General features: G+C 35.9%; 6 protein-coding genes across 9 annotated transcripts; 3 read left to right on the forward strand and 3 right to left on the reverse strand.

Moving 5' to 3' along the window:
* The first annotated feature begins 16,870 nt into the window (after positions 1 to 16,870).
* On the forward strand, positions 16,871 to 53,263 carry PTPN6 (Tyrosine-protein phosphatase non-receptor type 6). Its single transcript, XM_051213639.1, has 12 exons — positions 16,871 to 17,206; positions 21,214 to 21,502; positions 26,412 to 26,575; positions 28,217 to 28,534; positions 36,682 to 36,964; positions 39,080 to 39,211; positions 41,118 to 41,279; positions 42,828 to 43,118; positions 47,284 to 47,742; positions 49,764 to 50,024; positions 50,695 to 51,173; positions 52,454 to 53,263. The coding sequence occupies exons 3-11, from the start codon at positions 26,556 to 26,558 to the stop codon at positions 51,136 to 51,138; spliced, it is 2,370 nt and encodes a 789-aa protein (XP_051073478.1). The 5' UTR covers positions 16,871 to 17,206; positions 21,214 to 21,502; positions 26,412 to 26,555; the 3' UTR covers positions 51,139 to 51,173; positions 52,454 to 53,263.
* A 1,411-nt stretch (positions 53,264 to 54,674) lies between these two features.
* On the reverse strand, positions 54,675 to 82,644 carry AKAP14 (A kinase (PRKA) anchor protein 14; the record flags this gene model as incomplete). Of its 2 annotated transcripts, none has more annotated exons than XM_051213653.1 (10): positions 81,444 to 82,644; positions 71,323 to 71,466; positions 66,689 to 66,769; positions 66,450 to 66,568; positions 66,152 to 66,332; positions 62,120 to 62,781; positions 60,930 to 61,037; positions 57,612 to 58,728; positions 55,847 to 55,899; positions 54,675 to 55,025 (listed from the first exon to the last, which is right to left on the reverse strand). In XM_051213653.1, exons 2-6 carry the CDS (start codon positions 71,413 to 71,415, stop codon positions 62,719 to 62,721), a joined length of 537 nt encoding a protein of 178 aa, XP_051073479.1. In that variant the 5' UTR covers positions 71,416 to 71,466; positions 81,444 to 82,644. The 2 variants fall into 2 exon arrangements, with proteins under 2 accessions (XP_051073479.1, XP_035588064.1); XM_035730560.2 differs by lacking the exons at positions 54,675 to 55,025; positions 55,847 to 55,899 and having other exon boundaries at positions 57,600 to 57,791; positions 58,512 to 58,728; positions 62,120 to 62,313; ... (1 more) ...; positions 81,444 to 81,503; positions 82,564 to 82,644.
* A 7,170-nt stretch (positions 82,645 to 89,814) lies between these two features.
* On the forward strand, positions 89,815 to 101,318 carry NOP14_1 (nucleolar complex protein 14). Of its 2 annotated transcripts, XM_035730559.2 has the most exons (11): positions 89,815 to 89,905; positions 91,095 to 91,223; positions 91,255 to 91,389; positions 91,424 to 91,550; positions 91,583 to 91,803; positions 91,837 to 92,000; positions 94,339 to 94,378; positions 94,536 to 94,864; positions 95,763 to 96,167; positions 98,858 to 98,995; positions 100,222 to 101,318. In XM_035730559.2, exons 2-11 carry the CDS (start codon positions 91,152 to 91,154, stop codon positions 100,283 to 100,285), a joined length of 1,695 nt encoding a protein of 564 aa, XP_035588063.1. In that variant the 5' UTR covers positions 89,815 to 89,905; positions 91,095 to 91,151; the 3' UTR covers positions 100,286 to 101,318. The 2 variants fall into 2 exon arrangements, with proteins under 2 accessions (XP_035588063.1, XP_051073480.1); XM_051213665.1 differs by having other exon boundaries at positions 89,815 to 91,223; positions 91,837 to 94,378.
* Positions 101,319 to 101,499: 181 nt separating this feature from the next.
* DYRK3_2 (Dual specificity tyrosine-phosphorylation-regulated kinase 3) lies at positions 101,500 to 112,693 on the reverse strand. The gene is made up of 6 exons (XM_012941442.3): positions 112,569 to 112,693; positions 111,218 to 111,398; positions 110,398 to 110,483; positions 108,980 to 109,252; positions 105,238 to 106,662; positions 101,500 to 103,266 (listed from the first exon to the last, which is right to left on the reverse strand). The coding sequence occupies exons 5-6, from the start codon at positions 106,547 to 106,549 to the stop codon at positions 102,368 to 102,370; spliced, it is 2,211 nt and encodes a 736-aa protein (XP_012796896.1). The 5' UTR covers positions 106,550 to 106,662; positions 108,980 to 109,252; positions 110,398 to 110,483; positions 111,218 to 111,398; positions 112,569 to 112,693; the 3' UTR covers positions 101,500 to 102,367.
* Positions 112,694 to 117,199: 4,506 nt separating this feature from the next.
* COG6 (Golgi transport complex subunit 6) lies at positions 117,200 to 135,416 on the forward strand. Its single transcript, XM_051213693.1, has 16 exons — positions 117,200 to 117,885; positions 117,914 to 117,985; positions 118,032 to 118,300; positions 118,333 to 118,476; positions 118,511 to 118,582; positions 118,620 to 118,678; positions 118,725 to 118,916; positions 118,950 to 119,020; positions 119,055 to 119,148; positions 121,383 to 121,636; positions 123,536 to 123,600; positions 129,290 to 129,381; positions 131,022 to 131,136; positions 132,398 to 132,529; positions 134,079 to 134,453; positions 135,143 to 135,416. Exons 3-16 carry the CDS (start codon positions 118,235 to 118,237, stop codon positions 135,377 to 135,379), a joined length of 1,968 nt encoding a protein of 655 aa, XP_051073481.1. The 5' UTR covers positions 117,200 to 117,885; positions 117,914 to 117,985; positions 118,032 to 118,234; the 3' UTR covers positions 135,380 to 135,416.
* A 120-nt stretch (positions 135,417 to 135,536) lies between these two features.
* Positions 135,537 to 141,425, reverse strand: SREK1_1 (Protein srek1IP1; the record flags this gene model as incomplete). 2 transcript variants are annotated; one of them, XM_035730558.2, is made up of 6 exons in its annotated part: positions 141,061 to 141,425; positions 140,639 to 141,028; positions 139,758 to 139,907; positions 139,608 to 139,725; positions 137,461 to 137,704; positions 135,590 to 136,280 (listed from the first exon to the last, which is right to left on the reverse strand). In XM_035730558.2, exons 1-6 carry the CDS (start codon positions 141,211 to 141,213, stop codon positions 135,590 to 135,592), a joined length of 1,746 nt encoding a protein of 581 aa, XP_035588062.1. In that variant the 5' UTR covers positions 141,214 to 141,425. The 2 variants fall into 2 exon arrangements, with proteins under 2 accessions (XP_051073482.1, XP_035588062.1); XM_051213704.1 differs by having other exon boundaries at positions 135,537 to 136,280; positions 139,608 to 139,907.
* Between the last annotated feature and the right edge of the window lie 2,754 nt (positions 141,426 to 144,179).

A 144,179-nucleotide genomic window follows, 5' to 3' on the forward strand; every position in this document is an offset into this window, starting at 1 on the left:
ACACGAGCGGAAAGCGCGGCTGTACGTATTACACACGACCATGCAAATTTTATTTTGTGCGCCTTTAACGTATGGTGAGCTTTCCGTAAAAAGGTACAGCAATCGTGATTTACATAAAACTGCCTCTAGGCTCACGACAAAATATTGAACGTAGTTCAGTCCATTGGTAACGGCGGACACTGTTGGAAGGTATTGTTTGAAATGTTACATATTCAGTAGATTTAATCAATATTTCCGAATTATTGAAAAAATAGCCGACTTGGTCAGTATCTTCTTCCGCTTTGGATGCCACGTAAAAGTATGTGGGCATATGCCTTTCATGGAAGTGTTCTGACTCTGGGCAACAACACAAATAATCGTGTAGAGTCACTTAATCGCCAGATGAAAAGATATAACCGCAAAACTGACAGTTCGCATAAGTGTATATACACGGTTTACAAATGGAGTGCAATGACGTCGTCCAGGAAAAGTACTGAAGAAACGGTAATAGCCGGAAGGTACTGTGAGTGTGATGCTCCAAGGCTCATAATTCCGTTACTAAACATGATAACTCCATTTTCTCGGACAAAAGTTTTATACGAACTAGAAAATATGTGTTTCGTTTACGTCGAATATGAAAATGGAGGCTGGTTGTTCATTGTGAACTGCGGAAAGCATTGCGAGGTGGATACAAGCACTTGTGAGTGCAACTGTGGAATATTTCTTACGTGGCGATATCCTTGTCGCCATATGCTACTGGCTTATGTTAAAAGACGAACTATTACAGCAAGTGCTGAAAAATTCCCGTTATATTAAAAACACAATTGTATGAACGAAGAATATTCTTTTCAATAATTTCTCATCAGGTTCTACAATTATAAATCCAGATTAATAATCCATAAAATTGGCCAGATTTAAGGCAAAATACATCATTTGGAAATTGTAATATGTGAATCAGGAATTGTTGTTTGTTATATAAATAAAATCGTCAATGTTGGGGCTGACTAATATGAAGTGTTAACTTGAATCAGTTTATAAGCTAAATGAAATTGTGAGATAAATTATCAGAATAAATATGGTCAACATGGGGTAAGAGAGAGAGAATATTGTGATTACAAATCGAAAATTACGTAATATGTAAAATAATTAGGCCAAATATAATAGATTCAGGGGTGGATATTGAATAAATTCCTCAAAAAGAGGTTATCAAGTGTAAAGACAATAATAGTGATAATAATAATAATAAGTTTGGGACATAAAATGAACATTAATCAGATTACGTCACCACATTATAAGATTGATTATTAGCTAGTTGGCCAGGGTAAGAGGAGTGGCTGAACATACTTCTTTTGGATACAAAGCTCTGGCTTTTTAATCCGAATAGCAATTGCTCCAGCCGTCTGTAGGATTCGCAGTCTGACGGAATTAGGTAGACTGCTGTTGACACGATAGACTATTGCAAAAGATTGCTCCATGTTGGCTGTATGTCCTGTTTGGACTAAATGGTCTAAGATGGAGCTGTTAACAGTGGGCCTAACCATTTACGAAATATAGACTGTATAGCTCATCTAATTATAAGGCATTGCAGTAGATGGAAGTCAGATAATACGCAGAACTTTCAAAGTAACGCAACAATTTCATTACCGAGAGGGAGTGATGAGTATATAAGGATTCTGTGACGCCAAAGAATTTACAGACAACACAATTGAGAAATATGGTGAAAGTTTCGCCATAGAAGTTGAGAAAAACGTCAACAATTATTTTTCAGGGACTATCCATAACAACTTGTAAACTTGTTTTTCCGGATCAGTATTAATGATGATCTGAAAAACTTGTGCATAATTTTTATTTTCCTCTTCTTCTAACTTTCATGGGGAGGTATACCAATAATGTTGACGAGTAACTGTCTGTGAGAATTAAGAACAAACAAGTGTTTGCTTTATCAGTGCCCATTTTATTACGACAACTTGTAGTACTTCATCACCTTCGAAGTTTCGTTAGAACGTCGCGTTATGTCATTGTTAATTGAGATGAAGCGATGAGTCACCATACACAGTGATGCGACTTCCTCGTAAGATCTTACAGATTAGGCAAACGCATGACATACTTACCGTTGTCGGACTAGGCCTGTTATCGAATTAGTGTTAGTACCGAACTAGACTATAATTTCATGCAATTAGTTCCCTTTATGAATTTAAATAAAGCCAGAAGAAATATTGTTGCAGAATAATATAACTTCATTATACGCCGTGGTTTCTCAACAGCTGCTTACAGCCAGATATGTGCTAAAATTTTACATCGAGATGAAATATAGTGTGAAACAATCTACACAAGTGAATAAAAAGAATTGAATTGACAAAGGTTATCAATAATAACTTAATATATGTTCACTCATTACGCAAACCAGTTTTTCATAACAGGAATTTTGTGAAAACCCTTTATTACCTTTAGAACTATCACAAAAATTATCTTATCTGTCTGTCAACTTCAAACAGTTATTAAATCACCCACCCTTCCTGTTTTTTGATTCTTAAATCAAATGTCCTTTGACCTGTTCTTGCACACACATATATAGTTATTATTGATAACCACTGTTATTCCGATTATTTTCATCCATTTGTGTCAATCGTTTCTTACTATATCTTATCTCAATGTTAAATGTTAGCACATATTTGGTTGTAAGCAGCTGTTGAGAAACCACGAAATACAATGAATTCACATTATTCTGCATCTATGTTCGTTCTGGCTTTATTTAAAATCGCAAGCCAGTATATAATTTTCAGGATAACATTTCTTTGTTAGTTTTCAACATCTGGTGGGGAATTTGTTGCCGGGTGGTAATTGCTCAATGTCTAAAGATGCTTCCATTATCATTGTAATGCATTCTAAAGACACCATGAGCCTGCTCTTTATGAGGCTGGAAGTCTTCTATAGTCGTTTAAAGTCCTTTGTTTCTCAGACAGGTTAAGAAGTGATTTGCTGGTAATGGAACAGATGGAGATTCCGTTGCTGCACCATCATTTTGTCTACGTCGTTGTATGTAAAATATGCTTCAAAGTATCTTTTGATAGTAATGTCTTCCAATTGACATCCAGGTAGTTCGATATCACTGTCATAACTCCTTATGTATTGGCAGGTAAAACTGATGATCTCCGTTAGTGGGACGTTGGCGAGTACTGATTCAACACCAGAAAAAAAGATAAGCTTGCTATTTATATTCACTTCTTTTGCGTAATCACTGAGTTGAAAACGTTATGCAGAGAATATATACCAAATCTTTTCTCAAGTGTTCCAAGAGATATACCAGCCACTTGCTATAGAAAGGTAAGAGGATACGGAAATATCAAGTACTGGTCACAGAGACGTGGAAGACTTGTATATTTTTGGCAAAACACAGTTTTGACATAATTTATCCTTTTTGTTTTATATGCTCGTAGATGTTCTAATTAGTTTATGTTTGTATACGTTTATCATAAACTGATAACGAATTCTATCATAAGATGGTTTTCATCATGTGACAGCTCACGTTCAACTAGAGGTCTTTGTAAAGTGCGAAATTTCAATCTATAAACGAACAGAATCCAAAACGCTTTGTGCATGTCGTTTAAAGGATTTTTAGCTTTGATAAATACAGTTTCCTTGGAGAAACTTGCTGTAACGCTTTTTATATTCTTGTTTGTTATTTCAACCAGTGGAAAAGATAACATTCTCATTACAACAGCAATTTCAGCACAACTTAGCAGAAACGGAGTAAGTCCATTTGTTGTCGAAGCGTCCTCGTAACTTCTAAGTAAAAGGACTCATTTGGACATAAGATAAGAAATATTGGATGAACAAAGAGTTTTTTACTGGGAGAACTGATTTTTGGAGCTGTAAAATCTCAAACTTGCACACATTTCAGAGTGACAGAAACGTTAATGGCAATGATAATAAAATCTTGCTGAAAATGGTAACGGTTAGACAAAGTAATGAAGGCAATAAAGTGTTAGTTTTATTAAGAAATTTTGTTCAAAAAGTGAATTGATGATGTTTTTATCCTTAGTGATGATAAAGATGATTTGCATAATTTGCTAAAGACATTTTGTAGCTACCGCTAGACAATAATTCTTGCTTCAAAGTTGAAAGCAAATGAATTGTTCGCTCCCTATGCGTCAAAATATCAAGAAAACGTGACGGGAATCCAGGAAGATCAACCTTTGTGGAGCCTTTTGCGAATTCCAAGCCGTCAAACTTTCACAACTAAGTGGTAATTGGTTAGAAGAGAAAACTTTATAGTCCCAAGGTCATATATAATGAACTGGACCTTGATAAGAAGGTATTTATCAAAACCAGGTATCTATCGGTGTTTATTGACAAGGACGTAGAAATCCTATCAATTGCCTCAGTAGGTCTTCTACCTCGACTGACGTTTTTTTGTTTCTGTGATCCCCCTGATTATAACTCATCTCAGTTTAAGTGTTTTATCATATCAAATTGAGCTTTTCATTCCCAATTGTGTGATTAAAAATGTAGTCTGGCACTTCAGACGTTCTGTTACACGATCTGAAGAAAAACATACTAAAACCACTCTGTGTGTTTTAAATATACGTAAAAAGAGGAGCAACTAAAGAATTATGGTCTACTATTATGTTAGTACAACGCTAATAGTAGGTCTAATCCTAAAATGGTAGATTTGTCACGATGTCACTGTCTAATCTATGAGATCTTACGTGGAAGTCACATCATTGTCCACACCAACTCAACGCATCGTAACAAGCATCAATACATGATGAGGAACACATTAAGACTGAAGATAGAACAATAAATTTGTTATGAATAAAAGATTATGTTACAACACGTAAGAGTGACCACGCCTGAAAGGACGAGCCATGCCGTCCGATCAATTCGAATTCACTCCATTCATTGTTCCCGCCTTCTCCCTCGCTGGGCTTTTCTCCGCGTCAAAAGTTTAATGTGTATTCTTCCAGTTTTCTCGTGTTCAGATTTAAGGATTGTGTAGTTAGTGTGCGATGCCATTACATAACTACGATCATTAACCTTCATTCGTTTTATCAGACCGTCACCATCTTTAGTAAGATTTTATTATCATTGTTATTTTAATTTTAGTCATTTGCGATTGTGAAGCTCTGAAAAATTCTACAAATAGAGAATCCTTCGCTAGACCAGTATATTCCATTAAAATAATCTTTTAAAACACATAGGTATATCATATCCGTTTGATCTAAAAGAAAGCGGACAATAAATTGGTGTTGAATAACTCAAATTCGATCTTTCATGATAAGTTGCTTGACAGTATTGGAGAAGTTCTATATCGTTTTTGAAAGCGTGTGTAGATCACCAACGTTGATCTATGTCGATGATTTAGGGCTTACTGTAGTTTGAGGTGGTTCCCAAACAAAAGAGCTTGCACAAAATATATTGATACACTAGGTTAATAGTGGTATACCAAAAAAAATAATAGTAAAGAAACCTAGATGTCTGTCCGTTAGTAAAAACCTAAAGGTAACAAAATACCGTTAGCAATACAAGAGGTATATTAAACAAACGGACACTAACAGTTACTATAGAATTAATGTTACTTGTGAACTGCCTCGTGAGAACAACGACCACAAACTGAGTTCACTTGATTGACAGGTGTTCCTCTGCAAGTGACTGCACCAATGACGTAATGAGGAAGACGGAGTCCAATAGTATTATACAATAGTAAACCGCGCCAAAAGTCCAACGTTGAGTCGGAAGGCCTATAATGATGTTATAATACTATTATAGTCTTCAATCAAAACGGTGGCCAATAAAACAGAAGAACAAACGGCGTAGATAGTGTTCTATATTTTAAACAACCCGGTAGTAGTAGTAGTAGTAGTGTATATCATTCATCGAAACAATTATTATTATCTTTTTAACAAGTGATACATCAAAACAACAGATATTGAATAAAAATGTGGTTACAAATAAGATGTGACAAATTAGAGAAAAAATGTGGTTTTTATTTTTGTTGTTACAAAAATCACTGAATATATGTCACCATATAACTCCCCCCCTAGGGCATGCGTCGGTGGAAGTATGCCCGACGTAAAACTCTAAATGCTTTGGAGGGAGGAGAAAATTACACCACGAAAAGGGTAAACAAATGTTGTTTTTTAAAAAAAATCATACATGTATACATATTCAAGAACAAAATGTTTCTCTTGTAGTAAAGAGACTTTAATGTATATAAAAAGTTTAACAAGAATAACGAAGTGTATAATAATAACAATAATAATAATAATAGTATCATTAGTAATAACAGTAATTAAATTGAGCGTTCACCGAAGTGCAAATACATGTATAAATTGTGTAAACAATTAGTGATAAACTGAACGAGTCCAACGAAATTGGATATATTTGCACAATTAATAATAAACATCATATGAAACGCATACACATGTAGAGAAAAACATAATAAAATTTATCAATATTAGTAGTACACAAGAAATTTTTTTTTAAAAAAATGCTTGCAAAAAAAATGTTATTAGTAACTCTACTAATATAGATATTTAATCACATTACAGGTAATGACAGAATAAAGGTTAAGTAATTAATTCAACATAACGTTTAGGAAAATTTGCATGTCTTCCTGAACGAGTTGTTTTCGTAGAAGGTAAAGTGTCGGAACTAGGATTTAAGTTTGTGGGAGCTGCAACTTTAGAACCGTCTGTTTCGTGAAGTATTGATTTCGTAGGAGTTGGTGAAGAATTATTTGGAAACACTGGAAACTGCGTTGTGTGATTGCCGCTGTCTTTAGACGGCTTTCGGCTGTCCTGTGTTTCAGATTCTATAAAAGCAGGTTTTATCCTGTCGATTGAAGCTGTTTCTTTTTTTCCGTTCTTATTGATTGTGAAATATTTTGTTTGCCTCTCAACTACTTCATATGGTCCTTCATAAGGATGTTGTAGGGGGCGTCTTACGGAGTTAACACGAACAAATACAAATTTACACGTATTTAGATGCTTGCTAACTTGCTCTTTTAAGACAACTGGCCGAGGTGCAACAGGCTTAATGTTATTCATATGGCTCATTAGTCTTTCGCAAAAAGAAGTGGGATCCGTACATACGGGTTTGCCATTATGCGTCACTAGCTGCCCCGGTAAGGTTAAATTAGCTCCATAGACAAGCTGTGCCGGAGTACATTGTAGGTCTTCTTTAATTGTGGAACGTATGCTTAGTAAAATAAGAGGTATAGATTCACTCCATCTAGAAACATCAGGTTGTACCATCAATGAGCCTTTTAGTTGTCTGTAGAATCGTTCCACTAGTCCATTTGCTGCTGGATGGTATGCTGTTGTAGTGATGTGATGGATTCCTAAAATGCGGGTGAATTCATTGAAGAGGTGAGATTGGAACTGTAAACCTCTGTCAGAAGTAACTGTAGAAGGTACACCAAAATTAGCGATCCATCTGTCGAGGAATACAGCAGCAACATTTTCCGCGGAGATATCTTTTATTGGGCATGCAATTGGCCATCTAGTGAAACGGTCCACTGCAGTAAAAATGTAAGTGAATCCGTTAGATGGAGGAAGAGGACCAACTAAATCAACATGAACATGTTGAAAACGATGGTCGGGTAGACTAAATGCTGACGGTGTTGTAATCGTATGTCTATGTATTTTACTGCGCTGACATTGTACACAAGTCCTGGTCCATTTTTTTATAGTTGCATTCATTTTTGGCCAAACAAATCTTTCGGCAATCAGTTTCACAGTAGCACGAATCCCTGGATGGGACAGTGAGTGAAGACAATCAAAAACTCTTTTTCTGTACACTATTTGCACAAAAGGTCTGTGAGTTCCAGTAGAAGTATCACAAATGATAGTAGAGTCAGAATGCGGTATAGGAACACTTTTTAAGGACAAGCTCGAACTTTGTTTACAAGTATCAAGGTCGGAATCATCTGTCTGCAAACGTGCCATGTCTGATAAATCGATTCCTTTGGTGAAGGAAATTGCATCGACGTTGAAACGTGACAAAGTATCCGCAACAACATTTGACTCACCTTTTATAAACTGTATGTTGGTCGAAAATTGGGAAATATAATCCAATTGTCGCATTTCTCTAGGGGAATAACGGTCACTTTTCGCGTTAAAGGCATAGGTTAAAGGTTTGTGATCAGTGAGTATCACAAAGTCTCCGCCTTGCAGTAAATGGTTGAAATGTTTAACAGCTAGATAAATAGCCAATAGTTCTCTACCGAAAGTGCTATATCGAGTTTGGGTTGGTTCTAGCTTCTTTGAAAAGAAGGCAAGTGGTTTGACTTCGTTGTTAACTCGCTGTTGTAGTACTGCACCTACTGCTGCCTGTGATGCATCTGTACACAGGATTAGTGTTGCTTCCGGGTCAGGGCTTAAGTAGGTCAGCATGGTAGTAGAAGCGATTGCTGTTTTAGCTGCAGAAAAGGCGTCTTTCGTTTGGGAGGGTAATGTGAACTTTTCGACTTTACCTTTTAACACCTCCGTCAAAGGTTGTAGGATGGCTGAGCAATGTGGAATAAAGCGACGATAAAAATTGATCATCCCTAAGAAACGTCGAAGTTTATTCAATGAGTCTGGTTCTGGAAAATTCCTGATGGCTTCTATTTTTGTATCCAAAGGTTTAATTCCACATTTGTCGATCAAGTGACCTAAAAACTCTAAACTCTCAACTCCGAAAATACATTTGGATGGGTTAATCACTATGCCATATTTCTGAAATCTTCCGAATAATTGATGTAGGTGATCAGCGTGTTCATGGAGCGAACTGCTAGCTATTAAGACATCATCAATATACACGAAAACAAAATCTAGGCCTTTAGCGACCTCATCCATAAATCGTTGAAATGTTTGTGCGGCGTTCTTTAATCCAAAAGGCATTCTTAGGAATTCAAACAAACCAAATGGAGTAATGATGGCTGTTTTTGCAATGTCCTCGGATGCTACTGGTATCTGGTGGTACGCTCACACAAGATCGATTTTAGAAAAAATTTGCTTGCCATGTAAAGTGAGAGAAAAATCATGTAAATGAGGGATTGGGTAGCGATCCGGTAATGTTAGGTTGTTCAATGATCTATAATCACCACAAGGTCGCCAATCTTGGTCTCGCTTGGGCACCATGTGGAGTGGGGATGCCCAGGGGCTACTTGACGGACGTATTATACCTAGCTGCATCATATGATCAAACTCAGCTTTTGCAACATTCAGTTTGTCCGGTGGTAATCGGCGTGGACGTGCTGAAGTTGGTTGACCTTTTGTGATGATCCGGTGTACTACAGAATGTTGGACAGTGTTTTCACTGTAGTCTGGTTTCGCTATTTTGGGAAATTTAGAAAGAATGGTGGCGAATATGTCGTTCCCTGGGGTGTCAATTTTAATACTATGTATGTGGTAGTCCGACTGAATTCCCTGGATTTGAAGGTTCGTGCAGGAATCAATAAGTTTTCTCCTCTTAACGTCAACTAGAAGGTTGTAGAAACTTAGAAAATCTGCACCTAGTATAGGGTGACGGACAACCGCAATTATGAACACCCAGGTTAAATTACGTCTAATTCCCAAGTCTAATGTTAGAAATTGTTCACCAAATGTCTTTATTCCGGTTTTATTAGCTGCTCTTAGAGTATATTTTCCACTCTTAGCAATGGGTTTGTTGGTTAAGGTCAGTGGGATGACACTGACTTCGGCTCCAGTATCTACTAAGAATTTGTACCCTGAAGTTTTATCAAGAACATGAAAAAGACGAGTAGGCGCATGGCCAGAAACCTTTGTCGCTACCATGGTTTGGCTGACACGTTTTGGTGAGGAAAATGACTTGAAAAATTTACAAGACGTAACACATTTCCTAGCTTCGTCACCATATTTTTTATGGTACCAACATATGTTGTCGTCGTTTTTATTTCCTTTTGAGTTATCTCGATTCTTACTCCCTCGAGAACGAGAGCGAGGTCTTGTAGATGTGAAATTGGAGATTAATAATTGTAATGCATCCAGTTTATTTTCAAGACTGGCGACAGTCCGTTCATGATGTGCTCGTAGTTCGCCTAGTTCAGCAGTTAACGATGCTATGGTGGGAGTTTGCTTATCGTTCGAAGTTTCTAATATTGTCTGTACGTAAGGTGTAGTACAGGGTGTAACTTCTAAAATTTTATCGGCCATGCAGGTAAGGCTTTCTAAATCTACTGGTTGGCTAGAAGCGCAAAGAATTTGCCTAACTACTGTTGGCAAACGTTGTAGCCAAATCTCCTTGAGGAAAGCGTCGTCAAATTTATAAGGGCCAGCTAATTGTCTCATGTGTCGTAATAATTGAGACGGTGATTTGTCGCCTAGCTCACATTCGTGCAGTAATTGCTGTAATCTCTTTTCATCAGATAATGAGGTACGTTGAATAATTGCCTGCTTCAATTGATCATATGGATTAGATGCAGGAATATTATCTATCAAATCTGACACCTCAGATGCAACTTCAGTGGGTAGTAATCCAAGCACAAAAGAATATTTAGATGCCTGTGAGCGTATGTTGCGACGCTGAAATTGTACTTCTACTTGCGCAAACCAAATACGAGGATTTAATCGGCTGAATGGGGGCACATTTATCAAATTTAGAGCGTGTAGCTCTGCTGAAATGTTATCCTGGCTAATGCCTTCAGTTTCGGGTGAGTACATTACAAATATACGAAAATTTAAATACTACCAAGGGTAAAATAACGCCGCAATGTCTGTAAGTGAACTCAAAAGTAGTTTCAAGAGAAAAAAATTTACGGGCTCACCAAATTTGTGGTGGTTCCCAAACAAAAGAGCTTGCACAAAATATATTGATACACTAGGTTAATAGTGGTATACCAAAAAAAATAATAGTAAAGAAACCTAGATGTCTGTCCGTTAGTAAAAACCTAAAGGTAACAAAATACCGTTAGCAATACAAGAGGTATATTAAACAAACGGACACTAACAGTTACTATAGAATTAATGTTACTTGTGAACTGCCTCGTGAGAACAACGACCACAAACTGAGTTCACTTGATTGACAGGTGTTCCTCTGCAAGTGACTGCACCAATGACGTAATGAGGAAGACGGAGTCCAATAGTATTATACAATAGTAAACCGCGCCAAAAGTCCAACGTTGAGTCGGAAGGCCTATAATGATGTTATAATACTATTATAGTCTTCAATCAAAACGGTGGCCAATAAAACAGAAGAACAAACGGCGTAGATAGTGTTCTATATTTTAAACAACCCGGTAGTAGTAGTAGTAGTAGTGTATATCATTCATCGAAACAATTATTATTATCTTTTTAACAAGTGATACATCAAAACAACAGATATTGAATAAAAATGTGGTTACAAATAAGATGTGACAAATTAGAGAAAAAATGTGGTTTTTATTTTTGTTGTTACAAAAATCACTGAATATATGTCACCATAAGTTCGACAAAATAGCGTGACCTTTCAGCCTACACCGAAACAACACCACACGGTTAATACCCAACGTGGATTACCCCGCCGTTGTATCCAGGTAATATGCCCAACTTGATGACTGCACAGACGAAACATAATGTTATGACAGAAATGTATTAGTAAGAATGGTACAAGAACAGAATGTGGCCACTACTGCATGGAACAGTCCATGGTGTGCAATTAATTGTTGAAAGTTGGTTGCCTTCGACCTTGACGATGGCGAAAGTACTGTTCGATACTCAGAGACCTGACTGCCAGATAATTTGGCTAGGACACGGCTGATACTTCACTCACCCTACATGTACTAGTCACCTTATAAAGTTATCCTACGGTATAAAAGACGTCTCGTTACAACATATTAATCTGTGGTCTGACATATCGTCGTGATTAACTGTGCAAACGTTAACATGCCTAGGCTCATCATACATTAAAGCCAAAAGTTTTACAGTTATAATTTCATTATTCCAACATAGTGTATTCCAAAATTTTTCAACTATTTTATTTCGAAACAAACTGATAAAAATTTATTGAATCCTAAGTTTTTCATTACATTACCGAAGACACCAATAGAGAATTCATCCTTAATTTTCAGAGAAATGATGTGATCTTATATAAGTCTTAATTTATACCCTTACGCTACATAAGCCTTCCTTCCTCGCAGTTGTATATAATCAAAAGGGACAGCCATAGTTAAGAACATCATGACAAACTGACTTTTAGTCCGACGTGGTAGTAAACGTCTCTTCGAATGAAATTCGTAATCACATCTTCACACGTTCTTGAGGCACTTCTGATACTGGAAGACAAGCTTGGGCGGTACTTTCATAGTGCTTCCTGTGTAGAATCACCTTTCTTAGTGGAATACCAACTTCTTCATGGTTTCTATGGGAAGGGCATCTATATATTTCTGCGTAGTTGAAGATTTCAGTGAAACTTATCTCAAATTCGTTAATTCTAAATTGAAAGAGAGAGTAAATCAACGTCGTCTCTCTAAAATTATTGTCCAGAAGCCTTGAAAAGTTGGGATTAGAGCTCTGTTACAAGAACTACCACAACAGGTAACTTCTGTGTTAACTGAGAACACAACTTATGAACCGACGTGAGGGACAGCTACTATTGTTCGCACCCCTGGTTGAATGTTGGTTGTTCGAAAGCAATTGAATCATCTTAGGAAAACCACTTTTTTACATTATCCCTTTCTCGTTCGTACTTTGTTTATGACGACCAAGGAAATGTCAAATGACCTCTTGCTTTACGTCCCTTTACTCTCTCAGCATTTCAGGATTCAACCATATGCAGAGGGCTAGTTAGTCGTGTGTATTAGAAAATGGAGAGACCTGCAACTTACGTGGGTATTGTGAGTAATTTCAAATTCACCGGTTACCAGTTTCCTCGAACCACTTGTTCCAAACTAAAAATAAAAAATAAAAGTATCTTCATGCACTGGGTTTTAATAATACAAAGTTAATATTGTTTGCATGTGCTGGACGAAATCTGTCACAGACTCAACAAAATACTGGCACCAAAGTTGAACAGTCCTCCTAACCCCATTTTATTCACAAGTTTCAGTTTTACCGTAACGTCTGTCTACTATGAGAAGAGTTAACATGTCATGAAGATTAACATCATCGAAACTTTCATCAAAGTTAAAAGTTTCCCACGTTATTTTGCTCATTTTGATTACTGAGGCACTTTCTGTAAAGTTTAAGGTCACAAAATGTCTGAATGAGTTGTATGGGTCTGTAGGAATTCTAGTGGGTGTTTTAGTTTCGTGGTGTGCAGGCATAGTCTGGTATGCGGCTCCATCCCTCACTGAGGTGAATAACCTTCAGATTGACTCGTTTCACAGTTGATGATTGGTGTGTAAATGGTCTCACAGTAGGATAGTAATTCACTATGGATCTACTGTTGAAACTCACCTATCCACTGAATTTTCGTAGGTACTTGATGGTGGTCGGTTCCAGATGATCTGGAATAGCCTTCATCTTGAGTTTCGGAGCCCAGGTACCTTGTGCACCGGTGTACGGCTGATAGAATGCAGGGTGTTTGTTCCAACCAGGCATTTCAATGTGTTTATAGTAATTCCACGTTGTTATAGTCGACAGACAATAAGATTTGGGTGCTGAAGATGTGATTTTCTGACTGGCTCTGTAAAAAAATGATCATCGATGCACGAATGCACAATTAATTCGCTCCTAGGAATACAGGTGATCTTGATATCGCGATGTGATGTGTGACATCGCTGGTGGTACCAAGTCACCTTGATTATGATTTGTAGATCCCTGGAAACTTATCAAATATACGTTGGAATTATGGATAAATTGTACTTTTGACCTGAACTAGGCACAGCCTGTTTCACGGAAGGCAGCTTACTATTTAAATCGACAAATGCCAGTTTATTCAGGTCGAAGGATGTGTTATGATGTTGTATCGGATCTGTGCAATTGATAATGATTGAGGCGACGGTAACAGCAAAAATTTGATGAACAGATTCACAAAACCTTTTATCGCATGCGGCAATCGGTACTCCCGAAACGTACTTGAATTATAAAGAGATATGTTCTGGCGAAGAATATCTAAACAACTTAGTTGCCTAATGAGATGTGTTCTGCAGTGTGCAGAAATGTGCTGCAGTACTGATACTTCTCAGTACTCCCTTAGTTACTGTTTTTTCCACTAAGTTCGAAAACAGTCAGCATCAGCGTTGAAGACTTACGAGACTATAAGCTTTGAATATTTATTAGCCGCTAAAATGCTATCTTATCAATCAGAGTGACATTTAATCCATCCAATCAAAGGACAATACTTATTGGTCAAGTAACATACTGAATACAGAGCAATAATGCAAATTGTAAGATGTCTTAACAGTTTGAGGGAGCTCAGCATCTCCAGCATACCCTCCTTTTTAAAGTTCACAATGAGTAGCCGGTTCACCGACACTGCTTATTTAGCTAGTCGTATGTTGAGAGCAAGTTCTCAGGTAAGCGCCACCTCGGGATAATTCTCTATAACCTATGCTATGATTGATAGCGACGGTGAAACATTTATACGTTTGTCTCAGTAAATGCCGGATATCCTATTGCAGTGAAGTCGTCTCTGCAGCCAGTTCTTTATTAAAGGGGGGCTCATGAGTGAAGTCATTTTCGCGGAACACACGTATATTGGGGGTGAAAACTCAGCTGAAGCTCGGTTCTTCAACCTCATTAAGGATCTCGGATTGTACGAAAATATAAAGTCAGCAACTCGTTTGAGAAACAGTCAGATACCGTTGCGCTTAGACAGGGTATTTAAAACGAAAAATTTCTAGTTGACAACCTCCCAATCCTGGCTCCCCTGGGGAAAAGCGATCACGCTGTTATAGCCTTCAGTTTTGGCAGCGAATCTGAGCTAAGATATCCCACCAACAACAGGCACTGGAACTTCAAACGGTTGAATGTGTCAGCTTTACAGGACTATCTACAACAGGTGGATTGGGATCTTCACCCTCAACTTTATGCAGATGCTCATTGGGAATTCTTCCTACACACACTTTTATGTACTACAATGCAGTCAGTTCCTCAAACAGTCCTTAATAACTACAAGCAACCTACAATCATCAAGAACCACACTCTTCGCCTGCCAAGTCGCAAAAGGCACTGTTAGGCAAAGTACAAACGAACTGACAACAACGGAGCGTACAGGCAATACAAACATATAGGGAAAAATATGCACGAAGGCCATAAGAAAAGACAGGCTTCAGTACCAGATGAAGCTTATGGATAAATTTGTCTCCAATCCGAAAAGCCTATTCTGTTTTGCAGCCTCTCTTCGTCAAGCCGCTAACCTTTTGGCTGAACAATACTCTCGGACATTTCAACTGACCCACATCTACTATACTGATGACAGCTTCATCTGCAACTCCAAAGGACTTTCCGAAGGGAACCTGAGCGCCGACTTGGTGTTCCGGAAACTGCAGCACTTAAGATTATACACATCTCCTGGCCCGGACATGGTCCATTCCGCCATACTGAGGTAAGCAGCCTCAATCCTGGCAACGCCGCTTAGCGTGATGTTCTCACACTCGCTAAGTCGAGGAAAACTACCGGAACATTGGAAGCTGGCTCACATCACACCAATTTTCAAAGGAGGTCGACGCGGCGAACCTTCAAGTTACCGACCGGTGGCTCTTCTCTCCATACCCTCAAAAATCATGGAGTCCCTGATATGCGATGGTATAAATGACTATTTACTGTCCTTAAATTTCTTCTCACCCCAACAGCACGGTTTCAGGAAGGGTCACTCTTGTACTACCAACCTGCTGACTGCGGTGGACAGATGGACAAGCATCCTCGATCGCAAGGGGAAGGTGGATATCATCTACCTAGATTTCTCGAAAGCTTTTGATAGAGTTAACTATATGTGTCTTATCAATAAGCTCAAACGATTAGGTATCAAACCAACTCTTATTGATTGGCTCATTTCATATCTAAAAAATCGACATTTTAAAGTCAGGGTTAACTTCACTTTATCTCAGGCTATGGAATGTCCTAGTGGGGTCCCCCAGGACTCAGTACTAGGGCCTCTTCTCTTCTTGACCTTCATAAATGATCTTCCACAACAGGTAACGTCAGAATTATTACTTTTTGCCGACGACGTGAAACTTTGGAGAGAGACACGCAACCAAGACGATATACAGGCACTTCAGGAGGATCTGACTCGACTTCAAAGTTGGGCAGATGACAGCGGACTTACATTTAACACTTCAAAGTGTAAAGTTGTCCATCTGAGACATGTCGCAGAGTACAGCCACAACCTAAGAAACTCCTCTCTAGTAGTATCCACAGTCGAAAAAGACTTAGGAGTACTGGCACCTTACGATTTGAAGTCTTACGCTAACTGTGACAAAAATGCCTTCCGAGCAAGCCTTGCACTGGTAACACTGAGGCACATTCTTGGCCAGTTTGACGGAAGAACCTTCCACATTATCTTTAACATTTCTATTCGTCCCCATTTAGGGTACGGAACCATAGTATTTCTTCCCTCACTCGATAAGGACACTTTGGAGCGTATCCGATGGCGAGCCACGAAACCAGTTCGGAGACTCAAATTCAAACCTTATGAAGAGCGCCTCCAATCAATTAACCTTCACCCATTAGGGCACAGGAGTCTTAGAGGTGACCTTCTGATGGCTTAACACCTCTGGACATCCCCTTCAACACCTACTTATGCTTTGTCTCAATACAAACCTAAGGGGTAACACCCGGAAACTGGAGATACAACATAGCAGAACGGACTGTAGAAACAATTTCTACTTCATAAGAGTTATTAAATACTGGAATTCCCTGCCGACTGAACTAGTCCAAACGACTTCCCAGGAGTTATTTATGAGGAAACTTGACCTATTCTTAAGGACTAAGGATAACATCTTACTATGATTTATCAATTTCCTTTCTTTTTTCCTCCATTATCACCAATATAACTAGGTTCCCGCCTGTGAACATTGGTGATTCACTGCTACTAGACACGGAAGCCTGTTAATCGAAAGCTTCTATTCCGTCCACAAGCATTTGAACCATTATGTAAAACGACTATTACACAATGTAACATCAGGAACTTCAACAACATAAAAAAAGAAGCAAAGAGAGAGCTGAAAGTGAGATACTTCATGCATTAGGTTCAACGAATACGACGGAGATGACAAGTTTTTCCGTCAATAAACCGATGTGATTGGACATCAAGAATTAAAATGTTAAATTCAAAATATTCGGTTGGAAGGATTCAGTGGCGGGTAGGTTTATTCGAGTTTTCCAAGTGCTAGATTTATTTCGAGCATGAGTTCTTTCCGATCATGCTGGATTTTTCTCGCCAGTATCTAACCTATTTTTCGGATTAACTGTTGTTTACATTAAGTTCTGCCAGTCACCTGAATGACCAAACCCCGTCATGATTCGTGTATTCACACATCTTGTCATTACTTGTTAAAACTAGGAAAATGTTAGATCGAATAATGGGGTTTACCAAATGGTCTATAGTTATGAGTAATTGTGGTGAGAAACGGCAACTCTAACTTGCTGCCGTTAGTTACCTTGGCTGACAGATCCATTCGGATAGTGATTATCATCAAGCCGGTTATCAGTACCTAGGCTTGCGGATCTCCACGTTCTAGAAAACATTTGGTACCGAGAGGCAAAATAAGTACAGGTATGTGAAGTCAAATGTAACTGATGTCTTATGTGTAATCAAGCTGACGCAGAATGTGTCTACTGTTTCACTTGCGAACCGGTCGTTTATTAAGTATTTTTACTACTGAATTTCATCTCGTTTTTTTTCAAGCTACCATATTGGTTTAGTCTTAGTAACCCTTTTATTTGCGTCTACTTATCTAGTAAGTGGTATTTTTCCTCGCTGAGTAAATTCTATTGTTTTGATCGTTTATTACGTATCAAGACTACTGTTTTCACTTTAATTGAATTCATTTCAGTTAAAGTATTCGACTAGAGTACCGTTTTTACCGTTCTACCGATTAGTTTTATCGTTGGTACTCTTGAGTACCTAATTTTCAACTGTATCTGTTAGTACTTTTGGTCCTAACAATCTACAGTTTTTCACTTTTTGGTCATTATTTTCTTTTGTTTTTGAGCATCATCGCATCTCGTTCCTTTTTGAAAAAAACTCCTTTTAAATGACCGGACAGTGTAAAAAAAAGCAGTTGCCAACGTCCGGGTTGTCGTTATCCCGTTGAAAGCGGCATGCAGTGCGACGAGTGCAAAGGCTGGTACCACGAAGTTTGCACGGATTTAACGCCTGCGGCTTTCAAACGGTTTAGTAAAAACGATTGAGTGTGGCTTTGTCAACAGTGCTGTTTGGATGCAAACAGCTTGCTAACCGAGTACATCTCATATGTAAATGCTGCAAAAAAGTTTTGGCAAGCGTGGTCGGGACAGTCAGTCAGTCAGTAACAACGTAGAACTTCGTACGTACGTACATCAGTTCGAGCAATATTTCGAAGACACCTATGATCAAATACTAGTAACCTACGAATATCCATCGAACAGTACTCGCTCCGTCGACACGCAAATTGGTGTGAAGCAAACTCAGGTGAGTTTAAAAACAGGTGACTCACAACGACCAAAGGAGGAAAAACAGTCTCCAAAGAGGTCTGTCTTAGCCAAAAACTCAAGAAAAGAAGTTTCTTCTGTCCTTCGTGTTCTAAATGGTATACAGCAGGAAACGCCTAGAAGCCGCAATTGGTTTCTAGCGGGAAACATAACCTGACCTCCCAAATCGTCGACGAACCTCCGGAATCCCACAGTATGTTTGACGCAACTGTTTGCCTCTCATAGCAACGTTGACGAATGGGTACAGGTTTAACGGAAGAAACAACATAACGATATAAAAGGGAATCCTGATTCCATAAAAGTAGTCGAGAAATCGAAGGCTGATCACAGTAACAGATCAGTTATTTTTCATAGAATCAAGGAGGGTGAAAGCTCTGAACCAAAAACTCGTTTTGAGCATGACATTGTGCTGATAAAACAGCTACTTAATCAACTCATGCCTCAAAATATCACCGGAGTCACCTTGCTAAAGGTGTACAGACTTGAAGCCTAATCAGTCAAAACTACTTAAAGTAGTATTCAAATCTTCGAATGAACGCGACTTAATTTTACAGAATGGACATAAATTAAAGGGTTCAGGAGTTTTTATCCGAAAGTACTTACCGTTGGCAGGCCGTGTTAAAAGACGGGAAGCCGAAAAAGAACTACAACTTAGGTTAGACGCTGGCGAAAAGGACGTTGCGAACCTCCATTACATGCCACCCCTAGGTAAAGGTGATCACGCAGTTTTAACTTTCGACTTCCATATGACTGTCAGTCACGAGCACGCGTTAGCTCAATCCAGACCTAACGTCTGGAAAGCAAACATACCAGATATCATTCACTGAGCATCGTTAGTAGATTAAACAATAGACCCAGAGTCCTCAATTGAAACGGCCTGGGACGCATTTCGAAATTCATACCTAAAGGTTACCACACCCCACATCCCTTGGACTATACCAAGGGGGCCGAGAAACTCACCACCATGGTTCAGTAAGGAGGTCCGCATCCTTCCCCGTAAGGGACGAAAGATGTGGGATAGATTTGAGTGACTGGGACTGACGAGACAAAATCTCAGTATCGAAAAGCTCGGAATACTTGTGCCTCGACCCTCCGTAAGTCTAGAGAGTTGTACGAAGAGAAAATTGTTTAGGAATCCATAGAATGTCCTTAACGCTTGTATTCCTATGTAAACCAAAGGACAAAGAGAAGAGGAAACATTCCTGCACTATGGGGAGACAGTACTGCCGCATCATTGGTGGAGGGCGACTTTGGTAAGACTCAAGTGTTCTCGAACTACTTTAGCAAAGTATACACCATAGAAGCACTCTTCCCGTCAGCGCATACAAACCTCCCCACACATACACTGGATAGCTTGATCATTAAAGAACTCGATGTCTTTGGTTTGCTAAATAAGCTGGACATAGGTAAATCCACGGGGCCCGATGAATTGCATCCTAGGCTACTGAAGGAACTATCTAAATTCTTTGAGAAACCTTTAAGTATATACTTTAATCTATCCATAAAGCAGGGTCGTTTACTAAAAGATTGGAAGAACGCCATAGTAAGTCCTGTCTTAAAAACAGGTACGAAACATAAACCTGAGAATTACCGACCCGTTAGCTTAACCAGTGTGGTTGTTAAAATCTTAGAAAAGATTATTCGGAAGGAGTTGTTTCAGTACCTCGATGAAAACCGGATACTTTCGGAGAAACAGCACGGTTTCAGAATAGGTTATTCTTGTCTCACTAACTTATTAGTGGCTGGTGAAATCTGGTTCCCACTTAGGGACCAAAATTTACCTGTAGACGTGACCTACATTGATTTCAGCAAAGCTTTTGACAAAGATTTGCACAACCAGTTGCTATGTAAGTTAATAAATGTTGGGTTTAGAGCCAATCTATTGATGTGGATAAAAGACTTCCTAGTTGGGCGCCAACAAGGAGTACGGGTGAACTCAAAGTTGTCTAGAAGGGAAACTGTGCTTAGTGGAGTGCCCCAGGGTACAGTTTTGGGGCCAGTGCTATTCCTCTTGTATGTAAATGACCTTCCTCGTCTCCTATCATCATCGGTCTTGCTATATGCTGACGATGTCAAGATATGGAGAACGATACGATGTAAGGATGATAGCTTAGAACTCCAAAATGACCTGAAGAAATTATCTGAATGGTCTCAAACCTGACAGTTGCTGATAAATACTTCCAAGTGTGTTGTAATGCTTATCGGTCATCAAGGTACAGATACATACACGATGAATAACACTGAGCTACCTGTTTTCCAGACACATGATGACTTAGGAGTCATCGTTAGCCAAGACTTAAAGACTACTGCACACTGCCGTGCAAAAGCCGCCGAAGGTTTTAGAACCTTATGGTCAATGCGTGAGGCCTTAAGTCACGACGATGCTAAAGGGTTTTTGTCTTTGTATGCAGTGTTCGTACGTCCTATACTTGAATACTTCACACAAGCGGCTGGCTCCTGATTAAAAAAGACAGTGAGCTTTCGGAGAAGGTTCAGCGAACTGCAACTAAACTGATTCCCGGAATAGTGAAGCTTCCGTATGATGCTCGACTGGCCAAGCTAAACGTATTCCCGATGTCATATCTAAGAATTAGAGGTGACTTGATTACGGTTTTCAAATAGCTCAGTGATAAATTTGCACCTGATATGCCCTCATTTTTCTTGTCTTCCAAAACAGAGAATTTACGAGGACACTCCAAAAAACTTCACAAGGCCAGGACAAATAACTTGTCAGCTGACTATCGACTTTCCCATCGAATCATCAATGAATGGAATTCATTACCTCAGGACGTGTTTGAGGCTCGATCCGTCGACTCTTTTAAAAGAAAGTTGGATCAACTGAGAGACCATCATCGCCAGGACTAACACAAGCCATCAAGCCTCTTGTCCTTTCCGAACTGAAACTGAAACTGAGGTGTCCCAGACTAATCGCTGTGGTAAACCCACCTGTCACTTTTCAGATAAGGGTGAGATTCGGTGGGACAGTTTAATTATGCTGTATCTTTTGTGTACTGGACACACCCCGGACAGCTACAATCAATCTTACAGTTTTGGGTCACGCTGGTTATACAAAATTTAGCAAAACATCTTGATACGTAAGGCCATGAGTCTAATGAAGACTGGAAACTCTTCAAGAATGAAAATTTTTTCTACAGAAAATACAGTTACGTTTTAAATACAGAATAGTTAATGGATTCAAAAAATTCATCAAGCGCCACCATCAACTCAGTCCCATATACAAACGATATCACTGTGGGAGACCAAACATAACTAATGATAACCTTACCGATGGACCAAACTTCGAACAATAATATCAAACTTTAAGAAGCGTTGCGGTACTATTAAGATCCAGAGGCAAGATTATGAAAGTATATCTGTAAGACTGCACAGTGATGATTTACGGTAGGGCCTGATCTCGAAAATTTGGAAAACTTCAGATACTTCAGAAAGTGAAGTTGATATGTGGGCTAAAGGGGCCTTTGAAAAAGCTGTTGGATAAAACAAAGTCTAACGTTCCGCTGGTCAGCAGACATTATTTTGAGTAGATTAATATCAAAGTCTACTAGACCATTTTTCAATCAGGTTATTTGTCTCATAAACTGAAACCCAGTTAGGGGCCCAAATGCTAGATTTGAATACGACCTAGGTCACATTCAGTTTTTAATATCGGAACCACTCCTCGAAACAGCATCAGGAGTCAGTATATATATGAGATTTACGGAGTTAGATAGAAAATAGATTCTGAAAATGGACAGTCGAGTAATCTTTTGTAGGTAATATGTCCTTCCACGGAGAAGCAAGACTCACCAAAAGCTTGCTCAAACTTCATGGATTAGGATTTTATGTTCGCACCAACTTCACTCTTGCTAATGTCGTTACCAGTTGCCTGCAGAAATTGAAATAACCAAACGCCGTCAAATCCCAGAAAAATCTAATTCTGAAGGGCTTTTGTATTATCGAGGTTTTGAGTCTAATAATCCTCAAACTATTACTAGTGATGGTCCAAAAATCTATTTAACAGAACTTACCGTTAAGCACATCAACACTCTCTGACCGCCGGAAGAAAATGCGAAGCTTTTTAATATTATAGGTTCCATAGAACCCGATATCACAGCTCTTTCTGATGTATGGCTGACAATAAAGCTTAGTGACAGTGAGGGCTGTAAATTTGGGGGTGTTGTTATTTACATGGAAAAAACCCATCCATATAAACTTTGCACATGATAACAACGTGTGAAGTAATGCGATGTAGGCTAAAATGTCAAGATATCGATTTGATTGTAGTATACCGTAGTCTTGATTTTGAGTCTGATGAACTCCTAACTAGGCTATAATCCCCAGAACACCCTGGTACGGCTGAGGGTGAGGAGAACCAACTCTTCCTCTCAAAATGCTCTCGCATGGCCAAGCGTATACGGCCACTGCCAGGGAAGTCCTACTCACTACCTTATCGAGGTGGCGGTGTTGTTTACGAGATTGAGGGGACGAAAAGCGAATGTCCGGCGATTTAAACGGGTTAGTGGATATGGAGGATCCATCTAGGGTAGTTGGAAAACGCTGATTCTAAACCAATGGTGTACATGGGCTCCAGGACCCTAAGGGGACAAATGGTATGTGAACCTATTGTTAGTCACCGGCTACCATGGGATGGCATCTCCTAACGTTTCTCCACTACCTGGTGGATCAGACTTTTAGGTCAAAGGCTCCAGGTGTGGCCTCCTAAGAAAACCACCTACTTCGATCTTTGCATTCGGGCAGTATCACAGCCCACACACAAATCAAGTGACGTGTGGCGCATATGTATTCGGTGCCCCTTTGTACCAATATTTATTTTTAAATAAATAAATAAATTTAGAAGCCTTATAGTAGGTGACGTCAATAAACTATCAACTAATTGAGTAAGTTTTGTGACGGAATCATTGACCTTTGATAGTAATTAAACAGACCGTCAGAACCATAAGTCGTGCTCAAAAGCAATGAATTGGATGTGTTTGGTGGTTTACGTGGTCTAATAATTTATGATGCGTCGCGTTGCCTTCAAACAGTTCATCCTCGCTATGAGAATGCAGTCATTTCTGATATGTGTGTTCGGGTTCGTAAATTCTTTTATAAATGACTTAAGTTCTTATGATGTCTCTGTACAGATGACAGGATGACTTGTTGAAACAATAGTTTGTAAACGAAATTCACGACCATTTCACGAGGCAGGTACCTATTATTCACCACATCATCGAAGACGGTTTTAGATTGAGAGCTTACTTTGATCAAAAGAAGAGAAGGGAAATTCATACTAAGACGTGTTGCGTATAAAAGCTGCATAAGTAGTGTGATTTCGCTCTTTACTCGAACACTACTAGTCAAGTCAGAGCTTATGGCGAACTGTCATCTACTTTTGCAACCCCAGGTGGTGTCCTTCAAGGCTGTCCACTTTCTCCATTTCTGTTTAACTTCATCATAGACCTACTGATGGAAATAACGCTTTCATCGACTGAATTTTCGGGTATTGATCTCCTACCAGGAGGTCCACTTATCGACTTAGAATACGCAGATGACATAGTCCTGTTTGGTGAAGACGCTGACAAAATGCAGAGTCTTTTGGTAACACTAAGCAACAATGCCAGAATGTTTGGAATGCGCTTCTCTCTGTCGAAATGCAAGTTGTTGCTTCAGGACTGGTCTGCGTCAACACTTGAACTAAGGATAGGGAGTGAAGTAGTCGGACGCGTCGACAACTTCACTTATCTTGGAAGTCTGATCAGCCCTAATGGGTTGGTATCGGACGAAATCTCAGCACGGATTCGAAAAGCTCGTTTGGCTTTTGCCAACTTACGTCACCTATGGCGAATGTGAGATATCCGTCTATCACTTAAGGGACGAGTATACTGCGCGGCAGTCCGCTCTGTTTTACTTTACGGCAGCGAAACATGGCCTTTAAGAGTAGAAGACACCCGTAAGTAACTAGTATTTGACCACAGATGCCTTAGAAATATTGCTGGTGTCTGCTGGGATCACCGGGTAAGTAATAGTGAGGTTAGACGCAGGGTATTAGGGAATGATGGTAAATCAGTTGATGAGGTTATGAATCTTCATCGACTGAGATGGTTGGGCCACGTGTTACGTATGCCTGAACACCGATTACCACGTCGTGCAATGCTAACGGGTGTTAGAGATGGTTGGAAGAAAATTGGGGGCGGCCAAACCAAAACGTGGCATCAGTGCTTGAAGACACTAACCTCTCGTCTGAGCCATGTTAGTAGATGCAGACTACTTGGTTGGGGTCCGCGTGACTTTCGTAACCGATGGTTGGAGACTCTTGGTGACATGGCTCAGAATCTATCACAGTGGCGTAGGTGTATATACTCCCTGTCTTCCCTTAAACTAAGAGATTAAAATCACTTCATATCTTTCTTTCTACGAACTAATTCTTTCTTCCTGTACTGTATCCTTATATGCAATCTTTCTGTTATATATTACTACCTTTGACCTAACCACTGCTATGAATCCGGTGTTCATCTTGCTGTGCTAATGCGGTATGGCAACCTGGACCGATGCATATATTTGCCTGGTCCTACGTTGTAGCTGACTGACTCCGTTCAAATTATATTCGCTTCATGTTGGCATAAAAACATGTTTTTTATTTGGAGTTATGTGATCCCTGAATATAGGTATCAACTACAAGCTGTTCTTCAGATGAATGGTAGTTAGCATTACCTTTTAAGGTTTTCGGAGTCGCTGTCTGGATCTCGATTGGTCCTAAAGCATAGTAGTTGCATCCATAATTGATTTTTAAAAATCGTTGTACTTTGAATAATATGAGAGTATGGAAATTCTGTAGATCCATTTAGTTGTGATATCCTGAAAGTTTTGCAGCAGTTGACAGTCTTTGGTAAAACAACTCTAATCCGAGTAAGTGATAAATCTGATTCGGTTCGTGTTGCTACACCTCTCAACGAAGGAAAGAAAAAAAATACTGCTATACCAATTAAAGATAATTTTATCTGCAATGGAAATGCAACACAAGGAACGCAGTCGAAAAGGAGCAAGTGAGATTAAAGAAAGGAAAGGAGAAAAATGAAGAATAAATGCAATTGCACTGTTGCGTTAGATTTTGTGTTATGTCAACCGATATCTTCGTTTACGGGTTACGACTATCGCTCATGCTTTAACCAGGAGGTCTGTACATCTCAGCATGGCTTAGATTAGAAATCAATGACTTCATGTTTTGGCGCCATGTCACAACTCATCAAGTACTTCTGGATAGTCTGAATGGGTGATTGATGTTAGACCCCCATTAGTACTAACGTCGAAAAGGCTATAACTGGCTTAAAACAGAATTGTTTAAATCACTGATTATCCCAGTCTATAAGAATGAATAGGAATTAGTTCGTGTTTGATATCCTGGTATCGATGATCACCCGGTACTTTACTTTGGCTCGTAAATAACAAAGTCAAGAAGATAAGGTTCGCTTTAGATTTAGATGTGGATGAACTGTTTAAACATCCACTCTCCATCAAGTCTTAGGACGGAAGCATACTTATCGACGCCCAAATAAGGTTGCAATTTTTGACCGAAGGGCTGTATTTGACTTCAATCAAACACAAGAATACTGTAATCTTTGACGTGTAAACAAACATACTGAAAGTCGAGGAATTACTGAGGATAAATACTTTTCTTTTTAAGGTTTTGGCATTGTACTGGTGCGTTTCCTCTCTTCACTGTCCTTGAGTAACAGAGTTTTCAAAAACAAGACATACTGTCACGCGTTCAGAATTCTATCCATTTTGTTTTTCTTTTATCTTTTACAACTTTTCCTAATTGATCTCACTACTAAGTATATGTTATAAATTCTGTGCTCACATTTTCCTTCTTTTCAGATATCCTGCAGATAGTCGACTGCCACCGCGAAACTACTACTTTTCTACATGTCTCTATTATAACGTTCTTAAAGACCAACCTCAAATTTACTAACTACCGAGATTTTCAGTCGTTTTACTTTCAGCCAAATACAACAAAGATCTATGAGGCAGATTGGTGGAAGGTGAGTTAATCACGCTTTACGAAGTCGCGGTGTGCATTTACTTACAATTTTTTTTATATTTCAGATCAGTAGTATGTCGGATTTTTATTGAGGGAACAAACCGTGATTCGTTTCGAGAAACTATCAAGATAAATAGATATATCACTTAAATAACTGTTTTGCAGTTCCTAATTTTTTAACATTTTCTTGAAACAGTACACTGTCATTGATTTGCTGCTCGCTATCATCCTGTAAATTTTTTATCAGTTTACGTTTAGGTTTTTTATAATATCAAGTAGTGTTTGGAAATTTCCTTCGAGATGTAGTGAAGTGAATTAGTTGCTAAAACATTCAACTTTAAATCACTGAGTTACATTTTTAGATAACCGCATGGTATCAATAACGCCTGCGAAAATAGTGTAGATCGAAGTTAGTTGCGAGATCTTATACTTGATTACTGTGTGCGTAATTCTGAGCTCGCCGTAAGGTCACAATTATCTTAAGTATCTTTAATATTTGCTTCTCAGTTTATAATTCTAAAGTTAACACAAAAGGTTAATATAATTTTCAAATATGCTCAATTAATTTATAGCTACTGAAGTGCCTTGACGTAAAACATCCCCGGCACCAGTCTCTAATGTGTCAGAATTTGCTACTAATTTAGCTTGATTTTAAGAAAAACGACAAATATGACAACTGAGCTTTTTAAATGTATTTTATGAATTAAAGATAACTGAACGAAATTGTAAATGGGAATTCCTTTTGATTGCTGGATTTTCTCCCTAATAGGTCTAATGTTTTAAATGAACACGGTGAATCGTCGATAAAGATTAAATGGGTCTCAACTGTAGAGTACAAAAACATGTGGTATATATCTTGGTCTGTCATTCATTATACTATTCTATAATCACTAGATTAACAGTAGTGAAGGCTTAGAGCTCACCACATTAATTTTTAACAGTAACACATGAATTTACTGTATGTAGACGAATTAGTATCTCTTGTTAGGTACTTCATGCCCCCAAATGCCCTGATACGGCCGAGAGTGGGGAGAATCCGCTCTCCCTCTCGAAATGCTCTCACATGGCCACGCGTATATAGCCTCTGCCAGGGAAGTCCTACTCACTGGCTTCTCGTGGCGGAGGTGTTGTTTACGAAAATGAGAGGACGAAAAGCGAATGTCCGGCGCTATAACCGGATTCCAAACCAATGGTGCACATGGGCTCCAGTATCCTGCGGGAACAAATGGCGTATGAACCAATTGTTGGTCACCGGCTACCATGGGATTGCATCTCCTCACGATGCTCCACTGCCTTGTGGATCAGACCTTCAGGTCGAAGGCTCGTGGAGTGGCCCCCGAAGAAAACCACGTGCTTCGGTTTGGGCACCCAGGCACTATCACAGCCCTCACACATATCGAATGAGATTTGTGTGGCGCATATGTATTTGGTGCCTCCTTTACCAATGTTTGTATTCAAATAAATAAATAAATAAGGTACTTCATAGTAAGGCACTATAGCATATTTATGTATACATGTCTGGCAAACATGTCCTAATCACTTTCCGTAAATTTATAATACATTCATAATGTATGGTCATTCCATTCATGCGTAGTATTTTAGTAACGAATTTCTTTGTTGAATTTATTCTCTAATTTTCCAGATGGTTTCACCATAACTTAACTGGTTTGGAAGCTGAAAAACTGTTGACTTTAAAAGGTGTCAGTGGCAGTTTTCTTGCTCGTCCAAGTCACAGTACCCCAGGAAGCTTCACACTTTCAGTTCGTCGTGGCGATGAAGTTACACATATTCGCATACAAAATACTGAAGAATTTTTAGATCTATATGGTGGAGAAAAGTTTGCTACTTTGTCAGAATTGGTTACATACTACATGGAGAATGAGGGACAACTCAGAGAAAAAAATGGTGATCTTATTGAGCTGAAATATCCTCTCATTTCGGAAGATCCGACAACTGAGCGGTAAGTGACATAAAACAGTGTAATTTATCACCTATAAATTTAAGTATTAATGGAGCGTCACAAGCACTCGTTTTAAGGTGAGAATTCTCCTTAGCTTTGAATTTCCATTAAGTGAATGAAACGTAAACGCCAAGATTTTTGATAAATTGGATCCCATACACGTTGTAATATCCATTTTGTTATTTAGAATGCATGGCCCCCAAATGCCCTGGTACGGTCGAGAGTGGAGAGTCCTCTCCCTCTCGAAATGCTCTTACGTGGCCACGCGTATATAGCCTCTGCCAGGGAAGTTTTACTCACTGCCTTCTCGCGGCGGGAGCGTTGTCTATGAAATTGAGAGGAAGAAAAGCGAATGTCCGGCGCTTTAATCGGGTTGGTGGACATGGAGAGTCCACCTGGGGGAGTTGGAAATCCCTGATTCCAAACCAATGGTGCACATGGACTCCAGTATCCTGAGTGGACAAATGGTGTATGAACCAATCTTTGGTCACAGGCTGCCATGGGACTGAATCTCCTTACGATGCTCCACTGTTTTGTGGATCAGACCATGTCGAACGCTCCGAGCGTGGCCCCCTAAAGAAACCACCTACTTCGGTTTGGGCACCCGGGCAGTATCATAGCCCTCACACAAATCTAATGTAATTTGTGTGGCGCATATGTATTTGGTGCCTCCTTTACCAATGTCTGTGTTCAAATAAATTAATTAATTAAACGAGTGTAAGTAAATGTCCAACAGATAATTCTTCAGTAATGTATGCAAAATTTCGATTTTCACAGTTGAAATTGCGTGTCGATCTAAGCTAGACCACCATTGAAAACGTGTAAGCACTGGGAGGTCATTTTGTTATAGTATAGGACTCCTCAGAAGTTTTCACCCACGACGGCGTACGCGGGTCTCGAACCCCAGGACATTCGGTCTCTCGCGCGAACGCCTAACCTCTAGACCACTGAGCCGACATCCAACATTGTTAATGTCTAACTTCGATATATGGTCTTGCGCAACCTTTCATCAATTATCTAAGGTGGATAACCATTTCACACTTGACACGCATTGGACTCCACTGATCACGGCTTCTAACTAGAACTCCAAGAATTACATCTTAAAGCTAGTCAACAGTGAGCATATGATTGTCATCAGTATGGGGATTCTAAGGGGCTCAAACTAGGAAGAAACGGCTTTCTGGTGCTTCCAGATTTCATTGGTGGTTTAGACTAGAACAACTTGTGACTTCAACTGTGGAAATACTACAATCGCCACAAAGCCCATACTGATAAATAATTTTAGTTGTTGAAAACTCACCATGTGCTTCAACCTCAGGACTCAGGTTTATCTTATTGTCCTAAATAATCATTATGAATCGACTTAAATACACTCTTTGTTGTATTGCTTAATGAGGGAGCTGTTATTTGGTTGTTTGACAATCCCCCCTCTTTAACCTAACAATATTAAAGTAGTCACATTAATACTACTCTGATATTACAAGTTCATAGACTAATAGATGGTTGCTGAGTTCAGCACATTATTTGTTCTCTGTTTTAAACATGACTGACTGATCACTGGTTTCTTGACTAAATATTTCATCCTTCTGGTTAATCAAGATGTCCATCTCCTATTGGTTTTCACTTTGAACTGTTAACAAGTGTCACAGACCATACCGAAGTGACGTTGCATTGGGTTTTTTATCTCGGTTGTAAGACTGATAGCCTTCAACACGTGGATTACTCTTCACCTAAAATATAGAACAAAATTAAAATCACAATCCATGAATCGTAAAACTTTCCAAAACCAAAATCAGCAACCTTGTTTACAAACACGGAGACAAAGGTAATGATTTGTAACTGAAACCAAAAGCCACCACAGGACAGACTGGATACCGAACTTCAACAGACCTACAAATACTTTGTGTAAGATGCAAAGATTGTAAACATTGTCAACGACGAACCAACAAACACAGAGCTATAGTCAGTGTTGTAACCTTGATAAATAATCGACTTCAAATAGAAAAACAGGAAAGAAACGTTAATATAATAGTATTCAAGATCGGTTTAGAGCGTATTCACTTGGATACTAACAGACGTGACATAAAATATACGTTAGGAATATCTTTTCGAACCACAGAGTAGACATCCAATAATCACGACAACTTTGAAGTTCGTGAGACAAAAATGTAGTGAGTAATGCTCATTAAGCGTTCTATTCATTGACACAGTCTGAACCCATAATATGGAAAACCTCTAAGTTAGTTATTGCTTGCAAACGAAAATATGGTGTCCAATGGGTTCCGAGGTTGCGTTTTGTTATTCCATCATCATATATTGTACAACGAGCGTTGTGAAGAATAACTGATCGTGTGTCTTTATTATTATTATTATTATTATTATTATTATTGGCTTTATTCAATATTATATTTTTGGTACAATATAGAATTCTCAGCGTAAAGTATTTCAACAAGTTTCCGTTTCTTTCTTCTTCGTCGGTCCTGGCGATAAATATTGAGTGATCGCCAGTTAGATGTTAGCAGTTCACTAAATGAACATCTGAATAATGTGCATTCTTTCCGTTGTATATTGCCAGCAACCACATTGTCTCTTATTGAGTTTTTTGTAACTTTGACAACGAAAGGTTGTACACTTTTCAGAAACGCAACAGAATAGGTTGTGCGATTAATAAACATAATGATATATTAAAACAAACAAAAATAGATAACTTGTTGAAATATCTAGATGGCAGGAACAGGTAGCCCAGATGATCAAGCAGGCCACCGAATTCACGCATTTCACTATTCTCTTTCGGATCAGTGACCACAATAACATCGATTATCTCTAGGATTATCACCTAAAGTGATGCTAAAACGCATCTGACAAATGTCGGTTGCGAATTGAAGTTTAAATACTGAATGTTGAATGGGTTACGTTTTCGTCGAATTTCAGTGGAGTACGTCTTAGGTAACTAAAGACAACGGCTTACTTCCAAGTTACTCTGACCAAAAATCGCAATTTAGTAATATGTTGACCTGGAGTGATTTAACCTATTCCAAACACTAAGTGTCCACTTTCGCTATCTCATTTTTAGGAAAATATCTCGACTAATTAAAGGCGGTGAATAAGACTTTCTCACTTGAATCGAAGAATATGTATTTTTATGAGGGCATTTCGAGGGAGATAACATTTTCATCACTGCACGCACGTGTGTTTGAATCCTTTGTGCAAATAGTCTGACTCATATCTTAAATTAGAATTCATTTTGTATATTTTCAAGTGAGCTAAACGTTTTATGAAAGCTGCAAAGGACTGGCTTGTGTTGGTCCTTCACGACCCCTTGGTTGGGGTCCGAGAGATGGTGCTACACAATGGCTAGAGACCTTATCATATATGGTTCAGAATAGAAGCCAGTGGCGATCCTGTTGTAACCTTCTTTTACTTTCTTCATAAAAAGTGGTTGTGTCTCCTTTAACTGAAAGATTTCTTCTGATTGTACCTTTCCGTTCTCCCATTATTACAATTATTATTACTACACTACCTTGCACCAATCTCTTCGTTATTGTTTTTTTTACACTCCTTACCTTTTTTCTCTTCGAATTCTCATTGTTTTGTGTGGCGCATATATCCCGACCGAAGCTGCTACCTTGACGCGGTGGTCGGGCTTGCCTATCGTGATGACCCAACCGAGCTATATTGGCTGATACATATGTTCCTGTAGGTTCTACCATGCCAGGCAGGTCGATTGGTGAACGGTAAGACTAAAAGCAGCAACTCAAGGTTTGAGGGCGAAGTCGTACTGCTGACTGTAGAGAGGTGTGACAGCAGTAAGGTGTTTCCCTCGGACAACCAGCATGACAGCGATGCTGCCTTCCCACAAGGAGGGGTGGGGTTAGAAAAGGTCGACCCTAAAAATGTCACACCTCACCTTACCTCACGGATTTCCGTCTCCGGCGGTAAGGCCCTTTGAAGAGCGGAGCTAACACGTCAAAAACCTCCCACGAAAAGGCCGTGCGCGACCGGCCTCAAGCAGTTGTCCCTTGGGCACTGCGGTCACGCTCTCAGGTCACTGAGACCGCCTCTAATCCAATTTCCTTTTCAGGTACCTCCAGAAGAACCCTTCCACGGTGTGGGCAGCCGGGAAGTGACATCAGCCCTCATACCCGTAACAGCACACGAGACCAAGTTGGTCACATTCAAATCCTTCCTACACCTCCTAATACCTCTCTTATCTCCATGACTAACCCTCCTCACGTCTCTTTATCACCTCGCACCGCTAGGGCAAACGATTCGAGTACGTGGAACGCTATTCCTGGTCTCCTGAAACCACGCTCTAAACTACACGTAGGAGCTTTTAACGTCCGAACACTTTGCCAAACAGGACAACAGGCTTCCTTAGCTAGGACTTTAGAATCTCGCGCCATCGATGTGTGCTGCGTCTCCGAAACGCGCATACAAGATCCGAGTAGCGTCACTCACTTGACCTCACCATGCCAAAATAAAGAACCGACTCGATTCACACTTCGTGTATCTGAAAGCCCTGATTCTGCTTCCCGTGGTCTCGCCGGCGTAGGTATAGCATTGAGTCCCAGAGCAGAACTAGCTCTCTTAGACTGGATCCCAGTAGACAGCCGCTTGTGCGCTGTCCGACTGAACGGAACAGTAAGAATCCGGAAAGATAGGGACACTCGTCGTTGCCTCTTCGTCGTCTCTGCCTATTCTCCCACTGACTGCAGCTCAGATGATGTAAAAGATGAGTTTTACAGAAAGCTTTCCGACCTTCTCCGAAAAGCTAGGCGCTCTGATGTAGTAATAGTGGCCGGTGACTTTAATGCTCAAGTAGGTAAACTAAGCGATAGGGAAAGACACCTAGGTGGATCTTATGGTGTCGTGGCTCAAAGAACAGATAATGGCGACCGTCTGTTGCAGCTATGCTCAGATAACCGCCTTTTCCTTGCAATACTAACTTTAAGCATAAGGAAAAACATCTTTTAACATGGCGACCCCCTAATTTGTCCCAACGTTGGACCCAAATAGATCACATCTCTATCAGCCACCGATGGAGGGGCTCGATAGAAGACTGTCGCTCATTCTGGAGCACATGCTTAGATTCACACCATGCTCTAGTGCGAGCGCGTATTTGCTTGCGTCTTACTGGACGTAGGAAAGACGATACAAGGAAACCTCTTAGGGGCCTACTTAATGATAGTCAAGCTAAGAGTATATTTCAGGAACAACTAGGAAAACAGTTAGGCAGCCATGTATGTGATGCCCACCCCGAGGTAGCATGGAATGATATCCGAAAAGCTGTGGAAACAGCAGTGATATCTGCTAGTAAGGTTAGGGAGCAACACTGGATCTCAGCAGCATCTATCGCACTGACAGATGCTCGGAAACTCATTCCACCTGGCTCTGAACATAATGAAGAGCGGAGTCAGCTTAAGCGCAAGCTGACAAGAAGTCTACGCAATGATCGCGAACAGTGGTGGGTAGCGAAAGCAAGAGAGATGGAAAAGGCAGCGGCAATAGGTAATAGCAGACAATTGTTCAGACTCGTTAAGGAAACCGGCATTAGGAACCCGACCGTTAGCGAAACAATTTCAGAGAAAGATGGACATATTATTCATTCTCAATCCAGGAGATTGGATCGATGGGCAGAACACTTTAGGGATCAGTTCAACTGACCTTCAACCACACTTCGGTTTCCCACGATCTCCAGTCAACCTGAATGGCAAGTTAATGTAGGTCCTCCGTCCCTTTACGAAGCTGAAAAAGCCATAGGAAATCTGAAGCGAGGGAGAGTAACAGGCCCTGACAGGTTTACTCCTGAGATTTTTAAGGATGGTAGTCCAGTATTATCAATGAGATTAACCGAGGTCTTAGGTAGAATTTTGGAACTGGACGTAATCCCATCTGACTGGTCTCAATCACTGATTGTGCCAGTCTATAAGAAAGGACAAAAGTCCTCTTGTGACAATCACAGAGGAATCAGTTTGACTAATATACTGTCTAAAATATTAGCTTCAATGATACTTCGACGCCTAACTAAAGCTCGTGAAGAGCAGATTAGAGAAAACCAGGCCGGTTTTCGACCTGGACGTGGTTGTATAGATCAGATATTCACACTACGTCAGGTTCTAGAACACAGACACACGTTCAGACGCTCCACAATGGTAGTATTTCTCGACCTTAAGGCGGCATTCGACTCTGTTGATCGTGAGGTTCTATGGCAGTGTTTGTCACTGAAGGGAGTACCAAAGAAGTACATTAACCTTATAAAGGCTCTCTACTCGAACACAACTGGTCGAGTGAGAGCTTATGGCCATCAGAATTGATTACCTCAAGTGGTGTTTGTCAGAGCTGTCCACTCTCCCCATTCTTGTTCAAGTTTGTCATTGACGTACTTTTAGAGATAACACTCTCCTCATCTAAATTTACAGGGGTTGAACTTCTACCGGGAGGTTCACTTGTTGACTTAGAATATGCTGATGACATAGTTTTATTTGGTGAAGACGCTGACAAAATGCAGAGTCTTCTGACCACTCTCAGCAACAATGCAAGCATGTTCGGGATGCGATTCTCTCCCTCGAAATGCAAAATGTTGCTTCAGGATTGGGTTACATCGACACCCGAACTAGTGATAGGGAGTGAAGTAGTTGAGTGTGTCGACCGCTTCACTTATCTTGGAAGTCTCATCAGCCCTTGTGGTCTGGTGTGTGACGAAATCTCAGCACGGATACAGAAGGCTCGACTAGCTTTTGCCAACTTGCGTCATTTATGGCGTAGGCGAGACATCCGTCTATCAATCAAAGGACGTGTTTACTGCACAGCAGTTCGTCCCGTCCTAATTTATGGCAGTGAAACATGGCCGGTAAGAGTAGAGGATATTCGTAGGTTACTAGTATTCGATCATAGGTGTCTTCGAAACATTGCTCGTATATACTGGGACTATCGAGTAAGTAACGCAGTTGTTAGGAAACGGGTACTAGGTAAGGATGGCAAATCAATTGATGACGTAGTGAAACTTCATCAGTTGAGATGGCTGGGACACGTGTTACGTATGCCCAACGACCGACTGCCTCGACGTGAGATGTTTTATGGTGTGGTAGTAGATTGGAAAAAAACCAGGGGCGGCCAGACCAAAACATGGCACAAGTCCATGAAGTCACTGACAAGTGGACTGAGTCATGTAGGTAGGTGTAGACTACCTGGTTGGGGACCACGAGATGATAGCAACCGATGGTTAGAGACCCTGAATGACATGGCTCAAAATCGTTTGCAATGGCGCAGGTGCATCCACTCTTTGTGTTCTCCCAGATTCTAATCTTCTGAATTCTTCATGTCCCTTTTTTCCTCTTTCCAAATTTATTTCATTGGATTATACTCTTTAAATAACATCTCCAAACGCTAATCTTCACTATTACTGCTTATACTCTTATTAGCTCTACCACTACGGGATTTGAATCGACAACTGCATCTCTGTGCTAATGTGGTGTGGCAACTCGAACTGATGTACGTACGTACGAAGTTCTACGTTGTTACTGACTGACTGGCGCATATATATTGGCGCTCTCTTGTACCAATATTTATGTGTTCAAGTAAATAAATAAACGCTTTATAACTGTTATGTTTTATTTGCTTTTGGTAGTTCTCTTCTAGTACATGGTAAAACTGAATAGCATTTGCAATTGATATCCTATACCAATCAGAACGAAATATATATAAAGAAACAGTATGACTACTTCTAAACACCTTGCCATCACTCTGCCTAATGGTCTTTAGTTTGCGAATGTTCCCGAAGTCTCTATCATAAGTTTATCAGTTTCACAGCATGGAATGGACTGATCTACATACGTTTTACTCCAGCCAATATATAACTGTAACTAATAGTCCATGGCTTCTCTGTTTTCTAGAATTCGCTTACCTTGGTCTCACATAAATCTGAGAATTCAAGGTCTGCAATTCGACGTAGTAAATCAGATACATGCAATATACCATTCCCAAAATATTTACTTGGTAACAAATATGAAATCATTAAATATTATTTTTGTATTTTTATATCAGTAGTTATTGGATAGTTTTTATTTTTTAAAATACCGATTTTTCCACATGGTTGTTTGTTTCTAGGTACAGTGTACAAATATTTTAATAGTTTTACTTTTTTACAGTTGGTTTCATGGAAAAATCACCGGGAAAGAAGCTGAAAAGATGCTATTAGAACGAGGCAAACCTGATTGTTTTCTGGTTCGTGAATCTGTTCACCGACCAGGGTCTTATGTCCTGTCAGTTCTAACAGGTGAACAAGTAGCACATATTATGATTCATGGGAAGCCGAATGGAATGTATGATGTTGGAGGAGGGCACCAGTTTTCTTCATTAAAGGAATTAATAGACTTCTACACAAATACTCCCATGGTCGAAAAAAATGGAGGCTTAGTGTCACTAAAACAGGTAAATCAAAAGTTGATATATTCCCCTAAAAAATCTATGGCTAGTCAGACGTAATCAACATGTGGCTTGACACAAATTTACATCAACCTGGTCGCAAAACAACAACTAGAAGAGGTAAAATTAAGAAAATAATTTTTGGAAGGACCTGAGATAATACTGGTCACAATTGTGGTGGACAAGATTAGATATTCGAGAATACAGCTTTAAAATAAGAGATGAATTTCATGAATATAAGTGCGGAATTACGTTGAAACTCAAAATCTAGATAAAAGTAATGAATGAGTTCATTTACTCCACTGTAATCGGCTCTCAGTCATATCACCCAACATCTCCAAGCTATGATCTATTATCTCATAGATTCCAAGTAGGTAGTCTACACCTACCAATACATCTTAGTCCAGCATAAATCTTTGTGAATAGGTAGTTCATTTCATCGTCTAGAGTTCTTTCACTTCATTCACTGGTTTCTAAACACTACATTGTCTCTGCAAAATTGAAGCAGAATTCACAACTTATCAAGACTATGGATTATCCCATCTGTTTCATACTTTTTTAAAGTGTGGTGAATTGAATATCAAGCCGTTTTAATGTACGATTCATTCATCTGTGTAAAAGACCGATGACCTAAATTTCTTTATCTTTTGTCATGATTGTTTTTAACGCTATTCCATATTTGGAATATCGAACTTTAGGGATTGGATATAAAAATTGAACTTTAAACAGTGAAAACGAGTCATTTAAGCTATGTGTTGCGCACAGAAAGCCATCGTCTAATATGTAGTTCTTTCTGGTTACAAACATATAGTGGGGTAGGCCCAACGATAACTAAAGTATGTCAGTCAGCCCACTAGGTCGCTTACTACTTTTCGGTTGCGTGAGGTATAAATCAGTTCAGTAACTAACAGAACTCTATTGTTGTTCTATAACAAGGTAGACATTAAACTGTCATTGTTTGTTGTTATATGACTAGAGTTATTTTTTCTCTGCTGCTCTTAGGATTAAAGAAACAGTTATAATAAGATTATTAATAGTTGTTTTGTCGTGACACTGTAGAATGAATGTCACATAAATACCCAGAATTTATCTTATTTATTACTACTTGCCACCTAATACATTTATATGAGCCAGCTATTTTAAAGGTACAGAGAGCTATAGAAAAGTTTATTTCCAGCTATTTATCATAATCCATCGTTCTAATTGACTAGTTTTAAGCTATTATTAAGAGCCACAATATGTTTTTATTCTTATCATGAAAGCTGCAACTAAATTTATTATGTCTTATTTCTGGTTTGTTGTATAACTACAATAATTCGCCGGATTTGAATACTTAGGATCCCGTCAGACATATGTATGTAGCGAACGAACACTCAGGTGGGAAAACCGATCTATTATTTATTGCAAAATTATAGAGTACTTTCACAAAATATGAAAACGACACATTAAATAAATAATTTGCACATCTTCCATCAGTTGTCCTTTACATGCTTCATGATTCTTTCGATTCAGTTGTTATTAAAATTACTTTCTGTTTTCGTAAATTGAATCTTCTCAATCTTCTACTGGGATGCTTTCCACTTTCGATTAGTGCTACATACTACTTATATCTATCAACATGAGTAGTATACACCACATCATAACTGGTTGCTTTTATTGAGTTTTTCCTTGATCTTAATTAATTTCTAAAATAAGGTGAAAGTTGTACTGATATTTTCTAATGTTAAATAAATGCACAAATATAACTATCTCGGATTTTTACTTAAACGAAGCTTTCCATAAAAATTTGGTTTGATTATTAATCTAACACTGTAATTACTTTCACATTAAAATAAAGGCTGTGAGGTGGATATTTTATTTTAGATTGCATAGTTTCATCGTAGTAACCACACAAGACAAACGGATTTGTGGTTTTTATGTATATATTTAAGGCATCGAGTTGTATCTCTAATTTTTCTTCAAGAATAAAAATAATATAATGGATACTGATTTGTAGATGGGGCTTTTACAAAACTTTTATTTACTTATGTACTTTTTTTGATGTGTGCACGAATGTTACAACTCTTACAACGTACTGTTCATTCAAATATCCGTAATAATTCTTTTTTTTTTCTCAATTAGCCTTTCAACGCTACTCGATTTAACGTTTCTACCATTGATCAGCGTATGCATCAGTTGGAACAAGAAAGTGGTCATGGTTCCGGGTTAGCTGGATTTTTAGAGGAATTTGAAGAGTTGCATCAGGAAGCTCATGTAATTTTATTTTTTGTATCTTGAAATTTTACACCGATTGACTTACTATGTGCTTGTTCTGGGCTATCACAATAAATCATCAAATTTCCATAGGTTTCATAGAAAACAATGTGTAGCTTTTTGTTAATTTCGAAGGTTCATTTCTAAAGAGTCTTACAACAGGTTCATTTCCTGCAAGAATACCCTACCAACATTTTAGATTGCATTTATAATCCTTTTCGATGAATAGTTACATATTATAACAACAGTTTTCGCGATTTTGAATTTTTCTATTGTCCAGGTCAGAGATGTTTCTTCGAATGCCGTCTAACTTTACATTCAGTTATGTAATGGGGAATGGAATGCAATGCAATTTGATCTAGTGTTCAAACTATTTGGTTGCCTTAATTATAGATTACTAACTATTTATCGAATTTCGAAACACGGCAAAGCTGAACGACAACTTCTGAATATCTTTAGCGTTCTGGAAATTAATCATTATAACTGATATTTGTGTGAGAAAGGTCAAACAATAATTATAAAGTTGCGTCTAGATTGATTTGCCGTATTGTTTACACTAACTTTTTCATACAGCTGAGAAGTCAAAATTTTATGAAGTTCCAGCTAGTTTGAATTACTCCAGGTCAACATATTACTAAATTGCGATTTTTGGTCAGAGTAACTTGGAAGTAAGCCGTTGTCTTTAGTTACCTAAGACGTACTCCACTGAAATTCGACGAAAACGTAACCCATTCAACATTCAGTATTTAAACTTCAATTCGCAACCGACATTTGTCAGATGCGTTTTAGCATCACTTTAGGTGATAATCCTAGAGATAATCGATGTTATTGTGGTCACTGATCCGAAAGAGAATAGTGAAATGCGTGAATTCGGTGGCCTGCTTGATCATCTGGGCTACCTGTTCCTGCCATCTAGATATTTCAACAAGTTATCTATTTTTGTTTGTTTTAATATATCATTATGTTTATTAATCGCACAACCTATTCTGTTGCGTTTCTGAAAAGTGTACAACCTTTCGTTGTCAAAGTTACAAAAAACTCAATAAGAGACAATGTGGTTGCTGGCAATATACAACGGAAAGAATGCACATTATTCAGATGTTCATTTAGTGAACTGCTAACATCTAACTGGCGATCACTCAATATTTATCGCCAGGACCGACGAAGAAGAAAGAAACGGAAACTTGTTGAAATACTTTACGCTGAGAATTCTATATTGTACCAAAAATATAATATTGAATAAAGCCAATAATAATAATAATAATAATAATAATAATAAAGACACACGATCAGTTATTCTTCACAACGCTCGTTGTACAATATATGATGATGGAATAACAAAACGCAACCTCGGAACCCATTGGACACCATATTTTCGTTTGCAAGCAATAACTAACTTAGAGGTTTTCCATATTATGGGTTCAGACTGTGTCAATGAATAGAACGCTTAATGAGCATTACTCACTACATTTTTGTCTCACGAACTTCAAAGTTGTCGTGATTATTGGATGTCTACTCTGTGGTTCGAAAAGATATTCCTAACGTATATTTTATGTCACGTCTGTTAGTATCCAAGTGAATACGCTCTAAACCGATCTTGAATACTATTATATTAACGTTTCTTTCCTGTTTTTCTATTTGAAGTCGATTATTTATCAAGGTTACAACACTGACTATAGCTCTGTGTTTGTTGGTTCGTCGTTGACAATGTTTACAATCTTTGCATCTTACACAAAGTATTTGTAGGTCTGTTGAAGTTCGGTATCCAGTCTGTCCTGTGGTGGCTTTTGGTTTCAGTTACAAATCATTACCTTTGTCTCCGTGTTTGTAAACAAGGTTGCTGATTTTGGTTTTGGAAAGTTTTACGATTCATGGATTGTGATTTTAATTTTGTTCTATATTTTAGGTGAAGAGTAATCCACGTGTTGAAGGCTATCAGTCTTACAACCGAGATAAAAACCGGTATAAACATATCCTTCCATTTGATTGGTCTCAAGTTAAACTTCTTGATGGTAATCCTGAAGAACCTGGTTCTGACTACATCAATGCCAATTATATTTGTTGGCCTGTAAGTTATCCGACTGTTTTGTCGTTAGTTAGTTTTCCTTCCTTTTTGTTATTTTTGATTACATTTTTTTCGTTTCCTCTTGACACCTATTTGTTCCAATCAAAACTTCTGACGAATTACTGTCTCTTGATCAGCAAATATAGCACTTTCTATTTTGTGTTCTTTCATCTCCGTTTGTGCAAAATATTGAATTCTCGTTACTAATGTGGCAGATTTAATGGTTGATCACTAGAGCAAATTATTGGCCGAAACCTCTGATTAAAGTTTGATCAGAGACTATATCAAAAGCATGACTTTACATCTAGTATAGTTAAATGATCAGTTATCAAAATTGACCAGAGAATATGAATTTTGTTAATCACTTCTAACCATTTACATCTGGATTTTAGTCATTTTTATCCATAATATCAGACATACTGTTTGGGATGTGACCTTACCTGTTTAAATGTCTATCTGAGATATGAAAGCTCTTGCAAAATTCTGTATTCTCTCTTATTCGTCTACCGTCGCCATCGTTGAAGTATCGATGTGCACCAGTCGTCAATCTACTTATTCCAGCTTGATTCACCACACTCTTACTTATGCTACCTCCCATTCGTCACTGCTTTGAAACCAATCAAACTACAAAAATCATCATAACATTAGGTACATGTCAATCAGTTTAACGTAAGTTAGATGGGCACAAATGAGACCACACTATGGACTTCAGTCATCTAAAAATAGTCGCTTGCTTGATGATTTGTCAGTCTGTTTCTTTCATTTTGAAGTGAGATTCAGTTATTCCAACTGTTTCACTCTGTGATATCAACCGGGATTTATTGTTTATTTTTTATATGTGGCTAACTAAAAACATAGTAAGATGGTGGTTGGAGTTAATCGACGGGAAACCGTGGACCTAGGTTTCGTGCTATTTGGCACTCGTCAGCAAGATGTGCCTGTAATGTTGAGGCAAATGACACTCCCTGGCGGATTCGGTCCCGTGTTACACAGCTTCACAGTCAGAGACGTTACATCTCAGTCGTACAGGTGGTCAGTCGCAGCCCAGATGGCCCAGTGGTAACGTCTCTGACTATGAAGCTGAGTGACGCGGGACCGAATCCGCCAGAGAGTATCAGTCCCCTCAATATTACAGGTACACCTTGCTGACGAGTGCCAAATAACACGAAACCTAGGTCTAGGGTTTCCTGTTGACTACCTCCAACCACTAGCTTATCTCATTATAGTGCACGCAATGTTGAGTCACCCAGAGTCGTGGCCACATTGCAACTTGGTCGTCGATAGGACTCGATCTGCACTAAGAAGGACCTGACGCACATGACATCGATCACCACTCAGTGATCAATCAATTGTAAGTAAAATAGTATTCTTTGGATTAATGAGTTGTCTTTTTACATCAAACATTGATTCACCACTGATTTTGTGACAGTTTTCCCTGTTATTTTAATCGTTACCACCTAAGGAGGCTGATTTCGAACATTTTTTTTTAGAATTATTGATTATAATTTTTCCAGTTATTGATTTTCAATTTTTATACCAAACCTGTTGCAGGTCCATCTAACTGAATCTCTTTCTAATGGAAGTTCTTTCTGTTGTGTCAAATATCACCCAATTTCTTCAGTTTCTGATCAGAATAATAATCAACAATGTAATGCTTCTATCACTACCTCCAATTCTCCACACACTCCAAATAGTTCTGCTGCATTTTTTTTCAATGGGAAACCACGTTACATAGCCACCCAAGGGGCAGTTGCTAATTCACAAGATGCATTTTGGCGTATGATATGGCAAGAAAAAAGTGCCGTAATCGTTATGATTACGAAAATAATGGAACGTGGTAGGGTAGGTCATTTTTGCTAAATATCTGTCTTTTTCTCTCTAAGTGCCCTAGAATTACAAAAAAAGACAATCGTTTCATCTTAACCTTTTCTCAGTCATCGTTTATATGGTTTGTGTGGGCTTTATCAAATCGAATTAGAAAAAATTCCGAATTTTCATTATTCTTAAGAAAAATCAAGGATCTCGTGAACAATTTTCTGTACTTAACATTCATCTACTGCGATGATAGCCACACAAATTTATGGGTCTTCACAGTTGTTTATAGTTTTTTTATTGCATTGAAATCATTAAAAGTTTTGACGAAAGTATTGGAGACTAGTTACAAACTCAATGCATGCATAAAACACTATTTAAGATAGTCACTCTTTATTGTTATTCCACAGAGGAGCAAATTTTGTTTTATCATGATTATCTTTACCAATCTATTGATTAAAATCAGTCTAGAGTGACCAACCATAATTAGGACTTTCCTTAAGTTTTAAGTAAAGTCATCACAATTATTTTATACGGTCCCTTAAATTCAGTATTGCTTCATGAGACATGTCACAGAAAAAGTAATGTCATGTTGTTAGTATCTAGCAACAATGTAATTCAAAAGAATTTTTGAAAGCTTATGTGACAAGATTCTTTCCTAAAATTATCTCTTGCTCATTAAAATACCTATCCATCGTCAACTAACTGTATACACATGACAATAATGTTTGATGAGTACTTCCCAAATGCTCAGGATGTTTTATATAGTCACACTAGTTAGTTTTGAATTTTTAAATGAAAATAACTTTATATGATTTGTAAAACTTGTATATTCATAAATTTATGTATAAACTACCAAACTGATATTTCAGTCAGTCAGATACAACGTAGGACCAGGCACATATGTGCATCGGTCCAGGTTGCCATACCGCGTCAGCACAACAAGATGAACACCGGATTCATAGCAGTGGTTAGGTCAAAGGTAGTAATATATAACGGAAAGATTGCATATAGAGATATAGTACAAGAAGAAAGAATTAGTTCGTAGAAAGAAAGATATGAAGTGATTTTAATCTCTTAGTTTAAGGGAAGACAGGGAGTGTATACACCGACGCCATTGTGATAGATTCTGAGCCATGTCACCAAGAGTCTCCAACCATTGGTTACGATAGTCACGCGGACCCCAACCAAGTAGTCTGCATCTACCAACATGGCTCAGACTAGAAGTTAGTGACTTCAAGCACTGATGCCACGTTTTGGTTTGGCCGCCCCTAACTTTCTTCCAACCATCTCCAATACCGGATAGCATTGCACGTCGTGGTAATCGGTGTTCAGGCATACGTAACACGTGGCCCAACCATCTCAGTCGATGAAGATTCATAACCTCATCAACTGATTTACCATCATTCCCTAATACCCTGCGTCTAACCTCACTATCTCTGAAGAAGTGACTTACACTAAGTCACGAAACGTCAGAAAATCCAATTTTCTACTCATTGGGATATTACAAATATATTATTTTTATTTATAACAATCAACCCAATGCTCAATTTATTCGAAATTATCAAATCAAACCTTGGTAATGACACCTATAATCCCTCTGTGGTTGTCACAGGATGATTTTGACCCTTTCTTATATATTGGGACGATAAGTGATTGTGACCAGTTAGATGGAATAACGTCTAACTCCCAGATTTTAGCTAAAATATTAGTCAACCTAATCGCTAAAATTGGACCACCATCCTTAAAGACCTCTGGGGCCAATCCATCTGGACCAGCTGCCCTTCCTCGTTTCAGATTGACTATAGCCTTTTGAACTTCAGCAAGAGTTGGGGGACCTACTTCAATGTTCCATTCACACTGTCTGGGAATGGAGGGTAGTTGTAGAGTGGCTGAAGGCCAGCTGAACTGTTCTCTGAAATGTTCCGCCCATCGTTCTAAACGCCTGGACTGGGAGCAGATGAGTGTATCGTCTTTTTCCGATATAATCTCACTTACACTTGACTTATTCCAGTTTCTTTTATTAGTCTGTAAAGCTGTCTTGTGTTCCCTATAGTCGCCGCCTTTTCCATCTCTTTTGCTTTCGTTGCCCACCACTGCTCACGATCGTTTCTTAGACTTTTTCTTAACCTAGGTCTGATTTGTTGTCGCTCTTCCTCATGTTCAGAACCTGATGGGACGAGTTTGCGAGAATCCATCAGTGTGATAGACTTTGAAGAAATCCACTGGTTCTTTGAAACTCTGTGGTTTAAGTCGCTAATAGATGTCACTGCTGCTTCCACAGCTGCTTGTATGTCTTTCCAAGCAACATCTGGGTCAGCCTCGTCTTCAGAACTACCTAAGTGTGAACTCAGTTGTTCTTGGAACCTACTTTTGGTTTTCTCGTTACTCAACTCAGTTCTAATGGGTCTTTTTAATGTGGCTTTTTTGCGTCCGGTGAGGCGCAAGCAGATGCGTGCCCGTATTAGGGCGTGGTCGGAGTCCAAGCAGGTACTCCAGAATGAGCGACAATCTTCTACCGACCCTCTCCAACGATGACTGATGGCAATATGGTCTATTTGAGTCCACCGTTGGTTTGGTGTAGGGGTCGCCATGTTAGACGATGTCTCTCCTTATGCTTAAAATTTGTGTTTGCTAAAAATAAGCGATTGTCTGAGCACAGTTGCAGCAGACGGTCACCATTATCTGTTCGCTGTGCCGGAATGCTAAAATATCCACCTAAATGCCTTTCTGTTTGGTTTAAGCTATTTATCTGAGCATTAAAGTCACCCCCTACGAGTACTATGTCTGAGCGTTTAGCTTTCTGAAGAAGTTCGGACAGCTTTCTGTAAAATTCATCTTTCACATCATCTGAGCTGCAGTCAGTGGGAGCGTAGGCAGAAACAGTGAAAAGGCAACGACGCGTGTCCCTATCCTTCCGAGTTCTTACGGAGCCGTTTAGCCGAACAGCACATAGACGACTGTTGACGGGGATCCACTCTAGCAGTGCTTGTTCCGCCCTCATGCTTAGTGCTATGCCTACACCTGCCAGTCCACGAGAACTGGCCATCGGGTCACCAGATACACGTTGGGTGTATCTCGTTGGCTCTCCGTTTTGCCGAGGTGAGGTCAAGTGAATGACCACACTGGAATCCTGTATGCGTGTTTCGGAGACACAGCATACATCAATGGAAAGAGACTCTAGGGTTTTAGCCAAGGAAGCCTGCTGACCTATTTGACATAGAGTGCGTACGTTGAAAGCTCCAATGTGTAGTTTGGAGCGAGGTTTCAGTAGACCTGTGACAGAGTTTTGAGCACTAGAATCGTTGGCTATGGTGACACTTGAGGAGGAAGCCGAAGGAGGAAGTTTAGGGTTGAAAGTCGATGTAGGAGGAATAATAGGAATTGAAAAGGAAGGTTGATTATGAATACAGTGGTCTTGGGTGCTGTTAGAGGTATGAGGGCGGTTATCACTTCCCGGTTGCCCACACCGTGGAAGGGTTCTTCTGGAGGTACCTGAAAAGGAAATTGGATTAGAGGCGGTCTCAGTGACCTGAGAGCGTGACCGCAGTGCCCAAGGGACAACTGCTTGAGGCCGGTCGCGCACGGCCTTTTCGTGGGAGGTTTTTGACGTGTTAGCTCCGCTCTTCAAAGGGCCTTACCGCCGGAGACGGAAATCCGTGAGGTAAGGTGAGGTGTGACATTTTTAGGGTCGACCTTTTCTAACCCCACCCCTCCTTGTGGGAAGGCAGCATCGCTGTCATGCTGGTTGTCTGAAGGAAACACCTTACTGCTGTCACACCTTTCTACAGTCAGCAGTACGACTTCGCCTTCGGACCTTGGGTTTGTTGCTTTTAGTCTTACCGCTCTTCAACCGACCTGTCTGACATGGTAGGACCTTGAGGAACGGTTGTTCCAGCCAGTATAGCTCGGTTGCTTCATCACGATAGGCAAGCCCGACCACCACGTCAAGGTAGCAACAACGGTCGGGAAACTGATATTTAGAAACAAACGAATGTACATTGCATGTTTCATTTCTTCGGCCGTCCAAATCGAGTCTTGATAAATTTCCCTCAATAATACATATGTTGTGTATAGAGATCCATTAATTGAGAAATAATTTTTATTTAGATGTCAAACAATTATCGATTGGCGCATAGTATTTAATAAATGAACGAAAATTCTTTGCCATGTATTATCTTTATTTCGATTACAGAATAAATGTATTCGTTATTGGCCAACTGCAGAAGAAGGCATACGAGAGTTTCCAAATTATGGTGGTACGATTCGTGTCCGACATTTGTCTGAAAGGAATTCTGTTAATTACACGCTACGTGAACTTTATATGACTAGAGATTCTTCTATATCAACAAAAAACACAGAACATCAGTTTCCTCATTTACCTGAATCTGTTACTGCCACTTCTACTTGTTCGAGTCCTACTATCTCTGACACACGATTTGATCAGAAGCATTGCAAATCAAGTAACACAAAATTGCATCAAACCGATACCACACTATCAACCGTCAGTAGTCTTGAAAGTACATCTCGAGAAGTGAATTCAGGAAATGGACTTACTGTTTATCACTATCATTTCACTGTTTGGCCCGATCATGGAACTCCTAGTGATCCTTCGTGTGTACTCGATTTTATGCATGACATATCCGCTCGACAGGTAAGTGAAATACTTGTATCCACTTTATGGTTGTCCTTGAAAGTATACTTCCAAATGTCTTTAGACGAGTGTGAGTAGACTAAGACCTTATAGTATCTCAGTTGCATTGGGTATTTCTCTGGTGTCTGATTAATTAAATGAGTTTAGTTAAATATTGGTTTATCTTTCTAATTTTTTATTAAATGGGTAAAAATGAATACATTGAGTCAATCAAATATCAGTCCAAATGATAAATGCACGCGATTGAAATTTGTAAGGAACGAGACATGCGCCATTAGTGGCTTAATTTTCTAATGGTCAGACGTATATGTATATAAACGAGTGTACATGCATTCCCGATTCGGTTTAGCTAATAAACATCCGTTCTCACCTTTGTCTTTTCACTCGAGTAGCCCGCTGAGTTAGTGTGTAGGAATATTGTTTATCAGTATCGAAAGTGGAAACCGAACAATACAACAAAAACACGTTTTAGAGATATATTAGTATAACGAAAAATGTTTACTTTTGATGACTTCCAATCTGTGTTCAGCTGTCATTTCTTTGTAAACTGTTAGTGTATACATGAATATAACGCTGTAGGATTTCTGTGTCGTTTAGCAATATTTCTATGTTAAAATAGTGTAATCCTTCAACTTAAGAAACCTATTTCAGTTTTCTTTAGAAAAAGTCTAAATTTTTCTTTCTTTCCACGTTCGACGCGAGTCTTCCTATTAAATAGTTGGTTTTCACATCATCTTTTTTATTCTCTATAACTTTACGTTGGTAAGCAATACTGTCCGAAGCGTAAGTTGATTGCTGAGTTCCCAGAATCCAATTCTAAACAAGAAACGGGTCTGAACTATTCATCATAAAGGAAATGATTAACACTGATTACAAACTAATAACGTGTCATTATTTTTTACTGGATAACGTTTGTGAAGTTTTGTCTTACCTGACTTAAAGAGAATAATTTCTTTCTATGTTTATACGACTGCCGAAATGAGTGTGTAACCAATCGAACGTTAGTATTTATAATGGATTTATTAAATGTTTGATTGCCCGAGGATTATTATTTTGTGAATTATATCTGTTCCAATTAACCTTATATAGACCATAGAACAAAAAGTTATTTGCCACTGGCTAACCAAATGCTTTTTTCCGTTTTGTTACCACTTTTGACCTTATTGACTTTCGTAGGCTACTTGATGGACAAGAATTTATGAAGTACGTAAAAATGCCCAGTCATATGGTTTAACATAACCTAGCTTCTCTCCCAATCTTTTTATCGTCGTGTCAAAGAGTGCGTCGTCCATACAGTTAGTTTCTAATTAGTCAGTCGATCAAGATTAAATCGTATTTGTCAGACTATAACGTAGACTTAATTGAAATCCAATATCACGCTCTAGCAACCCAATGAATAGAAGTACTTACTTACATTATACCTAAGATGTATTGATTGTTTTCTTGTTTAACTCATTCTAAAAGAGAATATCAACTTACTGAAATTTATTTGATACCTTTTTATTTTTCTTAAAATTGTTGTTTAACGTACGCATTTTTTTCAGAGATTTAGCTACATTGGAAACTAATCAGTCAGATGGTTGTTAGAGATGCAGCTAATTTGAGAGTAAATGTTATAACTTGAGAATCCCCGTCACAAATATCGACTTGGGAGTATTATAAGTCACATGACTACAGACACTTGTCTGTTTGTTTGCTTAAGGACTAGATATCGAAAAGTGCGTCGATATAAAGTAGGATAAAATTCTTTACGATTCGAAAATAGTCAATCTTGTGCAGTCCATAAATTGTATCCTTTTTTCCTTTCAGTGGTCAATCATAGTCTGTATTATCTAGATAAATCAGTAACTTTTGTTTTTGATATATTCGAAATTATGTGGACGCAGCTGTCGTATACCATTTTGTTTTCAGTAGCTCTCTAGCAAATGTTGGTCCGTGAACTATTTTCATGTCTTTCCATGTAGTGATGTATTGTAAATGTTTCATTATTTGAAGTGGTATTTGCTTTTATTTTTATTCAGGATAGTATCCCAGGCGCTGGACCTATCGTTGTACACTGTAGTGCAGGTATTGGACGTACTGGAGCATTTATTGTAATCGATATGCTCATAAATTATATCAAAACAATGGGCCTTAATTGTGACATAGATATTTCCCGTACAATCCAAGCAGTTCGTGAACAACGTTCTGGGATGGTGCAAACTGAAACTCAGTATAGATTCATTTATAAAGCTGTTCAGCAATATGTAAATACAATGTCCAAGCGTATACAAATGGATAATGTGAGTTTTTTCATTTTCAATTAAAAATCGAAACATGTTAATACCATAGTTTACATACAGTGATCATTTCTCGAATTTTTTCTCGATGGCAGTATGGATGAACATCCATGCACTCACTGTCAACTGTCTCACACATTTCTAAGAATTTTTTTGAAAATTTAATACTTCTAATTATTCATTTTACTAAATAAACCAAAAGAATATTTCCGCTATTTGATGAACACAGAAAAAACGTCTGTTATTATATTCCAGCACTAACTTTTCAGATAATTAAAACAACCCATTGTTTCATTGAATAGAAATAAACGGAATTCAGCGAAGAGAATTTTCTTTTCGACGAAATCATTTACTTAAGCTGCAACTTATATTCGTCCTTGTATTCTTCTCTTACTACTTGATTATTTCGTAAGCTGATTTGATAATAAGAGTCTCTAATCACTTTATGACGCAATCTTTTCTATCATTCTATAGACATATACCTACCACACAACTATAAATACGAATGTACAGCTTAGTTAAATGATTTTGTCGAAAAAATTCTTCTCACTGTTTTTATTCACTGGATTGCCAGTTTTATTTCCTAGTGAAAACCAATTTATCAATAATAAACGCTGTCTTAAAAACCTTGTGATTATAAATATCTGTTACTTTGATTTCGAAATGTCCGTAGGATCTTCGCCGTACTGGAAGAGACTACACTAATATCAATCGTGCTGCTGATGATATTGGTGTAATTGGAACATCAGCTGTCAATATATTTCCAACGGTTTGTTCATCATTGGGTTTCAACTCCCATGAACAACAAAGTGTGACATCAAACTTTATTCCTGGAGCAAGTATCAACACACCCTCAGTCACTGGATCTTCTGTGCCTGCTTCAAATAAACAATGCAATTGTCCTATTCACTCTTGTTCTCAGCGACAATCAACATCAAACCATAATATATCTCAAGCTTCCATTTATCCCACCAACTGTTCACAAACTGCTGTTTCATGCACAACATTGCCCTGCACTGCTCCAGTTGTGTCCGTTTCGCCTCGCAATGCGGATTCTGTAACTGGGGGCTTCTTCCATCGACTGACTGCACCAAGTCGTCCCCGTACGAAGTCATGACACTTTTTGAAGACATTTTATCCGATTAATTTAATGTGAGTTTTTGTCGGAATTTCATCAGGAAATATAATATTTATTTATTTTATATTGTGAAATGTATGAAACCATAAACTTTTAAAGAACTATCATTTCAACTGCCACACCACATGTTGTTAATTGTGTATTTATGTTCGTTTAGTGTCCGGCGATCTGATTCCATATGATTGAGTAATATTGATTCTAATGAAATTTATACCTTTTTTTATATATATTAAGTCGACGTATCCTGTCGATAACGACATGGATATGAGAAGTCCATTACAAAGGTATTTGAGGAACATATATTCCAAGCATAATTTAGACAAGCGATAAGAGACGAGAAGAAATACACGTGAACTGAAGTGGGAAAAATAACCAGCTCTGTGAGTACTAGGTGACCTAGTCTTCGTGAACATGAATTCAACATAAGTATACGGATATATACACACATGTACAAAACATGTTCAAGGTTAAGTGTGAGTAATTGACCAGGTCTGACAAATAAAAAGATAAGAATGATTTATCTGCCCAAAAGTTGCGAAAAATCACGTAAGCGTGTAATAACATCGAATTGCTACAATCAATTTCTGGACATAACTCTTCTCGTCCTAATCTTCCAAGGGTTGACCTCCAAACAAAAGACTGTCATTAACGTAGAGTAAAAAGAGTACATATTTCTTAATGATGAAGGTGTCAATAAAGTGAAATTTTCTGAACGCTTCGAGTTATAACGAAAAGATTGTCTTTCTTATGTATTCCACCACAGCTCCATTTCTTCTCATCATAGTTACGTCTACTTTATGAGCCTCATCTGCTCAACATATCGGAATGGATGTTTGAATTGATTTTATTGAAAATATATTAAAGCTGTCTAATAAATAGATGACATATATTTGCAGAAACTTTCAATTCAAGCTATTAATTTTGCACATAAATTGTAAATCTTTGGGACTTGAGAAGTATTAGGAGTAGTTGATTTTATATATTAATCGTATTTTGTTTTCTAAAGAATTTATCAAACTTCACTTAAACTCTTGTCGACCCTAGTTATCATTTGCAAATCAATAAATATTACAAGAGTTTCTTCCCATTTCCTAATCTAAAGATATATCAAGATATTGTATGTATTGCTTTAACTATTCATGGGATTATATATATATATATATATATATATATATATATATATATATATATATATATATATATATATATATATATGCAAACAAATTTTATTGTATAATAGCCAACGTTTTGTTTGCACTGTCTACTTTTACTATTTTATTCTCTGTTACTGTAGGTAAAGAAGCATTAGTGATATCTGAAATGTATGTAATTGTACTCATTTATTACATGTATGACTTTAAACAGATTTTGTTTATTTAGAGATCACAAAAAATTATTGGTTTTTTTCCCTTTATCACCGAATTATCAGTAGTAATCTTATTTGAATAATAAACCATTGAAATCTATATTTTGTTAAAATGCTGTATACAATGATAGTATGAATATGTAAATGGTATTATCAGTACTGAGTTGTTTAATTTTTGTTATTATTTACCAATTATGTTAGTTGGTTTTTAATTCTAATAATGCTCCAAATGTTTGTTGAAATGAAAAATTATTTCTTATTATATACTTGCACAAATACTGTTTTCATTCAATGAAATAAATTTTATTATTTTTTTTTGACTTACCTTTTTTTCTTCTTTTGAATAACAATTTTTGTGTAAAACTCTAAGTAAAACGTTGATAATTTACCTTTAAACGATACAGTTTACAATTTACTATAATAATGTAAATTCTCTCTTTTACTCTTGGTATATGAAAAGTGTTTTAGTCGTTCCTAGATTTAATTCCTTTTAAATAAGGTTTTTAAAAAAAATGAAATTCGACTGTTTTTTTTTTTTGAAAAATTATTTACATTTTTCACTTTATCATTCACGGGAAGGAATCCATTCATAATGTTTGTATCAGATTACACAGTTCTCGTATTAATGTTTTTTTGGATAATGTGATAATTATGTTTTACTTGTATTCTTATTATTTTTACTGTGTGAAATTATTGTTCACTCGATTTAAAAGAAAATTAATTAAATTTACGATTTATAATGCAAGCGTTTTTATTTAGTAAAACGGGTCGGTAGCTCCTGCAATTTTTAATAAAAAAAGTTTCTTTTTAGTGATTATATGAGTTAACAATGATGTATATCTTATCTGTTCAAAGATTGTGTCTCAAATCAGAAAATAAGTTGTTGCACAGCGTATATAATATTATGTCATAGTGAGAGTGGGATTTCGTTTGGGGTAGAAGGGTCTGAGGGTTAGCAATTATCAAAGGAGATTTCATAGCATCATCAAGGCCCCAAATGGCCTGGTATGGCCGAGAGTGGGGAGGGCCCGCCCTTCCTATTGAAATGCTCTCACTTGGCCACGCGTATACAGCCTATGCCAGGGAAGTTCTACTCATTGCCTTCTTGTGGCGGGGGTGTTGTTCACGAAAATGAGAGGACGAAAAGCGAATGTCCGACGCTTTAACTGGATTCCAAAACAATGGTGCACATAGGCTCCAGCACCCTGCGGGAATAAATAGTGTATGAACCGATTGTTGGTCACCAGCTACCATGGGACTGCATCTCCTCACAATGCTCTACTGCCTTGTGGATCAGACCTTGAGGTCGAAGGCTCGTGGAGTGGCCCCCCCAAAAATCACCTGCTTCGGTTTGGGCACCCGAGCAGTATCACAGCCCGCACACAAATAAAATGAAAATGACGATATTTACTGAAAATTCGATTAACAGTCAAACAAGTCACATTATTTTTATTTATCACGTCACTTATCCCCACTTTGGAAAGTGTGGCGCATATATATTTGGTGCCCCCTTGTATCAATATTTATGTGTTCAAATAAATAAATACAAGACGTTCTTGAAAGCAGGCGATAAAACACATGCATAGACTGTTTGATGTAAAGAGACAACTCACTGATCCAAAGACTACGATTTTAGTTAGCCACATATAAAAAATAAACAATAAGTCCCGGTTGATATCACAGAGTGAAACAGTTGGAATAACTGAATCTCACTTCAAAATGAAAGAAACAGACTGACAAATCATCAAGCAAGCGACTATTTTTAGATGACTGAAGTCCATAGTGTGGTCTCATTTGTGCCCATCTAACTTACGTTAAACTGATTGACATGTACCTAATGTTATGATGATTTTTGTAGTTTGATTGGTTTCAAAGCAGTGACGAATGGGAGGTAGCATAAGTAAGAGTGTGGTGAATCAAGCTGGAATAAGTAGATTGACGACTGGTGCACATCGATACTTCAACGATGACGACGGTAGACGAATAAGAGAGAATACGGAAATTTCCAAGTGAGATTTTATGTCTTCGACGTTAAGATTTACAAATGATTTTTGAATAGTCTCTCTTTAGTACCAAAGTCTCTTGACTATTCGGCTGAAACTGTTATCGTTTCCTATTATGCAAAATTATTAGTCAACTAGTCAAAGATCATTACCACATATCCGCTTTCTGTGTTATTTTCATTATCTATAACATAAGATTTAAATATTACTGTTCAGTAATGGCTTTGTACACTGTTGTTTTTTTTTGTTCAGAAACTTACATAACTTAGATACATTGCAAACCATGTCAGCTGACAATACACTAAAATACTAACAATGCTGCTCCAAGTATTTATCTGGAATGAAAGCAATGTTCATACATGTTATCGTAGTTGAACTCAAGTACTTTTTTGTTTCATGCCGAAATAAGTATTTAGAAAGTGACATAGGACATTAATCGTATCTTGCTATTGACAACATCCGTTAACCATCTCTCGGAAAATCTTCTCTTTCCTGGACTAGGAGACAAATATATCAAAAAAGTAAAACAGAAAATAAAGTTTAAAAACAGCAGTGTTGTAAATATAGGGATATAAATAAGTTTTCATTGTAAACGAAGGATAGTGGATGTTTCCATGCTCATTAGGAGCCAGATATGTACAATATTTTGAAATTAAAGCCCTCTTCACCAAATGGTAAACTCAGAATGGAAATAAATGCTTTTTCCAAATCCTAGGACAGTTACTTGTCAAATTCGTGCTAGTAACCTATAGGGCATATCTGAAGTATTTGTTAGCGAAGGAATTTTACTTCAAAGGAAAATTAATTTAGCAACATGTACAGATTTTTATAACAATATAAGTTAATCACTCTCCCAGTATCTAGAGTTTCCTTAAGAATCTACACATTAGTGTAATCATGTTAGGTACTTTTATTAATTAGAAACAGACTTATAGGATGTGTTTCGATTATGGTCAGTGTTATGATGTTGGTCAATATGGTACAAATATATTTATTTCAAACTTTTACTAATGCTACTAAAGTATTACCAGTCTTCAGCTAAAATACTAGTGGTATTTAACGTCAGTGAAAAACAAGTTATTCTCCCTTGTTTACTGATATGACATTAAATAATGTGAAAAGTCAAAAATTTCCAATAAAAATTATCATCTTTTTGTCATACCCTATGTTGTTTGATTTTAGTTAATTATTTATTATTTCAATGGTTAAGATCATGAGTCATTTGAAGCTAGACCACCATGGAAAACCTGAAAGCACTGAACGGCGGTTTCGTCCTATTATTAAAATAATATCCATTGAATTAGCAAGATTAACTTACATTTGTATTGAGCGGAATGTTTCGACTTGATAATAGACAAGTATAGCTGAATTCTGTTAATTTTTTAAACAAATTGATTTTAAAATGAAAAGAATTATAAGTTTAATTAGAAACATGTCAAATTATGTCTGGGATAATTTTTCCTGTAAAACTCACTATCAACTACAAATTAGAACGAAATTCTACTGAAGCTTGATTCTTCTACATTTTGACCAGATAATTAAATACACTTACGTGAATTTACTTGTGAACTGTGTTGGTGATGTATACTAAGTATTCCATTGGAAAGACCTGAAGGTTGTAGGTTTGATTCTTCTTTAGGTCATAGTTCTCTAGCATTGAGAAGGCCCACACTAGGACGAAGTAACTGTGCAGTAGTAGCTGGTTTTCATTGATTTTCTAACCAAAGTCAGTCCGCAATAAAAAAAACTTCGAAAACAATCTTGTCGGGTTTAATTAATTCTTTATTAATGGGAGTTTACTATTTTTACAGACTGGTCAATTATTCATGTCCAATGTGGAATCTCGTATATGCTTCATTACAAGTTGCCACACTACAACACACCAAGATATCAGTGCAGTGTAAGTAGCAACAGTGATAGAGTTCATAGAAAAGCTTGAGTATAGAAGATACGGTTCATACGGTGAATGTGGTCTTTTGGAATAGAGAATAAAGTAAGGCAACTTGGAAAACAAAGTGTAAGTGTACCTCTACAGCTCAGAGATATGTCATCCAACTTTTAATCGTTTGTTACGATAAACGAGCTAACCTCAACTAAGTATATTTAAACTACTAAAAAGATCAGTTAAACGTTGGTGATATCAAGATATTCTTTTCCGTTGTTATTTTTAATTAACTTATGAATCAACTCAATCTTTTTCACAACGTACTTATTGGTATACGTAATATGATTCAGATTATACTATTTGAATTACTAACTGTTAATCTTACATAGAGTTATACTCATAATTTATGCTTATAAGAGACAAATAATCAGAAAATGAGGTTTCATGATATCATCGTTTTTTGATAGTATCTGGAGTTCTGGATGATAATTATGACTTCTCAGTACCTAATCAAAAGGATAGCTACTTCAGGTGTACAGTCAATATTTTGAAGTCAGCTTTTGATCCTGTTGTTCTCAGTTACTATTATATACGGAAGTGATTGCAAAATATAACGGTTTCATAAAACATCACGAATATTGGTTTCTGTACAAATATCCTTATTGAATATCAGTTTTAAGTTGTTTATTTTTTTCAATTACTAGAATAAGATAAACTTAATTTTTGTCATCAATAGGTAGGTGAGTATTATAAACGAAAATATAAATTCATTGTATTGAATGTTAACAATAACTAATGTCTTTTTTTAAAAATGACGGAACATTTAAACTCATAAAAACGTTTAGAAGTAACAAATCATTATGGCATAAAAACCATCCAATCTCACAGATGGGTTTGTTATATCATTCTTGACATAATTAAACTCTAAATTAACTTATTTTGAAAAAAAATTAGGAGCGTTTTTAACTTTTTCTCACTGTCTTAATGTGGGAAAAATTGAGGAAACAGGTACGTTTATCTAGAAATAAAATAAACTACTAAAATATTATTTGGGAATCCGGAAGTGTTTTACTCCACATGAATATTCATAATGTTCAACATTTACGCCATATATATATATATATATATATATATATATATATATATATATATATATATATATATATATATATATATATATATATACTCATCTGCTTACCTTTGGCTTTATCGGAGATATTCGTAGCGTGAAGTAAACCGATACCGTAGATTTTGGTATGGGTGAACGCCTAGATGGTAGACTAAATTTCACTCGATATTTATAAAGCGTTTCATTCTTTAGTTCCACGATTGGCAAAATATCAACGCAGTAAAGCCACTTATCACTTATTTCCCAACACTGAAAGTACAAATGCGAACAATTGTTTAGAAAGCTGCAATTTTTATAACAAAATAGACAGGTGTTCTAGAGACATTTTGACCATTTAAGAGTGCAATCTTATAAGCGGTGTTTCTCAAGCCTAGTTTGTTTCATAACTGAAACCATCAGCTTATAACTATCATTGTACTTCGCACTTTGTAAAATGGAACCAGGCAATTGTAATAGAAATTCAGCTTTAGTCACGATATATCCCCTTCATTAAATAATGTAGTGTCCAGTCATTATTGGAGTACTTTATTCCAAACGCAAATGTATATGACAATCTAAGACTTTTTAACTTACCCTTTATCAAGGTTGGATTCGAAAAAGAAACATGAATATAAGATACATCATTGCAATAGTTCTAATAATTGGTCCTCATTAACTAACATAATAACACTCTTGATTGCATATATGATTTTGCAGATAGTGAAATCATATGCACATCCTTTGTTTCAAAATGTTTCAATGAATAAATAATATATAGTCAATTTAGACTCGTTATCTCCATCTTGTAAATTAACAAAAATACTATAGAAGCCATTGCAATCTGAATGATATTCCTCATGTTCGAAGCATTCAGTACGTCTAAATATTGTATATAAACACAAAACCTCCCACAGATATAACCGTGGCGATTTAGATTTAAAATTATCACCTTATCTTTGATTTCTAACAAATATATTACTCAATCATTACCTTTACATATTTCTCAATTTTTTCCAGTCCTAATTTTGGTGTAAATTCTTCAATAGTAGGCCATTGTATATTAGGAATCGGTAAAGGTTTATCTGATAAGATAATTTCATCATTGATTTCATATGAACTTTCATTGGGATATAATTTTTCCAAATCATAGTAATTATAATCCGTTGGGTTGATTTCATATAGACTTTCAGAATTCTCAGGTTTCATACTTTTACATTATTTAAAAATGATGAAATATATTAAATGGTATTATAAATAATTGTGATTTTAAAAAACTTTGGTTTTTTGTTTTTCAATCTGTACAATAAAACATACATTTTTTGTTTCTTGAGTGATTCAAGCTTAAAATTAAATGAACAGAAAGTATAGAATCAAAAACTTCACTGATTGAAATCATGAGTCAATTGAAGCTAGACCACCATGGAAAACATGGAAGCACTGGACGGCATTTTTGTCCTAGCATGGGACTCCTCAGCAGTGCGCATCCACGATCTCGCACCCCGCGCACTGCTTTGGAGTCCCATGCTAGGACAAAAATGCCGTCCAGTGCTTCCATGTTTTCCATGGTGGTCTAGCTTCAATTGACTCATGATTTCAATCAGTGAAATTTCTAAAATTTCTACAAAACCCCTTCTGATAATCAAAAACTTAAAGAATATTTATCTGAAGCCATGTTTTGTTCATTCAAAAGTCGAACACTAACAGTTGCATTCGAACTCACACAGTAAGGAATTGTCTTCTGGACGTTTTTTTATAATCATCACAAGTGTAAATAACTATTTTATTTATTGAATATAGTGTAGGCATAAACTTTTTACATTTATTGACATCATTAATCATATTTGAATTTTGTATTCAACACTTTGAACGATAAATTTATGATAATCATCTTTTAGTCACTAATTTTTTAGGACTTTCGATTTCCATTTTTGAATTAAATTTTAGGAAAGATTATTCTTTCCTTGTGTATGAATCCGTTATAGCTCATTTTTGAAGCATCCAGTGATAGATTTAAAGCATCTCAGGAACCATGTATTTTGATCTTATCAGTCATTAACAGAGCCGAATTTCAAAAAAGAAAGGGTAATTTGACCAAGGAAGTTTTCTGTGCGTCTACATCACTTACTAAAGCTAATAAGAAGTATGTATGGTTACTTACTACTTAGAGATATTCTTCACAGGATTACACGAATGAGGTCAAGTTAGAATACAAATCTAAACCATGTCGAATTCAGAGTGTATAGCAATTCAGCTATTCAATCGTGAACTCTATATGTAAAACTTGTATATTCAGCCTGTCTTTCTACTATGCACTTAATTTGGTGCTAATTTTTAATGCTTAACATACAGGGGTTGTCATCACTCTCAAGTATTTCTTTTCTCCTTCGTGTATTTTTTCATGTTTATCAAGTGGACAGATACCGCTCATGATTCTCATCTTTCAGATATTTTCAATGCACTAATTTTTATTAACTTTAAGTACATTATACAACTTTCATTTGATATTTCAAACTATTAATTGCCCAAATTATATATTTGTAGTAACTAGATAAATTCGGAATAATTATATCCTATATGTTTGCCTTTCATTTTGATAAATCTTATTTCGACATTTAGTTTTCTACATTTGAATACAGAAATCCTTTCAAATAGATAGATACCTTATTTAGAATTAAACTGTTGTCCAATACACGTAAAGTTTTATTGAGAAAGATCAGTAATTTATTCATATAACTCTGAGTGGAATGAATCTAAATAGTTTGCATTAATTTAAGTACAAAAAACGGTAATATACAGATTTATTTGACTTATATGTTACTTTCAGTTATCAGTTTATATGTATTATACGTGGGAATTTGTCACAATTTTTGTGATTAACTTGATCGAAACTAAGTAAAATATGCTACTAACTTGTTCAGAATTAACTCACATAATTTATTGAGGAGTTTATGAATACCCGAGAAATTGCTAAATTTTTATTGAATCCGTAGAAAAAGAGTACTTTATGTAATTAAATGAATATTCAACTTCATGAATAATTAGATGACGGTAAATTTAGGTAGTTTTTCTCTCTTTTTCTTCCTATTATATCAGGTCAGCTGATAAGATATACAAGGTGGGTTCGAAAGCCAAGATACCCATAGCATACTGATTTTCACATCAAGTCACTGACTCTTAGAAACTAGTACTCGAAGAAGTGATTTCCATACCTTCAGTTGACTCATTTAAGAGAAAACTACACATTCATAGAGGCTTACTAAGAAAGAACTTAAAAAGACAATTGGTTTTCTGTCGACCGTATGAAAATCTGAATATTATAATCCACTTGTTCCATATTTCATCAAGCTATTCAAAAAAAGAATTTATTCAAAGGACAAAATATGTAAATAGAAAATCCGGATTACTTACCTTAGTTTATTAAGTAGATCTTTTTCATAGACACGATATAATGATGACTGTATTATTGATGTTATTAGATTACGTATCATTTCTGGAGATTCATCTGATTTCCCTTGACTAAAATGTTTGTAGGAATGTTAAAAAGGAAACTCAAAATCACATCTAAGTTCCTAAAAACTAAAATATATTGTAGGAATCATTGGAAACTCCGAATACATGTTAACATCATTTAAGAAAGTTTCTTATATATTTATATAAATTCAAAATATTGAATCTTTGTCGTTCATTTTTAGCATGTGGTGGAAGTCAAATATTATTTTTTTTATTATCACAAAAGTTTTCCAAAATTTTTTTGTGTAGTAACAGTGATTTTCTTTAAAACCTTTATTGAAATCATGAACTGATCTAATCGAGAACATCACTGAAACCTTAGAAGCAATGGACAGCCATACCATCCTAGTATGAGACTTTTCAGAAGTACGCATCCATAGCTGTCCAGTGCTTCCAGGTCTTCGATGGCGGTCTCAATTAGATCGGTCCAATAAAACTCAAAAATCCTTACTACCTCATGCTGGTAATTGTCTTTTTCTCACTAGTGACTGGTTTTAAGAGAAAATGCTCAAAGTTCTAGTGAGAAACCGTAACTAGTAGGACTAATCGGTGTCAGGCGTGAGACAGTTACCCACCGAAGATAATAAAAGATGGTTATGCAATATCGTGGAATAATTAGAGTTAGACAATAACACCGGTGAATACCGACTCAGTGGTCTAAAGACTAAACATTCACGTGCGAGACCGAAGGTTCTAGGTTTTATTCCCGGTTGCGTGGTCGTGGATGGGCACATCTGAGGAGTCCCGTGCTAGGAAGAAACGGCTTTTCAGTGCTTCCAAGTTTTCATTGGTGATCTAACATCAATCGGTTCATAATTTCAACCAAACTCAACAATTTCTACAACCCTGTACTGTAAAAGCTTTAAATCATTGTTGTGATATATTTCCCATTTCTACGTGTTGCGCATCACTGGCACACAAAAGTAACTACATTTTAAACCAAATATGTTTATTTGTATAAAAGCTTCAATGTAAGTACTCGCAACTATGTATCTGAAACTAAATTACAGTAATTGGCATTATTTGACATTATGATAGACTTGAAAATAATCAGAAATGAAAACTTAAATAAAAACAAACAAACTTACCCTATTGTTGCACCATGCTGTTGAGTATTTTCAGAATTTCCATGATTTATGTCAACTTTCGATGAATCACTGTTTAAGTTTTGTACATAGTCGATAGATCTCTGAATAACTGAATCCACTACTGATATTATCGTTTCCATGTATTCACTTGAATTTTCATTGGTATTCTTCACTATTGGTTTTATATGTGTATCCTTAATTATAAAAAAATTATTCTCTACAAGACTGTAGTCTTCATAGAATCATAAACACATTGTCATTCGTTTGGAAAAAAGGGGTTTAATTTTATTCAACCAGTGGATAATATACAAAGTATATAACAGTATACTGTAAACTCAATCATGTGTCATCACTTGTCAGTCAACAAACATTCAACTTTTTACCTACGAAAAGATTAACAAGAGTAAAAATAAACCATCTCTTATTTGATTAATTTATTTTTCAATATAATATTACAATTCATTTGTGTTGCTATCTAGTTAAAGGTCATTGCGAAACAGGATTGATAATACTCTTATAATAAGTGAGGTTTTCTAATAAATTTTCATGTAATTTTAACAGTTAAAATAAGGCAATACAACCAACTGTTAATTGACTGATTATTCATTATTTTTTTCCCGCAATTTTCCATCTTCACTTAGTTGACCCTTCTTTTTTGAAACCTGAAAATATTGTAAGTATTTTAATTACCCCATTTATAATTAATAATAATTCACATTTTACGAATATTATAGAGTTTTACAAAACGTAATGGGAAAAACAGAAACATGATCCATAAATTTTAAAAACATAGTTCTTTATTAAAGTCTACAAAAACAAAACCTATAGTAATTTTCGTTTAAGTTTGAATGAATAAGTTCAAAACAGTTTGACATCAAGTCTATAGAAGGTAATTAAAAATAAATTGAAATAAGGTATTCGTTCACAAGTTTGTAGCACATTCATTTTTCAACGATCAATATATATATATATAGTACCAAACATTTTCGGACATTTTACATTTACTTAGTGCGTTAACGCTGCATTTAAGAGCATCATTTTCACTGATAATTTTATTTCTAGCTCCAATGTTTACAATATTTGTTGCCTATATCCAACAAGTTAGTATGCGCTACAATGGGATGTTCATAAAGAACATAAGTAGATCGATTAAGATGATTGGAATGAAGTGCCAAGTGATAATTATGTTCTTATTTGTAATACTCACATAATAAATAAATAGGAAAACAGTCGAAAATACTAGATACCTGACTTTTCTCAAACATTGAAAAAGTAAGTGATAACCTCACAAAAATAAATTATATATATATATATATATATATATAATTCCGAATTTTCACTAGTCAAACTGGTCTGAGCTTTTTTTGTGGAGATGCTCAAAGTTATTTTTAATTCGAATTGCTGAAATTTTTTACAAATATAGTTCTTCGTATGAATAAATTAGTTGAAGTTTTAATTTTTGAAGTATGCAGCATATAACAGTGAAACCAAATGAATATTTGCTTTTTAAGCAGGAAATAACTAAATTCAGAAATAACAACTGTAAAGATTATGGTAATATTTGTTATGTGTTAAAAGGAAATTTCGCATTTTCAGTGATAAGTATGCAACTAATATCACATAGTTTACTCAATTGTTTTTTACACATATATTTGGAGTCATAGGCACTTACCTTAATAAGTCTGAAATTTTTATTTATTAAAAATTTGTTCAGTCTGTTTCCATATCCATATCTTAGACATGATGGTAACCAATACTTGAGTATTACAAATAATCTAATATACACTGTCCTTTACCGATACTTTTTTCTTAAGTTTTCCGTTTTCATTTTGTTGTTTCATGACTGTAACATTGTTTTTATGCTAATAAAACTGTATATAACATTCGGATATTTTTCGAAACCTTTTTTTGCAAATTTTCTCACACTATATTATGCAATCTATGAATTCTATAATTAAATGTATCATTTCATTCATTTATTAAATGATACTTTCGAATATTATTCACTTTATCCATTCAATCTTTCAATTACTTAATCAATCATTTGCAATTATTTTTGTGATAATGTTCGAATTCGTAATATTATTATGTAACACATTACCACAGATATGGATTCGACTTCATTATTATTCTCATTCAATTCACGAATCGATCAAATCGAAAATATCATTGGAAACCTGGAGGTACTGGACTGCCTTTACGTCCTATTATTATTATTATTATCATTATTATTATTATTAGTATTATTATTATTATTATCTCTTTGTCTCTTCCATCTTTTTTAAAATAAATTCTGGGAAGCAGTTTGGTAGATCATTTGACTGAAACATACTTTCAACTGTAAATGATTATTAACAACGTGTTTTGTTTATTTAACTCATACCCAAGTTAGAAAAAACGTCATTGGCGTAAAATATGGCGTAAACGTGTGTGTAGATTTGCACTATCAAACATGAAATAAGTAAATTTCAAAAACATTACCAAAAAGGAAAGTGAAAGAATGTTTGTAGTACTAGGAAACCTGAAAATTAGAACAAAGATCAAACAATATAACTAAAGAGATCATTTTCGATTGTTACTGTTTGAAACTACGTATCACAACTTTTTCAAAAGCCTCAACAAGAATCCTGCTTAAGATGGGTAGTCAAATTCAAACACGTACTTACTAAAGACTAATTTAGCGGAGAAATGGTGAAATTCTAGTGAGAGGCCATGATAAACATAGTTCAGTCATGTGTTTAATGAAATATATATATAGCTGATTCCGCAGACGGATGGTCGTCAGTCGACTGAAGCAGAGAATTTTAACCATCGAGTACGAATTCTGCAACATAGCAGTGCCATACTCGTCATGAAATCTTAACGTTCTGAGTTTGATTCATTAGGAAGCTTTCCATGGGGATTGCTGAAGAGTCCGAAATTATTAACCAGTGCTAATCAAGCTAAACTTTCAAATATTATTTATTTTTAATGCACTTAAAACCTCTAACTTGACGCTAATTTTCTTCTGCCTCCAAGTCTTAATTTGAATACTTTTACATACCGAAGAAATCACTTGTCATGAAACAGGAAAAGTATTAAAGTCAAACGTTCATATATTTAAAGAACTGAAGTTTCTGAAGTGAATCAATAGATAATACTTGTTATTAAACCTAAATATCTTTTAACAAAGATCATATTATTTTTGTAAATTTTTGAGTATTGACTTTATGTTTTTTTTCAGTAACACTCATTCATTTTTATATTCTTTCATAAAAATGTTCTCGTTTTAGAATTTATGTGTTCGTAATATCCCTATAGATGCATGGAGTACGTGACTGTGTTTGAGTGAAAAATAGATATTATCAAGTAAACAATAAAACTAAAACACTGATCATGTTTTATTTGGCAAAAGTATTCTTCAGTAATACAGAGATTTGAAGTTTAGATCACATTCTTTGCTCACTAATTAATCATTAATAAATGATCCATAAAATGTAACAGTGAAATAGAGTAATATTAAATATAATTATTACAACAGAGTGTATAAAGCAATTATTTTAAATGAATTAGTTCAGACCGTTTTGTGTTCTCAAATATAGTCAAGATTTATGTATTCAAAACAAATCAATTAAATTCTTAATATTTCTCAGATTTCAAAATATAGAATAAGTTGACTGTTAAGTCTTACTAGAGATTTCAAATGGATACTTTTATCAGTAACCTGTACTCAATTCCGTGGATGTTCTATCATATATTCAGTCAGTCAGCTACAACGTAGGACCAAGCACATATGTCTAACTTGACATTTTCTTAGTAAATACATATAACTTGTTAAAAATAATCAGTCAACTGTGATTAATCTAAGGGGAAATATGTGCATTCCAAAACTATGGGTCATTAATCTTATATTTGAACATTAATTTAATCAAACAGTTATTCAAACATAAAAAAATATTTAGGAAAATGTAATCCGGTGTACTATATTTACGAAAACCAATTGGCTGGTTATTTATATAAACATTCATTAAATACACATTAGAATAAACATACTGATTTTTGATGATACATAGTAAATTTTGATATGTTAGTCATGTATTTAAGAGTATTCGCCCAATCATGTTCCCAATTCTCTCGATTATATAAGTTTTTTGAATTCTTCAGCCTTTTAAGAATTTCTTTATTTTCTTGAGTTACTCGCTTGACTTCTTTCAGTCTTTGTTCTTCATTTAAGCTAAAATGATCCAATTGAGAAAGAAACAGTTAGACAATAAAGTAATAATTTGTACTGTTTGTATTACTATAAACAGATGTAAATGTTCGATTGGAATATTATATAAAATATATTAACCTTTTTTCTATATACTGATCATTTTCATTGCCCATAATACCATGTTTCTGAATTTCATGCATCCTCTTCAAAAGACGGTTATTTTCTTCTGTTATTCTTTTGAAATTTTCTTTTTCAATCTAGTCATTAATATTTATTTATTTAATTGTAATTGAATTATTTATTTCAGTTTAGAAAGTAATTTGATAATTAATTTAATTGTTTATTATTTATCTTTAACTATTTATTAAACTACTTACTCTGTCTTTTTTAGAATTTAAATGAATAATCTGAAATGTTTTTGGTGCAGTTGTATCCACTGTCGATTTCATTTTAGCTAACTGAACTCAAATCATATTGAAAGAATCAATAACAATAAAAAAAATATCAACCATATGATTGACAACAAAAGAAAAAGTTATGCAATGACAATATACACAACATTCAATATAAGATAATAGAAAATATTAAATTTTTTTCCTTATTCTGTTATCATAAATTTATTGTAAAGTTAGGTTTTTAAACATTGTAAGTTGAATGTTTTATAATCGTTAATTTACACAATTTGAAGTGAAACAATGTTATTATTTCGATAATGTAATAAGAAGATGAAGATTATCAGAACTAAGTTATATATTAGCGCAATACATTTCGAACAATCTGATCACACATACACTTGTTAAGAGCATTTATATATATAAATAAAAGGTCAACTAGACTGGGAACGGGGTAAGAGGAGATAAGGATGATGATAAGAGTATGAATAATAATGTGAACACAATTCAAAACCTAATCACTCTGGATAATAAGTCAATATTACCAGAGTAGGTTTAAGGTAAGAACAAACTGTTACTGAACACACAAAGGGGGTTTGAATTTTCGTATGGCTAAGGCTTCAATAAGCCTTAGTGTACGCCCTTTTACACTTTTATACAACACCACAAAAGTTAAGTTTAGATCAGTCTTATGACCTGTTTCAATTATATGTTTAGCAATAGAGGACGACGGATGTTTATCCTCTGCTCTTATTGGGTTACTTGATTGTAGAAATGCTCTTAACAAGTATATGTGTGATCAGATTGTTCGAAATGTATTGCACTAATATATCACTTAGTTCTGATAATTTTCGTCTTTTTATTACATTATCGAATTTATCAAAGGGACCAATTGTTTTAAATGTTATTATTTTTCATATTCACATTATATGTAACATTTTCATATTGTGGTGTGTGCTACTCATAAGTAATATGTATCATCAATCGAAAGTGAAATGCCTGTAGGCAGAAGGTTAAGATCAAAGAAAAGAGAACAAGAACACAGAACGATTGCTATGGAAGTGAAGGAACACTGAGATCTGAAACGATTGATTGACGTTCGCAAAATTAATAGTCAAGTTTGAGACAATTGATTGAAATTTTGCAAAATAAATATTTACTGTATGGTTCTCAGATTTTACTAAGACATCCTGTAATTTTGTATTCAAATACATTTGATTGTCTCCATTTGTGTTCTCGTTCACTACAGTATGATTACAGAGTTCATTATGAAGTATTACTAGGTAAATAATACTAAATAAGAACTTTCATCTAAATTTGAACGAATAGTTTCACAATATTTGGGCGCCGAGTTAATTTGAGACATTAAAAAGAAGAATATATTTGTAAAATCTCAGCGAATGAATTTTAAGTAAATCCAACGTTTCGCCTGGCAATCTGGTCCAAGCTTTTTCAAGGAAAATATAATCAAACAACAAAATTATCGAATATAAATAGGTACATGGTTCTTCGGTTTACTGTATACTGAATAAGTCATCCAATCAACGTGAAGGATTTTTTATAAATAGGTATTTGCATTAATGTGTAAGAGATATGTTTATATGAAAACAAATGATACTATTTCAATAAATGATATACCTAAAGAACTAGTTATCAAATTTGTGAAACTTTGTCAATCATAAACATTTGATAACATTCTGATTTTGGTTTTATTACTCAAAAATACAAAACAATATTCACCTGAGTTTTCACGGGAAAACCAATCGAATCTTAACAATGAATGATATGCTAACTAACGATATTAAATTGATCAGAAATATTTAATAAAATTAACACTATTTTTATTTACTATTAAGTTTTCTATGCTTTTGAAATGAGAAAAAGTTATGTGTTGGCATGGGTAAATTAGCGATTGCCCGTAATATTCAAGTAGTACAATACATTTTTTATTTTAACCCTGATTTTATGTGTATAACTTTTGACTTTATCATCCTCTCTTCTAGCATTTTCATTTTCTTATTCAATGTAGTTTTCTGTATTTTCAAAATATTGTTCCTTTTTAGCTTTTAATAAAGTCTACATTTAATCCACTAGACTGTTTACGTAAAAATCTTATATATAGTTACAATTTTATACTTTAATATGAAAATGGATTTACTGATTAAATGAAATCTAACATTTAAAAAAATTAATCTTGTATTAAAAATCGTCGAAACTTATTTGAATATTTGAGTGTTGTGTTTTGTGTCACCCATACAAAATTTAGAACGTTTAGGGTCATTTAGATTCTCGCAACACAGAATAACTTTGTCTACACATAGATTGAAGAACAGTTAGGACTATTTTAGCATATAAATCATCAGCAATGCGACCTTCCTAGAGATAGAACCCATGAAATTCATGTATCTCAATGAGTCTCTAGCTTTTAGACTACTGATTTGGCATATAATGACTCACAATTCTAATTTCAGACCATGCGCGATATTGCACGACTATAGTCCGATAGCATTGGCGAATACTTCCACTGATCATGGCCTCTCAATAGAATTCCGAGAATCATCTCCTGAAGTCGCTTATAAGTAATCACACCATGACTATTAATATAAGTTAGTAAGGTGATTCTTGCTCACTAAGTCAATTTCAAAGGGTTACATGAGTATTACCGTCTACATAACACCACTTTATAATTTTTGAACCGACAGAATATGAAAATCTAATATTAGAGAAATACAATCATTTTGATTTTGCAGGTGTACATAAAGATTTGACTTGTCAAAACGATGTACTTTACAGTTTATGGATTTAACTAATTTTATTATCATGGTTGTTGAGTTTGATATTTATAACTGACACTACATTCTCCAAAGTTCCATATTCTTTTAGTTTTTGGCTACTTAATTTGCTAATTAAACTTATCATAATTGAAATCGTACTATGATGTAGAACGAACAAAAGCCAACTTTTATCAAAAAACCAGGAAGTTTCATTGTATACGTACTGAACATATCTTAGAATGCTGTATACAAGACTTCAATGAATTAGTAAACATTCGTTCTTCATCTTCATCCCTTTAATTTTTTGTAGTTATTCGTAAATAGATGACTACGTGAAAGTGAACCAAATTTGCTTTACCAACCAAATATTAGGACAAGTTATATTAAAAGTTGTTAGTTAATTCAAATAGTAGATTAAAATTGATTACAATTATAAAACTCCAAAAATAGTGAAGGAAATGGACCACAGTTTCGCATGTATAAGGACTTGGACTTTTTAGGTTTATTATAATTTCTTATTACCCACAAATCTATTTAGTGTGAAAAAATATCTCAACGCTTGTGTGAAGATCATTGAACCATGTAATTAGAGTGCGCTGTCCTTTCGGAAGCAGGATACACTGGTGACTGAAGAGGATATTCTAGCTCTTTAAGGCAACCATCAGTAAGATGTTTTGGTTTCGTTAAATATTTGGTGAAGGTAGCTGCACATCACGTATAAATCCTCAAAGATACCTTAATTTATAGATAAAGATTTTTAGAATATAAATGAACTAGTTTATCTTCTCAACAGTCTCAAATACATTATTTCTCTTCCCCCCCCCTCAAAAAACCCAATTACTACCTATCTAAACAAAAAATAAAAGACGAGAAAACAATTTTTACTTTTGAAAGGGCGCAGTTTCATGGACCCACATAACTCACAAATGGCATTTCCAAGGGTTGAATTGATATACGGGTCACATATCTGTTTAGTATTTTCGGAAAGGTAGTAAAAGGAAAGCATATTATATATATGTATAAAAACCCCTACATAATGCATCAAGGTGTCTGTCTATTCTCAGTGATACTGAAACCGTTGGCTCTCACGATTCTCCAAAGATTGCACAAAAGTAAACATCTGACTTGCTAGTTAGAGTTCAGTTTGGTTTCACACCTCGTGCTCACCGATCATATCTTTATTCCAAATCAAATGCTAGAGCTCTATCAAACTCATTTCAGGCCCACTTTCACTATATCTCCTGAAAGAAATTACATTGATTTGTTAAAATTCATCGTTCTCTTGAATTACTCGTCGAATGTGGTAATTGTCCAAAATCATCATAGAAGTTATAAAGGATTATCAAATCACCCATTTACTCTTACATTCTGATGTCACGGACATTCTGGAAACATCAAAGAAGGATGTACGTCATATCTCAAAGTTCTTGATCAAAATAAATTGGTATTTAGGCATAACTGCAGTTCGTGAATTACATAAAGTGATCATAAACCCGCACGTATGCTGATTTGTTAACAACAAATGAAATCTAAATCTGATAGTCACTTACATTTTGGATAAATATTAACTATGTATGTTTTGTGTTAGGTATTTTGTATGCTTTTTGTTAAATCAAACGACTCATATTTTGCTGACCGTTGGCTATCATTTGATATTCATTCATCGTGGGCCATTGAATCAATAATTTAGATTTGCTATTAGCTATCAAGTCAAGCGATAGACCACACATATCACAACTCATACAAATCTTCTTCCATTATAATAGTTAAACATTCATTCAGCCACTCTGTTAACTCGATAACTATGGATAATGACAATAAATAAACATTTAATAAAAAACTTACCGCCTTTAAATGGACATCCTGGTATCTTTTGTCAAATTTATATTGAAGGGGTTTATTTTGACAAGGCTTCACCGAATAATGTAGGTTATACATAGTAGTATGTTCAGCAGCAGTGAAGGAAACAGACTACAATGAGTAGAAGACCTAATAAATTACATGAGAGAAAGTTATGAAATATAAGAAATAATCAATATTATTAATTTACCCCTTACTTTCCACAATATACATGTTAGTAAAGAAGAAATCAAAACAGATTTTGTATTGTTCAGTGCGCTCAACATTTAAAAGATAATTTCTGGAAAACATGTAGTATACCACGAGAAATTTTATAATATTTATTACATTTAAAAACAACTAGTCAATAATTTATTTAGAAATGCAAAAATTGACATAAATTGAGTTCGACGGTAAAAAGAACATTCAAAGAAAAGTATGAACACATTTTCAAATTAATGATGTTACAATTGAATGTGTTTCTTTTTTAATTTATATTTAAAGATCAAGGCAAGAAATGATACTACTGGCTTTAAATTTGAAAATACAAACAATCTATTATTTATCTTTGTATTTCTTTGATACTCAAGCATATAAGTAATATAAGTTTCATGAAATATGTATGTACAACTATTTAATCTAAATACAAAAAGAAATGCTTTCAATCCATCCTAATAATGAAATTGTTATGTCCCGATAAGCATAATAAATGGTAACTTTTGGGATCCATTTATGGACCAATACTATGCGTATATTTTTATCGTATAATTATTAAATAAATAAATTATACATATTCATGTCCCTCTTATTATGAGCTTTATTTTGACCTATGAACTATTATTATACCATTTACCATTCTTAAATTATACCTTGTCTATTAATTACTACCTCCCTCATTCACAGCCACATTTGGCCAAATCTTGTACAAATGTTGTTTCCTATTTTATGGTACAGTGTGGTCTGTCTGGTTGGTATATAAACCTAGTATGTTTGAAATAAATAATTCATATTGCAGAGGCTGAGCTTGGTGTTCTGGACTTAATTGGCTGGGGTAGGCAGGAAGCAGGAGTGATAAGTACTTTAGACTGCTCATACGGGTTTTATGTGTCATTGGTCGGATCTATGATTCACTGCTCTCTAATTGGTGGTATCATTACGTTATACATTAACAGGGTACACAGGTCACAAGTTATAACAAATAAAATTAGTCTCATTTTGACATAGATACTGTAAAACGATTGTTTCGAGCTAAAGTTTTAATTAAATAAATTTTTTATGTTTATAGTGAAGGAGAATTAATTTTCCTGCCAATTTATTTAATTTCCTAAATGAGTTTAAAAGGAACTTTGAATGATATAAATTACATTCAAGAAATTTATTAAATTTTTGTTATTTTAATCTCCATTTAAAGTGTTTATCAATTACTCTGTTATTTTTCTTTTCTTTACCGGTAATTATCTTAGCAATAAGAGTTGGCCTTCCTTTTTACTTTGAATTACTATCTGTTTGTAGTTACATTAAAAACCAAACATTTTCGTATGTTGACTTAGCTATTTATTGTGAAAGAGATTTTAATTATTTAATGAACGAATTTTCGATTGGTAAAACGATGAAAAGATTGTTAATTAATAAGTGAACATAAGGATACAGGGTGTGGTGCAGTGACTAATTTTTTATCAGAACATCAGTTCAGTTCAACTGCCAAACAAAAAGTGTAAAGTATCATTTCTAATTTATTGGTTGAATGTTTCTGTGTGTAATTTCTATTAAAAGTCGGTTTTCATTACAAACTTTGTCTAAATCTTTCTACAATACCTCAGAGTCCTGAGATTTACATTGGTCTGTATAACATTTAGTCTAGTTTCTCTACATGGTTCGAAGGAGTTTACACAAGAATATATGTACTTTTCTGTAAATTCTAAGGAACTTGCATTTTCGATTCGATTTATTTTTTATTAGTGGAAGAACGTTTCGAACCATCTTCTTCTTAAAGTTATCTCAATGTTCTTTATTTCAGATTTGACCTTCTCTTTAAGAATGATAAAAGTTAACCGATTTTGGCTATAATAACTAAATGAATTCTCTAGAACATGAAGGTTTGGAGAATATACCTAAATTTGTAATTTCATGCCCTAGTTTAGACTTCATTTGATTTAATCCCTATTGAACCCGATTAAATATTAGATCACATTCTGTTTATTTAAATAAATATTACAGCCATTATAATCAGTCGCCATCATTAGAAGTTTCCTGCCAAACAGACGTGATATTCATAGTTTAGCTTACAAGTTTTTCATTCTTTGCTGTTATCATCTACCTGGAGCTTTTCTAGGGTTACTGGTGGTACGGGGTTAGCAACCCTTACTCATTAAAAAGAAGCTTGCGAAAAACAGATAGGCAGTGGTGTATTATACGTTACTACGTACCGAAGCTCTAATAAAATGCAATACTTGCAATATTTTATCCAAACATGAATTACTGATGTCTGAAAATCAAAACAGAGCTGTAAAGTGACTACCTATTGAAATTTGATAATGATATCTTACTATTATTTTCTTCAAGCTTTTGTTGTTACTTTTATTTTTCCTACCTTCGTCCCTGCGGTTCTTAAATACACAAGAAGTTCATTCACTTTTAAATTATACATAAACTTAAAGAAACTTATTGGAAAACCAATTTCTATTGCATGTCTTCAAATAGTAATCTGCACCACTTCTGAATATGTCTGATATATGTAGTAGACCCATTCACAGTATGAAAATCAAGATTACAGTTATAAACCAACTAAATCAGGCTAACCTAATCATTTTTAAATTAAATATACACTATTTTTATCAGTGCCAACAAGTGGGCTTCGTGGAAAGAAGTCTTCGTATGATTTATTTTTGGATGGTGATTATATTTCCAGTAATACATAGCAGCTAAAATAACCCAAAATACTAATTGAATAGGTGGCAATTATCACGACTCAGTAGCTTATTGAACAACTTTCTGGCTTTTTACATGTTGAGTTTGAGTTCCGACTGAAATAACTTCTCATAAAGGTAAAGTCCAACAATAAATATCAAGTACGACGAAATATATGTTCTAAATCCCACTGCCAACGGTAAATATCCATGTTAACACATTTACCAGTGTAGATCACTTTTCACATAAAAACACTGGTAAACTGCCCACCATCAGTATGTTCTATAGTATGTTCCTGACAATCTCAAAAAATGACTTAGGAAACGACAAAAAGGCACCAATTACATCCTTTATTCTGTAACATATAACAGATCAAGATATAACTGAGTTTCTGCTTTTGGTACATCTTTCAAGATTCAGTCATACATTCCAAGAAGTTTACTTCTTAGCAAACTATACATACCAGAAGCTCAAACCATTTGTAATTTCAAGCACGAATTATTTATATAAAATGAATCTGGTACACCACCTATATACTATGGCGCGATTCTGCGCCACATAATTGTTATAACTTATGGCCTGAGTGCCCTGTTAATGTATAACGTAATGATACCACCAATTAGAGAGCAGTGAATCATAGATCCGACCAATGACACATAAAACCCGTATGAGCAGTCTAAAGTACTTATCACTCCTGCTTCCTGCCTACCCCAGCCAATTAAGTCCAGAACACCAAGCTCAGCCTCTGCAATATGAATTATTTATTTCAAACATACTAGGTTTATATACCAACCAGACAGACCACACTGTACCATAAAATAGGAAACAACATTTGTACAAGATTTGGCCAAATGTGGCTGTGAATGAGGGAGGTAGTAATTAATAGACAAGGTATAATTTAAGAATGGTAAATGGTATAATAATAGTTCATAGGTCAAAATAAAGCTCATAATAAGAGGGACATGAATATGTATAATTTATTTATTTAATAATTATACGATAAAAATATACGCATAGTATTAGTCCATAAATGGATCCCAAAAGTTACCATTTATTATGCTTATCTGGACATAACAATAATCAACGTAATAAACTTAATATATATATATATATATATATATATATATATAATTTCATTTTACAAAGGTATGGTGGTATTTTAGAATTCATGCCAGTTGTCATAATAAAAGTTTATTAATAACGAATGACACAAACGGGTGAAATAACTAAAGTAATTTTTCTTAAAATAGTGGCCTATTTTGTGACATCACACTTTCCACAAGTACAAAGAGAGAATAATAACCGTAAAATATGGTTAAAGATCACTAGTATTCGAATGAATAAGTTTGTATCTAGTCTTGGATTCTTCACAATTGACACAAAATCGTTCTAAGATTAGTTTTAACAAATATTCAGCAATCATTTAAACAGATTTATAAATGATCATAGTCAAAAAGCCTTAAATTTCATGAAAAAAATTTTAAAGTCGGATATTTTAAAAAACCTGTAGAATTCTGTTTTCCAACTGACCTAAGAAATTATTCAACCTAGTTCACAACAATCATTACTACTTTCCACAGTATATGATAGTCATCACTTACAATAAAGTGAAGCAGATTGACGAGTCAGTAACACCGTTTATATCATCATCAAGAGTAATAGGAATTTTCGAATAGTTTTTTAAGTGTATGAAACATTTAGATTAAATTATAACTATATAATTCGTTAATATCTGTATACGACTTTTGTTCACCCCGCAATGTAGTGTTAACTTTTAATTTTACTTGTCATCTAAGACACCTGATAATTCTGAATTAAATTTTTTTCTAAAACAACAAAACTTCTATAATACCTTTTAATCGTATTGCAATTAAGATGCAAAATATAGTTTTCCTCGTAGAAATAACTTGATAGTTTGCATACTTGTGTTTTATTTGTCTGTAAAACTCATGTTTCTTTTAAAACCCTAAAGCTGAATTTTAAGTATTGCCTTCACAAGTTCACCTACTTTATGCTTAGATGTTTTAATTTAGTTTATTTTCCGAACATAATAAGTTTGCTTCTGGATAATCTAGAAGGTAAGTTATGAGAGGAACAGTGTTTTTACTGTCATATTTTTTCACCATCTCATTATCTTTATAATACAATAAGAATATTATAATAGGCAAGTTATTTTATCACTTAAAAACGCATATCATTTAATATAGAATTATAAGCATGTTACAAATTTAATACTGTGGTCGTTTATCTGAACCAAAAAGCCTGTAAATGATATAATTGTTGCTCTTTTCAATGCTTTTATGTTCATCATAAACAGTATAAAGTTGGTTTACTACATTTGTATAAATTTTCTGTTATTTCTTCTCATTTCCAGTCTCAGTTAACTATAATCTGGTATCTGATAAAATTTGAAAAATAACTGGCAAAAGCTGATGTTTATCTAGCATTTCGAAACAAATAATTAATCAGAAACATTTAAGCAATCATGAAAAACAAATTCTGCTAAAATGCAAAACGCTGAGTTATATGTATTGTGATCTTTCGGGATACATGCATTTGGGACACATTTTAAAAACTTAATTCTAATGGACTTTATATACAGATTTTAACTGAATGATTGCTTTTTTATTATGTATACAAATCTCATGGTGCTGGATCTCAATCGAACTCCCTGCATTTTAATGCAAGGATGAGTATTATTCATTAGGACTTTGAGAATATTCTCTAAAATAAACTTATATCATGCCAGTCAATATTCTAACAATCTACTCAAGTTATAGGGAGAAGAAGATAGTGAAAGTCTTAAACAAGTGCTAGATGTTTGATTCAATAAATGAAACTATAAGCCATACAATGTATTATTTTCCCAAAGACACATACTTACTCTACATGTTCTTAAGTAGAGGAACGTACTTCTATACTTAACTTAATCAGTCTTTACAATAGTTGAAATCATGAGTCAATTGAAGCTAGACCACCATGGAAAACATGGAAGTACTGGACGGCCGTCTCGTCCTAGTTTGAGACTCCCCAGCTGTGTGCACCCACGATCCCGCTCCTTGCGAGATTCAAATCCAGGACTTATCAGTCTTGTGCGCGAGCGCTTCACCATTAGACCACTGAGACGGCATCCAACGGTGTTAATGTCTAACTTCAACCAATCCACATAGTTGCGTCACTGTACACCATTGTCTTCAGTGAGTGAGCGCTCGTGCGCGGGACCGATAAGTCCTGGGTTCGAATCTCGCGAGGGGCGGGATCGCGGGTGCGCACTGCTGAGGAGTCCCATACTAGGAGGAGACGGCCGCCAAGTACCTCCAGGTTTTCCATTGTGTTGCTTCAAATGATTCATGATTTTAACTACTGAAGTTACTAAAATCTCCACAAAACCCCTTCTAATAATCAGTTTTTAGTCGACGAATGCTAATCATTAGAAATCACACGAAATTTTCCGACCATATTGGCATTTTAGTACGGAAAATGACCGGGCTATTGCAAAAGCTGTCAAACCAATAAACGCCTGTGAAACGCAGTTATATAATACAGCTAGCGCGATTATTGTCGTTTAAAATGTCTGAACAATAAAATTTCTAAAATTACCCTAAATTTAGCAGGTTTTATACTCAAGGAAAATAGCCAGATGCCAAAGGTACCGTCTAAGTAACAGAAATCCTCCAACGAATTAAGCAGACTATATTGTGCTCGATGGCTTTTTCTCTTGTTTGTATAATAATATTTAAATTTAAGTTAACTCTGCAATATTTTAAGAAAATTATGGTAATTTTCTTAAAGGATCCTGAGATAAAAACCAGGAACAACACCAAAGGGAGTCGAACATACGGACGAAGTGAGATGAAGTGAAGAATCTCATGCATAACACTGATCAACAATAAATTTATTTCTTTTGTTCATTCAACTATAAATTGCTATAAACATTTTCTGCAATATTTGTTTCCACTATACAAGTATCGAGCTAGAATTAGATCCTTCTATCACAGACCGTGTGAAAAATAAATCCAGTGACTCAGTAAAGTACATAAGAGTTTACGTAGAGCTTTATTTCATTGGTAAATATTCAAAAAATGACTAACATCTTTGTTGTTCTGCACAGTTTAGAGAATGTATGCAATGCTTCTTAACAATATTTATAAGATTCTTATATGCCGTTTTTAAAACAAATTCTCACTGTCTAAGGTAGCTGTTACAACTGCCTACAGAAAAAGACAGACATATTTCTTTCTTATTTTCACAATGTTTCATAAACGCCAGTAGTAACATGTAAAACTCTGAGCAGTGGACATCGTTCTACCTCTTAAAGTCGAATCAACAACCGACAGAATTGAGATATTTTTATTGTGCTGAGGATTGGTTATGTGGAAGTCAGGACCAAAGTTTGTATTAATTTGCACTGAGCTGTGAAACTTTTTCCAATGAAGTATATTACTGTCTAACGGACATATAACCTTAAGAGCATGCAAACGTCCTAAAGGTTGAATAATTACACAGTTATGGCTTTATTCTGCCGTATATAGTCCTATCTTATTATATAATCTATTGTTTTATCCATTGTACTTATCTTCATTAAAATAATTATCCTTCCCTTATTTATAACTCTCAAACCAGTCACATTTCCTAATGAATCTTATACTTTGGTAATTTAAGGAGCATTTATATTTTTGTCTTCAGTGTCGAATTTGTGTGAATCAAGATCATTTGGTGATGCATAAATACAGACAAACAGATACACATAAAAAGTATAAAACCTGAGACCATTTATGTCAGCGCACCAAAAGTAAAAGAAAATATGCAAGCTTCGATCCCAATACGATAGCTATTATGAATCTCGATCAATTCTTTGTGTGTTTTTAAGCTTACCTTCTTTTTATTACTAGATTTACTCGACAGGATAGTACAAAAAGTCAATCAAGAGATGTTTTGGGAATGTTGCATTTCAAATAATGTATTCAGGTGATCAAGTGCTCAGAGTAAATAAACAGACGGGGTATCGGACTGATTTGATGGTCAAAGGAATATGTAAATTATTGTTTGAGTTTATACGCCTCAGAAATAAAATGGTCATAAAGGTACACAGGCAGTGATAAGCATATAAATATGGTACATCTGTAAAATTTAATGATTTAACACCAAAAATAATAAAAAGAACCAAAAGAAAAATATTTAATATTCATATAAAAAAGCCACATACGAGCTTAGATAAGAACAAGTTTTAATGGGAGTGAGGCTCTTTAAAATGCAAATAACATGAACACTAGAAGTCCTGTGCTCTAAGATACAATGAGACAAACCGTAACTTTTCTAGAAGAACAGTAACGAGTTACTGACAATAGATATGAAAATTATAACTGGCCAGCTCTTCATTACTAAATGGCAACTATTTGTGAACACTGAAGACGATAATAAATAAACAAGTAGTCTTTGAATATAGATAATGAAAATATTTTAAGTCAAGATTTCAGCATGTCTTTGTTTAGAAACTAAGTATTTCAAAATGGTCACCAGTGGTCTAAATATTATTTACACTGAAATATGTACCCAGGTATTAATTATCTACCAGGCTGGATTAAAAAGTGAAATTTAAACGGTCAAATATCAATAACCCTTACCTAGATTGTAAAATGATTCACAAAAAATGTATTGAAACGAACAAACGTAAACGTGCATATATAGGTTGATAACAATGGCGATTTGATTGTTCATCAATTGATTCATAATTTATTCAAAGGATATTTGAAACTAATCTCAAGAATGTAAGTAGTGAAAAATGGTTGCAACATTTATCAACTTCCGCTATAGTGTACTTTGGAACGTAAACTAAGGTATTCCTTCCTTCTTGTTTTGTGTAAGTCACTAACCAAATGTGACATACTAGTTTTATTTTCTCACTATATGGAGGAATCGAAAAGCATATATCGACACTCACATAGGACCGTGGTCTAATTTAAACGTTATTTTGTAAATAAAGAAACGCATTCATCCAAGTGTACAGAGACTTAGAACTCGTTGTGGAGACTAAATTGGCAAAGCTTAAGTCCTATATACTTCCGTGTTTAGGGTTTTTTGGAACGTATTTTAATAACCCTTGCAGCAATGAGCTCAAACATTCATATATATGCTACATGCAGTGTCTAGTCTCAACCAAAAACTACTTTGATCACCAAGTTACTGATGTAAAATCTTAAAGTTTGTCGAAGAAGTATTAAGAAATATGTAGAGGTTGTAACTACATATTTAAACAAATCTTAATCAAAATGTAAACGGGTATTTATTTTAGATTTGAAAGTGAGCGACTTACATCTAAGACACTGGTTAAAACGCCGAAGACCTACCAATACATGATGGAATAAACCTCTATGATTAGTAGATAAAACTCTTTTGTGGTCTATCCTGAGTAGAAATAGGAGCTAGAAACACGTAAAATACCTTTTGCCGTTGTTTTATTATCTAAACTATGTGATCGTATTTCAAACAATTCATTGTCATTTTGGTCAACATCATCCTCAAAATTCAAGATAGACATAGGCTATACAAATTTGTCCATGCAGAACATATTAAATAAGAAGTAATAAGGAAAAAGAATCTAATTAATGCTCTTAAAAAGAGCGCCTATCCACTTAACTTTACAAAAAATTGTCAGTAATCAATAGGAGAGAAACCAAATATGCGGACCAACAAGCAGATCATGCTGCCAATTACTAAGAATACATGAGATTATTGAGTCTTTTTAGACTGGACGTAGCACACAAGCCAGAAAATTACTTCAGTTGACTTTGTAAAAACCAAATGATACAATGACGAAAGTAGGAACGCCAATCAATATCCACAAAACAAACAACTCCAAATCCGATAAAGACTATACATGTGAAACTGGCCACCATTTTAACACACACACATGTACTCCAAATATATATCAAACACCACAATATGTAGTCCTTTATATTAATCCAAGTTTATTATAGTGAGACATACGAAAGAAACCTGGAGATTTTCTTAAGCTTGCCACAAAAGTCGATTATCAATCAATAACCATCAGGAACAACCTATTTTATCAATCAAGCAGAAAACGTTGAACAGCTGGGAGGTTTAAACATCATCAAAAAAGATGATACTCACATTAAAAACGCGAAAAATGATATAACAAGGGTCGGTAACGAACAATAAAGATCAAAGTCAAAAAATACATAAACATTCGAATAACTCACTTCTATTTGAATTTTTTGATGATTTTATCAGTAGGGATAATGAAAGTTTCAAGTTTAAACCTAAAAAATCAAAGGACAAATTTCCACCAAAACGACCTACTTATACCATAAATTTTTTTCACCATGAAAAAGAGTTACTACTTGGGTGAGACCATGATTTGTGGACGAACCAATCAGATATAAGATAACAGGTTTTCGGTTTTGGCTCAAAATTCATCCATTCATCTAGCTAAATAGCTTTTCAGTTTTTTCGCTGATGTCAGTTCGTTGTGAAAACCTTATGTCTAGTTCCTAACTCTAACCATCAACTATAAATCTATATTCTATTTCCTCACACTGCTTTATAACCCTAGTTAGTAGATGGACATTCCCTAGGTCACCTTTGCGTCTGTCGAAGGTCGTTCATAAATTATAGTCTCACCGTACTGATGAAAGTTCTATGAAATTAAAATCACGAAAAAAATTCAATAAAGCTTAATGACACCAGGGCCAACCTTGAGATGTATTTCTACAAAAAAAACCTGGACATTTGAAACACATAATAAAAATCCAGTAACCGAACTAAGACATTCGGAAAATACTGGTTTTGTTATTTCTTCAAAAAGAACATTGGTATAGTATTCGTGAAAAAAGATCATGATATTTTTAAAAATAATATTAATTAGCTGAAATTTCGTCTTCAATGGATTAAAAATAGACGGGTGATGAAATGTTTGTCTGGAAAAATGCGTCACACCGAGTTTAGGGTTCTACTCCAAAAATTTATCCAAAGTTTGAGAAAGGTCATTTGAATTTGAGTATTTCCCTAATATTTCTCGAAAACTGTGGAAAGTCTTTGAACTTCGGTGATCTTTCCAAAATTTCACCAAATTAGGGAGATTGTGAATATTTTCTGTGGGTTTAAAACTAACGTTTTTTGATGAAATAAGAGAGACGAATGTTACTATTAGATTTTTGAGTGGAGCTAACTGATGTGATAATATTTTATAAGTAGGCTTCGTTCAGATTTTTCAATATGAACACTTAACATAAGAACGTTTATTGTAAATAGACGCTGGTGATTGTATACCACAAAAAAGAGCCTGTCTGTGAAACTGCATCATTTACAATGTTTTCATACAGTCAGCACACTGTACACATAACCAACAGCAATCAGTAAACTACGTAAAAACGATTCACCTTTTGAATGTCCACACTATTTGTTGCCAGTAGTGATTAGTTAGAACAATGAACATTAGTCTTCAGTCTTCAGTAATAAAGATAGGAGGTCTGTCGACCTATATTAATCCTTGCAGTTTGTAATACAGTGGAGGTCCAATCTCGTTTTGAATATATTAACAGACGGTGCTGATATTACGTGTTCCGGTAGAGAATTCCAGTAATTCACTACTCGGTGCGAGAAACGGAACTCCAGACGTAAACGGTTTGATCTCGGTTTTTGAACTTTCTTCGAATGTCCTCTCAAATGATCGGTTCTAGACGGAAGCAAAAGATAAGACATGTTAATACCAAGGTCATCGTTCAGTATACGATAAGCCAATATTAGATCACCCCGTACTCTACGGTAAGATAACGGAAATAAGTTAAGGTGTCTCAGTCTGTCTTCATAAGATAGGCCAGCTAGACCTTGTACCATCTTAGTAGCTCGTCGTTGGACTCTTTCTAGCATATCTGCTTCATATTTGAAACAAGGACTCGCTGCTTGAATCCCGTATTCTAAATGTGGTCGCACATAAATCGGGTATAGTAATCCAAACATTTCATCATCTAAATACTGAAAAGACCTACGAATTGACCATAATACCCTATAGCCTTTCGCAGCAGCAGCCTTACAGTGACTAGTCGTTTTGAGATCATTGCTTAATATAACTCCTAAGTCTTTATAGTTTCTTGCTTTGGGTAGCACGAATCCACGTAGTGTATAGTCATACGATTCATCAGAGTTATTTAACTGCATCACTACACTCTTATTAGGATTTACTTCTAGTGACCACCTGTATAACCATGCCACCAATGAGCTAAGATCGTCCTGTAATACTATTCTATCCGACATACTATGTATGGGTCTCCAAATCTTTATGTCATCAGCGGAGAGTAGAACGGATGATTTTGCTACAGTTGGCAATTCATTTACATAAAGTAAAAAGAGAAGAGGACCTAGGATTGTGCCTTGGGGAACCCCACTTTTTACAGGTACCCACGAGGAGAGAGCCCCATTAACCCTTACCCTTTGTCTCCTGTCATGGAGAAAGTTACTTATCCAATCGACGACTGTGTTATGGATTCCAAGACGTTTCAGTTTGAATTTAAGACCAGAGTGTGAAACCTTATCAAATGCTTTACTTAGATCTATGAAAATTACATCTACAGGAGCATTCCGATCCTTTGCCGCAGCCCACTCTTCTCGTGCAATGAGAAGATTTGTCAAGCAAGACAGGCCTTTCCGAAAACCATGTTGTGCCCTGGAGAAAAGATTTTGCCCTTCAACATAGTTTAGAACGGATATCTGAATGATTTTCTCCATCAGTTTTACAACTGCACTAGTTAAGCTAACGGGTCTATAGTTACTAACTAAATCTCTACCCCCAGCCTTATACACCGGACTTATTATGGCGTCTTTCCAGTCTCTAGGACGTCTGGAATGTCTCAGAGACATGTCGAATAGTATCGCTAATGGTTCAGCAATTTCATCTGATACGGCTTTCATAATCCTAGGATGAATATCGTCAGGACCACTGGACTTATCAGGTTTGAGATGCTGGAGTAGCCTTAAAACAGTATCTTTCTCAATGACTACAGGATCCATCAGCGAGCCGTCACGGTCACGATGAATCATTGGTCGTTCCTCATTACCGATAGAAAACACTTTACTAAAATATTCCGATAAAGCTTCAGCTTTTTCGGCATCATTCTCTGCTAAGATTAACGGATTGTCTTGTATCAAAAGTGATGGAATTCCATCGCTTCTCTTAGTTCGCCTTTTTATATACGAGAATAACCGTTTCGGACTATATCTAGAATCCCTAACCAATTGTTTTTCGTATGAATGTCTAGTCTTGCTTATTAACGCTTTACAGGCATTCCTAATCTTACAATAACTGGATCTGTATTGTTCTAAGCCAGTAGAGATGAACATATTCCAGTGATTCTTCCTTTTTCTAAGGAGTTTCCTGACCGTTTTAGTTATCCATGGTGGACTATTATACGATCTTCGCGGTACCAGGTATGGTATGAACGGGGACGTAACTAGTCTAAATTTACCTTTAAATACAGACCATGCTTCTTCAACTGATATGCTAGTATCTACTAACCAATCTGTCTTAGCAGCGCATTCCTGAATGGCTGATATGTTAGCTTTCCATACATTTGGGCGCTGTGTAACCTGATCGTATAACATGTCCCTAGTTCTAAACGCGAATGACAAAACAGCGTGATCGCTGTTTACTAACGGTTGAAGAATATTTAAGTCGACAATATCCTCAGTCTCATGAGTGATTACCAAGTCCAGCAGAGAATAACCCTGGTTAACACCAAAACGTGTGGGTTGGGATACATGCTGCACTAGTGCATGCTCCATTATTGTTATCAGTAACCTACTATCAAAGGAGTTTATAGATCCTTCTGTGGTCATATCAGTCCAACTAATATCAGGTGCGTTAAAGTCTCCTATTATCAAGGACCTGGTATTATCACTCCAAAGATGAATGCGCTCTAAAACAAAGTCATCAGCTAAGCAGATTGGGCTCCGATAGATGACACCTAGCATAAATGTACTACATCCTATAGCCAACTTACACCTAATGACTTCACAAGTGCCGCTATCATGGAATTCGCTAGTAGAGGAGCGGATATTTATGCCATTGGCTATATATAAAAGGACGCCGCCTCCTTTTCTACATCAATGTCTATCACTCCTGATGCAATGGTATCCGGATAATTCTGGAGTAACGTCTAAGTCATGGACTAACCAAGTTTCTGTCACTGCTACTATGAGTGGCTTTAACCTGTCTACTAGTGCTTCTAGTTCATAGAACTTATTTCGTAGACTACGAGCGTTGGCATATAAAACTCCTAAGTAGAACAGCCTATCTACACAGGCCTTGGTAGCATTCGCTTCCAAGACCTGACTATCCGAAAACCTACTAGCCGGAGATTTTCCTCACCGTTTTGCCGACAGGTTTCAAGTTCAGCTAGTGCTTTCTTCCTTTTTATTCTATCTTCGAGAGACATGTCGGGTCTAACTTGGATGTCAGAATTGTCGTGACAACGAGCGCTACTTAACAAGAGATCCCGTTGCTTCTCTGATCCTAGGATTACCTTAAGGAGTCTGCATGGACGAAGTTCAACATTGTCCTTGGTCCTCTTGCCTATTCTAACCAATTTTTTGACCTGAACTCCTTTGGAGTTATCTGGTAAAATACTACGAATGTATTCTCCTAGCTTTTCTAAGTCATGCGCGTGTCTAATTTTCGGATCAGGGTCGTTTGACTCCCGCAATATGCTCACAATAATATTCGATGTTATTAGATTTTTCTTCTCAGTCACGCCAGGATGGGTTTCACTCTTACCATCAGATCTTGGTAGTGCAATTTGTGGCTCACAATTTGAGTCCACCAGTGAGTTACTAACTACCTGTGTACTGCTTACAGATTTTTTCTTTTCGTTTCGTTTCCTACGTACCGTAGTCCATTTTTCATCCCTCATAACACTGGGACTATTTGGAACGGTGACTGTTTTATCCAGATCTTCGGTTCCCATTGAAGGTGCATTATTAACAATGTCAGTACCAGGTGGTACTACTCCCCCTGTTAATGTCAACGAAGATTTCACTTTTACGTCGGTCAGAGTCGGTTGTTTGAGGCGTCGCGTAACAGCAGGTACTACACTGACACATTCGTCACTGTCAGTGCCCGTGTTGTCAGCGCATATGCCATCCTTCTTTTTACAGGCCAAAGCCAACAGGCTCATAGCCTCCTGCATTAGTAATGCCTTGTTGGGACAGCAAAACATGCAAAGCCAATGTGAGTTAGGCTTCGAGCATCTTTTGTATGCGGTGGGACTTAAGCGGGTGCACATTTTGTGGAACCACTTATGGCATTCGTCACACTGCATTCCCTCTTCCACAGGGGACAAACAGTTTGGTTGTCCACATTTGTGAGTACTACCAACCATTTTAGTCTGATCAAAGTGTAATACACAATATGATCACAGTATGAACACAAATGTCAGTCAACGAATAAAAGGTTACCACAAGAAAAACTTTAGCAAGATTTCAAGCCTTAACGAAAGTACTTTGACACAGACCAAGAATGCTTCGAACGTAATAAATACACAAAAGCCAAAAAACTCAACAGAATATCACTTTAACTGTATTAGATTCAATTAAAGTGTAAATCGTAGTTTTGATACGTAATGAATGGTTTTGAGTGCATTGAGTAAAAGAAACGTAAAGATGCCACAAATATTTGGAGTTTGACAACACTTTAACCAGTAGCAACTTTTATCATCGAAACATACAAGCCCAGTGGAATGAAAAGTTGGAATCGGATAGGCTCCAATTTCCATGAAACTTTCCCCATGTCGGTCGGTCTGAAGCTCGGGAAACAGCAGCGTTTTCCACAATTTCGAGATTCTCCATGCTTATTATGATACCGACACCGATCAGGATTGTCTGTCTTTCATGATCTGGAGACAGATCTTCTTCGTGAAGTACTCGTTCAAAGAATTTGAGATTGTCTGCTGTCATGATGAATACGAAGGTAACGTGTCAGTTTATGATGGAGATTGGTAACGTCATTTCGTATCCTTTGAGGTTTTTCTTTCAACGAAAAAAGCCTCATCGCTAGAAGTTCTGGTAGTCCCGAAAATTCGGTTGGTAGATGTAACAAGTCTGTTTTCAGAGTTATTTCAGATCCAGGCAAGCACTACCTGCACCTGTTGAGGAAGCGTATACAAGAAAATTTGTCTTGGCACTCATTCGTAACAGCATGTCTGTTGCGGATCCATGTTATTGATTGATGTTATCGAGGAGTTGATCTAACCCTTATTGACCGGTTAGATTTCCGTGTCTAAAAATATATCATTTGAGATTTTCATCAGTTTAAGGAACATAGCTAGTGAACATACTAGGTGTGACGTACACGTTGAATTCGCGTGGTAGTGCTTTCACTACGGCAAGAAACTGTGCACGTCGATTGATCACACTGTATTCATGGAAGCCGGCTTCTGCATAACAGAACCAGGTCTCATTGTCATAAGTCTATTATGGCATCAGCTGTTGTAAGAGTATTTGTCGTTAGGTACTTAGGAGTTTGTTCAGTCGTGAATAATATAAAGTATGGGAATGGACAACAAGTGGAAGAATTTCCAAAATACGAAAAAATATAACGATATATAAAAATTATTGAGAAGCAATGATATATGAAGTTCCAAAATGTAACAGACTTACGTCGGGCTCAACAAGGAAGATGCCACTAAAGTGTGAAGTTGCCACAAGTATTTGGAATTCGATAACACCTTAACTAGTAACACATAAAATCAAAACGTGCCCAATCAGTGAAATCAGAAGTCAGAAGCGAAGAGGTTCGAAGATATATTTAATGGAATAACGATATATCGAGAACTGATCTAAACTGATTTGTGGTTGCATGAGAAGCTGAGCACAGCGTACTCGTGATCTGGTGAGGATGCATGAACGAACGCTTTCAGCTAGGTGAGTCCATCAAAGCTAATGCGGTCAGCATGAAATGTCGAAAAATACAAACTCATTGAATTTAGCGATTTATTTACCTCTACAAACGCATGGGATGAAAACGTATTGTCACTGGGTAATTTTTATCCCTAAATAATAATTATTTCTGTAATTTTTAGTGGGCTTTACCACTTCTCTGCAAATCACTGGTCGGCTCTCGTACCATCCGTCTTTCTGCAATGTTCTATGCACAAACCTACGAAAAATCTCAAAGCGACCTTAGGCTTTTATGTTTAAAATAAGTTGCGTTCAACCGAATAACACTGAAACCGAAAATTGTATACTCTTAGTTAATAATTTTAGTCCAGTACGTTTCTGTATATAGTGCTCAGTGAACAGGATTGACAAAGTGTGTTGTGTCATGAATGTGCAAATTCTCCCATTTTTTTTCTCTTCGATGTCTAAATTACGGGATTCTGTAACAATTTTAAGGCTCCATTTCATCACTTCTTGTTGTCAAAGTGAAATATTTTCATTTTTGTGTCATTACTGATTATCACTTGCTGATTTCATTGCTAAAGATATCGAGTGTTCTTTTTGTGTTGTTAATTGCGATTTCCTAAGTTCTTTGGTTTTGGGTCTGACCGATAAGCTTCTTCTGGAATGCGAGCATTATATTATATATTTTTATCGTATTCACCCACTGGTTATGTTAAGGTATTACATTCTGTATTTTTACAGACTCACTGTTGATTAATTTATATATTAATTTATACCATTTCCCATTTGTTACAAAAGTTGATTACAAGTTTCACTCTTCCTTACGACATTGGCCTTGCAACGAGCTATCAACCAAAATAAAACATGAATTATTAATCACAATATCGTGACCCATGATGGAGGACATGTATCGTTTTTTGTCATTTTTGTAGGCTTATATGAGAAATGTAAATTTTCCGGTGATGAAAACACGACTCTATGATGCAACGAATGTGTGAAGTGAAGCGCTCTGCAATTACAGCAAAATATTGCAATATAGCAAAAGGCATACTTGTGATCAAACAGTAGATGGTTAACGTAGGCTATCTGCGTCGATGACGTGGAAGTTTGCTAGATGTGGACTGGAATGACATGACCTCACGGATTTCGCTGGTATCACATCTCGTGGTTAATATCCGACTTGGACAAACCTTACGTTGTATCAAGTCACTGTTGTGACACATCGGCATCAGATCACCAGTGGGCACTCCGTACTACGCATCCCATGCAACAGCTAGCCAGTTTATACCAAACGCTCCTTCTTTTATTGATAGCCTTTCAAACATATCTTGCAGCTCCTTCATTTTTGGTTTGACTCGGTTAGTATACTACGATTATAAAGGTGTTACGTGTATAGGTGTTGTAAACCTCCGTTTCGCACCAGGTATCAGGATAAGCAAACATTGTTCTGATACATAAGGCAATGAACCAACAATTAGCTGTGCTTGAGGATGGCGTTTCATGGTTATGGATTCTAAATGTTTGACATACAAAGATAAACAATCTGGCATTGTTGATCCTACTCAAACAACACGATCAATCGGTGTCCTTTTGTCTCGTGTTACATTAAGATTAAGTGTTGCGATTTCAGACAACCATCACTTAAGTGACGTGATTATGAGTACAGAATATGAATAATCTTGTTAACAAACACCTACACTCACATAGGTGCCAGGCCAATTTTTACTGTGACCTCGTCAAGGGCAAGTTCGACCTTGAAAATACTCGTGTGGTAAGATGAGTTGTGATGTGCCATTCGCAGAAATTTCGGTTTTATGAAAAGTAGCTTTACTGGTTTAGCGTGTAAAATTGGCAAATGTGTACCACTACAATACAACCTTATATGCTTATTTGCATAAAAATGCTAAGCAGCTAAAGATATCTTTCAAGCGTTGTCTGTACAAAGTAATAATATTTTTGACCCTTCAGTGTATGTAGAATAGTGGGAACCCATCATTACCCGATGGCGTTCAAATAGAAACTTTTTCACCTCATTCGCGTCTGTGTTAAACGGCGTTTACTGATCTCGATGCTTTGTTCAAAAGAAGAGTTTCTGATATTGCTCTTCAAAACGTATTGGAAATTCTATGCTAATGTCTGTTGGCATTTAGTGACTGTATAATTCATATGACATGACTCAGCTAAAATCAGTGATTACGGTTCTGTAGCTTAGTGTACCTGTAGATTTAATAATGTATACTTTGCTTGTGACCTCATGTCGATATTCCTGTATTTGTGTCGTGTAAAGCATTCACCCTTTATCTTTATCAGTAATCTTTTCTCGTCTTGTGTTGGATCTCAGCGCTTCATATTAACCGAATTGTTTGTTTCCTAAGTAATCAAGATATGAACCAACACTTCGTACAGGAAATTGCAGTGTGTGTACCACCAAAATATATCCTAATTGGCCAGAAGGTATTTAGTACAGCACTAATAAATTATAGAACTCAGGCATATATTTACAGCACATTACAGTGTGTATGGCTAGAGGTGTTAATATCAAACTCTTTCAATCTCTTACTCTTGTTCTTTATGTAACTAACATTGAACCGAATGAAACAATCGAATTAACTTTCAAGTAGTCAACAGAAAGTACGTAAAGTGCCTTTCTCCAAATCATTCAGTAAATAACTCTGTATGTCTTAAACTTTCAAGCGATAAAGCTGCATCCTTTGGTGTAACTAGTAGCCAACATTTTTAAAAGGCTACAGTTTGGTGAATTCCTTGCTAATCCCAAACATTTTACACCTGCGTAATGGTGTTGATGTTTATGGTGATCTTTATGTTATTAAGACGTTAATATTCAACAATCTTTAACTCTATTTTCACTGACCTGTGTCTATTTCATTTATGCCTTTTCATATAAAACTTAGTATAGATTTTTTTTATTTGGTCAAATCAAATGTTGACTCGGATTTCAGATAAATCCCAAATATCTAGTTGTATAGATTTTGTAAACTTTGGCTGACTTCAAATAAATGAAGAAAAATCCCGCTAAAAAACAAAATCGGACATATATGAAAAAGCCAGCTCGCAGGATTACTATATCCGTAAGTCATAATCGCTTTTTTTACTCGTTAGCGTTCCAAATCCCTCAAAAGTGATTTAGAACGTTATGAGAAAGTGGGTGGGGTTTTTGATAAACGTTTGGGTAATCGTAATGTCACTCTAACTGAGTCCGAAAAGTCTTTGCAAAGACACATCGTCGAAAAATTGGTACATGCATTAGATATGTTAATATAAATTATAGAGACAACTTGATAGTGTCTCGTTAGAAAGTGTTGATGATAAAGATCCTTTATTCAAAGCGGCATTTGACTCAAGTTTTCCAGCGCGAAAATTATGCACGGCTGATGATGTGGAAGGCGGGATTGAAGGTGAAATAAAGATTAAACCACTACGTTTGTAGGTCATATTGTGGAAAACATCTTCTTCACCAATGGTTCTACCGGTAATAAACTGGGACATAGTTTCAAGGACTCTCTGGAGGAAAAAATTGCAGCTACAAAATTGGAAAAGCTAAGACGTGTCGAAGAAAATGAAGAACAACGTGAGCGATTAAAGGTCGTCAATGACGAATGGACAAAAAACATTCGTTTCCTCTTAAACAGAATCCACAGCATAAAGAAAGTGAGTTATGTTATTAATAAACGTCATTTTCAGCGTCCGACTACAGCAACTCAGCAGAACAATAATACGAATGTTTCCCGTTTACTAGAAACATTGAGTACCGATAAAAAAGTGGTGCCTATCGGCTCCTCAAATACACACAACTCACAAGAACAGCTCTTTAGGCTTCAGGATATGGTGAGCGCCCGCAGGCCTTCGTAGGTTCTTACTTTATTTCTGTAACAATAAATCGTAACATTCTACCTCTCGATCACTATTTTGTACTAACTTACAAGAACACTACCGGATAAAATAATATAAAACACTATACAACTATGTGTTAACTCGATTTTTTGACACTTCACATTAACACTGGACAAGCAAGTCGACATAACGAATGATGAAGATTATTAACAATAACATAAGCCGTAGTGTATCGTCAAAATCAGATTTTTAACTAGTTTGAAATTGATGTCATATCTAACCCGTACCATGGACTGAATCTCACTGATCACATTGTAGCGGTCACTAGTCTAGGTGATTAGATATCACAGAATAGTATGTTTGGTCCCAAATTATTGAGGGTATGGATTCTTGCTCTAGTTGATAAGCATTGTAAATTTCCAATAGTATGAAGTATTGTAACCAGTGGTTAGAAATTAGGTAACTTCGATAAAAATAAATTCCAATGGTCTAGTTTTGCTATGTTTGAAGAGAATACGAGTTCACCTAATCTGAGAACGGAACGAAGACTCTGTGACACAACGACGCGTCCCAGCCCAGCTAACTAGAGAGACAAGTTCAAGTTCGAAAGAGGGAAATATATTCCACAAGCAGCCGGAAGCACGAACAACCACGAGTCTATTCGGAAATACACTCATTTATATATTGATTCATACACCTATTTTTGATTAATAATTGGAATAAAATCACATATATGAAAAATACCTAATTATAATAAATCATACGCTTAGTACTGTTTATGTTAATTTAATACAAGAATATCGTATGTTATACGGGATAAAATGTCATACGGGAAAACAAAGCCGAATCATCGTCACATCGAATCGAAACGGAATTAATGTTGGACGAAAAATCATAATGAGTAAATCAATCTAATTTTGACTTCAAACAACGATTCCTTATCTTTCTCATAGCCCTGAACATTTTGCTATCACATACATATCCCATATATTTCAATCGACAATTTAACCCCTTTATAATTTTAATGTTTTTGAGGTTTGGAGGCAGTTAACAGAGTATTGAGGCTATATTTTGTTTTTCTTACCACTAATCAGTAATCACGAGGGAACTGTGTTCGAATCCCACGCCTTACACGTAATGTGTTAAGGGTTGACGATAATGATTTGTATCAAGTGGGCCATTCCAACTGGGTTTCATCAAAGTAATTTGGTTTGCGAACATTTTTTTACAGTTACTTCCGTCAAGTTTGACCTTCTTATAACGTTTGAGATCAAACGGCAGTGATTTCGTTGGTTGATGCTGTTTTGTGGTCAGATTAACATACTATCGCCGTATTCTTTTTATAAATAAGGCTCCACGGTCACACAATCATTCTGTAGTCGTTTTACTAGGGTTTGTACCACCACAGTTTCTGAGTAATTGACTATTTCTCAGGCATTCTTCATTCAGCTTGTGGTGATCTGTCAGAATACAACCGAAAGATTGCTCATTCAAATCAATGATGAAACCAAATAGTTCAATGAAAACTAGCAAAACCACCTGAGTTAAAACAGTACCTGTAGTCATTTGAGTATGTGATAAAATTTAAAATTTCAAAAGAATTTTAGCAGTTGTTCAAATAGCACATATAAAATAAAGAACATTGTGTTGCATAACATTTCCAACTAAACTCATTCTATCTACTCGTTTTCTATTGTCCCTTTCTTAGATATGACCAAAATTATTATCGAAATTCATCGGTTCTGTTGTCCTCCACAAAATAGTTTAGGTAATAGTACCTGCCATATACGGCTAAAAAGTGATCCGAAAGCTGCTCAGGCACTTTTGAGCAAACGCATTTTGATGTTTTGAACTCTGATGTTTTATCGAATACCTACAAACCTAATTATTCATAATCCTAAGAGATTAGACTTATCAAATGAATTTGGCTTGATATGAATTTATTTGTTACCTAGAATTTCAAGTCCATTTCTATAATTAGTAACATACTTAATATAATGCGAAAGCATTTCATATAAAGTTTTTTCAATTACCTAATATGTTCACAATTAATTGTGTTCTTGATGTATGAATTATAGTTTCGCCGAATTTATTTTAATTTCTACTACATTTTGCGAGTAGCTTTAATCGTTATTAACAGTGTTGAACAGTATTTTGATAGAACCTATATCTGACTGTAGTTTGTCCACCGAATGGTAAGTCATTCATAACTTTCCCATTTGTACTTACAAAAGATTTACTGGGAATTGGTTAGAGGAAACCTAAAATCAAACGATAACTTTATAATCTTAATAATCAATTGTTTATGCTTATTCACTTCTTCCCTCTATTTTTGTAAATTGGTGCTTATAGGATTGAAGCGAGCGACCACGTCATTGAGTCAGAAACATTGGTAAGTGTATAGAATAAAAACTATGTGCATTTCAAGTTTAACAATGGAAGTTACCAAAATTAAATTGACTCTTGATTCATTATTTCTTATATATCTGACTTCTGCGATAAGGTTAATCGATTGCCTCTGCCAAATATTTCTGGTTGCATTATTTTAGGTTTCCCATCTTCGTATTTTACTCAGACTACCGAAAGAAAAGTCCACTGCTATTATCTTCATTTCTCACCAGCTTTGGACAGCTAGATTGCATCGTTTAAAAGACGTTGTTCGCTATCTTTTCTTAATACAGTTGGCGTTTGAATATTGCTCTGAGATATTTGAACGTTTAGAGAATGATGGAAAATTGTCTACAAAGATTATTGAATGTGGTATTTTTTGTCCGGAAATTGTACATGCACTATCCCGATTGTTTCGCCTTACTTCACTTGGTTCGAATCTACAGAAACACATTTTAGTTTTAAGAAAACCATTGACTACTATTGAAGTGTAAGTATGTACTATATTAGTGATGTATAATTATTTTCCATTCAAACCGTTATTAAAACAATTTAATCCATATAAAATCTATTTTGAGTATTGTGTAGCTTTTGGGGATCCCAAGTGAACCATTTTCGAACAAATTTCCATGTAATACGTATCAATGTTTAATCTACATATTTATTCACTTTTCTTTGTAAAAAAGCTCAGAAATTAAATTTATCAAAACTGTAGTATGGTTACTTGATAATGAGCTGTTAATTCGAAACAGTCCTTTTTGTGCATAAGCAATTACCTTGTTTAGACGAAAAAAATCAAACCATCGAATAAAACCTTTAAAAAATAGCTCACTCACATCCCCATTTGTTAGCATAATTTATAAAATTGTCATCCGAAAATGTAATCTCATATATCCCTAATATATATCTGCTTTTTTGCATAAAATCAAAGGGCTTTTTTTCTTCCTGAACAACCACCAATATGTCAGTAGACACCATATGTCAGCTATACCTAAAGTAATTTAGGCGCATATGGCGTACATAAGATTTCATACACAACTGACATTTTCAACCATGGCCTCATCTGTTCCAGTGCAGCTTTATAGTACTTTTCTGAGGAGTCAATTAATGAAAATTTTATCAGTCTCGCTTTACAAGTTTGAGTAGAATCTTTGTACATGTACAGAAACAACAGGTGTTATGTCAAAATTGACTGTTTTTAAGCACAAGTCTAATGCAGGAAATGTCAGAAGATTGCATTGTGGGTAATTATTGATGAATGTATCATATGTTATTGCGTTCGTACTGTCATCAGCTTGTTTCCTTTAAGATCGTTCATTTTGAATAAAAATGTCAGACCTTTCAAATATGTTGTCTTCTTAGTTAAGATACATCTTTTTCCGTTTTAGATCCGATTTGCCGAGTCTCGACATTCGCCTTGTAAATAGATCTTCCCCTTTATCTCTCAATGAAATCCCTGTACTTCGTTTAACTTGCGTTTACAAGATGATTCGTCTAGCTAACCAAGTTTTCCTACTATATAACAAATTCTTACCTAAATGCGTTCTAGTGAACTTGTTTCGTCCTTTGAAAACGTCTCTGGTAGAAAGTAACTTCCTTTATCACCCCACGTTTATAGTAAATGAAATCAAAAGTCTCTTCGAATCAATCAAGTCAGCAGAAAATGCTCCTACACCTGCTCGATTAATATCAGATCGTCGTCTTTTAGTTTTGAATACCTTGAAACCAACAGATTCCAAAGAATTTAAAAAGTTAGGCATTCTGCCTCAACTAGAGCCTGTTTTCGATGAACGGTAAATTTTATTTCATCTGCTTACACATATTTTTAGTGGAAGATAATTCTAATTTTTGTTTTGTAATTGTCCTGATTATATGTTTACCTACAGGGGCTTTTGTGTATTATAAAAATTACTTGGTGTTACGAACATAGAACAATAATGCGATACTACATCACATTTTGTCAGATGCTTTGTTACCTTTTTTGAACAATTGGTCGGCTTATTATTTCAAAGTATTGTATTCAATATATTCGATCACAAAGGTCACTTGCCAAAGATTACTCATATTCTAAATGTTTAAATCAGTCTATTAGAAAACAGGTAACAAGTCATTCATTAGCCTGATTCCAGACGGATATATCGTTATTAGTTATCAAGAGTTATTCTACGCTAGTTTCTCTGAAATTTAGTCAGCTACAATGTAGGACTAGGCACATATGTCCATCGGTCCAAGTTGTCAATTCTCTGAAAGACTTTGAGTTTCTAAATATATTAACTTGTAAGTATGGCGAAACTTTTTCAGGATCAGACATTTGAAGTACAACTGATGTTCTGTTTAAACTCTGGAACATCCGATTCTAGAATTTACTTTATATATGATTTTAAAGCTTCTAATGTTTTTTTTTCAATAGACGGTTACAAACTAGTTTATGTGGTGTGTTCACTGGAAAATTGGTCTTTGAAATTTTTTGTAATCCAGAAATATTGATTCAGGGTATAACTGTAATCAGTGACTATTCTCTCTCTCTCTCTACAATAAATTTATGCAGTTCATTTATGACAGTTGTTTAACCGCATGATACAAATTCATTGAAGTTTTAGATGGATTTGAGCGAACTTCCCTATAAATCCAAAGTGCAATAAAAAAATTTCATGTTTAATTTATTCGCAAATGCAGAACTAATCAATATATACAGTATTTATTGAGCACTTGTCGATTTCCTCTTTTCCTAACCTCTGATTTTAGATGTTGCAACTTGAACTGATACACATTCCTTTCATGTCTTACGTTGATGATGACTGACTGTGGTGTATTAGGAGTAATATAAAATCCATTTCACAGTTCACATTGGTCAGTCATCAATAATAAACGCGTAAACCACTTTGTAATTCTATAGTAACACGTTCTATAATTCCAATAAACTGCAAATATGAATCTATAAAGTTTGTGAGTATCTCGCTTCAGAAGCACTCAACGTTATATTTCTAATCATGATCAAATAACCTAAAACCGAATGTAAATAAAATTTAAAAATAAGAAAATCTTTTGCGATTAAATTAATGATCAGTGTTTTATTCTCCATGAGGTAAATAAGTTATCTAACAAATTCGAACTTCCACAAACAATCGAAATTACACACTTGCCAATATCAAGGGCATGCCCCCAAATGCCCTGGTACGGCCGAGAGTGGGGAGAGTCCGCTCTCCCTCTCGAAATGCTCTCACATGGCCATGCGTATATAGCCTCTGCCAGGGAAGTCCTACTCACTGCCTTCTCGTGACGGGGGTGTTGTTTACGAAGTTGAGAGGACGAAAAACGAATGTCCGGCGCTTTAACCGGGTTAGTGGACATGGAGAGTCCACCTATGGGAGTTGGAAAACCTTGATTCCAAACCAATGGTGCACATGGGCTCCATTATCCTGAGTGAACAAATGGTGTATGAACCAATCTTTGGTCACAGGCTGCCATGGGACTGAATCTCCTTACGATGCTCCACTGCCTTGTGGATCAGACCTTCATGTCGAAGGCTCCGAGCGTGGCCCCCTAAAGAAACCACCTGCTTCGGTTTGGGCACCCGGGCAGTATCATAGCCCTCACACAAATCTAATGTAACTTGTGTGGCGCATATGTATTTGGTGCCTCCTTGTACCAATATCTATGTGTTAAAACAAATAAATAATCAAGGGCATATTCTACTATAGACGACTAAATTGCTATGATTTCGAATGATTACAAAGTTCAGGTAGCTATGTTAAAGTTGTAGCTTAACCAATCGTTTCTCGAGAATTCATCCAATCTGCCTGTTTTATAACTGGATCCCAAAAAAGAATTGATGTGTAGAGGTTTAGCAGCGCATATATTTTTGTCAAAGTTGAACAAAAGAATGATTTAGAGGAATGACCATAATTTGAACTTGGTGAATAGTTAAATAAAAGAAAAATTTAGTTAAACACTTTCTAAGCATTCATCAAATGAATAAGGTCGAAGAATGGATACACAAATGTCAAATTAATCGTTCATAATTTTCAAAGCACTCAAAAATGTACTTTCCGATTGTTTCGAACATAACATATACCATAAGCAAGAAACCAAAGCGCGATAGATATATATAGTTTGAAACCTATTAAGAATATTCATACGTCCAAATTATGACATTTTACATAAGAACAGTGACGAAAAATCCATAAAGAAAATATAAAGGAGTAAGGATAATGACGTAGAAATAACGAAACACTAAAGCCGAAAAGTACTGTGCTTTAAGCTAGTGATGATATTGATCTTTAATTGTAGCTTTTAGTGGGTATTAATAGGTCAGTAAAAGTCAGCTAAAATGCTTTTTATGTAACTAACCCTGTTAGTTCTTGTATTATCTCTCAGCAGCTCTTATTATCATGACATTTTCAAAGTATTTTATCAATCATAGCATGTCGATGGAAAGGTGGATATTTTTTCGCTTTATTTATTCTGAAATCTTTATTTCCAGATTGTGTGTAAATCAGCGTGATAATACTAAACGGACTTTACAGCGAAAAATTGCAAAGGAAAAACGTTGTGCAATGCGGGCTATTCGTCAAGATTGTCAATTTTTAGCTTCACATCAGTTGAATATTATTAAAAAGAGGTAATTCTTATTTTCTGCTATATGAAATTGTCTATTCCATCGAGTGTCGTCTTTCAAAGGGTGCATAATTTAATCAATTTGTTTTCGTGCTATTAATTTATATTATTTTTCTTAGATTGAATATTCCTTAACTTCTCATCATCACTCTAAACTAATACTAAGGTTTCACAATTGTGAAAACCAATCAATATCTGCCAAAGGATTTTGAGTTATTGTCCCTGTTATCGTAATGTTAGTCGGGTTTTTTTTTCTCACATAAAAATATGGTATCAGATTGTTCTCACTGTACTGAGCTGAAATTGACCTATTATTGTTACATCACGTTGTTTTGATAGGCTTCATCTCATTAAACTATCCAAATCTGTCTAGAGCACTAACTGTCTTAAATTATGATGTACTTAACGAATGCTAGTTAAAGACCATCCCATAGAGATGTGTGGATTTTCATAGATGATATCGTTCAAAAATTCGGCCAGTTCTCAAATTCAATAGTTTTACCAAGTTCAAAAAGGTTGTAATCATATTATCACTTGTATTGCACCTGCTAAACATTTATGAGAGGTAAATAGAGCTTTTCATTTTTTTGTAAACTAAGTATATGTTGAGTTTGAAGTCAATAGCTTATTCGATGAAGTTAACTCCTTTTTATAATAACCCTGCCAATATATTTTCAGGGTTTCAACTGAACTTTGGATTAGTGATCTAATTGTCTAAAATATAAGATCGATCTGTATTAGTTTAAAAAGTTAATGCACGAGGTTTTCTTGTGCGCAGAAGTGTCTGAGAGGCCGTAAAACTTACAACTACATGTATGTAAGTATCGTGTCTTAGGTTGATTATGAAGTCAACAGTTTGAAAACAGTGTCATGTTTTCTACAGTATTATTGTCTTACAGTCTCAAATTACTGTAAAAATATCTTACGAATAACACTTATTTCACGAAATTCTTGTGTTTTCATAAGATTTTGAGATTTTTAACCCAGGTTACAAGATGTAACACCTAGCTTTCTATACTTTCTGTTGGTTCTTTTCTTCGGTTCCTCACATTCCATTTTTACATTTATCGGTTTACTGTATATGTGAGGATACGAGTCATCGTAATCTGAACGACAAAAGGTGGTGTTGTATCATTTGTTGTCGCCATCCCATGCTCTGTTATGATGCTATTGTGCTTCAAGTATACGTAGGAATTATATATATGTAATTATTTACTGTTTTTATTGTAGCGACTATATTCGGGAAAAGAAAACAAAAGCCATCTTAAATTCGATGCGTTCAGTTGAAGATTGATACTGAAATCCTATTGTACCTGCAAATAATAATAATATGATACGACTAACTTTCCATTTTTTGATATCTTTTAACTTGAGATATTGATGTTTTTGAAACAGAAATATACGTTCATTGAAAATAAAGCATGAAGCGAATAACATAATGCAAATACACAAAAGGCTTTGAAACTTCTAAGCGCTGTTTTAACATACGATTTGATTCGCTTTAGGAAGAGACGTCGTCGAAACGCTACATTTTCACCTTTTCTTCATAATTATGTGAAGGGAAATTGGATATGCACATAAATTTGTTAGTTTTCTGTCCTCATAGCCTAGGTAAGTTAACTTTCGTGTTTCCGTTTGGCCTTATAACGAATAAGTGTAGGAATGAATTTCTAGTAAAAGAAAGTAAACTACAAAACTGTTAACACTACAGCTTGTCGACTGATCAAAGATGAGCATCTAAATATCCCTTGTAGCACATGTTCCAAAGTAGCTTTTTTATATTCAAGTCATGTAGTATAAATACAGTTGCAATATATTTTGGTTCCATTTTGAGCCAGTTTAAACTTAGCCTCGGCTTGTATTAATAATTTCGTTTATTGTCCAAGTTATGTTATAACTTGAATTACTTAAATCGGGCTGCGTATTGCAAAGTTGTTAAACTGACGCTGGATACATCCCTCAATTAAAGTCTAGTATAAAAATAAGAACATTTCTAACGACATACGATCTACGTAGCTATATGTTAGTCTTAAAAACATGAAAGGTTAATGTCTAAGTTGCTTTCAGTGAGAAACGTGAGCCTTGTAATAGCAATGAAACTTAAAAATGAGATTAATGAGTGGACTTCCTAGTTGTCAATTATTTTCTGTTTGCTTATCACTTTTGGTGTCTGATATCGATAAGGCATAAACACTATTCATTTAGGTGATGTAGAGAAGTAGTGTTAATAAAAGCTTTCTCGGAAATCGTTCCATCCCTAAGCATTCACTGTAATCTGGGTGTATCTCCTTTAAAGTATCTACATGTATTTAAAATGCGGTGTCCACTGTGCATTAAATATACGAGTGAATATGCCTTTTTACCGATGTGTTGCTGTAATAGTGGTGAAAGAGGAGTATTTTTTTCATGTTTAAGATTAAAATCTCAGCACATAATGTGACAACATAACTGAGTTATCGTCACTACTCTTAAACACTTCACAGTCTTCGTATCTTCATTGTGGTGAAAATAAACTTCTCCCCAATCGTAATTTTAAGATGTAGTCGACATAATCTGCACCCTATGTCGGTAAGTCAAAAAAACCACCTGGGTATTTTCAGCTCTGTTTAGTCTACGTACTTGAGTGTTAAAATAACGCGTCACGATTGTCACGTTTGACCATCTCGTCCAAAACTTTTTACTTTGTCGGGGCTGCATATACATGTGTTAAACTCAAGTCGGTTTTTTTACACATTAAACAAATACATTTATATTTACCTTTAGGAGTTCACTGTATCGGTGTTTTGCTACGTGAAGTTGTCTTTAATTCACATTAGTGATTATTCTCATTAATAACACTCTTATTATATCATCCAGTTTTTGCAGAAAATAAAAAAAACTAAAATATTAACAAAAGCTGAATGTTTGGTTTGGTTTTTACTACCAGCATAAGATTTTTAAAATATCACTGGGATACATCTCAACAATTTTGTATGTAGTACATATGAAAGTTGAGTAAATTTGTACAGATAAGTCAACATAATAATTCATGACTATAATTATGATTATTATTATCACTGTTGCTATTGCCATCAATTACTTATCATTAAAATAACAAATGTGTGAAAAAATAAGTGTGAATGAGATTATTGAACTAACTCTCTTACTGTTAAAAATAATCGTCAAAATACACCCAGGTAGAAGCAAACTATAGAAAAGAAAATCAAAGTAAAATTTACGCAAAATAAAGTTAGAAGAGTAGAGCGAATTATTTTTTATCTTATTCTCAAATATCCGTTCAAAGAAAAAGTTCTGGACATCAATTTTGGAGGACGTATCAAATTATTCGAAAATTGCAGTAGTGTATACCTAATGTCACCTAGTTGTGAGTTTTACACTATCGTTCTTTATGTTCAGATTGTCTTATGTTATCGGTACATAACGTGTTCTTTCTTATGAGTATTCTTTCACCTACATCTTGAAGTGATTCCGTCGTAACTGTCATTGTTATTTTATTTTCTGGGTTAATTTCAGAGTTAGTGTACATTTGACTTGCAGATTTACTAACTGATGTAATAGATCTCGGTTCACTTGTAGCTAAAGGCGTACTTGTGATAGAGCATGGGGCTGTAGCCTTCGTAGAATCACATGAATCATAAACAGCTGCGTGAACAGAACTATTTTCAACTTGATGTACACACCCTTCACCATTTAACTTACTAGCACGTTCGGTCTTTGAAACACTACTTTGAACTTTCCCAAAGGGTTTTAAACTTACAGATGTGTTATCTGTAATTGTCGTGGTTGTGTTGGATGCAGTATTAATAGTTGTAGAAATATTAGGTGGTAATTGTGTAGTATGGGTGGCTCTGTTCATTGTGTTGGGGTTCGATACACTTGAAGACATGTTCTTGAATCCAGGGGGTTTCGGCAGTTTCCTGCGAAGCCATTCATGTTTAAAAGCCTCTCGTGGAGTCATGCGCTCCTCTGGTGTCCATCGTAAACACTTTTTAATAAAATCAAGGAAAACTGTATCTTCACAACCTTTAAGGGCCGTGACTAATGACCGACTTCCAGGAGTACCTCTAATTTTACCCCTTTTGGTATTACTACTGCGAAGTACGACACAGCCATTTGCATCCATAGCCATGCAGTATCTTGGGTATCCATAAGTCGTTGAGAAAAAATTTCTCACTCTTCGGCATTGATCCAGTAGCTTTTGGGGCGGCATCCCAAGCAATTCTATTATACAAGCAAGTTGGTCTCCTTCATCTTCTCCTGGAAATATAGGAGCACCTAATGATGGGGAAAAGAATAAAAAGTTTTCACATTCGTTTAGGGAGCTTCACACACTTTTTCTTATTTATAGAATTCACTCGTGCAAGAACAATCAGTGTAGCAGAACAACATGAATCCACTATATTTTGCGGCTTCTTGTCAGCTAGCGGCCCACCACCTAAATATAATAGTATTATCCTTTAAAAATCAATGTACATACTTTGTCAAAACATCGGGAAAGTTCTTATCAGTGAATATTAATGAACACAGAATTATTTATGAAACAATGATAAGAGATTTTCATATGTTAATTATTGTGGATATTTTTAGGTTGAATATAAGAACATCTAGAATAAACAACTAGGGAGATAGGGACGATTATGTAGGAATAATATATTAATGTTATAGTTATGTAACTTCTAGAGAAATTAACTAACTGAGTACAGGTCAGATAAGGAAAGAGAACTAATAACTAGTGTCATAAAAGGAAGAATTGGATAACAAACATTTGTGAAGTTCACCACAGCAAGATTGACAACTGAATCTTTCTGAGTATATAAATTTGGTTTAAATCTTTTTATCGTAATTGCTTCGGTTAACCGTAATCAATCTGACTTTCTTTGTTTCTCAATCATCTTGAAAAATTTTGCCACATCAACACCATGGCCACTGTTAATCTGATGGTGTGCGATCGTAGTGCTGGAAACATATTCCTTTCATTCTAAGCTTCTATGGGATGTGCTCAGCGATGCGGACACTAACCCTCTTTCTGTTCTTCCGATGTATATTTGGCATATACATGTAAATTGGTGAATATAATAAGGTGGGAATTTGTCCTCACACGACTGTCTTAATGAGCAATTAGTGTGATGAGCTTGGCAGCTGGATAAGTCCTTTTTGTTATGGCTTTATTCTGAAACCAGTCTTTACAGCTACTTCATCACCATTGAAGCCAAGTCTTAGGAATGCCAGCTTCTCAACTACGACATACTCTATTTCCTTTGTTTTAATCTTCCATACTTGTTTATGAATTTCTGAGGGTAACATTATTACATAAACAACGTTCAACTACGGTTAGTTCTTCATCAACATAATCTTCTGATACGATTAAAGAGCGTTCTAACCAAACGTTTTGTAGTTTAGTGGACAAAAGCTATTGAAGTTTAAGTATAATCCACTCCATATGTCCTTTCGAAAAATATATATATCGTAATACAAATGGTCGATTAGGAAGATATGTAAGTATATACACTGGTTTTTAAAGAATAATACTATTATATTTAGGTGGTGGGCAGCTGACGAGAAACTGCGAAATATAGTGGACTCATATTTTTCTGCTACATTGATTGTTCTTGCTTTAGTCAAATTTAAGGAGTTTTTTTTATCAAGTTTACAAAAATAAATAAACATAACAAAGCAAGCAAATAACGTTTTAGTAGTGAAAACATTCAGATTTTATATATTCAAAGCCATAGTTTTATGTCACTATATTGAGTTAAAGTCAGTTATATCACAGGAAGCCGTGTTCATTTTAGAGTACTCCATTTTCTACTTTTGTGATCATACAACTGAAGGTTAGGGTACTTTTAGACGTACTAGAAAGTTCACACTAACTGTTCATCATATATGTATTGATGTTTTCTATTCCGACCCCGAGCTCACTAAAATGTTTTCAACTATTATTACTTTTGGTATCTTGCCTTGACAGTACTTGTAGCAGTCATAAACATTCAACTTGACTTCTGGAAAATTTGTTTGAATGAGTTGAAATTACTTGCGCAGTCATTGGTGTTCCGCCTTTGAATTCGTTTAAAGTAATTTTATAGGAGCTCTACCCACCCAAAGAAAGCCTATGAAAAAATACTGAACATCCGTTAACATTTTTACTGAAGTCCCCAGGTTAATGTACCAAATAGACCTTTAAAAACATCGTATTGATATCGACAAGAGTACAAGTATTAAATTAAGATCATAATAATCATGTTTTACCTGTTAGTAACTCCGCTAATATACATCCAAAACTCCACATATCAATCGGTAGACCATACTTACACCCGAGAATCACTTCCGGAGCTCTGTAAAATCTTGATTGTATATAAGTGTATAGACGCTGACTTTCATAACAACTTGAACCGAAATCAATTACCTTAATCCCACTCCTACCTTGTTGTTTAAGCAAGATGTTTTCTGGTTTTAAATCACAGTGAATGATTTTATTTCTGTGCAGCATATCTAGACATACTAAAATTGAATGAGCGAATTTTCTTACTAACTGAAGAGGAAATCCTTGAAATTTACTTCGTTTGATAAGTTCATATAGATTTATGCTTAGCAGTTCAAATGTTATACAAACATGACCACGAAAAGTAAAGTGTTCGGAAATATGCACGACATTACGCGTATTGTCTACATCCTGTTTTTTCAGTTGTTCAAGAATTCGGATTTCTTCAGTCGCTTGATTTGTAAAACGCTTTTCATTTCTCACCATTTTTAGTGCAACATAAACACCATCTTTATGATCGTAAGCCTTAACAACCTGTCCAAAACTACCTCTCCCGAGTATTTTTAAAATCTCATAACGATAGGCAACATGATCGTGTGCAGTATGTATGTAGGATCCCTGATCATCGTCATAACCACAATTATTTCCTGTACCTAAAATTCCGTTTCTTTTCTTCGCATTGTGTCCCACAAAATATACATAAGGATAGTTCAATATTTCATGGTGTTCGTACGCGCTAAGTTTATGAAAATACAACTTCATTGCCATTTCCGGAGTGAGGCATGTTTTTATTGTTTTATTTGATGACGGCTTTACACATGAAGTACTAATCGACTCATGTAATGAAATCGGAAGGTTAGGTGGTTCGTTTACGCAGCTTTTAGGTATTGTATTTACCGGAAATTGACTAAGATCCACACCTCCATATGCTACAGCCCGGTTTCGAGTTTTTGGGGATTTGATCTGAGTTTCAAGTTTTGAGCAATTATATGTCGATGGACTGATGTTTCCTTTGGTCCTTGATCTGCTTGATCGGTTCCCAAGCTTATTAATTTGTGGTTTGTTCCGTCCTAATGAAAAATTACTCGCTGAGCTTTCGCTTTGAAGTTTGTTCTGTTTATCTTCATGTAGTTGAGCAATATTTAGCAGTGACTTCACATTACGGTTGTTGCTTTCTATTCCAAATGAACTGTTAGATGCGAGGTGACTGCATAGACTTTCGTCTTTTACTGTCCCTCCATTCATTTCCATTAAACGTAGGAAGTGAGGTCGACCAAAATCTGTATCAATGATATACATAGGAATACGTTGTGAACACTATTGAGGTCATTTAGTTGACATTCCAATGGTCAATAAACGTTTGGGAGAATTCGATTAAATATAACTTTTCATTGTATAAAAATAGTTGGCATCTATAACGCAGAAAAGAATATTAGTGAGGATATCGTCATTTGTATTATTTCAAATAAAAGCTAGAGAAAAGGTATTTCTATTAAACGGAGAAAAACGTTATGTAAATAGTAGAACGTGGACGCCGGATCCAACCACCAACGCCGGGCAGCACGCGAGTTCTAACAAATTTTTCACAATTTCGTTTAACTTTAAAAAATCGTTGTTGGTTAATATACAAGCGAACAACTGTTGTAGTTAGAAGAGTTATGAATGGCTGTCACTTAAGACTTATTGTAAGGAAGTACCCATATAATTTATCAATGTGAAGATAAATTTTTTAAGACTGGTTTTATTTCTTTTTTTAGCTCTAATTTTCAAAACTATCCAACTTTGATACTAAAGTAAAATCTTGGTTTTTAGGTAAGACAAAAAAGAATAGGTTACACTAAAACTTTTTCGACAAATAATAATGTTTTATTTTCTTTCGTACTTAACGAGAGAATTATAATGAAAAGTCGAATATTTGTCTTTGTGAGTATTTTAGAAAGACTATTTTTAAAATAGGTGGCAGAAAGAATTGTGTCGCACAAGTAACTGTAATATGATAAAGTTTTCCATGTGTTAGGAGATAATTGGGTAAGTTAGGAAAGCCAGCAGTTCCGTCCTTTCATTGAGAAATGTGAAATTGAATTTCAAGCTTTAGATAGATACAGACGACAGTATCTGATCAGGATATAAGGTAAAAGTGGGTCTGGTTTGAGTATAAATATTCGGTATGATTATTATTTGACAGAGCCTTGAACAGTAAGTTTATGGAACCCTAATACCCAAACTCAGGCTATCTCAGGTATCTCATAGCTGATGTCAGCGGCTGATCTCAGTCAAACAGCTTTTGAAAAGTAAGAAGCACTGGACAGGTGTAAATTTGAAAAAAACTCTGGATAGCAATAACTACCTTAAGTAGTTACTTGTGTGTTATTATTGTGGAGATTCACAAGTTAAAAGTAACAAATTAACTAATTTTTCTATAATATTGGGATATTGATTATGCGTCTGAATAATACATATTGTGTACAATGGTGAAAGACTAACAATTTTATTAGCGGCGAAATTGTTTTCGTAATTGTTGATGTAAGAAAGAGTAAATTTTCTAAAACGAACGTGTAACCATGTATGCATTCAGAAGAACTGATCAGCATAAGGGTGGAACTTCACCACATTTTCACTAACCCCGAGACTCATAGTAGTTATTTGAACTAAAGGATCCCAAATTATTTATAGGACAGATTATTTTATTTATCCTAGTAAATTTATTAGGGATTTCCAAAGTTAGTATTTGAAACATCAACTGTTGCAATTTAATTAATAGAACGTCAAATCTCTAACTGAATGTCCTCGTTAACTAAAGCAACCTTGATACGACAAACTGGTAATGAACAATAATTTAAAGACAGTAGCTGTGTATAAATATATACCGCAATGAACATAACAACCTATCTCATAACTTGTGATTTAAAAAAAGGTTTACTCTGTATGACTGGTTTTCTGGAATTGATATCACTTAGATTAGAAATTATAAAGTTGAGAAAATAAGGGTTAATAAAGAAATTTATGGTACTACTAAGTGCTAAACACTAAAACACTGTATTTCAAAGACGATAAAATTCTAAGTGTAGCTGAATTTCTATAAATATGGCTAACACACGGAAATATCCATAAGGTGTTAAAAAACCTAGTTGAAGAATGAAGTAAAAATGTGGTGGTGTTATCAAAAAGACTACCAATGTTTCATGATTACATTTGTTTATGTGGCGATGAATAAATCAAACTCAGATTGTGTAGTTTGATTTGTTCATCTCTATATTAAACAAATGTACTCAAGAAACATTGTTAGTCCGCGTGGCTATCGTAACCGATGGTTAGAGACTCTGGGTGACATGGCTCAGAATCGATCACAATGGCGTCAGTGTATACACTCTTTGTCTTCCCATAAACTAGGAGATTGAAATCGCTTCATATCTTTCTTTCTGCCAACTAATTCTTTCTTCCTGTACTATATCCTTATATGCAATCTTTCTTTTATACATTACCACCATTGAATTAGCTACTTATATGAATCCAGTGTTCATCTTGTGCTAATGAGGTATGGCAACTTGGACTGATGCATATATGTACCTGGTCCTAGCTGACTGACTGAGATTGTCTAGAAACTAGGAGATAAACGGAAAGTAGTCTTCAATACTAACATTTACGTCTCTTAATAAAAAAGCTAAGTTAATGTGTTCATAAGTAATAATTAAAGATGAACACATTTTCAAACCATTTTTAGTTACTTACAATCATCATAAGTTTGAGAATTCATCTTAATAATGAATAGAGATAAATTTTAAAGATGTAACATGGTGAGGACTATAAATTAAGGAACTCTTGTGTCATGAAGATTAAAATTAAAAACCAGATAGAATACGAAGATATTGCCAAATGCACGCTTCAAGGTGAACCAACGTTGTCCATCTTCAAATTCAAGTGTTATGCAGTAGTCTTACATAAAAATTGTTGTAGTTCGGTGAAATTCATTTGGAAATAAGGTCGTAAAATACATCGTCACAGCTGAAAAACATAAAGAAACGTATTCATAAAAGAGGCATGGAGTAGGTACTAATATTGTAGATATTTGTCCATTATGATAATCAAAATTGAACGTGTTAAAATACTGCTCTCACTCTAATACTCGGAGGGTTTCGCAGAACAAAGCTCATGGGTAAGAAAGTAATAAAGTTATGAAATGTTTGAAAGGGTACACTAAATATCTACGGCGAGCCATGTTTATTTGTTTCAGCGTATAAGGAAACCTCACTTATTCAAGGTCAATATGCACCTAATAATAAACCATCAGCTTTACTTTCAAAAACAAATGTAATTTTGGAGTCAGGTTTGAAAATATAATCATCCACGCCTTTTATGGCCATGTTAACAGGTTTTCCAAGCCCTAGAAGAAGTAAGCTGTTTATTTTTGTAATTAAATATATCAAAAGAACCGAATAAATACAAAATGAAATTTTTTCCGAAATTTCCAGAATAAACAGTAGAAACAATCTGCCGTATGTATGTGATGTTGATCTGTATAACAAATAGCATTCCTATTTTAAAGGTTAAATTATTTTGGTCGGGTGAAATCGGTGCGTTAATTTTTTACTAATACCATCTTACACTTCTCATCCTCTTTTTCTTCATAACTTTTTTTACTTTTAATACTGTCACTTAAGCATGGCTCTTAACTCCAGCTTTAATTTTTGTTTCGAGTGGAATCATTTCATTCAATTGTCTAGTCTATGAATCCCTTGACGTTTGGTTTTTATCTTTGTTTTCAAACATCTGTTTTGTAGTTCATATCTGTCAGCAAATAACGGAAAATCACAACATAATAGGGTAACTTCATTTCACTCCACAGAACCTCAAGACCACCACTTTATCCAAGAACTATTATGTCCTTAAACAGACTATTAATAATGTTGCTTTCAAAAACATTGCCCTATTAATATGAATCTACATATTTCTGATTACTAACTGACCTTGAAAGCCATTCTAAAACGAATAACCAAATTTTAGGGAATAACGAAATATTTTCATTGATTCGATCACTTGCTTGATAAAAATAATCCCTAGGAATTTTTCAGAAATTCTGTTTCAATCATTTATTATTAGTTACATTAAACTGAAGTGAATAAGTAGTCTTTATATTAAGAGAAGCTTACCTTACTTAAGGTCATGCAAAGTGTAATGTTGAGCTTCGACAGTCAGAAATTGAGGGGATAAAGTATTTGAAAATAGGTCAAATAAACTGTATCGAAAGTATAACAAGATAAAATATATGGTTTTAAACGTAGATAAAATTGCATATTTAAAGCGGTGAATAAACAATATTTGCTACCATAATAGTACATAGTAAAGTCATACGTTGCTGCTTCAGAAACAACAAAACGTCTCTGTGAAAAGTCAAAAATTACCATAAAAACACCAGGTTCAAACATACTTCGTTTGTCAAAATAAATAAAGTTGGGTTAGTTTGAGAAAACTAGCTCCAAAAGACAAGTTTCCCCAATGTATTTTTTAAAATGTGTACAGACATTAAATAACTGGGTTATTGGACTTTTATCACTTACGACGCATTGCTGTATCTCAAATATTGCTAATTGATTATTCGTCCTATGTTTTATACTTTGTCACTTATGGCTTGATTATATGTAAACTGTAATTTCCCACGTAGGTTGTATTGTAGTCTGATAATGTATGTATATAATCTGGTGAGTGTTTGAATTTTGATGGACTTCTATATGGTGTATAGATTTGTCTGTTTACCATGTTGTACTGTCGGATCAGTTGTTGGAAACAGAAAGCTTTACAAACGACCAGTAGATGTTTACTTTGTTTCAACAATAGCTTAAGATTATTAACTCTCAGACAAAGCGTAGGGTATCGGTTTATATGAAGAAACAATAGGATTCTTATTAGTGAGTCTTAAAAATTGATAGCAATCTACTCTAGTCCTATCAATTGGTATATTTTCCCACTTACTTATGTTGAAGGAACACGTTATGTTTCCTTTAAATTCTTGGATTGTTTTACTTATGTTTAATATATTAAGTTTCTTCCAGATTATAAATTTCGACCCCACGTGGCTGACTGGATGGTTTTTTATCCAAAAGCTTCGAATGTATCACTGCTTACTATACCATGTAGTGTAATACCCTGTCAGCTAATGAAAACGACAAAAGTTATGAAGTATGGTAGAAATTAGATTTTTATACATGGTAAATTTTAAAAAACTAACAAAAGATGACACGATGTGAAGCTTTGCCAAGTAAGACTTATGATGGTCTTTGGCAGTTCTTCTTAGAAACAGTTTCATATAATTTGTATACCAATAGCCTATTCTTTAGACCAGGCACTTCAAAATTCCTTCTGTTCTGATATTGGTAATGTGTAGCACTGTTTATTGATAAAGAACAAAAAGCATAACAAGACTTTGTTGAGCTTTTAGTCTTCATGGAAATTCGGATACTCTATTGAATTTATCTTTGCAGATAGAAGAGGCTCATAGTTATACGTGAGTGAAAAGCACCAGAAGTATACAATAAGTAACAAGTTAACAAGCAACTTCGGATGATATTATTACTCTGAAATATCATATTTAGAAAACAAGGATTAATTAACTCAGATATAATAGCTAAAGTAAGATAAATTTTCTGTGGTCTAATTTGTCACTTCGTCAACCAGCAAACATTTAAGGTCAGGCTCCGAATGGGTTGTACAATGCTGTATATTTTTAGAGAGTTTTTAAGTGTACTACTGTCAGTGGTTTAGCTCTGTAGTAAGCACTAAAACTCTAGTAAATGCTATCAGTTTGGTTTTAGATCCCAATAATGAGTAAGTTTGAAAGGGGTATCATTTTCAGCAAAAATAAGCTAAATTTCATGGTGATTTAGGTTATATAGAAGGTTGTACTTTAAAGGTTACTGATGTGTATATTTCTATCTAATAGACGGTATTCAACCAACAATCTGAGTTCGAAACGCATCACTTTATCACCATAAGTTAGTCTTTTACTATCTTAGAAGTTGTGTATAAATAATGGCTGGTGAAACATATTTCCAATACACGGCTCTTTCGTTAATTGTTATGTCGAATCATTGACACTACAAGTGGAGTGGAGGACTTACGGCATTTCCCTAGAATTTAAAACGGCCCGTATATTTGCATGCAGTGCTTTGTTCAGTCATACTGAATTTTTTATGAAGGTACTCACATTAATTTCGGCTGAAGATTAGGCCTGTTAATGTACTTATTATACATGAGCAACCAATTCACATGAATCACTACAAAAGCCTAATAAACGATATTGATAGTAAAGCCTCTCCAAACTAACTGCCGTTTAAAAATTGTACATGTATATTGCCATTAGATTCTATATCACAACTGTAGAATTGTAAGTTTGAGAAACACAAACATTTAGCATTTTTAAAATTACGCTACTCGCACCATGACGATAATAAGTGAACGACGTATAAAAACGCAGAATCTAGACAGAAACGAGGTCCTGTAATTTTATCTCGCCTCTACTACAATTCTGTTTTTGTACTTAGCATTGTTTCTGATGGTTCGTCTGGCTGGTAATTTCGATGAAGGTGATTGAGTAGCCTTTTTTGATATATGATCTTCATCTTTTGTTCCTGCTGGTGTTGTAGTGTGTCTTCGCCTCTCGAACAACGTTTGTATGAAGCTGGCTTTGTGAGCTTTTGGGTTATCGCTACTGTAGTTAAGAATTTTATCTGTGTGCGTCGCCTTCCGATATACCTGAGACCCCAGTTATTCCGTGTCGGTTCTGGCGATAAATACATAGAAAAATGGTCGTTTTTGTTCGATTCCTCTTCCGTTGTGAACTCGATGTCATCAAAAATCTTGTTGTTTTCTAGCTTTTTTGACGACGACGTGTGTATCATCCAAATTTTCGGTTTGGGCACTGGTAAAAACGATACTTTCAGTCTGTCTATCAACTACATTACATTATTGAGTGGCTTGAACGTAAAACGTGGTGCATGAAAGTAAGTTTAACAATGAAAGGACGGAAATTCGCTATTGGCATGCTTTTTATATCCGTTATTATGTCTGTAAAAGAAACTTGAAGAGAAAGTGGTCGGCAGTTAATGGGTAAATAACTGCCATTGTACTAACTTTTTTATATATGAAAGTTTACTTGTTGCCAGACCATGTTTTTTTGCGGTGTGATCTCATTCAAAATGATCCACAACTCTCCTTACGATAAAAAATATCTGACAAATGGTGCGTGGTTCAGGAAACCAAACGATGATCGATTGCAAATCTTTATACTGATGATAACAAGTCGGACTGTTACTGAGTAGATTGTTAAATATGTCTGACAGAATTTTGAAAAGGTCCTTGCCGTTCTAATCAAACACAAGTTTTTCCTATAGATCTATAATTTGTTAGGTTGTCAGTGTTTCAGCGATGTGCTTTCAAGCATATGTAATGGTTGGGGCGTTTGAACGCGATGGTGGGAACCCCAAAAATGTGACTATAATAATATTCAGTAATTATAAGCTAAGGTAACTGTATAAGTGTTAATTAAATTAAGTGGTTCAGGTCGACTCAACATAAAAAACTAAGAAGAAGTTTAGTGAAATAGTCCTGTTTTTCGAACGTCATTAATTACAACATTTTTCAGCTGGTTGCTGTAGATAACCGTTGATGCAAAACCTCGGTTGTATTTACGCGGACAAAGGAAGAAAACAGGGACTATAGAATGCGGATCTTGGATCAATTCAAACTAATACGGAAACATTTGTAACAGATTGTACAATATCCGCTAATATTATTCACGAAACAACTCACCGTACAGTACACATAATCTTAAGTTCATTTCACGTGTGTATGTTTATGTATAAGAAGACTCGTTATCCAATAATAGAACGGTACTTGAACAAGTCTTCCCCTAATTTTCGGTGGAAAAGTTATATCAGACTCAACACATAATTGTTGTGCGTAGTAGACTTACTGCCACATACTTAAACGAAAATTGAATGAAGCTGAGGTGCGATAAGGCTAAGTCTTTCAATTGTGACATTACTGCTTTGAGTAACAAACGATGTTGAAAATACGCATAAGCATTTTAAATGCAATTCATGTCATGAAGCTTTTTTTGCGATTGTGTATGGATGAGGTACACGTGACAAATACAAGTCAGTAAATGTAAGCTATTGGAATGTAGCTTGCAAACAGTGTATGGCTCAGACAGGCCTAATGCCTCTCTTATGCAGGTTGACTACAAGCGCTAGATTTTTAGAGCTACAACTACAATTCATTTTGGAGATATCATGCCGTAAATTTGCCTGTTCCCTTTCAAGTGGTTGACGATTGCTGAGGGTTCAAACTCTATCAACTTGTAGCCCATCTTTCGTTGTTCGTCTACACTGCGCTTCAGTACACAGCCATGAACCTTCTTCTTAACCCTGGAACAGAAACCCAAGGACTGCCACTTATGCTAAGCTCCTTAACATCGACGCAGTATATCAGCCATAAACTTATTAGAATGTTATACAACGCATAATCAGCTAGAACATCATCATGAATATTTCGTTGTAAATCTACATTGATTAAATAATCTCGCCCACAATAACCTCGCCGGATTCGGACCCCACCTTATGACATCTATTCTTGAGATAGTCAGAATACCGCATTGTGCTTTAGGTTATTCATAGACAACTAGACATATTATTTGAAAATTAACTCATATTCTGCCTTCAAACAAGCACTTGACGGTATAACAAAATCTACTACGAACCCAGAGATAGACGAAAAAGGCCAAATAGTGAGTGCCATACTGTGAACTGACACTATCCTTACAAAGATTGTGAGAAGTTAGAAGCAATCTAATCACGATAAACGATTTATTGAATAATATGAGCCGTCGTAACTGAGTAATTTCATGAACCGTCTATCACACGGTGATACGAGATTGCAATCAAACAATTATCAATAGAAAACAGTTTCAATAGGCATGGACATGTTAATCTATCAATACTAACCATTTAGCTTCTAAAACGTCACGCTTCTGAATAGAACAAATATTAATCAGTAAACGGCTTCAGGAAAATACCAGGCAGTTAAGTATAGATTTATATGAAACAACAGTTGGGTGTATGAGGAAAAGATTTATTTCACCTACCAGGTGTACAGATTGACTCTACAAAGCCAGACATAATCGCAGTAACAGAAACCTGGCTGACACAGGCTATAGATAGTATGGAACTTGATTTCGAGGGTTTTACGTTAGTAAGGGCCGACAGGATACAAAAGCGTGAAGGAGGGGGGTAGCTCTATTCATTAGGAATGCTATCCATTTGCCATTATCGACAGTGTATACCGTGAGAGTGGGACGTGTGAATTAGTTAGTTGCCGCTTGAAATGCAAGGGACAAGAGCTGCTGATTGATTTGGTCTATCGCAGTCCAAGCTGTGAGGCAAATGAGATCCTGTTAAGCAGTCTCAATACTTGGTCCTAAAGTGGTCGATGTCTAATCCTAGGGGACTTCAATGCACCGATGGTAGACTGGGAAAATCTGCGAACTAAATCGTCGGAGAATTCTTTCGAGCAGGAACTAGTTGATGCGGTTATCACATGTGCTCTAGTGCAACATGTGAAAGAAGCGACAAGGTACGATCCGGACACTGAATCATCCTTATTAGATCTTATACTGACTCACTATGAGGATGATGTTGCGAACCTCCATCATATGCCCCCCCTAGGTAAAAGTGATCACGCAGTTTTAACTTTCGACTTCCATATAACTGCCAGTCAAGAGCACGCGTCAGTCCAGTCAAGACCCAACGTCTGGAAAGCAAACATACCAGACATCATGCACTCAGCATCGTTAATAGATTGGACAATAGACCCAGAGTCCTCAATTGAAACGGCCTGGGAGGCATTTCGAAATTCATACTTAAAAATCACCACACCCCACATCCCTTGGACTATACCAAAGGGGCCGAAAAACTCACCACCATGGTTCAGTAGGGAGGTCCGTATCCTTCTCCGTAAGAAAAGGAAAATGTGGGATAGATTTAGGTTACTGGGGCCTGATGAGACAAAATCTCAATATCAAAGGGCTCGGAATACTAGTGCCTCGACCCTCCGTAAGTCTAGAGAGTTGTACGAAGAGAAAATTGTTTAGGAATTCATAGAATGTCCTTAACGCTTGTATTCCTATGTAAACCAAAGGACAAAGAGAAGAGGAAACATTCCTGCACTATGGGGAGACAGTACTGCCGCATCATTGGTGGAGGACAACTTTGGTAAGGCTCAAGTGTTATCGAACTACTTTAGCAAAGTATACACCATAGAAGCACCCTTCCCGTCAGCGCATACAAATCTCCCCACACATACACTGGATAGCGTGACCATTAAAGAACTCGATGTCTTTGGTTTGCTAAATAAGCTGGACATAGGTAAATCCACGGGGCCCGATGAATTGCATCCTAGGCTACTGAAGGAATTATCTAAATTCGTTGCGAAACCTTTAAGTATATACTTTAATCTATCCATAAAGCAGGGTCGTTTACTAGAAGATTGGAAGAACGCCATAGTAAGTCCTGTCTTAAAAACAGGTACCAAACATAAACCTATTCCCGATGTCATATCTAGGAACTAGAGGTGACTTGACTGCAGTTTGCAAATATCTCAGTGATAAATTTGCACCTAATATGCCCTCATTTTTCTTGTCTTCCAAAACAGAGAATTTACGAGGACACTCCAACAAAGTTCATAAGGCCAGGACAAATAACTTGTCAGCTGAATATCGACTTTCCCATCGAATCATCAATGAATGGAATTCATTACCTCAGGACGTGTTTGAGGCTCGATCCGTCGACTCTTTCAAAAGAAAGTTGGATCAACCGAGAGACCACCATTGCCAGGACTTACATAGGCGATCAAGCCTCTTGTCCTTCCCAAACTGAAACTGAATCTGAAACTAATATTATACGACCATTCATGCTTTTCCATTATCTATTCATATTTTAGCTTTATCTCTTGTCGCCTCTCCAAATATCTCCATCCCTTTGTTAATCCTAGTACACCTTTGTCTTGACCAACCAAACAATTATCAAATCATGTGATAACGGTTGATTCAATTGACTCCATTACACCTATCAATAAAGGGTCAGATACACAAAGACCCGTCGAATAAACAATAAACGTTGAAGCATACCACTCCAAATAACTTAAAAAGGTTGCAGTAGCAATGTAGAACCCTTTCTTTACATTGAGGGACGAGCTCAAGTAAGACGATTTGTTTATATTCAGTAACCAGGTGAATATTCAGCAACAACTGAACTCAAATCAATCACCTTGAGAAACCCTCAAGGTCAACGCTCCCAAAAAGTATCTGGGTTGCACCACTTAAGGTTGGATTCTGTAAAAGAGCTAAAAAGACTGTTTTAAAATTTATTAAAACGTGGAGGTGCTTTTCGTCTAACCCATTATATTGAATACTCGACGTAATTCTTCAATCTCGCTGTTCTAAAACAAAAGACGACTGTGAAGCGCTAAGAGTTTATTTAGTCGAGAAATAAGGTCCTGCAAGTAGAATTATAGGCGACCTGTAGCACTGCATTACTTGCTCAGTGGTCCCGAAATACTCAAGCAATGCTTCGAACTTATAGTAATAAGTAAACTCAACCCTTAGGTTATTTAAAGATATTTGGAATATAGTATATTCCATTACATTAAAATGAAGCAATTGTGGTTCCAGTCTTTAGAAAGAATCACGTAATTTATACAAATTTCTTCCCAACTATTGGCTGAATTTTTGTAGGGACTGGCAAATTTTTAATGCGGTCTGCCTCAAAGTTACTTCCTGGCATTTTCGTTCAGATTCTTGATAGACATTTAATGTTCCATCATAAGCTAAGTATAATTTCAAACAATTTTCCTGCTTTCAATAAACTAATGATATTTTTCAGACTATACTGACAAGCTCAAACCTGACAAGAATTAAATTCAAAGTCTGTAAATCAAATGGATCAAAATCCCTTGTTACTGAAAATACAGAGGATTGTAAATGGAATGCCAGAGAATGAAGGAGTAATGTTTTTGTTTATTGTAATGCTTTGTAGCCATTATTAAATGGATTAGACTCTATTTTTCCTCTCATGTCAAACAACTATATTAGCAATCGCAGGACCCTTCGTAGCAATTTGGAAAAATTCCAGTTAAGTTACTATCAAGACCTTCTGGCATCGTTTGGTGATGTTAAGAAGGTATGTTATTTTCTTTTTTCATTCACAGTTTCAGCGTCTAGACTCTCTAGATACTTGTATAAACAGTATTTTAGAAACATGTCTTCGAATGAATGGGACATTGACTGTAGGTTCCTTTGAGTTTTATCACCTCACTAACTAAGTCTGTTAAATCGGAGACGGTGTGTTTAGTAGAAGAAGCACAAAAATTGAGATCTGATAGGTAAGCCTTTTTGAGTATCTTATCTTTCGTTGCAATTCATTTATAGCAAAGTGGCGGAGATCAAAGCTTATTTACTGGAACTGTTAGTTGGTTCATATCAAATCTCTGCAGAAGATGCACATATATTGTCCTCTAAAATTAGCCACATAGACGATACATTTTTTTCAGCCCTTTTACATGGCAAAGAAATAAAAAATATATGTAAAGAGTTATTGCAGTTAAACGAATTAACGTTCAGGTAACACGACTCTATGATTGTTTTATTCTCTAGCTGCTCACTGATGAATGAAGCAACAGAAATTTTGGACAGAGCATATGAAAATCTTTATGAATGGGCTCAAAGTAAATTATTCCATTTTTCTTAATCCTTCGATAGATGAATGCATGAAACATGTTCATGAAACACCTGAGATATCTCCATATCTTCAACGTGCTTTGTCCGAGTTACAAAATAAACCAGTTCTTCTAAAGTAAACGCTTAAGTCTATTATTTCTTATACTCTACTTGAAAGTATTTTATTTCCTCATATTCTTATCAATTTTCGTTTGGAAAATATGTTTCATTGTGAGAGTCGGAATGTGATTTTTCAGAGATAGTGTGGCGATCATGTCTAATACTTTTTTAAATATCGATTAATATTCCGTGTACTTTAACAGGTCGGACGTTTAGAAGGAATAGTCGTCTTATTAAGGCTAGTTTTATCCTCACCATCAATTGATAACTTTATTTTGTCGATTGAATGTTCATAATAGCTATCTGACTGTCTATTAAAAACTGTGATGTTCATTTTACTTTGGTGCATATTTAAAAGGATGTGTACTATCGCTCTTATAACAGATCTTGAAATTACTTCGTGTAGAATGCAATCCAATTTAAGCAAACTGCAATATTTCCAGTCATACATTTGCTGGCATAATTTGAGTTTTTAAAAAGTATGATTAACTTGTGATGTGATTAGTTCTTATCTTTATTGTTACTCCGGCTCTCATTACTTTTTAATACAGAGCGATGTCTTAATAGTTAAAGCCATAAACTTTCAGCTGTTTGGTCCCAACCCTCAGTCCAGTAATACCTACTTTATTCTTGGGAACAGGTTGGTATCGGTAGCCTCCACACAGAATGTAGCTCAATTTTGAGTGTACCAACGTGCAAATAATTTACAATAATTTGAACAGTTTTCCATCCCAGTATATGTATTCAGTGTAGTCTTTCCTCAAGAATCCAGCCAAAAATAGGTTATTGTAGTAAAGAATGGGAAGTATTCAGGGATTTATTATTTATAACAGTACACGTTGTTTTGAATAGTAGCGAAAACACGTAACTCCATCATGTGTTTAGTTAGATCGAAAGCTTCGCTCGATATTAATTAAAAGTATGCAGATCAGGAACGACAAAAAGTGTTTGCTCATAGAAATAATATTGCACATGTTTGTTTACAAGAATGGCGTTGAAACTTTGGGTCATTCTACATTATCTATATTTTCAATTGTAGTCCGCGTTTAGTGTTAACTTTTTAATATTATAATCAATGGGACGCAAAACATCAACATATTTCATGCATAAAACGTTAAATATATTATCAGGTTCGGAACATTTTAATGATTTCAGTAACTCGACATATTCTAAGATGTCATTTTTTATAAACCTCACAATGAAACCATTTTGACTAAAAACTTTTTAACGATAACATAGGACGCCTAACCAGCAAATGTCTATATTGTTTTGCACAAGCAAGTCTTGCGAACGGTTTTCATATATCAGACTAATTATTGCAAGGTAAAAGTTTTTAAACGTACCATGCCGGCATGTATCCACCAAGAAATTAATATCACCAGACATTTTTGTGGTGTTAGGATGATCTCCACTAAGAATCTTGAAATTATATAAAAGTATAAAATTTTCATCTTTAAGTTGACGTAACAAAAATTTAATTCAATTATACTACAGGCTGGAGATGTGTATGAACAGAAAAGATTAGAAGTAGTCTTTTTTAACCATAGATCGACCATCATAATTACACTTTAGTCAGGTAGTGAGAAATCGTTTTTTTGCAGTTCATTTTAATATCTTTCTAGTTGTTTAGGCGTAGCCTGGTACATATGGTTTAGCGTTATTCAAACAGTTTGATCATATGTGATAGATTCTACTCTAATCACCTTTGTAGAAACGATTATGTGATCATACATCCAAATTAATAATATTTAATAAAGTAGACGGCGAATTTGGGTAATAATATGTGGAATATTTAACAACAATTTTTCGGTCTATACCCCTGACGATATGTCAGTAACTAAAATCAAAATGTAGGCTGCTGTTTTTATATCATCACTGACTTGTATTTACGATATTTCTTCATATTGTTCTGATGTATACTTAAAATAAATTTAACCTAGCATGAAGTCTTAATACTGCAACTAGGTGTAATGTGTTATAACCAAGTTACATCGAATTCTGTTTTTTAAATAATAATGTATTTGCATGATTTTACATAACTAATGACAATAGTCCTTTCTAGTAAACTTTATAGGTCACTATGTGTTTAAGCTATGTATGTGTTCCAAATCCAAATAAAGCTGTTTGTTGTACCTTGTTAAATTTTGATCGTTCTGTGTTTCATTTCTTTAGAAAAATGTCACTAACTAGTATGTCTAGAATAATATTTAAAAACTATTCCGACATTCAGTTTTTTCTTTACCAATACAGGTACTCTCTTGATGAATACGCTAATGCTCGTCGCAAAGCTTCTGTTAAATCTTTTCTTGATGTTCTCTCAGTTGAAATTGACTCGAATTCCACTGTCGGGAATCATTCTGTTGGCACAATATATACGATGCACATAAGAGAAAAACCACGTGATCATGTGCGAATTGTGAGTGATATACTTGCTTGTGTTCATCAAATTACAGCCTCGGAGAAAGAGTATATAAATAGCTTATGCAAGAACTGTCACGATACACGTATGAATACTTTACATTTCATGATTAACTTATTATGATTTATTTTTGTTTAACAATTGTGTCTAGACTTACAGCTTACAACCTTCCTTTGGAACCCGGACTAGTGTTGAACCGGTAATAAATTCGTCCCAAACCATTGAGGTTCATGACCTCATTTCTGCATGGCTTATCTGTATTTCTCTATAATCCCATAGGGCTCAAATATGACACCGAGATAGGTCCTCATTACTAACCAGATTTTCAGTTGGTTTCGTTTCACAATCCATGAGTACCTAATAATTTAAAAGTCAACAAGATTGTTGATAATCATCATTTCAGTTTCTCTTTAATTAAATTAAGTTTAGGATACCATTATTTAGTAGTTTAGTCGAGTAGGCTGTTTCTCTCGATCGATTTTGTGAAATGCATTCATATGTTATCTTCGTGTGTCAAAGAAGCTGAAGACTAAATGAATTATTAATCAAGAAATAAAAGTGTTTCTAGACTGTGTTCGATCAAGGTGAAGAATTTTCACAAAAAGCTGAAAATAAAAGTTAAATTAATATACAAAATTGTTACCACAAAACTCATGGATAATTCAAAATATCGCCTGTTTTATTTTACCAATCCCAAGTTTAACCGAACCAAAAACTCGTTATTTCGATCCCATATTTCAACATATTTTCCATGCGGAAGATAAATATTAAAGTCCTAAAATTACAAATCAACTGTTCTCAGTTCTCTTCAGTTTACAAACTCAACAGAAATATCACCTCTTAACTTAATGTCAGATTACTAGAAACTTGTTTCTCATTAGTCAGGAGGGGGTGTTATTTCCTCATTTCATTCCAAAATGTTAAGAAATTTTGGCTATGAAAATTTTCCAAACTCAAATAAGGATAACTTAGTGTACTCAGTAATAACACTAATAATAGTACCTAGAATAATATCTTGGTAAAATATTGTTTAGCATGAATCAGATATATACATCAGGTATATCCTCAAGTAAGAGCTATCTGTCCAATTAGTTAACCCTCCCCACTCTGTTTTTGGTAATTTGCTTCTGGGTGAGCTAAAGATTGGAACTAGTCTTAGAAAATATAGACGCTGTATAGTAATAAAACTAAGTAGAAGATCAAAGTGGAATTAAATAAATTATGATAAGATTATTATAGTTTTTGTAGCCGTTGAAGATTAGTAAGTCAAGTGGATTGTGATCTTCATCCTCTTGGTTAGTATCCATTTTCGCATGTTTATGTAAGCTTGAACTATACCCAGTCGCTCAATCTAAAACGCAGAGTGAATCCACAGAGATGGTAATTCTGGATTTAGGCGTTGAGTAGTAGGTGAAAATACCAAGCAGATTGATCTGGCTATAGAGCTTCTTCCATCAGGATGGTTGGGAGTCGTCTTATGATTCTCTAGTTGTGGCCTACTCTGATATACAGGACCAGCTGGTATAGGAGTAAACTGTGGAGAGCTAACAGACCAAGGTTCATCGTTAATTAATCAAGTCGTTGACTGTTGGTCTAAGCTATGATGTTGGTTTCGACACTTAACTGGAACTCGCGCATGGTTTGTTATTAGGGCTTGGAATTAATAGGCAGCATATCTAATAGTTGGTCACGATGGTGACGATTTATTCTTTATCTTTTTTTGCTCCTGTATGTCTATATTACTCTACAATTTCTATTGCATGTCTGCATCCCTTATTTTTGTATCTTGATTTATATCTTCATCTTTTTCAAAATCATATATACCCCGATCATTTTGCTACTCATGAATTTTATATGACTACTGGTATAATTTGTTTACTCGAACCGGAGGATATGGCTGTTAGGTTATGCACTGTATTGACTAACTAAGAACTCGTCCGTTTGAACTAAATTAATGGGTATTTGATTTCTTTCATTTTCTTAGTAATTGCAGACTTGAAGATCATTTGTTTGGATACAATTACCGAGAGTTTATGCTCTCACCTTAAAGTAAGTTTTTCATTACGTTCGATTAGGAGTTCCATGTATGTTTTTTCCGCCAGCTGCTTTAATATGTTAGTTTATTTATTATACCGCCAGTATTATCAATCCTAGCACAAATGTGACTCAAAGAGGAACGCATTAAAAATTATTTGGTAAATTAGTTGCATTTCTAAGTAAAGTGCATATAGGAGTTTCTCTTCATGGTTATACTGCTCCCACGACTTTTTTCATCTCCATGCAGTAAATGTGGTAATATAAATTTCGTTTTTGTTGTAAGGTGGTCTCTAAAGTAAATGTTGATTATGTGCAGTTCTTTTTTATGCATTACTTACACCTGTTACCTCTCATCGAGGAGCATAGGCCGCCCACCAGCACTCTCCATCCAACCACGTCCTGGGCAATCCTTGTAAGATTTAATTTGTCCTACAGATATACTACTAGAACCGTAAACGCGTTACTGGCGATCACAGAGTCTACGTGAAAGTTATAGTCAAAACAAGGACAACTTAGCTGTAAAATTTATCTGTTCCGACCATTATTGAGTGTCTTATCGAAATCAATAAAATTATGAGTCACACTAATGTAATAGGATAATAATATCTTTCAATTGGTAGGTCTTATGCAACAGGGATAATTTATAGACACATCAGACCAGATCGACGTGGTGGGCGCTTAAACAACTATTTCATTGGTTAGTTATGAACATAACTAACAATCCTTTGAAGTTGCTATTCATCCTTTTCATGTCTGCTTCCAATTCCCAGCGCAGTGTGTTTTTTGAAATTTCTCTTTTTCGTTTCCCTTCAGGATTTCAAGTTAGGGCTTGCCTCATGGTACAGTTTATGATTTCCGTAATGTATATCCTACTTACCGCCAGTGCCTTTTCTTAATTTCCTCTTGGCTGGAAGTTGGTCTGTTCTCTCCCACAACAGATTATTATTGATAGTATCCGGACAACGGACATTGAGTATCTTGCGTAAACTAACGTTTTATATTTGAGCCTTAGATTAACAAAACCAGTTAATAAAAAGTATGAAAGTGATATCGAAAACTCATCACTGTAATTTACTATGTATTTCACTTCGCTCACTTCACAATGTACTTCTGTAATTTATCAAACCCGTCAAGAATGAGAATACGAGATTGGATTGCCACATATCACGAAACTAAGTGAAAACTGATTATTAAACTCCATCTTATTTAAGAGACATCTCTCTACTTTGATTATTATACTTACGAAAATATTTCTCTCGTTTCATTATTTTTTTCAAAAATTGACTAGTTGATGCAGACTCCCAATTCTCGACGCAATGTTCTTTGGTCTTCCTCTTTTTCGTTTCCCTTCAGGATTTCAAGTTAGAGCTTACTATGTGATGAAATTTGACGAGTTCCGTAATGTATGTCCTATCCACTTCCAGCGTCTTTTCTTAATTCCCTCCTCAGCTGGAAATTCGGTTTGTTCTCTCCCACAGTAGGCTGTTGCTGATGGTATCCGGCCAACGGACATCCAGTATCTTGTGTATATAGTTATTCACAAATGCTTTTACCTTTTCGATGATGGTTGTATTAGTTCTCCAAGATTCAGCTCCGTACAGTAGAATTGTTTTGACATTCGTATTGAATGATCTGACTTTGATGTTGGCTGACAGTTGTTTTTGAGTTCCATATGTTCTTCAACTGTAGGAATGTTGTCCTTGTTTTCTCAATTCTTTATTTTATGTCCTTATTGCATCCTTCTTATTCATCGATGATGCTGCCCAAGTACGTGAAAGTTCCCATCAAGTGTGATTGGGTTGGTGTTCTTCGTGTTGTATTTGAGGATCATGCTTTTCCCCTTGTGTATTTTGAGTCCCACTGATGCACTGGCTTCTGCTACACTGGTTGTCTTGACCTGCATTTGTTTGTGTGCATGAGATAGAAAGGGGAGGTCATCTACAAAGTCCAAATCGTCTAGTTGCATCCAAGATGTTAACTATATTCCGTGCTTCTCTTCAGATGTGGAGGTCTTCATAATTCAATTGACTTTTTCTGGTACTGACAGGAGTGTGATGCCTCTGTAGTTCTCACATTTGCTCAGATCCCCTTCCTTTGGTATTTCGATAATGTATCTTTCTTCCTATTCTGTTGAAACTTGGTTCTCACGTCTTCAATTGTCTTTCTGAATTTTTTATTTATACAAATGTGATCTATCTGGTTCTCTATGGTGGGATCCGGTGAGATCCATGTAGCTCTGTGTATGCGTTTGTGTGGGAATATTGTGCTTCCTATAGCCAATTTGTTGGATGAACATAGATAAGCAATTTTCTCCCTGTTTTTGTTCTTTTCTCCTAGTTCATGTCGTCCTATGATATCTTCATACTCGATGTTATCCATTCCGACTTTGGAGTTTAAATCTCCCATCAGAATGGTTAGTTCCTTTTTAGGCGCTTCGCCATGATTGATTGCAGTCTCTCGTAGGGCTGACCTTTATCATCGTCGTCGTTATCATTGGTGGGTGCATAGCACTGGATAAAATTCATCGTGATTCCCTCCTTTGTTTTGAAGGATGTTTTGATGGTCGTTGATCAGTGATATTCCCACTCTGTGAATCCTTTTCGTGCTTCTCTGGATGTCATCAGCGCAACTCTTTGTGTGTGCGAAGCACCTTCTTCTCCATAACCAGAGTATTACAGCATCCTTCCCGAATCCAATCTTTTTTTTTCAACTGGGGTCCAATGGGTTTCACTGATTCTGAGTACTACCAAGTTGTATCTCCTCACTCCCACTGCTATTTGATTGGTCCTCCCAGTGTTCCACATTGTCCGAACGTTCCATGTGCCCATAAAAATTGTTTCTCTGGTTGTTAGAGGGGGCATCGACCTCGTAATTTCCGAATAATCTTGGCTTTCACCATGTAGAGTGATAATTCTTCCAAATACAAATACTCGAATCCTCATTACAGAGTTAAAATGGTTTAAATATCTTTTTTTGGTTTCCGTTTTTTAGCAAGGTCGTCTTCTACAGCTTGGGGTTACTGACCCCATGCACTGACGTCCTCCTTTACACGAGCTTGGAACCTGAAGTAACACTAGAAGAACTACAGGCGGAATTTTACGATCCCACACATCACCGAAAGTTCCGTAGCACCTAGGTTGAAAAACTTGTCAGATAGTAAAACTCCTTGAAATTTTCGGACAACATAGTACTGAAAATGTGCTGCACTGTGTGATAAACTAACATTTAAAGTAAAATAGACAAGCGGAGTTTTGTGTCATCAATAGATATAAATATTTTACGGTGAAAGACACAGTTCAACCAAAAAACACACTCAATATGAATTCTTCTCAGTTACTGTTCAACAAATCTCAGATGGGCCTGATGCCAATAAACACAACAATTGTTGATTTGCAACAAGTGTTACAATGCTCCAACATTTTGTGTTAGGTGGAAATGTCATCAATGCATTCAAAATCTGGATGGGAATCCGAACTGTTTCTCATGAGTCCGCTTTTCACGAGATACAAACATTCTGCGGCGTATGATAGAAGCTGATAGTTTGGAAGCAGATTTGTATAAATTACGTGATTCTTTCTAAAGACTGGAACCACAATTGCTTCATTTTAATGTAATGGAATATACTATATTCCAAATATCTTTAAATAACCTAAGGGTTGAGTTTACTTATTACTATAAGTTCGAAGCATTGCTTGAGTATTTCGGGACCACTGAGCAAGTAATGCAGTGCTACAGGTCGCCTATAATTCTACTTGCAGGACCTTATTTCTCGACTAAATAAACTCTTAGCGCTTCACAGTCGTCTTTTGTTTTAGAACAGCGAGATTGAAGAATTACGTCGAGTATTCAATATAATGGGTTAGACGAAAAGCACCTCCACGTTTTAATAAATTTTAAAACAGTCTTTTTAGCTCTTTTACAGAATCCAACCTTAAGTGGTGCAACCCAGATACTTTTTGGGAGCGTTGACCTTGAGGGTTTCTCAAGGTGATTGATTTGAGTTCAGTTGTTGCTGAATATTCACCTGGTTACTGAATATAAACAAATCGTCTTACTTGAGCTCGTCCCTCAATGTAAAGAAAGGGTTCTACATTGCTACTGCAACCTTTTTAAGTTATTTGGAGTGGTATGCTTCAACGTTTATTGTTTATTCGACGGGTCTTTGTGTATCTGACCCTTTATTGATAGGTGTAATGGAGTCAATTGAATCAACCGTTATCACATGATTTGATAATTGTTTGGTTGGTCAAGACAAAGGTGTACTAGGATTAACAAAGGGATGGAGATATTTGGAGAGGCGACAAGAGATAAAGCTAAAATATGAATAGATAATGGAAAAGCATGAATGGTCGTATAAAATTATATCAGGGTGAAATTAGTAGGTGAAATAAGTTGTTTCCTCATACACTCAACTGTTGTTTCAGCTAAATCTATACTTAACTGCCTGGTATTTTCCTGAGGCTGTTTACTGGTTAATATTTGTTCCATTCAGAAGCGTGAGGTTTTAAAAGCCATGTGGTTTGTATTAAGGAAATATTAAGACTCAGATTCTAATAGAAGGCAAATAGTGAATGCACCTGCACCAAAGTTTCTAATCACTGCTTACTATAATCGCGCGAAACCCAAACGATAATGGGGATAATCGTTATTGGTATGATGCTTGAATAATGGTTGTAAAAATATGTCTATTGTTTTATCCATCTGGAAATTACTTTAACCCATCAGTCGAGTCATATCGTAGGACTTCATAAAAGACATTGTATCCCTAAATGTTATTAATTCATTTAATGTTGATAGATTGTGAAATTTCAATGAGCAGTGGAAGATTACACAAACAACCCTGAAGTGCAACAGTGGCCATAGTAGTCGGCAGTAGATTTTGACTGTTGGGTGTAAAGGTAGATTCACTTATTCTGTCAGAGAGAAAAAACGTAAGATCTTCCATCAAACAGGCTTGTTAGTGTAATTATCCGTCTCTTCATAATTCATTGTGATCTCTCTCTCTGGAAGATTTGGTTGATCTTTATTAATTTTAATTTCAAATAATTTTAATCTTTATGCTGCTTTCTACTACTACTATTATCTTAAATATCTAAATCAATTCCTTCTGTTATGGCATATGTTCCCTTTTCCTTTTCACTCCATGTACTAAGTGACGAACAACCGCATCCTGCATCAATATTGTTAAGTTTGTTTTTGATTTTAAAATAAAAATATAATGACATGTGATGTTGGACTTTTATTGGTTTGTGAGCGTATGTAGACAAGTATCTATGCTAAATGTATGAGACACTTTCTAATATTACGAATCTCTTTTCCACTGTAATTGTATTCGGACTTTACACCGTTTGACTACTTTGTATTTTGTGTCAAATTATTAGTCAGATCTATTGTCTGGTTCAAAATTGTTGATCATGTATCCGGATTTAATCTGGTCTGCTTATCTCTTGTCATCTAGAGTGCCCCCAGTTATAATAGCTAGTGTATCAAATCGTATTATCAGGTGATTCGCATCGAACCTCAGAAAACCCCTCCGTTTTAAACTTCTGTAATATTAGAATGTAAGACTGTTTTCTAAGTAATTAAAATCTTTTTTTCCTATGTAAAGTTGTCTTTGATTTAAATTTATATATATTTGTGCTTTAGATTTAGATTAAATATGCATAACAATTAGTTGAGAATAGTTTTTTTTACTTTTTAGTTGAACATGGAAAACATGTTGGTATCTCATCATGATGCCGTTACACTATATAAAATGAATAATATTATGAGATTTTATCAACATACATTTAGGTAAGTGTGACTATAGTTAATAAATCAAAAGTTTATTGATCTCTGTGAGATTGTGTATGTATGTGTATAAGACCTATTTGTTGATTTGCTAGTGCTTTTCTGTAACAGCTTTTTACTAAAACGAAATACCTGTCATGTGATATACACCGTTACAATTCTTTCAGTAACGATTATAACTCCTATCACAAATAAAGCAATATATGAGGCTACTGATAGCGTAATAGACTTGAGATACCTATCTAGCAAGATAGACATCTGAAATCAGCTAAGTTAAGAAAGCGACAGTTACTATTGCCTTCTAGGACATCTTGGCAGTAGTGTGGATCCAATGAAATTGTAAAATGTGATTAAGATTAAATGGTTATCACAAAATGTAAATATTCTCGATTTCATTTATGTGCTGGGTTGATACATAGTTCTTAAAACGTGGATAGTGTAATTCCCCAATCTCTTGATGGATTGGATTAATAAACCCTGTTTTCGTGAGGTGTCCTGATTTATAATGTACGGTAGTGGGTTGCTTAGAAAGGACTTTTGTAGTCAAGTAGGGGATTCGAATTTATGAACATCGTAATCGGTAATATCTTTTTATCTCAGGAAAGTATTTAGATTTTTCTACGGGCTTCACTTAAAAAGACCAGTATTATTTTTTGCTAAACCAAGTCAACTTTTTAGAGAAAACCCATAGAATATGTGTTGTATAAAATTATCAGTAGGTTTCGATGTAAATTTACATATTTGTAGTGAACGAAGCCTCAAGTGGGTACAAATAATTTATTATTTAACACGAAATTATAGAGTTCTTTCGTAAAATTTAATGATAAATTTAATATTCCATTTGCAAACTTCATCGTTCCTTTATCGCTATTACAATTGCTCTCTTTTTCCGTTCTCTTCGATTCGATCTTCCCAACCTTCTGCAGCCAAGCATTCCACTTCTGATTGGTGTTATATACTACTTATGAATATCGATATAAGTAGTATCCACCACATTTTCTCATTACATAAAGTTTCTGTTGCATCTGAGAAAATATATTAACTAACGAGAATATCCTTTATTGTTTAATCAGTTTAAAGTATTTCTACCGGTTAAAACGTATTAAAAACATCTTGTTAACCAATCAGATAGATAATTAAATGGTTAGAAAGACTCGGCTCGACATCTAATCAAGTGTTCAGATTTCACACAAATGGATCTATCTAGCATTAGAATGGTGATTCCAGCCAAGCTGATTTAATATGCTTATTACTTACCGGAAAGTGAGATGAAAAATGATTACCATAGTTTTTATCATAACAACACAAAGAACACTTACACACTAACATGACTAAACTAATAAATAGTCTCGGAAACTTAGTACCTACTAAATATTTCATAATCCATTACTAAGAGACATGAGCACTGGGCTCAGTTACTGAGTGACGGTTATGAAACTCACTTCACTTCACTTTCTTCTGTTCGTGCGGGCACTTGGTATAATTCATTTTTATGTTTAGTCTAGCTCATTTCTCAGTGTTCAAATGTTTGTACGACCGATTATCTGCATTAATTTTATGTTGATCGTAAAATTTCTTTCAGTAAAGTGTGTATCATTTTATTTTACTTCAATCTAAGTTCTGTTTTCATCGTTTTTATTTAGATCACTGATTAAATCTACTGCCTCACTCAATTTATGCCTAGATGAAGTTCAGAAGCTCTGTAAAAGGCTAATACTAAGCACTCTCAAACAATTTGTTAAACAAACTCTAGAACAAGTAAGAATTTCAAGTTATGATTTCCTTTTTCGTTAAATTTTATAGGTAATGTACAGTGTATAGCTCATTTGTAATGAGGTTACAGTAGCCAATACAGACATTCACAAATAAGTGGTACGTTGAATTGAATGACTGTATGCTTATGCTCCTGTTATGATTTTCTGAACTTCATGAATAGCACAATACTAAGTTTTGTCTATGACTATGGCATTGCTGTTTGAAAATCATAACAGAAGAATAAAAGAAATCATTCTGTTAATACAGTAAAATTTCTGGTGACTAAATTTTCCTACATTAACTATTGATATGTTGTCGATAAAAATAGCTTGGAATTCGCTATAAAAAACACTAAATAATATGCCTGATAAACATTATGCTAACAAAGACGGGGACAAAATGTTTATAGTTACTTTTTTTTTAACGACTCGAACAAAAAATCACCCGACCCTCAATATTTCAGTATAAAGTCAGTCCAGGAATGAAAACACCATGTCCATGTTTATCAGTGTTATTCACCAAGTAGACGCTGTACATGACGTATAGAAATCTTAAGACCATTAGATTTGAGAATTCAATATTTTTCTGTCAATGTGAATATCTCAAAAATCACCTGTATTTAATGTGTTTAGCTGTTCATACTTGGCTTTTCTCGATAATATGCTTTATTCCGTTACTGACATTTCGTAAGGCTAAACGTTCTGGGATAAATTGTGATTGTAAAAATCGTTCATCGGAATTTAACTCCAACAAATGGACAATAATGTACACATAGTCAATTTGTTCCATCGCTGTTTTTATCTCGTGAGGACGGCGTGCGATTTGGAAGGTGGTCGATATTCCAAACTATGGAAATCCTGGAAGCAACTGGACGGCCGTTTCGTCCTAGTATGGGACTCCTCATCAGTGCCCACCCTGGGTTCGAATCCCGCGAGGCGGGGTCGTGGATGCGCACTGCTGAGAAGTCCCACAATAGAACGAAACGGCCGTCCAGTGCTTCCAGGTTTTTCATTGTGGTCTAGCTTCAATTGACTCATGATCTCAACTGTTGAAATTACATATTCTTTATTACGCTCTTGTTGTTAATGTATTTTAAAGAAATATTCTCTCTAGTTATCAGTCTGATTCTTCCTTATGTACTCATAGATTACCAGAATACAGTCAGCGATGTAATAATCAAAAAAATAATGATTTTCTTACAATTAATAAGATTATGTTAGTTATTTTTTTGTTTCTTTTTCATTTTCTTTACAATTTATATTAGCCTGACCATCCAAACTTAAATTTATCTCCGAATGAACTAATCACTGACACTCTACAATTACTTATCCAAATGGTCGGCGATCAAGATATTTCATTACTGCCAAACGATGAAGTGAAAGTCGAACGTGCAGAGGTATTCTATTTATTAATGTGGCAAAACTTCTCAGTACAACCACTGTTTGAATGAGTAGGCCTTTTCACAAACCGTCTCTACCTTTTTAAATCTACTGTTATTGTTTTACATTAAATCGTCCATTGGATGTATTAGGATTTTGATTAAGTGAATCTTACGTTTGAAAGTTTGAGAAGTAACATATTAAGTTCACTTAGTATTGTTTACTTGAATCTTCCAATTGATGTTTAGGACTGCAATTGATTTCAATGTATATCCAAAATAAATGATCAGTAGAACTACAGGATCATATAGATATTTTTTGGAAAACACCACGTCTACTAAGTAATGTATGTACTTCCTCTATACTCTTAGCATTTAGAGCTGTCACACATCTTGATTCATCTTTAGAAGCGTGAGAATTGTTGTAACCTCACATTTCATTATGTATAATTTTTGTTTTCAAGAGATAACTATAATTTCTCAGTTGCAGACACATATGTAGTTACTAGTGTTTTTTGAAGACAGGACATTCATGAAAATTCTGAAGTTTCTCATAGTTATTATTTGGTCGATTGATAAGTTCCACAGAAAGAATAATCCTCTTTTGATTTTAACACTTGTGTCTAAGCAAAAACTAGGAACGTCATATGTGAGTAGTACGATACTACAATATTTAGAAATTCAGATATGACCATGAAAACGAAGAAACCGTAGTTTATTCCATACACATATAGTCTCATTTTTCGCTTTTCAAATGAGAGATAATTGAGATAATACTAATATATTGTTGGTACTCCAAATAGTTTTTGTAAAACACCGGATGAGGATCTGCAGAATCTCCCACTCTAGTAACATGCTTAGTTACTGTCTATTATAACCCCTAGGTGAGCCTATTTTAGCTGTTGATGATTCAGATATATTGTAACTATTCAGTCATCTTTTCCTTTCTAATAACTCCATTCTCTTAAGCACTTGTGACCGGTATGCGTCCACCTTTATTCGTGATCTTCTTAATTTGATACTTGTTTGTCTATGTTAACTGATCTAACATTCACCTTACCCATATTATTTATTGTCTGTTTCGAGTTAGGTTAACACCTATAAAAAGATTTCAAAGTTTTGCCTTCTCCGGTTGCCGTCTTTGATTATCTACATCAATGGATTCATGAAATATGTTTCGAATAACATTCCTATTTGACTTATTCTATTTCGTTATTCACTAACGCATACCTACGAAATTAAGATCCAAAGTTTCATCGACATAATGCTCTTAGTTGACTAAGGACATAAAACGCCCCAAGAGCACAATGTACTTGTATAGAAGCCGCATTACATTATGGTAGGGTCGAAAAATCTATTTCAGTTAACTAGATGGCCACTCAACATGTCGCTGTTAACTCTTTCCTCTCTATTTGATGACTAGAGTGGCTAGATTTCACTCAAAGTTATTATTACGAGTCCAGTCAAATCATATGCGGACACCTCACAGTTTTGTGTACAAAGCAGTGTTAATCTAATTTCTTACTTCTTTACCTTTTTGCCGTACGGACATTCTTCTTCATTTCAGTTAATCGACTGTTTGGTATCTCCTTTGATCACTTACTGCGAAAAGTCTGCTAGCTTACTCAACCTTAATTCACTATCGCACATAAGACATCTGGACGACCATCTGCCCACCAACCCACCTGATAATCCTTCAGTATCAATATACCTAGCCAACTGTTTTAATGCTATTCAGGTTAGTCTTTCAGGGGTGCCCTTCACTTCTAGTCAAGTCGAACAAGTTGCACTGAAGTTAGACAACTGTCTGAATTCACTGGTTGTCGCACAAGTTTCCTTTATACTCGAAAGGACAGGTCTTCTGTTAATAAACCAAAGACTTGGCACTGTTCAGGATCCTAATGTTCCCCAGTACACGATATCCCAATTTCATGACATGCTGGTAAGTTGTTTAGCTCTATTTTGAATGCAATAAACACTGCTACTTCAAAATACACCATACATGTTTAGTAACCTTTGCTAACTGTCGACTTGTCAAAACTACCCTCTATGAATTTACGACTAAACGTGATTAGACTAACCAGATGAGCATACCGCATGACATAACCACCTCGAATTGTCCAGCAGATGACACTTGCCTGTATCCAACACAGAGCACCAGTTCCCTTGAAAATGAGAACCCCCGCTTAGTCCAACACTAAGTAGCGTGAGACCCGCGGTCTCCTTTTGACCATCTTAAATCACCTATTATGGGAATTATTATTGATATTACAGACTGTAAATTAACACTGATATTTAGTACGCCATTTTAAATTGTAACACACGTATACAGTTAATATCGCTAGCAAACTGAAATACTGACAGCCATGCAGTGATTACTAAGCGCATTGGTGTAAAATGTCTATCACTAAGTTGCTTACTTTCAAACATGTGGTCAGTAACCGCTACTTCGATCGCTCACTTTTTCCAAGTATTATTTCCAAATGCTTATAGGTGTCAATCCTTAATCACCCGATTTTGTAGTGTTTATGTATCACTCTGCCTTGAAATGAAACTACGTTAATAAGGACTACTACTCATCAGCTCAAAATCAAACTATTCCGTTCACTGTTACTCTTATTTTATTCTTAGGTGGATTTCAATAATTACTTATCGAATCCAGACAAACTATGCCTTCCTGACATAAACAAACTATGTTCCCAACAGTTACGAAGGCTGGTTCGTCGTCGTTCTGCTGACCAGATTCATAGTTACTACCAATCTGTTCACCAAGCAATCATGAATGTAACCCAAACTTGTTCCGAAAGCGATACGACTGTACAACTGTATACTCCACAACATGTCGCTGAACTAATTCTCAACTTCTGATTGTTTTCAATAAAAATAAAAAATAAGGTCCTGCTTTTATTGTTTTGTTGAGATGATTTCTATTCCATTCGAGGAAATTTATTTGCTGTCACAGTATCTCTACATCACAATGACTGATTGCTTGATCCCCGCTACATCAGAATTTAAAACGAAAACGGAAGGTTACATATGATACATTGGTTAGTAAAATTAAGGTATTCAATGGATAAATTATGCCTCTGTGTCCATAGCTTCACCAGATGAGTCGCTTTCAGGTGAAATGTGTGAAATGAGGGGTAACTCTGATTGTACGTTCTCGGGAGATAAATGGTCCATATCTTCAGGGCCTGCTAGCTTCACACCCACAACTGTAGGTTTAGGTGGTTGCTCATTACTAGACTGAGTGTCGTCATCACTTTGAGTCTTTCCATTCTCCATACTATCAGCAGGACATATCTTACTATTGTCATCTTCAATGTCGCTGCAACTGCTGATACTGTCCGTATGTTTGTTTTTCTTTGAGGATGGAACCTCATCCAAAATTGAACTCGGACGGTTGTTAATTTCTGAATTCTTTTCTCTCTTTTCTTGTCGAACTGATCCGTTGCTGTGACTTTGCTTCGCTGGAACATCTCGATGTTTTTTCGGCTTGCAATCCCGTCTGTCATCAGATTCTCTTTCACAGTGACGATATTTTTCACGATCTCTGCGATCAGGTCCACGATTTCGCTCCCGTTCTTTTTCACGTCCTCTTTCTCGGATTTTTTCACGATCCCTATCGCGGTCCCCTGTCCGATCCCTTTCACGGGTGTTTCTGTTTTGCCGGTCACGATGGTCGCCTCGGTGACCTTTAGATCGACTACGTGAGTATCGACGACTTGAGTGCGAACGAGAATGCCGATGCTTTTTGCGATTGTGAGACCTAGAGTAGTAAAACAGATGAGAATTAGTGTCGAAAGTTTCGTGAACGAACGGCAGAACAAATACTAGTCTTATCAGCATGTGCAGAACTTTCTACCGAACCGCCAGTCAAATCTGGGAATCTATAAGTTCGGACTAGCAGAAGTAATGTATGTAAAGCTGTATTGAGTTATGATAGTATTGATACTGACCTCAGTGTCAGGTTAGAAAAGTTTCTGCATTGGGAATTCACTTCTATACTGTGTTCAAAAAACAGAAGGAACAATTGTGATGTTGCCCCCATAGTTACGAGTTTCTAATGATGGCGAGGATACTAAACCCACCAGCTTCTTACAATCTAGTCTACAGAAACTTGAACTTAGATACTTTAGTGCAGTTTGATGTAATTCTATCAACATATTTGAAAATAAATTTTCCTGTCATTGCAGTCAGTGAAATTGTAAAGCGTGAAAATCATGTACTACAGTATACTCTTATTGGTCTAAATCCTTAGTTTAATTCAGAAGTATAGAAGTCACACAATTGTCAATTGGAAAGCTGTTTTCCTATCAGTACTATTAAAACTATAAGTACTTCGTTGCACCTAAGGAAAATTAATTCAGTGTTGAAGAGGGGGTTGAAGGTAATTAAATAGAACGAAAGGAGATAGGGAACGAAATGAACATGTATACTTCCGAGGTAGTACAGATAATTTAGTTTTTAGTTGCAACATTCCCGATTACATTTTGTTGTGGCGTAATTAAATATGATTACCTAAGCCTTATTACATCATCCAAATGATATTTATTACACGAAACCGTATGGTATTCTGACACAATGTTTCTAACTCATTGTACATTCTATACATGTCATCTTGAAACTGGTGATTAAATCCTACTGGTCTAATTGAAGGTGGTATAGTTGGAGATGTCTGTCTGTAAAAAAAATTTCACGGTATTTAGCAATGCGATTATTAAGCAACCTCCTAGTACAGTAAGTTTGAGAATGAGTGTTTTACATAGCATTACTCAACACGTCACGCAAGCTTAACTACCGCATCTACGCCCTGCACTTGACAAAAGATCTCTTAATATCCTGCAGCCACAAGCATTGACTCATATAACAGGTTACTATTTAGGCTTTCGCTTACAAACTGATGTTTTTGAATGAATCACCGTTCAGAAAAGCTGGCATCAACTTACCTTGACCTAGTATGATCACTTCTCCGGTAATCCTTGCTTCGCGAACGTGTGCGGTGGCGATGTCCGCGAGACCTGGAGCGTGACTGCGTTGGAGACCGTCTTCTATCTCGACTGTGACGAGAATGGGAGCGTCTCCTATCTCTAGACCGACTACGATATCTTCTTGAAGTTGACCTGCGTCTGGATCGAGAACGTCGAGCACGGGATCGGGAACGTGAGCGCCTTCGATCACTGTGTTTGCTACCTTGAGCACACGAAAATACATCATAGATAACTGTATAAGTGATTCATATTAATAAATGGTACGAAAGAATGGATCGAAACTCAATATTAAAGTCAAATCATTTTTAAAGTATTTAATGGTCGAGCCTGCGAACATTCATTGCAGAAACAATTAATACGATAAACTCGAATATACTGCAAGTAAAGTTGAGTGAGCATCGTTTGCTCGTACACAATGGGTACTTTGAGTCATTTAGGTAACTGAATTGTATTTACAGAACAAAGAGAAAACATATTTCTTATAGTAAACTGCAGTCGATAGAGCCCACTATTTGTGTAACTTCAGTTGTTAAGATTAGAAAAAAAAAGATAGATGACATAGTTGAGACCGCTTAAGTTGACAGTGATCATAATCAAACCTGCTTCAAACAAGTGTTTCTTGGTCACTAAATGGATGTTTAAATCCAACGCACTATAATTAAGCAACATGTTGGACAATAAAAAAGGAAAGTCAGTTCGATTTTCATTACGTCATACTTTAATAAGTAATATGCAAGAACATAAAACCAGTAGGAATTTCTGAGTCAATGGTAATAATTGTTATGATTAGGCATGTTATCTGTTTAATTGTCACCAGTGACCCATAAATTAACCTTGTTTTATTAACTGTACAAAAATGTTACTACACTTGTAATAAAGCTTAGTGATCTAACCGAAAACATTACGATCAGTGCGGGGTTACACAGATTGCTGGATTTCAAGAACCGGAAACATTACTGTTCGAATTTACACTACGGGAATTTTTAATAATAAAGTGAGTATAAGTCATGTGGCGTTAAATGAGGATAGTAGTAGTGAATACAAAGATGTACTACCAACCACGTAGCCGAAAGACGTTAGTAAAGTAAATGGAACTCTAAGGCATTGATTAACAAGATACATGGATTCTTTTCTGTGGTTCTTGGATAGCTGTAATATCTCTCGAGTAACAATTAGTTTTATGAGTGATGCCGACTCTACATACATAGCTTATTCACCACTTATGAACGACTTCTCAACCCTTTTTATTCTTTAATTACTTTGTAATTCATTCGGCATTATTCCCAACACTTGAATTTGTTGTATTTACCTACAGTTACCTTACTATTATCGATATTAATCTTGCAAAAAAACATACTGGTCTGTAGACTTGAGGAACAATCATGCAATATTTGTCCGTTATTTCTTTTAAATTTTTCAATAGGAATACCTGCCTGGCTTTATGAATACACAAATACACTTCACCTAGACTTATTTAAATCACTGTTAATTGCTTTGCGTTACCAAGTTGATGTACAAGGCCTTCTGAAGCAGTATACTTCAGAACCACTGATCTGGTAATGATCTATGAAAAACCAGATATTCGGTGTGTTTTGTGAAGTATTAAAACTTAGAACTTTGGCAGTTTGCTGGCCAGTCATGCACAACGTAAAACCCAGTACGTGCGCATCGGTTCAACTTGCCACACTCAACCAGCAACAAAGAACCCAACAATTAGTAAGGGACAATTCAGTGCACACGCATGAGTCAGTGAACCTCGACTAAATCAAGGTCATTTAATTTGTATGGACACCCACGTCTCTTGCTCTGAATTTAGAGTTAACAAGGCCTCTAAAGCGTTTCAAATTACGAAATATGTGTATATGAACTAGTTGGAAACTTTTACAGTTTGTTTTATACAAGATAAACTAAAGCGGAGGGGAATGTGTTGGCATGGTTCTAGAGCAATGTAGTTCAAACATACACGTATATCTTTAGCAGGGACGGAAATCTACGCTCTAGCATGACAAAAGCTAACTGTGAAAAAATTTTCCATTCCTAGCAAGACGTGCTATATGTTTACATGTTACGTGGAAGTCATTATAACTATACTGAAATAAACTTACTGTGACCACCAACACTTGAAGCTTGTTCGTTTGTGACTGAGCGTTTTGATGTCTCATCAAGCATAGCAACATTGTTGGCAGGTTTAATAATCGCACAGTTGGAGTGTTGTACCATTATCTGTAACAAATTAATTATAAAGAGTTACAAACCTGGCGGCCGTTCAGTGTGGCCCCCATTAGACCGAAAGCCTTAATAATTGACGGTTGTTGAGTGAACTCGACATAAGCAGCTCGGTCAAAGTCGGTCCCCGCCATCCGTACACAGCGTACTTCGGCATGTTTGTTGAAGAACTCTAGTACCTGAAATCAAATGGACTTGAAAGAAAACGAATAAAATGGATGGATATTGCCAAATGAGAACTTATAATGCAAAGCTAACTGGTGAAAAACAGGATATGCATGACTAGCACTTAGGTAACCCTGTTAGTTACCTTTAGTCAGATGCGAACTCCTTGAAATCGCAGAATCAGGTACAGCATAGGAATATCCTATAAAAATTGTAAACCAAGTTGGTTGCCTTAGCAGGATAGAGGACCCTGTTTGGCCTCACGCAGTGATAACTAATTAGTAAAAACAAAAAAGAAAAGACAAAAATGTACAGAAAAGCCACCGACCCTTTTGGAATCGCAGTCACAAGAGCATTATTTACGTATCGATTAGGTGTAGTGCTGTTGCGATGGCACACTGTCGATGACCAGTAGGGCTGGAAAACACGATACACAAAAAGCACAGAGGAATTGTTAGGTACTATTGGTAATTTATTCGAAGCATATACAAAACACCTGTAGTCAATAACTTGAGACGCACAAATGTAAAAGCCTCAGAATTAAACTTATTAAACTATCTGGTAGATCTTGGGGGAATTTCGCACTTTATAGTGCTCCGATATTCTTTGTTGAGGAATTAGTTTTCCACTCGTACACACTGCTTTGCGGCGTACATAATTACTAGCTTCACTAACCATAACGCCCATAGAGCATCCTGAGCAGACTTCTGAGATTTCTCTTGTCACGAGCATTACTAGAACGTACCTGATCACCTGTTGTCTTTGGATCAAGATTCGTAACCAAAATTGTTCTTCGAATTTCTTCTATGCGACTGCCGTCAGTAGTGGCAGGAAGTGGCGGGTACAGGGGGAATGCCAGACTGGAAAGACGAGGCTCCATAGTGTGTATCACCTGCTCACCAGGACGACCGACTACCATGCTAATAACATCAAGAGGCCAATCAGCAGTGCGTGGGAGAACGCCAGCAGCGGTATTTGGAGGTGCTCTAACAAGATTGGCATACTTTTCATCTGGGATAGCATCGCGGTCACCCGATAATGGAAGGACTATCAGCGCCCTGTCGAGGAAGACAGTATTGTTCAGATGCAGCGCAACTTCAGCATTTATAGGTTCTTGGTAGCGTATATAGCAAACCTACACAATAGTGTAACATCAAAGGCAATTACCTTGCTGGCCAACTCTTCCTTATCGTCCGGTGGATAAACTACAACTTCCTCCAAGACTCCAACATGACCAAACAATGTGCGTAACTGTTCGGATGTCGCGGATGGCGACACATTAGTGACTTGGACAATCCTGTTCTTCCTGTTTACCGACATTAGCTAATGCCGGGACCGAAACCGCGCTTAGCCTTTGAGGTCAACTTAAACAAAATCAGTGACAGAGAAATGAAAAGAATGGTGTTCCTAATAGCATATTGCTGCCAGAACAGCTTCTGAGTTTCAACTTAAAATATTAAGCCCTTCCGGCCCGACAATATAGAAGCCCGGTTCTGTTACGCAGAAGCCGACTTCCACGAGCACGGCGTGAACGACACACGTGCACAATTCCTCGCAGTAGTCAAGGCACTACCGCGCGAATTCAACAGGTACGTAACATCTAGTATGTTTACTAGTGATGTTTCTGAACACTACGAAACCTTAAAACGTTCGATTCTTAAACGAGGAGACCTAACCGATCGACAAAAGTTAGATCAACTCTTTAATAACACAGACCTGCAGAACGGTTCTGCGATGGACATGTTGCAAAGGATGAGAGAGGTTATAGGCCTAAGGACTTTCGACGAAGGCCTATTCAGACAACTTTTCTCGTCCAAACTTCCCCAACAGGTGCAAGCGGTTCTGGTCTCGTTTCAGAACGACGCCTTAGACGAACTGGCTGCATCTGCCGATCGTATCTTAGAAATTACGAAATCTTCTACCATCGAGGTATTTTCAGTCAAAGAAAAGCCTCACACGACTCAGAATGACATAACCGAGTTATGTCATACACTCACGCATTATCGTAATCTTCCTAACGACCGTAATCGCCCGCACACCCCACGTAGAAGCACTTCACGTAAGCGATCTGTCTCTAGACCATGAGAGAAGGATAACCACGACTGATGCTGGTATCATAACCAGTATGGAAAGTTTTCCAGAAATTGCAGAAAACCCTGCAATTTTCCCAACACGAAACCGACTGACTCGAAAAACAACTCGGGAAACTTCCAAGCCGGCACGCGTTGACGGCAACCGTAGCCGGTGAACATAGCCGTCTGTTACACGTCACAGATGTGACAACGAGAGTTCGCTACCTCGTCGACACTGGCGCAGAAAATAGCGTTCTCCCAGCGAATTCCAACGACCGACTTCACGAATCGACCCTAAACTTACAGGCGGCAAACGGAATACCGATCGCTACGTATGGCGAAAGGTACGTTTACCTTAACGTGGGTTTACGCAAACCCATTCACTGGATCTTCGTTGTTGCAGATGTTTCTATGCCAATCATTGGTATGGACCTTCTACAACATCACAATCTGATCATCAATACGCGCAAATGGAGGCTAGTAGACGGGAGCACTAATTTATCCGTTTGCGTAACTTCCTTCTCTGATTGCAGATTATCCCCAGTCACAATTAAGCATACGATAGACCCGCTTTATCAACCACTACTCTATAAGTATCCTGTGATTTGTCAAACGCAACCGAAACTACCGTGTGTAACCAGAAACGTTACACATCACATCACGACTACAGGGCCACCTGTATTCTCTAAAACACGACGACTAGCCCCTGAAAAGCTAAGGTTAGCGAAAAACGAGTTCGATCACATAATAGACTTAGGAATCATACGGCCGTCAAATAGCCCATATGCATCTCCGTTACACATGGCCCTTAAAAAGGGCGGCAACGATTGGCGTCCAACCGGCGACTATCGGCGACTGAATGCAAAAACCATTCCCGATCGTTACCCGTTGCCTCACATTCCCGATTTGACAGCTACCTTGAAACGTACAACTGTCTTTTCGAAAATTGACTTGGTTAAAGCGTATAACCAAATCCCCATGGCCACAGATGACATACTGAAAACCGCCATCATTACTCCCTTCGGACTCTATGAATTTTTGCGAATGCCTTTCGGTCTAAGAAACGCGGTTCAAACATTCCAAAGATTCATAGACGACGTTTTTCGAGGTCTCAAGTCCGGACAGAGAATCACTTCTCAAGCATCTGGATCTTGTTTTCGAACGACTACAAAAACATGGCATTACTGTAAACGTTCAGAAATGTCTAATCAGGACCGACTCATTAGACTTCCTAGGGCATACTATAGGTGCTCAAGGCATTCGACCCCTTAGAACCAAAGTGGTGGCAATTCTGGATTACCCAGAACCGACCACGATCAAGCAACTACGAACGTTTAACGGCCTGGTAAGTTTCTATAGACTATTCATACCTAAATGCGCTTTACTCATGAAACCGCTGAACAACCAACTTCGTGGAAGTGCGAAATCCATTAATTTGGACGACACCGCACGAAAAGCATTCTCCACAATTAAGGAACTCATCGCTAAAGCAGCAATGCTTGCACATCAGGACACTCAAGCACCTATTAGTATCGCAGTAGACGCATCCGACTCAGCAATCGGAGGAGTCTTACAACAATGGGTTAACAACTCCTGGCAACCCTTGGCATTTTTCTCTAGACGGTTGCTAGACACCGAATCGAGGTACAGCACATTCGGTAGGGAACTCCTAGCTATGTACTGTGCTGTACGACATTTTCAACATTACATCGAAGGCCGTGAATTCCCCCTTTTTACTGACCATAAACCACTTACTTTCTCGTTAAGCTCCTCCTCAGACAAGTACTCACCTCGTGAGTCTCGACAACTGGACTACATTTCCCAGTTTACTTCAGATATTCAATGCATTTCTAGAGCAAACAATGTAGTTACAGATGCCTTGTCTCGAATAACTTCCTTGAATAGTTTCCAAATAATCGACCTTCTTAAACTCGCCGAGCTTCAAAAAGAAGACACTGATCTCCAGCACGAGTTATCGTCTACAACACTCAAGCTATGCACCAAACAGTTGGGAACAGGTAAGGAAACCTTTCTGTGTGACACATCCACAGGTAGGGATCACCCAATCGTGCCAAAACATTATCGACACAACGTCTTCAATACGTTGCACAAACTTTCTCATCCAGGTGTTCGTGCAACCATCAAGCTTATGGCAGAACGGTTTTGCTGGCCTGGAATGAATAAAGACGTGAGGGAGTGGGCACGCTGCTGTGT

Source organism: Schistosoma haematobium, chromosome 1 (assembly GCF_000699445.3).
Source record: "Schistosoma haematobium chromosome 1, whole genome shotgun sequence".
Taxonomy (NCBI): domain Eukaryota; kingdom Metazoa; phylum Platyhelminthes; class Trematoda; order Strigeidida; family Schistosomatidae; genus Schistosoma; species Schistosoma haematobium.

What these genes read in the sequence shown, in the direction of transcription:
- PTPN6 (XM_051213639.1), top strand. Translation starts at nt 26,556, where the DNA reads ATGAGGCAGATTGGTGGAAG. An exon ending in GCTTAGTGTCACTAAAACAG is followed by an intron (nt 36,965 to 39,079) that starts GTAAATCAAAAG and finishes TTTCTCAATTAG; the next exon opens with CCTTTCAACGCTACTCGATT. An exon ending in AGCGTATACAAATGGATAAT is followed by an intron (nt 50,025 to 50,694) that starts GTGAGTTTTTTC and finishes AAATGTCCGTAG; the next exon opens with GATCTTCGCCGTACTGGAAG.
- DYRK3_2 (XM_012941442.3), bottom strand. Translation starts at nt 106,549, where the DNA reads ATGTATATCATTGATACAGATTTTGGTCGACCTCACTTCCTACGTTTA. An exon ending in ATTAGCGGAGTTACTAACAG is followed by an intron (nt 103,267 to 105,237) that starts GTAAAACATGAT and finishes CCCCATCATTAG; the next exon opens with GTGCTCCTATATTTCCAGGA.
- NOP14_1 (XM_035730559.2), top strand. Translation starts at nt 91,152, where the DNA reads ATGAAGAAAAATCCCGCTAAAAAACAAAATCGGACATATATGAAAAAG. An exon ending in GACACATCGTCGAAAAATTG is followed by an intron (nt 91,390 to 91,423) that starts GTACATGCATTA and finishes TATAAATTATAG; the next exon opens with AGACAACTTGATAGTGTCTC. An exon ending in TTGAATATTATTAAAAAGAG is followed by an intron (nt 98,996 to 100,221) that starts GTAATTCTTATT and finishes TTTTTATTGTAG; the next exon opens with CGACTATATTCGGGAAAAGA.
- COG6 (XM_051213693.1), top strand. Translation starts at nt 118,235, where the DNA reads ATGGATCAAAATCCCTTGTTACTGAAAATACAGAGGATTGTAAATGGA. An exon ending in GTTTATGCTCTCACCTTAAA is followed by an intron (nt 123,601 to 129,289) that starts GTAAGTTTTTCA and finishes TTTACTTTTTAG; the next exon opens with TTGAACATGGAAAACATGTT. An exon ending in TTTTATCAACATACATTTAG is followed by an intron (nt 129,382 to 131,021) that starts GTAAGTGTGACT and finishes GTTTTTATTTAG; the next exon opens with ATCACTGATTAAATCTACTG.